General features: G+C 36.9%; 16 protein-coding genes, 1 long non-coding RNA gene and 3 pseudogenes across 22 annotated transcripts; 14 read left to right on the plus strand and 6 right to left on the minus strand.

Moving 5' to 3' along the window:
* Positions 1 to 2,131: 2,131 nt before the first annotated feature.
* On the plus strand, positions 2,132 to 5,097 carry LOC103326528 (GDP-L-galactose phosphorylase 1). The gene is made up of 7 exons (XM_008228760.2): positions 2,132 to 2,806; positions 3,088 to 3,209; positions 3,314 to 3,373; positions 3,486 to 3,728; positions 3,815 to 4,000; positions 4,131 to 4,379; positions 4,489 to 5,097. The coding sequence occupies exons 1-7, from the start codon at positions 2,683 to 2,685 to the stop codon at positions 4,843 to 4,845; spliced, it is 1,341 nt and encodes a 446-aa protein (XP_008226982.2). The 5' UTR covers positions 2,132 to 2,682; the 3' UTR covers positions 4,846 to 5,097.
* Positions 5,098 to 5,895: 798 nt separating this feature from the next.
* LOC103326529 (Ribosomal protein L31) lies at positions 5,896 to 6,813 on the plus strand. The gene is made up of 2 exons (XM_008228761.3): positions 5,896 to 6,038; positions 6,375 to 6,813. The coding sequence occupies exon 2, from the start codon at positions 6,388 to 6,390 to the stop codon at positions 6,592 to 6,594; it is 207 nt and encodes a 68-aa protein (XP_008226983.1). The 5' UTR covers positions 5,896 to 6,038; positions 6,375 to 6,387; the 3' UTR covers positions 6,595 to 6,813.
* A 289-nt stretch (positions 6,814 to 7,102) lies between these two features.
* On the minus strand, positions 7,103 to 10,684 carry LOC103326532 (RNA-binding (RRM/RBD/RNP motifs) family protein). Of its 3 annotated transcripts, none has more exons than XM_008228765.3 (10): positions 10,460 to 10,684; positions 9,975 to 10,070; positions 8,823 to 9,007; positions 8,667 to 8,750; positions 8,484 to 8,564; positions 8,261 to 8,400; positions 8,056 to 8,170; positions 7,880 to 7,949; positions 7,490 to 7,552; positions 7,103 to 7,406 (listed from the first exon to the last, which is right to left on the minus strand). In XM_008228765.3, exons 3-10 carry the CDS (start codon positions 8,882 to 8,884, stop codon positions 7,329 to 7,331), a joined length of 693 nt encoding a protein of 230 aa, XP_008226987.2. In that variant the 5' UTR covers positions 8,885 to 9,007; positions 9,975 to 10,070; positions 10,460 to 10,684; the 3' UTR covers positions 7,103 to 7,328. The 3 variants fall into 3 exon arrangements, with proteins under 3 accessions (XP_008226987.2, XP_016648581.2, XP_008226988.2); XM_016793095.2 differs by having other exon boundaries at positions 8,823 to 9,013; XM_008228766.3 differs by lacking the exon at positions 9,975 to 10,070 and having other exon boundaries at positions 10,460 to 10,600.
* A 143-nt stretch (positions 10,685 to 10,827) lies between these two features.
* CNX5 (co-factor for nitrate, reductase and xanthine dehydrogenase 5) lies at positions 10,828 to 15,119 on the plus strand. The gene is made up of 11 exons (XM_008228764.2): positions 10,828 to 11,092; positions 11,432 to 11,524; positions 11,649 to 11,704; positions 11,941 to 12,005; positions 12,161 to 12,235; positions 12,369 to 12,447; positions 13,144 to 13,182; positions 13,321 to 13,429; positions 13,698 to 13,816; positions 14,268 to 14,384; positions 14,537 to 15,119. The coding sequence occupies exons 1-11, from the start codon at positions 10,828 to 10,830 to the stop codon at positions 14,927 to 14,929; spliced, it is 1,410 nt and encodes a 469-aa protein (XP_008226986.2). The 3' UTR covers positions 14,930 to 15,119.
* A 39-nt stretch (positions 15,120 to 15,158) lies between these two features.
* Positions 15,159 to 18,148, minus strand: PYRB (PYRIMIDINE B). 2 transcript variants are annotated; one of them, XM_089047784.1, is made up of 6 exons: positions 17,790 to 17,978; positions 17,110 to 17,674; positions 16,876 to 17,015; positions 16,064 to 16,237; positions 15,641 to 15,877; positions 15,159 to 15,545 (listed from the first exon to the last, which is right to left on the minus strand). In XM_089047784.1, exons 2-6 carry the CDS (start codon positions 17,654 to 17,656, stop codon positions 15,438 to 15,440), a joined length of 1,206 nt encoding a protein of 401 aa, XP_088903910.1. In that variant the 5' UTR covers positions 17,657 to 17,674; positions 17,790 to 17,978; the 3' UTR covers positions 15,159 to 15,437. The 2 variants fall into 2 exon arrangements, with proteins under 2 accessions (XP_088903910.1, XP_088903909.1); XM_089047783.1 differs by having other exon boundaries at positions 17,110 to 18,148.
* A 4,646-nt stretch (positions 18,149 to 22,794) lies between these two features.
* LOC103326533 (uncharacterized) lies at positions 22,795 to 23,968 on the plus strand. The gene is made up of 3 exons (XR_016125482.1): positions 22,795 to 23,084; positions 23,170 to 23,600; positions 23,743 to 23,968. It is a non-coding gene; the product is annotated as an uncharacterized LOC103326533 (long non-coding RNA).
* A 16,996-nt stretch (positions 23,969 to 40,964) lies between these two features.
* On the plus strand, positions 40,965 to 45,900 carry LOC148918923 (uncharacterized). Its single transcript, XM_089048736.1, has 6 exons — positions 40,965 to 41,242; positions 41,486 to 41,548; positions 44,263 to 44,310; positions 44,622 to 44,682; positions 44,982 to 45,298; positions 45,416 to 45,900. Exons 5-6 carry the CDS (start codon positions 45,022 to 45,024, stop codon positions 45,898 to 45,900), a joined length of 762 nt encoding a protein of 253 aa, XP_088904862.1. The 5' UTR covers positions 40,965 to 41,242; positions 41,486 to 41,548; positions 44,263 to 44,310; positions 44,622 to 44,682; positions 44,982 to 45,021.
* Positions 45,901 to 45,939: 39 nt separating this feature from the next.
* Positions 45,940 to 54,960, plus strand: LOC148918924 (uncharacterized). Of its 2 annotated transcripts, XR_016124988.1 has the most exons (11): positions 46,431 to 46,571; positions 46,709 to 46,933; positions 49,668 to 49,821; positions 50,583 to 50,754; positions 50,847 to 50,903; positions 51,018 to 51,235; positions 52,102 to 52,263; positions 52,525 to 52,582; positions 54,051 to 54,087; positions 54,201 to 54,294; positions 54,629 to 54,960. XR_016124988.1 is itself a non-coding variant. In XM_089047785.1 (5 exons), exons 1-3 carry the CDS (start codon positions 45,960 to 45,962, stop codon positions 54,077 to 54,079), a joined length of 870 nt encoding a protein of 289 aa, XP_088903911.1. In that variant the 5' UTR covers positions 45,940 to 45,959; the 3' UTR covers positions 54,080 to 54,111; positions 54,201 to 54,294; positions 54,629 to 54,960. The 2 variants fall into 2 exon arrangements, 1 of the variants encoding a protein (XP_088903911.1); XM_089047785.1 differs by lacking the exons at positions 49,668 to 49,821; positions 50,583 to 50,754; positions 50,847 to 50,903; ... (1 more) ...; positions 52,102 to 52,263; positions 52,525 to 52,582 and having other exon boundaries at positions 45,940 to 46,575; positions 54,051 to 54,111.
* Positions 46,941 to 48,914, plus strand: LOC148918925 (uncharacterized; annotated as a pseudogene).
* Positions 48,952 to 49,672, plus strand: LOC148918926 (uncharacterized). Its single transcript, XM_089047969.1, has one exon. The coding sequence runs from the start codon at positions 49,052 to 49,054 to the stop codon at positions 49,670 to 49,672; it is 621 nt and encodes a 206-aa protein (XP_088904095.1). The 5' UTR covers positions 48,952 to 49,051.
* Positions 54,961 to 64,874: 9,914 nt separating the features above from the next.
* LOC103331328 (F-box protein CPR1-like) lies at positions 64,875 to 68,784 on the plus strand. Its single transcript, XM_089048761.1, has 2 exons — positions 64,875 to 64,894; positions 67,180 to 68,784. The coding sequence occupies exon 2, from the start codon at positions 67,364 to 67,366 to the stop codon at positions 68,483 to 68,485; it is 1,122 nt and encodes a 373-aa protein (XP_088904887.1). The 5' UTR covers positions 64,875 to 64,894; positions 67,180 to 67,363; the 3' UTR covers positions 68,486 to 68,784.
* A 1,399-nt stretch (positions 68,785 to 70,183) lies between these two features.
* LOC148918927 (F-box protein CPR1-like) lies at positions 70,184 to 71,268 on the plus strand (annotated as a pseudogene).
* Positions 71,269 to 71,422: 154 nt separating this feature from the next.
* Positions 71,423 to 73,442, plus strand: LOC103326574 (F-box/kelch-repeat protein At3g23880-like). The gene is made up of 2 exons (XM_008228815.3): positions 71,423 to 72,543; positions 73,265 to 73,442. Exon 1 carries the CDS (start codon positions 71,425 to 71,427, stop codon positions 72,529 to 72,531), a length of 1,107 nt encoding a protein of 368 aa, XP_008227037.2. The 5' UTR covers positions 71,423 to 71,424; the 3' UTR covers positions 72,532 to 72,543; positions 73,265 to 73,442.
* A 6,943-nt stretch (positions 73,443 to 80,385) lies between these two features.
* On the plus strand, positions 80,386 to 81,309 carry LOC103326535 (uncharacterized). The gene is made up of 2 exons (XM_008228768.2): positions 80,386 to 80,551; positions 80,849 to 81,309. The coding sequence occupies exons 1-2, from the start codon at positions 80,468 to 80,470 to the stop codon at positions 81,116 to 81,118; spliced, it is 354 nt and encodes a 117-aa protein (XP_008226990.1). The 5' UTR covers positions 80,386 to 80,467; the 3' UTR covers positions 81,119 to 81,309.
* A 913-nt stretch (positions 81,310 to 82,222) lies between these two features.
* LOC103326575 (endoglucanase 11-like) lies at positions 82,223 to 84,743 on the minus strand. Its single transcript, XM_008228816.3, has 5 exons — positions 84,512 to 84,743; positions 84,185 to 84,397; positions 83,842 to 84,042; positions 83,379 to 83,633; positions 82,223 to 83,011 (listed from the first exon to the last, which is right to left on the minus strand). The coding sequence occupies exons 1-5, from the start codon at positions 84,725 to 84,727 to the stop codon at positions 82,355 to 82,357; spliced, it is 1,542 nt and encodes a 513-aa protein (XP_008227038.2). The 5' UTR covers positions 84,728 to 84,743; the 3' UTR covers positions 82,223 to 82,354.
* A 4,599-nt stretch (positions 84,744 to 89,342) lies between these two features.
* LOC103326537 (small ubiquitin-related modifier 1) lies at positions 89,343 to 90,789 on the minus strand. The gene is made up of 3 exons (XM_008228769.3): positions 90,542 to 90,789; positions 89,756 to 89,905; positions 89,343 to 89,624 (listed from the first exon to the last, which is right to left on the minus strand). Exons 1-3 carry the CDS (start codon positions 90,620 to 90,622, stop codon positions 89,559 to 89,561), a joined length of 297 nt encoding a protein of 98 aa, XP_008226991.1. The 5' UTR covers positions 90,623 to 90,789; the 3' UTR covers positions 89,343 to 89,558.
* A 365-nt stretch (positions 90,790 to 91,154) lies between these two features.
* Positions 91,155 to 92,422, minus strand: LOC103326538 (small ubiquitin-related modifier 2-like). Its single transcript, XM_008228770.2, has 3 exons — positions 92,224 to 92,422; positions 91,557 to 91,706; positions 91,155 to 91,394 (listed from the first exon to the last, which is right to left on the minus strand). Exons 1-3 carry the CDS (start codon positions 92,323 to 92,325, stop codon positions 91,329 to 91,331), a joined length of 318 nt encoding a protein of 105 aa, XP_008226992.2. The 5' UTR covers positions 92,326 to 92,422; the 3' UTR covers positions 91,155 to 91,328.
* A 959-nt stretch (positions 92,423 to 93,381) lies between these two features.
* LOC148918928 (small ubiquitin-related modifier 2-like) lies at positions 93,382 to 94,632 on the minus strand. Its single transcript, XM_089048738.1, has 4 exons — positions 94,558 to 94,632; positions 94,168 to 94,257; positions 93,589 to 93,738; positions 93,382 to 93,435 (listed from the first exon to the last, which is right to left on the minus strand). The coding sequence occupies exons 1-4, from the start codon at positions 94,630 to 94,632 to the stop codon at positions 93,382 to 93,384; spliced, it is 369 nt and encodes a 122-aa protein (XP_088904864.1).
* A 4,023-nt stretch (positions 94,633 to 98,655) lies between these two features.
* LOC103326539 (glucan endo-1,3-beta-glucosidase 14-like) lies at positions 98,656 to 101,094 on the plus strand (annotated as a pseudogene). Its single transcript, XR_016124989.1, has 3 exons — positions 98,656 to 99,043; positions 99,163 to 100,462; positions 100,790 to 101,094. The product of XR_016124989.1 is annotated as a glucan endo-1,3-beta-glucosidase 14-like (transcript).
* A 4,202-nt stretch (positions 101,095 to 105,296) lies between these two features.
* LOC103326577 (F-box/kelch-repeat protein At3g06240-like) lies at positions 105,297 to 106,726 on the plus strand. Its single transcript, XM_016792780.2, has one exon. It carries the CDS (start codon positions 105,408 to 105,410, stop codon positions 106,680 to 106,682), a length of 1,275 nt encoding a protein of 424 aa, XP_016648266.1. The 5' UTR covers positions 105,297 to 105,407; the 3' UTR covers positions 106,683 to 106,726.
* The last annotated feature ends 5,440 nt before the right edge of the window (positions 106,727 to 112,166 follow it).

The raw sequence follows: 112,166 nt of genomic DNA on the forward strand, positions 1-112,166 counted from the left end.
AAAAAAGAGGAAAATTTTCTCACACACAATGGATCGTATAAATTTTCTAACACACAATCTCGACCCTATAAGATACTTGGTTAAATTTGTTCTTGGTCCCTCTGTACTTTAAATGCCGACCCTATAACATTGGATAATGTTTCACACTGTTGTCAGTCTAGTACCATCGAAATTTGAACCAGTTGGTCCCATGTTCCAATTCCAAATTCAAATTTGAGAATATAGGTGCTTGGGTTATCTCTATCAACTTGATTATATCAATGCACCTAATAACACGTTTTTTTAATGATAAAAATATTAGTATTGCATTTATAATTGAGTAAAAAAAATTACTATCCACAAATGACCGATACAAACTAACCATAAATGACCATTACAATAACAGAATAGTCTAACATTAAAATTAAGACAATCTGGTACGATTGTTCTTCTCTTTTTCATTTCCGAATTCTCTAATTTATAACTTATGTCGTTACAAATAAGCGAACATGTAATAAATTACTAACATATCAAATCATGAATCATGAATCTCAAATATGTGATAAAAAGGAAGAAGTGATTAATCCATGATGTAGCCCCAAAAAGCAAAAAAGGCCAAAGGGCAAAAATCTACGAACAGGATGTTGAGGTAGGTTGGGCTCCTAAATGCCTGAAAGGAACCCGATAAATCAGTGATGGATATCAAATTACGTGTCTTTCTCACCAGCGTGTACGTGGACCGCGGACAAAGCCCATGTGCAATCATGCACCCCAGAATGATTCCCTCCGTAGATCCGGAATCGTTAACCTTTTTCATTTAAACCTCGTCTTCTTCTTGCTTTATCCCTTGGTGGACCCCACCCTACTTCTTCTAATGTTCACACTTGATCCAATTTTATAATGATAAAAACCACTGCCTAGTAAAATCACTGTCGTCCAATCACGAACAGACAAGGCTACAGGTTACAAGTTACAGCCCACGTGTTTGTTTGTTTGCAGGACTAGAATATTCGTAATTTATTATTTAGGGGATAAGTGGGTCCTTAAGTAGGATTAATTATATTATAATTATTTTTTATGATTCAGATTCGCAACAACAAATGTAGGTGCCCTAGGAAGTTTCGGGGGTGCAGTGAGAATTTTCGTTCAAAGGGTGGCGATGGTGAGAGAGTTGGCAGATACTTTCTTGTCTCGGCGATTTGGGAAATTTCCTAAGCTGGATTTTTGCGTTATGGGTTTGACAAAGGTGTGGTTACTTGGGTCTTGCATGCAAATTAAGTTACATACAAAGCTAAAATTAAGTTGCATACAAGCTACAAATTAAAATTAAAATAGTAACAAAGAGAAAAAATAAAATATACATGTCAAAATTTTCATTAAACATACAACTAGTTGAATATAAATTTGGGATGGAAAAAAAAATTAACTTCTATTTAAAATTAGAAGAAAAAAAACCCTTCAATAGTTCGTTTAAGAATAGAAAATGACACATAAATAGCTCTGGCGCTTAATTTCTATTTTCTCGAAAGTTTTATACGACTCGAACAATTGGAAAACAAAACGACCATTGCGGAAAGAAAATACAACAATGCATAGAAATTCTTTTTTCTTTTTTTAGTACAAGTGATAGTTTAAACTATAGGAGAGGAGAGTTTCATCTACACGCACACAACTAAGATGTTATGAAAGTTGACGCGTGAGACCTTTGATTTAAGTCAACGTTCTTTTTTCACTATGTTAAACCGCGTTTCTTAGGTTAAAAAAAAAAAAACTTATATACAACTATTATATACAATTTTCCTGGTGTGATACAATTTTGGAAATTCGATTTTAAGCAAGAAAGTTTTATTTAGGAAATGAACTTCCCAATTAATTGGAGAGTTGTTGAAGTATTTTAATCCCCTATTTATTTTGCGTATAAATAAAGGCGGGTCTTTTTCGATCCGTCCGTACCCCTACCCCTCAATCTCTCTCGTAATATTTTCTTTTCGTTCTCAATTATTGTCCAAATTACGAAACACCAAACAAAACCAAGGCCACGAAACCCACAACACAGCCCCACGGCACATCCTCAACCACAACCCTCTTCTTCTTCCCAAACCCCTTCTCATCATCTATATAACCAGCCCTCATCTCCTCACCACACCCTCACAACCACAAACCACACCCACTTATCCCCTCCCAAGAACTTCTTCTTCTTCAAGTTTTCATCTGGATTTTTCGATTGAACCCAACAACCAGGCCATCTTGTTGCAGAAAGAGGAAGGCGAGGAAGGCGAAGAAGGTGTTTGATAAGTTTTTCTCTTCGGGGGTAAAACCCAGGTTCGACGAGTTGTAGACATCACGGCTATACACGGAGTTCCTCGGCCGCTCATTCATGTCCGGGCTGTCCGACGAAAGGGTTGTGTAGTTGAAAGCAACCCTTCGCCGCACGGCGGGCGTGGTGCTTTGCCTTCCGAAGGCGGTAGCCCCTCCGACCTTCTCTTTCTTGCTGGTGGTGGTTCTGCTTCCTCTCTTTTTTCCTTCTGCGTTTATTAGCTCTAGTTTCTGTTTAGATATTTAGAGATTTCTTCCTCTTCTTCTTCTATAAAGCACGAGTAGATCGTATTGTTGTTGTTGTGGGGGTTTTAAGGTTGGTGGTGTTTGTTTTTTACTGAGAAACAAAGAACAAAACGAAAAAGGAAAAAAAAAGGAGAGAGAATAATGATGTTGAGGATAAAGAGGGTTCCTACTGTAGTGTCGAATTACCAGAAAGATGAGGCAGAAGAGGGTGCTCGCCGCTTTGGGGGTTGTGGCCGCAACTGTCTTAATCAATGTTGCATTCCAGGTATTTGTTGAAACACCCTCTATTTAGACTTAGAATTTGAATTTGTTTTGTATGTCTTTGCAAGGCTCCTTATATATATTGTCAAGAAAATGGGTCAAATTTTGATATTTTTTGGTTGGGTTTTTAATTGGTTTTTGGCATTATTCTTGTCTGGGATTTTGTTTATCTATTTGGGGTTGGAGTAGGAAGGAGCAAAGGTCCTGTTATATTATAGATTCTCACGGCTTTTTGGTATGGGCTTTAGTTGTGACTGGGTTTTGTACCAATTTGGGTTTTTGTAGGGGCAAAGCTTCCGTTGTATGCTTTCAAGAAGCTGAACAAGATTGATGGTGGCAAGGAGTTGCCCGGAAGTGAGAAAAGAGAGCCTCCCGTTGACTTTCTTGACTCACTGCTTCTTGGGGAGGTAAAATTATTGTTGGGAGATTAAGAAAGAATGTCCAGCTTTGTCTGTTCCCTCTTATATCTAACCATTGTTATGAATTAAAATTGTTTGCTACGTCTTATCAGTGGGAAGATCGCATGCAGAGAGGGCTGTTTCGTTATGACGTCACTGCCTGTGAAACCAAGGTATTCTGGGTTCCTCTACCATTTCCTCATATTTGTTGTTTGTAAATTGGGATTCAAGCTGCAGACAATTTGCATATGCTTATTTGAGATATGGATTGATATTCCGGTGTAGGTGATCCCGGGGCAGTTTGGTTTCATAGCCCAGCTGAATGAGGGTCGCCACTTGAAGAAGAGACCAACTGAGTTCCGAGTTGATAAGGTCCTCCAGCCCTTTGATGGCAACAAGTTTAACTTCACCAAAGTTGGGCAAGAGGAGGTCCTCTTCCAGTTTGAAGCAAGCGAAGATGGTGAAGTTCAGTTTATCCCTAGTGCGCCCGTTGAGCCTGAAAATTCGCCCAGTGTTGTTGCCATCAATGTACGCTTTTGTTCTTGTGCATTAGTTGTTCTTAACAGGTTATTTGAACAAAAAAGTTATATCATTTACCATCCACCATTCAACAGGTCAGTCCAATTGAATATGGACATGTGCTGTTGATTCCTCGTATTCTGGAGCGCTTGCCACAAAGGATTGACCATGAAAGCTTCTTGCTTGCACTTCACATGGCGGCAGAAGCAGGGAATCCCTACTTTCGATTGGGTTACAACAGCTTGGGTGCATTTGCTACCATCAATCACCTTCACTTCCAGGTTTCTAGCCGCATGCCTTTCTAGCGAGCTGGCCCTAAATATTAGATTCAGCTTCTGATATGGTTCACTGCTATTTGTAGTTATCATTCAACAATTAATACCTGTTTGATGATTTTTCTTTTTTGTATAGGCTTACTACTTGGCTGTAACCTTTCCCATTGAGAAGGCTCCTACCAAGAAAATCACTGTTTCAGGTGCTGGGGTGAAGGTCTCTGAGCTTCTGAACTATCCCGTCAGAGGTCTTGTCTTCGAGGGTGGAAATACTCTGCAAGATTTGTCAAACACTGTCTCTGATGCATGCATATGCCTTCAAGAGAACAACATACCGTACAATGTCCTTATCTCCGATTGTGGAAAGAGGATCTTTCTCCTGCCACAGGTATATATGGTTACGAAAACTCTAATGTTTTGTTAGCCATTTTTTCTCCTTGTTTTCATTACATATGTTGTCTCACTCAACCTCATACACATGGTCTTATCAAACGCAGTGTTATGCTGAGAAACAAGCTCTTGGGGAAGTGAGAGCAGAGCTCCTGGATACTCAGGTGAATCCAGCTGTGTGGGAAATTAGTGGGCATATGGTGTTAAAGAGGAAAAAGGACTATGAAGAGGCGTCTGATGAAAATGCCTGGAAACTCCTTGCAGAGGTCTCCCTTTCAGAAGAGAGGTTCCAAGAAGTGAATGCTCTTATTTTTGAGGCCATTGCTTGTGGTGATAATGGGAATGCAAATTTACTCGAGGATCTGGAAGTTGAGCCTCGTTCTCATGAAGAAGTCGGCAACATTAACACAAGCTCCCATGCTGCTATTGTGACTGGGACACAACAATGCCTTGTTCTGCAGTAATGAGCAGATTCATGGTGTTTTCCATGTGAATCTAGTATTGCAGTTTGCCATTTGGGTTTATGTCTGTACCTTATTGGATGCTATTCGATGCCTAAATAAGCAAAACTGGTTTTGCATTGTCAGCGTTATTGTTGCAGTTTCGTGTATGCTGCAGAACAACTTTGATCTATTTGTGTAGGGTGCTTTATGGGTGATGTAAAATACTATGTAGTGATTATTGTTGTGGATGAATAAATGTTATGTTTTGTAAAATACCTTGTTGCTTGTATTTTATATTTTTTGTTTTTCCCTTTCGTCATCCTCCTCTCTAGTACTATTATATAAGGCCAGCATTTCTTTGGGGTGATACAACTGTTATATACATGAGATGACCATAGCACTTGCAAATCCCATATCATTTTTCATTACACTGTTCCTCTGATTCGTTAAAGATAACTATATTTGAGAGGTGTAAATGAGCGGAGCCAAGCTGCGTTACCAAGTGCTCAAGTTTGCTCATAGCCCCAAAAATAGGGTATTCAAGCTAGCCCATCGGACTTTGGGCTATTTTTACAAGCCTAATGTCGGATTTGGGCTATTTTTACAAGCCTAATCTCGGATATTGGCTATTTTACAAGCCTAATCTCCGGGTCATCTCGTTTTAGAACGAGCTCAAGCTTAAGTTTGTCTCTCAACTTTGTCTTAAAATAAAACTATTTGAACAATAATAAAATAAATGGTCATTCCTTCGTTTCGGGGTTTTTAAAGGTAATGTTTTAATGAGGCCACACTTGTTGCATCACTGAAGTTCAGTTTTTATTTTTTGTATTCTGACGTTGTTGTTTCAATGAAGTTATTTTTCTCTGATAAAAAATAAAAAGGTAAAAATAAAAGGTCAAATTAGAAGACAGAAATTGTTATTTTCCCTTTTTATTTTTATTTCTATAGGACGAGAACTAGTCAAAGACCAGAAAACGACCATACACGAACAGGCCTCAGACCAGATATTCTGGTAACATGAACAGATGGTTTAATTGAGGCCCAAACTTAAGTGCAGGCCCATATTTGTAAGGCGGGTCGGCGAAAATTTGCGCTATGAAGCTGCAAAATCCAAGTTCTGATGCGTGAGACTTTGAGAAGAAGGGTGGCTAGAATCAGACAAGAAGATCCATTTGGAATCTCTCATTGTTTCATCGGCTTTGCTTCAATCGCTTGTAAGTGTCTCTCCTCCGCTCTATCAGCTCTTAGCTTTCTCATTGTTTTTATGTTTACGTTTATGCTCCGACCCTATATATATATATATATATGTATTCAAAGGGAACCCAAGTAATAAAATTTGGGGCTTGAAGTGAAAGTGAATACCAGGTGTTCGATGAAATGCTTACATGAAGTGACGGGTATTACTCTGACAAATGTTTTGTGTTTTCAAGTTTTAGTTGTTAAGGAGAGTGGTTCCTCTACAATTGCATTTGATTTTTGGATACTATTTGGCTGTGAATTTGTAAAAGGTGATCTTTGGATAACTGAGAAGCGATGCTTTCAAATTGCAGATTATCCGAGGAGATGAAGAAAGGGTTGCACCCCCAGATGCAATGGATATCTTATGTGACCCAGAGTGGCAGATTGATGCACGTTATGATGACCAAAATCCACCATGTTGGTAAAGTCTACCACTTGAAGGCGAAACGGCAAATGACTGAGAACCTCGGGCAGGTTGCCAAGTTCAGGCAACGTTACGAGAAGACTGCTGCCCCGAAAGAGGAACCTTGATTGTCATTTTGGTGTGGATTTCAGATTTCAAAGGGTTTGAAATCTTAGGTACCTTTGTTTTAGAATAAATATGAACTTGTTTTGTGAACTTTTAAGCACTTGTTGCTGCTCTAGGTTTTGTTTAACTTTGAGAAAGAAGTTTCTGTTCTGATCATGGTTTTTATGTTAACCACAGTTGATATTTTTCTTGGGAGTATTATTGATCTGGGTCTGGAGTTAGATTTCTTGCCACTCTTTGCTACTTTGCTTCTACAATTCTACAAAACTCATTCTTGTGATGCCACTTAGAAGTGGTCGAAGCCAACATTAACTAAAGAGAACTAAGAAGCCTACCCAGTATCTCACAAATGCTTCGATTGAGATTCTTTAGTTTTAATCTCTGCACCTTTGAAATTTGGATGTAGAATTCCATTTGCTTTTTGTAGAATTCTTGATGTTTGGAGGAATTTTTCCTTACAAAATAAGTAGCATTTACACTATTATCTACTAAACACGCTACTCAGTGTAGTTTACATGGCAATTAACGGTGTATTAATGTAAATCAAGAGAACTTGTGTGGGTCTGTCTTACACATACATGGCATTCTTTGCGTGGGGGGTCGTACCACGCCAGTATGATTCCGTGGTATGACCGTCCTTCAGAAAAATTTCTCAAAAATTTAATTACAGCCGAAGTGAGACCCAAAATATAACATCTAGACCCGCCAGGATTGCTTCATCTCTGAAAAAAAATCTTCAGATTCTCCTCCTATTGTCCACCCGCGGTTTCTTGGATGCATGCCCATCTTGCAGGTGCTCACTACTTGATTGAATCTGGTAGACGATAAAAAATGTATTACATCTAACAGACCCTGGAAGCTCTATGAAAAAAATACGTGCTATTGAGAGGTTATCACCTTATTGAGCTTCTCCCTCACCATCTGGACGGTCTGATTCATTGATTGGGAAGCAAAATACTCCTTGAAGATTCAATTAAAATGTTAGTGTAGGCAATTAACAAGCAACTTCACAAAAATTAATGTGGACCAATCGACCATACAGCATCCAAAACCCCCCTTAATCTAGAAATGAAAAACCATTTAATAAACACATGCTTTGGACTTAAATTAGCCTTCATTTTGACCAGACCACCCCAGGTCCCCAAATGCAAAATGCCAATAGAAAATACAGGCTACCTTATTATATATTATAATATGAAAAAAAGCTACTAGTCACAATTGTGCCAGAAGACAATCCCATTACAAAAATAGCATAAGAGGTATTAACATTTGAAAACAATAACAAACCTTGTCAGAGGAAATCCTTGAAAGAGTAGGATTGTTAACGTGCGAAGTAAGTTGTGATTCTCCGGAGTCCCTAAACAGAAAGGAAATGGAATCCAGCATACCAAGTTTCAAATGTTTAAATAAAAAAAAGAAATTTAGAGAATACTAGGAGTTAGTGAATTTAAAGAGCGAAGTACCTCCGACTAGAGTTTACAAGTTGGGGAATGGAGTTAGGATGAGAAGGAATTGCACCAAAAGAAGAGGCAGTCAACGCAGGTGATTTATTAGCTGTAGACCCCTTAGATCTTCCAGCTGATATCATAAATAAGTAAATAAATCATATTTCTGAGAGATTTAGTAAGTTTAAACCAATGGGTCACATCACTATACAAATGAACTTACGGTTCAATCGCCCTAGAACTTCCCTTGTCCTGCCTTCCAGCTTGTCCTTTGTTTCGGCAAGGCTCTCAAATTCAGGAGCATATGAAACCTTAAGTTGATTCCCTAGGAAAACATACTCATCCAATTTCCTCTTTGCAAACCTAAAATGACAATACCAATATGGTCTGGTACTTAGCTCTATGCTTTATTATTTATTAACCAGTTAAGCATATGATATAATCACCTGGCATTGCTGACCAGACGAAACTTTATCCAATAAACATCAGTGAATGGCTCACAATCTTCTTCATCCATTGGTTTACACCTGAATATGGTAAACAACCATAGTTACAATGATTTTAGGATAACAGTTTGCAGTTGGATTATTGAAAAATAAAATCTAGAACAACAAAGGAAAGTAAAGTACTCTTCTACTTCTCCGTAGGACGCAAACAATTTTAACAGCTCAGCACTGCATCCCAAAGCTGGAACATTCCTCACAATCAAATACCTGCCACAAAATAAATATAAATAAAGCATAACATGTTGAAAACAAAACAGAAATAAGCACCGATAAAGAGACCTTGATTCGTCGCAGACTGTGTAAATGCGAATTGCAGTAGGTTCATCTTTGTATCGAGGCATTGTGTTCCAACAAAACCCGAAGAGAGTAACTACCAAATACTCGTGTCTATGAATTGAAGGAACAGAGGCTGCGATTAAGGTGCCTCTGTGTATTATTGTTGATTCTGCTCCTCAAACATTTTTCTGGTCCTCAAACAAAACAAAACAAAACAAAAATTATTGTATTACTTTCACAAACATAAAGACACACATACACACAACTCAGCCAAACAAGCTACTGCCAATATGCCAAACAGACAAGTATACTTGTAAACTTGGAGATGGCTATCCCACTTAAGTTATAATTCAACCTTTGAAACCTAAGATTTTCAATTAGGTAGTCAAGAAACCATTTGCTTTGGTCTCTCTGAAATCAAAGACTGGTTTTTCTTGCACAGAGCAACAACTCTCCCAGTATAGATGCCTAGTTAAGCAATTCAGAAATGGCCCATTTAATATTCTTTAGGAAGTGATAAGAGAGCAGTTGCTGCAGCTCATGTGGATAGAAAACTAAGCATATAAAATTTCACCCAGTGCCTGCAGTGATATGGTTTGTAACAGATGATATACCATTTATTCGTCCCATGATTCCAACTTGATCAAATATGTTGAGGTAAAATCCTAACGTTTCTGTAATTTTTCATGAAACCCTAATGCCAATTAAAGCTTAGAACAACTGTTCTCACCTATAAAAATACAGCAAGAATTTAAGAAAAAAAAACTCCAATACTTCCAGGTCACAAACTCATTGTTCTGCTGGAAAATGCAAGTTTCCTTTTCACACACTGGTTTAACTTCAAAAAATCACTAAAATGCATTTCAAAATGTTTTTGAGTAAAAGCAGTTCCAATTTCCAAAACAATATTGAAGACTCCAATTCACCATAGTTAGAAAATGACCATGAGGGGTAGATTGACTCAATACTCAAAAGAAACCCCCAGTCATCAAACATTCCAACATAAATTTCATTTTTGATTTTGCTAACCATAACTTTCAAAGCAAAACACAACATGACTACAGTACCATAACCAAAAAAATTGTAAGGAGAGAATTAATCAAGAGATAATTTGTAAAACCAGAAAACAAGTTTCCGGGCATGAAATTTTCATACCTCAAATTGAAGGCGGTGTCTTTTGATTGGAAAAGCAAAGGTGGTGTCCAGTTATCCAAAACTTGATTCTTGATAAACTGTGCTTGTTTGTTTGATCTTAAAAATCAGAACGAGGCATATTCAGGTGTCATGTCAAGTTTAACACACATGTACATGCATACAAAAATACCCCACATTCAGATTTCATGTGTAGCTCACTCCTCTCTTCAGACTTTCTGATATCCTTAGTTTCTAACTCTAAGAGGAATTTTCACAAACATCTAATTGGCAAGCTCCAACTACTTTTAAAACGCAGGATGTCTATTTAACAGAATAATTCATGATTTTTATCTGGCAATGGAGAAACTCACATGCAAAACTTATAAAACCAAATTAACGTAAATTTAACAAACCATGCGCTTGTAATTATCAATCCGAATTCACTTGAAACCAAATTAAATTCCTTTGTTTCTTCATATGGACTGGAAATTAGAAGAGAAACTCGCCTATTTAGCTCTCTGTGTTGAATTTGCATAATTGCGTAAGGACCAGGCTTAGTTCCCCTTAAGCATTAAGCTTCGTACCCTTCGTTTCGGTTTGCATGTAAAGAACGACAGCGTTTCGTTGCAGAAGTTTTCGGTTTGGTGATGAAGAACAGAGAGCGAGAGATGAAGGCTACGTCAATTTTAAAGTTTTGACCCAATGAAATGACAAAAATGCCCCTCGTTAGTGAAGCATCGACAAAACCCCAGATCCTCGCGCGCTGCTGCGATCGTTTCTTCAGTTAGGGTTTCTCTAAACCTCAAGCTCAATTGACCAAAAAAAAAAAAAAATCCTCAAGCGCAGCTCAGGTCAGCTCACTCTCTGCAAATCCATGGATTCCGACGGTGGAGAAGCTTCTAGGATTCTTCTCCAACTCGAAACCTTGAAGTCCAGTAAGAGCGAAATAGAGCGCCAAATCTCAGCCCTCGAAGCTCAGCTCCAAGAGATTAACCTGCAGCATCCAAACGCTACCGTTCCAAATGGCTCTTGTCCTCCTGTAATCCCGTCCGTTGATTCGGGTTACGGTCACGATTTGTCGCCTCAGATGATTTACCGCTACAGTCGCCACCTCTTGCTCCCTGCCTTCGGAGTCCAAGGTATAATTATATAGAAGTCTGTGTTTGTATGTGTATTATGTATGCATTTATATGTATAATGTACGTATGCTTGTATAGTACAAAGTTTAAGAATTGTTGACAATAGCTCACTTCTAGTAGTAATTACTGAATGATTGCTTTTTTGTTTTTAGTAATTAAAAAAAAAGAACTTATTTTCTTGTGCAGTAAATAAAATTGGAGGCATTGGAATGCAAGAATTATTATTGAGCTTTGTAATTCATATAACATATATGTGAAATATAATTGGTTTTGTTTCTTCTGTAATTGCTGAGGTTTTATGTCATTTATAATTGAAATTTAATGTTTTTGTTGGATTAGGGCAATCAAAGTTGTTAAAGTCGTCGGTTTTGGTGGTCGGAGCCGGAGGGTTGGGCTCGCCTGCTCTGCTATATCTTGCAGCTTGTGGTGTTGGTAATGTTTCCACCTAATTGGGATTTTGATAATGCCTATTATAAGAATATGGTATTTATAATAATTTGATACCATGGAACTGAGATTTGGGAAACTCAATATTTGTATGGGATTGCATCTTTAGGCCGCTTGGGGATTGTTGATCATGATGTGGTTGAGCTCAATAATATGCACAGGCAGGTACAAGTTAGAAAATGTGCTCCTACTATTATTCTCATATTGTTTGACTTTACTGTTGCTATCTACACAATTCATGGTTTTCATAGCAATGCTGATTGGTAAGACTAAGTTAAAATTACTATTATAATGCACAGATCACAGTGTGTTTTGTTGTGGTGTGCTTGTGTGTGTGAAAGTATGTGGATATATGTTAACTTTGGATTAACTAACTTTTTCTATTGCCTATTGAATTTTAGATTATCCACACTGAAGATTTTATTGGTCAGCCAAAAGTTAGATCTGCTGCTACTGCTTGTCGTTCGTATGTTTCTCCTTTCGTATTATTTCTCTGTGTTTAAAAATAGGAATTTATTGGAGTTGTATTGCATATGATATACTGACCTTTGATATCTGTGAGAATTTTCTGTTTTAGTGTATTTATTTTGGTTCTTTCTAATATGTGGATTTGTCTCCCAGGATTAACTCCACTATTCAGGTTGTGGAATACCAAGAACCTTTACGTACATCCAATGCCTTGGAAATCTTGAGCAAGTATCCTTGAAATTTTGCAATTATTTAATTATATTTCCCTTTATCATAATCTGGAGATATAGTTTCAAATTTTTTTTTTGGGGTCCAAAATTGTTGAAACATTGTGTCATCCTTGACTGTTGACATCTCTAAGATATGATATAATAGTAGATGCAACAGACAATGCTCCTAGCCGTTACATGATTAGCGATTGCTGTGTGGTGTTAGGGAAGGTAAATTGGCTCATCGTGATGATCTTACAAATGCTCTATGTGTTATCTTTTTCTTTACCTATTTGGTTTGGGTAAATGAATTAATCCATTTTCTACTTTAGATGACATCCATTGCACGTGGGAAGGATGCATGTTTAAGATCCCCGAAGTGGAAGAACTCACATTTATGTTCCCCTTGCTCCCACAAAAGTTTAATGAGGGGAAAAAAGACAGGAAAGGAAAAATAGAATTGACTGAGTTGCAGCTGTAATAGCTCTCAGTCATTATGACTATAATGACAAATCCACATTACATTCAAGTGAAATAATAATAAGTGTCTTGTATTGTGTTTGAGTTTGTGACTTCAATATGTGGTTCTCAGGGTTGCCTTGGGCATTTAAAATGTTACCATATCATAGTTTTGATATATGTAGTATATATGTTTGTATAAATTTATAGGCTGTTCTTGTATTGCTAAACATGAAAGAAAACGTTTCTTGAGTTCGTGACTTCAATATATGTTGCTCAAGGGTGCCTTGGGTATTTATGATTGTTACCATATCATAGCTTTGTATAAATGTATTTGCATATATAAGCATTGTTTTTTTTTAATGAATACTGTTATTGTGTTGTTATTACTTGAAACAAAATATTTTCCTTCCATTTTACTGATTTTCTCCACTTAAGTACTAATTGGTCCTATGTGCATTCTCGCAGCCTCTTGTATCTGGTGCTGCTGTGGGATTGGAAGGGCAGGTACATTGTGTAGAAACTTTTTGGGTCCTTAGATCTTGAATCATATGATTTTCCATATATGACGTGGTAGAAATTGTCCTTTTCAGCATTTTATCATGTTAAAGATTCCAAGTATTTACTCCAAATATATTTGTGTAGCTCACAGTTTTCAATTACAATGGCGGCCCATGCTATCGTTGCCTATTTCCAACTCCACCGCCTGCAACAGCATGTCAAAGATGTTCTGACAGTGGCGTCCTAGGTGTAGGTAAGTCAATGCTTGTTTTCATTCAAAGGTTATGGAATATAACTGCTGCAAAACTACCTATTAATATTCCGAGTCTGCTGCAGCCCAAAATGAAAAATTTTACAGAGACATAATAGCTTGATGACTTGCATAGTAGTTTAAGAGGAAAATTATGTAATTAGAAGTTTCACCATTTATTTCTAGTTTGATTTTAGAATATGTCCCTTAGTTTTAATTCCTTGCGTGGGAAACCACTCCATGTTTCTTACTTCTACTTAATTATTTTCAGTTCCCGGTGTTATCGGCTGTCTCCAAGCCCTAGAAGCTATTAAGATTTCAAGTGAAATTGGTGAAGCACTCTCAGAAAGGATGCTTTTATTTGATGCATTGTCAGGACGGATACGAATTGTATGCTTCATCTTGATACCATTGAAATCCAGTAGCTGACATTACTTCCAGCTGTGATTCTTAGACTGAAGTTTGCTTTGATATTATGAATTCTTAGAATAAGAATTATTGAAACCAGAGCGGCTTTGCACAGACATATGAAGTTCACTTTCTTCCTCCTCTAAGTGGCCTCAGTATGTTCTTTATTTAGGCTTTTGGTCCAGTGGCCCACCTACACAACCAGGGATCCTCCCCTTGCCCTAAACACCGCTCCATTCTTTAGAGATTCGATTGCTTATTCCCTTACAAGTTGAATCTCCCTCAAAATAAGGACATCATCCCACTACCCTGGACCTCTTATTTCTTTCAGAACTGAGGATGAATAATTAATGTTAGAGCAACATTTCACGTTTATTAGATTCAGCATTGTTATGTGGGTGTGCATTTTAAAAAATTTGTTCTTTCATTGCAGGTTAAGATTCGGGGAAGGTCATTGCAATGCGTAGCTTGTGGTGAAAATGCACCATTCTCTAAGCAGCAGTTTCAGGAATTTGATTATGAGAAGTTCACTCAGTCTCCACTGACTCCAGTATATATCTTCTGTCTCATAATTTTTGCTTTAATAGATTTCATAGTATCTGATTGTTACATGTATAATAGGACACTTTTTTTTTTTTTCAACAAGTAAATAGGATGAGTATTTGCTTTCCTGGTAACAATCTGGCTTTCCAATCAATGCAGTTACCTTTGAAGTTAAAGCTACTTCAGGCAGCCTCCAGAATAAATAGTAAAGAGTACAAGGAGAAACTTGTTAGCGGGGAAGCACATGTGTTGATTGATGTTCGTCCGGAACATCACTTCAAAATTGTTTCTCTGCCCAATTCCTTAAATATCCCACTCCCGAGTTTGGAGTCTCGGTTGCCTGAAATCTCTTCAGCCCTAAAGGAAAAAGAAGAGCATCAAGGTACTGACTCTGGTTCGGGTGGGCGATTATATGTAATATGCAGAAGGGGTAATGATTCTCAGAGGGCTGTTCAGTTTCTCCACAAGATGGGTTTCACGTCGGCCAGAGACATCATTGGGGGACTGGAAGGTTGGGCCCATGATGTGGATCCAAACGTCCCTACATATTAGCATAGTTAGTTTTGGCACTGGTGTGAACTGTATACCTTTCTGTCTGAGTGTGAACTGTATACCTTTCTGTCTGAGTGAACTGTATACGTCGTAAGTTACAATCTATTTATTACGAGTATTAGGATTGCATTTTCATGTATGCATACACAAAAGAGGTAATTCTATTGAAGATGTTATTCCTTTTAAGAAAGACCGTTTTATCATCCATTGACGGTTTGTGCTGCTCTCGTTCTCTACAAACATGCATGCTTTACATTCTGGTACTCAATAATTCCATTGCCTTTGATGGAATCTGTTTAAATTTTTGTGTTTACAATCATGACCTAACGGAAGCTTAAAATGAACTTTCGAAAAGTTAATCAAAAGAAACCAAACTTCGTTGGTAAGCCGCTTGTCTTCGAACTCTTGTTCAAAATAACCAAGGAAGAAAAGTAAGGGGCAAAACTTGAAGATATTTTTCCTATTCAGTTGAATCAAAACTTGAAGACTAAAAAGCTAATGGCATCCCTCACCATCCTACAAGCAGGAGTTTCAAGAGAGCCATCCTAATATAGAGGCCATTCTTTGCTTGTCTGAAATAGGCAGCTCTCGGGTCCCCATCAACTTCAACTGTAATCTGCATTACATTCAGAGAGAGAAACCAAACAATTGAATCAATAAACATGAGATCTGTTAAGGGGGGGCAAAATCATTTCATAATCACATGCTTACCTCGTCAAGTCTAGGCAGAGGATGCATGACCACAGCATGCTTCTGCATCACCTCTAACACATGACTATCCACAATGTACTTGCCTCGAGCTTCTTCATAGAGGTCAATTCTCTCTCCAAATCGTTCACGTTGAATGCGAGTTTGATAGACAACATCACACTTCGAAGCAACTTCCATTAAGTCAGCACTTTCTTCCCATTCAATTTTCCTTGACGTCAAATAATCTTTTATATCATCCTGGAAAAGGAAATATATGAAAGATGAGACTCCAATCTCCTAGATCCCTCGACACACTTCCACAATTACCATAATTACATGAAATCAGCAAAACCGAAAAATGTGCTCGAAGCATTTTCCCAACTAGTTCTATAAAGAACACAAGGAAAAGAGGCAAAATAATGTATAACCTTGTTTGAAATTTACCTTCATTTTCACCACATCAGGAGAGACAAAGTAAATCTTCACATCCTTATACCTGGCGAGCAAGTATGCAAGTGAGCGCACTGTCCTTCCATTAGCAAGATCTCCAACAAGTGCAACTCTAATGCCATCCAATTTTCCTATCTCTCTTTCAATGGTATAGACATCTAAAAGAGCCTGTGGACGCAAGCAAAGCTTTAATTCAATAGGTTAAAGAATTTATTACAACCAAATAAAAATACTGAAAATAACAAGACCCATGCGAGCAGCATGCCTTAGATATGAGATGTGATGTGATGCGATGAGATCATAATGCTACTAACCACATCTGTAATTGACATGGTAATCACTACTACTTACCATATCCTAGAATGGGGATTCCTTTCGTATCAACACATTTTCTTATACCAAAATTGTCCCTCTTATACACTGCAAATCTTTATTTTATTAGGATAGTCCACCTTCTAACACAATTTCGATAAATTAAACTACCTATTCCCCTATAGATTATCCCAAGTGGTGAGGGTGGGTGGGGATGTTCCATCCCTTCCATTGTAACCAAAAAAGGAAAATGAAAACAATGCTGCAAGTTCTCTTGTATGAGATAATGCTCATGTAACAAACATCTAGAACTACACAATTATAAATGAAGGGTTGTAATTTTTGGTTCTTTGTTTTTATTTTTGCAAAAAACTTGATCTCTCTTTTCAATTCTCATCTAGTTCATGGCTTTAAAAAGGGATTTCTACATGACATGCAACATTAAAGTTCACTCTTCCTCAGTTAATTTGTGATGCATTAAAATTTCTCCATACCTGAGTTGGATGTTGTCCAGGACCATCTCCTGCATTGATTACAGGAATGCCAGCAGTTGCTGCCGCCCTTTTGGCTGCACCACTCTCAAAGTGCCGCATCACAATAATATCAGAGTAACCCTCAACAGTTCTTATAGTATCTGGAAATCAAGCGCCCATATTATATTACAACCAAATTGTAGCAGAACCATCTCTAGAAACCTGATAGATAAATAAATAAATGAAAGAGCCTACCTTCAAGTGTTTCTCCTTTAGCTGCTGACGAGAACTCCCTTGCATTTTCAGTTGTTAAGACTTCCCCGCCTAACCGTCTCATTGCAGATTCAAAGGAAAGCCTAGTTCTTGTGGAGGGTTCATAGAAGAGAGTAGCCATAAGATAACCCTTAAGAATTTGGCTTCCTGGTGAATTCTTTTCAATCTTCTCCATATCTCGTGCAACCTTAAATATAGCACTGAGAAGATCTCTATCAAATTGTTGAGCTTCAATCACATCAGTAAGTTGAAATTTCTTCCCCACTGAAAAGGAAGGTAAATTTTCAATCTTCAATGCCCGGCATAAAAACCCATTCTTTTGTGAGAATTTCTCATTTTGTCCAAATTCTGATGATCTCTCATTGGGAAACAACCGTGAATGTGTGAGGTACTTTGAGTTGGAGTGACCGGATTGTTTACGGATAAAGTTTGAATATTTGCAATTGAACTCTTTGTAGCACAAATTTGTATTTTGAAACGACATGAACCCTTGGAATGAAGTTGAAAATAGTGATGATGAAGCTGCCATCTCAGCAATTTCAAGCCTCTGTATATATCAAGATGAACAAGATAAAAACTGGAAAATTAATTGCATAAAACCTGCCGTTCCGCAGGGCTGAGTCGGCACCCAGCTTCAGAAAGTTTTCCGAAACAGCTCTTACCAAATCTGAGGCAGCTCCAGCACCGCGAGACCAAAGGACCCAGCTCCAGCACCGCGAGACCAAAATACCCAGCCCCCCTATCGACTAAACCCAGATCCAAAAAAGACACCTGGAAGAAGGGGAAACACCGGGCTCAATATCAAACTCTTGCCTTGCCCGAAGCTCAGCTCTAAACTATGCCAAAACTCCAAATCTTGCTGAATACCCAATTCCCAGCTCCAAATAATACCCACCGAAGGTCTAGCTGAACACAAGACCCGGCTTACCCTTGCTTCCTAGCCCTCTTGCCGAACCCAGCTGCGGTTCCTAGCTAAAAGATACAATAGGCAGAAACGGGGGGCTTTTAGAGCATTGGCAGCAAAGGGCCCAAGGGGAGGGTTGGGGGAACCCAAAATGTCGTTTCCAGTAACAAGAAGCTGCCAGGGCAAACAGTGGGGCCCACAAACCTGGGCAAGTCCGAGGGGGAGGCTGGCCCGAGCTCCAGCCTGCGGGCTGTGATGATGTCAACGCTGCTGTTTAAATTTTTTAAACCGTGCAATACACGGGCGGTTTAAAAATTTGACGCTGATGCCAACGGCATGATTCCACGTGTCGCATCTTTGGGCCATCCGATCGCTTTTAAACTTATCCAACGGTAGCCATTTTTCGCGAATAAAAAATCGAAAAAGTAACCCCAACGGCTCTATGCCACGTGGAAGCTCCTGAGCTCTCCGATTAGTTTTCCAAAGAATCCAGCAGACAATTTTGCCCAAAAAAAAAGAAAAAAATTGGAAAAAGTTTAAAAGAATACGAAAAAAATACTGAATTTTTTTCTATAAATACCAACCAATACTCTTCACTTTTAACACCAACTCTTCATACATTTTCTTCTCATTCTACTATTTTTCACTTTCTAGTCAAATTTTTTTCACTTTCAAGTTGTTTTTTTCTCTCTTTCAAGTTGTTTTTTTCTCTATCATATTATGGGTTCTTCTAGTGAAACCGGAGGAGGGGCATGGAGCATGACGGAAGATATTAGCTTGTGTGAGGCTTGACTCCAAGTTAGTCATTGTCCCGTAACGGGCAATGAGATCAAATTCTGTCATATGTGGAAAAAAATTCATCAGGAATTTTGTGAAAGGGTAATTGGTTCGACCCGTACGGATCAAGTATTATCTAGTAGGTGGAAAATTCTTAATAAAGAGTTGGGAAAGTGGAGAGATGCCTTGACAAAAGCGATGAACAACCATAGAAGCGGGCAAAACCTTAGCAGTGAGGTAAATTATTTGTAATTTTTTTATTTATTAATTTCTATGTCATTTTAAATTTTATTTAAATGTTTCTTGCAATTTATATATTATGTTAATATTTCTTGTATTTCCAATATTAATATGAATGTTTCTTGCTCGCCTTTCTCGCTCTTGCCTCTCCAAAACCTCTTCCATGTCGTCTGACATTGAGAATAGAGAATGAAATCTAAAATCTGAAAAATGAAATCTAAAATATGAGAAATGAAGATGTAGAGAAGATATGGTGTGGGAGATATGAGCTGAGCCTCTGCATTTATAGAAAAATTTAGGCAGATAGAGATGACACGTGGCGCAATTTTAAAGGGTGAAAATCTTATTTGAAATTTGAAATTCACATGAAATTTGAAATTTGAAATTTATCTGGAATTTGAATTTTGAAATGTATCTGAAATTTGACATTTTGAATTTATCTGAAATTTGAATTTTGAAATGTATCTGAAATTTGAAATTTATCTGAAATTTGAAACCGAAAATCTGATCCGATATGAATAGTATTGACACATAGGAACCCAAAAATCTTATCCGAAAATATTATCCAAATTAATTGTTTAAGTAAACAAAGTTGTGAAAAAACAAAAAATGAATAGTATTTGCCATGGTAAGCCTTGCATTGCTGGAAACACAATTTTTTTTTTCTAGCAGCACTATTCACGTGAATAGCCTAGCTCCATGGCGACTAATGGAAGTGCTCTTATAGTGAGTAGAAAGTTATAAGGGGTGTTTTTGAGGGGTATCTAAGAGCCGTTGGATAAAATCCAACGGTGAATTTTCAATTTTGTCTTTTTGGTAAAACTGGGTTGAAATTACCCATACCAAAAGAGGCAATCCGAAAGTGCAGAACACGCTCTTTCATCGTTAACCCTCCTTCCTTGCCAGCCACCTACTCTGCAATATGTTCTTCTCTCTCTCTCTCTCTCTCTCTCTCTCTCTCTCTCTCTCTCTCTCTCTCTCTCTCTCTCTCGCCATCTCTGGTTTGTGGTTATCAAAGAACCAAAATCCGTTCAGTAAATATCTTGCAACCAACACAGACACAATGGAGGGTTTTGAGTCTTCTTTTATTATTGACACTTTATCACCTCAAAAATTCATTTTCTGACGCCCAAGTTCTCTTAATTCCTCTCCTCTCTCGCACTCTCCCTTGCCTCAGCTTCAGCTCGCCAGCCATCTCGCTACTGTCCAATCCCGTTCTCCACCCATCCATCGTCATAACCCAGCTCTCCTCAAATTCGGAACCCTAGTTTGACCCTAACCAAGCCGCCACAACTCACGACCTCCTTCGTCGACCTCAACCGTGAAGCCACAGTCGCGACCTCCATCGTCGTTCTCCACAGTGGTGAGTTCTGATATTGGTTTTGTACTCTCTGTCTGTTATAAATTCGTTGATCCCCCTTTCTTTATTATTGCAACAGCAGGGGCATTCATGGCACCGCTCCAGCCTCCTCTCCTTTGCTCTCTAACTGTAAGTTCTCTTCTTCTACGTCTTCAAATTTCAGTACTCCTCCTGACCTGAACCACCTATTTCTCTGGTTCTCTTCATCTTCATGTCATTCAATTTCAATTTTTTTTTTCCTTTCTAAATTCTACTTTAGGGGTTTAGGAATTAGGGATTCAGTTGGGCATTTAGAACTTAGGGATTAATTTTCGAAATTCTAATTTAGGGATTCATTCAATACCTAATTTATGAGCTGTGGCTTTATGAATTATGAAGTAGACTATTTGTTTTTAATTGATCATTGATAATGGTATTATTGTAGTTTTTAATTGATCTTTGCATATTTCATATTTTAGCCTTACAATTTTAGTGGCTAGGCAGCTTGCAATTTTGTGTAAACAGGTTATTAAATTCTTTTAGTATTAATGGAAGTTGTGTTACTAAATTACCAGTACCTACGCTCTTGGTTGACATGGTTGTTATGAATTGTAAGATTAGCTTACTATTCGATGGACCCACTTGTTGATATTAGGAAATGGAGTTATTAATTGAAATGAATGGGAATCTGCTTATTTCTTATGCTATTAGATTTTGTGTGAGTGTGATGCTAATCAGCCATTGAAATACACATATTTTGGTGTTAATATTTGAAGTATTGGAACATGGGAAAGTTGAAAACAGGCATCTTCATGAGATGCTTGAGCAAGATTTGAAGTATTGCAAGAGCATTAAGTAGACCTCCCTTGATATGGCTTGCTGTAAAATGTAACATATGGATCTGAATTCCTTGTTCTAAAAGTGCCCCTGTAGATTATTTGTTTCAAGTCATGATTCTCTTACACCTATATAGAAACATAGGATTGGTTTGTTTTTATTTTATCTGGAATTGTTTGTTTTTTAGAAAATGGAGGATATTAGACTACTTCAGAAAATTGTGGTTGTTCTGTTTACTATTGCCTTCTTTAGGAAGCTTATATAAAGTACATGTGGAGCTTCTTAAGTCAGACAATTCCATATTGCCCCATTTTTTGCCAAACCATCTGCTGATTTTTTAATGGTTCTTGTTGTTCCTAATCATGTTCCCGTAATATCACTTTTTGCAGGGCCTTCATTGTGTTTGGAAGGTTGGTTCCAGCTAATGATGTTCTAGCTACACTGTATTCTCTACCAGATAAAGTGGTAGATACTGTCGGTATTACTTCATTGCCATCTGAAGATTCTATATTTGAAAGGAGGAGGAAATTGGACTTCCTTCATATGCAGGAAGAACTGATGAAGGTTGGAATATTTTTTCTTTTATCTTGATAGCTTTATAGATATCTATTGGTGCTTTAGGAAGCTGCAGAACTAAACTTGCTAATCTGTATTTCATCAGGAGGAAAATATGTGTGTATTTTGTTAAGCCAGTTTTGATGCATTTGTTTTGGACTTGGCTGAAATTCGGAATCCAAAAAATAAAAATAAAAAAAGGATGAGCAATCAAATAATAATGTTGAAAACAAAACTCCTGAAATCAATATTATGACTATCATTCAGAGATTCTAAATTATTATATTGCAGAAGGAGGAAGAGAGAGAAAGAAGAGCAAGCCAAGATGAAGGAAATTAAAGCCAGTGAAGAGGATTTGGCATTGAAAGAGATGATTATTCCAACAGCAAAAGAAGCATGAGAACAAGCGAGGGCAAGGACACTAGAAAAGGAAGAGAAGATTTGTGAAATAAGTTGTGCATTGGCTGTTTTGGCTTCTGCATCTGTAAGGACTGGATTTAATAACTCTCAATGATTATGATTGTTGATTTTTCATTTTTCATTTTTCATTTTCCAAATTTTCAAGCACTATCATCTACACTATGACTTAACAGTTTTTAATTTTTTCTGTTATTGACTCATTATTTCAGTCAGTTAGTAGGGAGCGTGAAGCGTTCCTGAGACTTGTCAATTTGGAGGTAATTTAAAACCCTTAATTACTCCTAGTTTATATTAGGTATCTATTAAGATGGAAGCATTTATCGTTGGTACCCTTACCATAGGTATGCATGGCATGCTAGTCTTCTCACGCTCAATATATGCAGACGCATTGGAGGTTTAACTGCTTACAGCTTATCAGGAGGACCGTACATCACAAATATTGTCTGCAGTTCTGATTTCCATGTTTCTGCTTATACTGTGGATGTATTGGAATAATTTGGATGTTGATGTCCACTATGCTTTGGCCCCTTTTAGTTTAAAGGATGTGTAGATTGACGACTTTTTAACTTTTAATGTGATTTACTTATGAGCTGTCTTCTACACATTATGTGCATGCATGCAACTCTGTCTTCAGCGTCATGTTCAAGTCAGAAGAATACTTATGTATGTTCTTGTTTTAGTCCAAATGCATTGTCTTTGGGAATATTTTGCTTAAGTTGATTCTTTTGATCTTTCCATATTGAACTTTACAATGGCATGGTGGAGAAAGAGGGTACATATGGTGAAAAGGATGCCTTGAAGGCATATAAAGTTGCTCAGGATGAAAGTGACAGTACTTCTCTTGAGGCTGAAGGTGACGAGGTTTCATCAGCGCTTATAGACAAGGTTATATATTAAATTCTGAATTATCTACTTTTAACGTACTTACCCCTCGTTCACTTGATGGATTATCGTATCTTCTGTGTATCAGGTGGATGCAATGCTTCAAAACCTTGAGACGAAAATTGATTATATATGCGCATATTGGTGATCTCTGGCAATTACTTGACTGGTGAACTCGTCTTGTTTCGTCTTTGGTTTTCTTTTCCTATGAGTTCTGTTAGAAATCATACTTCCTACTGAATGGAAGCAATCCTTCTTTTCTTGTCTTTCAATCTGTAGTCGGTTTGAGTTGTTATTAAACTCATTTTGAGGGATACCAGTAATGTTAAAACTTTGATGGATGGTACCGCATTGGAATTTTGTCCATGTAATTAAAGGTATGAGGTTTACAATATGTGTGCATGGATTTTGATGGGAAAGTAACTCCTGATGAGGTTGCAGTTGCTGTGAACTACTTGAATTATACTTTAGGCAAGGAGGGCATCCAAGAACTCATAGGCAACCTTTCCAAAGATAAAGGTGAGTAAATTTTGTTTACACCGTATATGTATAGGAATCTAAATCTAATATGATGATGATGATTTTTCCTTGAAGTTAATTTGATTAATTGATTCATGAAGATGATGATGATGATGAATGTTGTTATCTTTGTGTGTGACAGATGGGAAAATTCGTGTGGAAGATATTGTGAAATTGGGCAGCCGGACAGAAGATGCAAACCAAGCTGAAGATGAGGGATTAGGGAATAATATAGATGAGTCACTGACTGACTTTATTCATGATATATATCTGAGACTCTGAAATGGTTGTGGAGTGGATTTGGTTAAATCCACTCTGTAGGTTTTGTTTTTCAATATACACGCAATGCAACAAACCAAAATTGTTTACCTACTTGCATGCAACACTAGTTAATGTTCTTCTTTTCTTAGGTCCAAATACCCATCTTCCTCATCCACACCATTAGCCACCGCAAGCACCACCAATGAGTTTGCAAATTCAATTTGTAATATTTGTTCTTGAAATGGGTGGATTGGCATTGGCTTTAAATTTTTGTTTGAAACAGAAGCATTTATTTATCTGAAACCCAACAAAAACTTTCCAAGATAGACTTTGAAAAAAAGTGAAATGACAATGAAAAAACTTATAAATTTCAGATTTATTGCATGTATATTGCTTGTTTATTGCAATAAACATGCTCAACAAGATAACTCTAATACAAGCTTTCTCCTATCGTGTATATTGCTCGTTTATTGCGAGTGTATTGCTCGTTTATTGTGTGTATATTGCATGTTTATTACATATATATTGCATGTATATTGCAAGTGTATTGCATGTTTATTGCATGTGTATTGCTTGTTTATTACATGTGTATTGTCTATTTATTGCTTGTTTATTTCGGTGTATTTTTTGGATTTTTAATTTATTTATTATGAATTTTAGAAGTGAAATACAAGAAAAATAATATTAAATTATAGAGAATCACACGTGGCAGACGCTAAAAGGAGAGCCGTCATTGTTTTTGACAGGTGGCGTCCTAGGATTCCGCCACATGCCATTTTGTTTACTTTTTCCCAATTTATCTTTAAAAATTATTTTAAAAAATTAATTGAAAATCAGAAAAATACACCAAAAATTGCTACAAACTCCTTACATTTTCTTTGACTATAAAGTCCTAAATTATTATTCTATTACTTTTTATCCTAAATTGTTATTATATTATTATTTACCTTAAAATATTATTATATTACTTTTACCTTGAATTATTATTATATTGTTATCAGTCCTAAATTATTATTATATTTTAGTATTTATCCTAAATTATTATTATATTACTTTGTACACTAAATTGTTATTATATTGTTATTAACCCTAAAATATTATTATTTTATCATTTACCCTAAATTATTATTCCATAATTTACCCTAAAAAGCACGTGTCTTTTTTGGCGTACTCTTCTAATATTTTATTATTTTTTAATGAATTTTTTAAGATAAATAATAAAAATATAAGAAAAATTACACGTGTCGCTGTGATCGAAGATGTGGAATCATGAACTAAAAAACACGAACTCAAAATGTGGAACCATGATTTTAGACCTTTATAATCGAAGATAATGTCACATGGAGTTTGTAACAATTTTCGGTGTATTTTTTTATTTTTAATTATTTATTTACGAATTTTTAAACAAAAACAACAAAAAGGATCAAAATAGACAATGGTGCAATCAATGGAGGATAGCCGTTAGACTCACTGACCGCGCCCATTCAGCTTCCGCCATGTGTCGCTCTACACCATTTAATAATAATTTTCTAGGATTTAACTTACAAAATTCATAATAAATGAAATAAAAATTCAAAAAATTCACCAAAAATTGGTATGAACTCCTTGTGACATTCTCAATGCCCTAAAGCTCCAAAAATATAATTTTGACTCATAAAAATTGAAATGATAATAAAAACTCAACTTTGTTTGAAAACAAACCAAAACACGAAATTATGTTCTATAACATTATGATCTTGTTCTTTGATTTAACGCTTAACATGAACTTAAATATGTAGAATCACGATTTTACACCTTTATAGTTGAAGATAATGTTATAAGGACTTTGTAGCAATTTTCGGTGTATTTTTTTGATATTTAATTAATTGTTTATGAATTTTTAAACATAATTTGAGAAAAGTATCAAAACTGACATGTGTCGCAATGACAGGAGGACAAGCATCAGACACACTGACTGCGCCCCATTCAGCTTTTGCCATGTGTCGCCCCATACGATTTAATATTATTTTTCTAGGATTTAACTTTTAAAATTGATAATAAATTAAATATAAATCCAAACAATACACCGAAAATTGGTACGAACTTCTTGTCACATTCTCTACTCCCTCAAACTCCAAATATATAATTTTGACTTATAAAATTTGAAAATGATAACAAAAATTCAACTTGTTTCAAAACAAACTAAAACACTAAATTATGTTATATAACATAACACTCGCATTCTTTGATTTTAACGCTTACCATGAACTCAAATATGTGGAATAATGATTTTAGACCTTTATTATCGAAGATAATGTTATCAGGAGTTTGTAGCAATTTTTGGTGTATTTTTCTGATATTTAATTAATTTTTTTTATATGAATTTTTAGTTGATAAAAGTATCAAAGTGACACGTGGCGCAATGATAGGAGGACAACCATCAGACACACCGACTGCTCCCCATTCAGCTTTGGCCACGTGTCGCCCCACACGATGTAATACTATTTTTCTAGGATTTAACTTATAAAATTGATAATAAATTAAATACAAATCCAAAAAATACACTGAAAATTGGTACGGACTTCTTGTCACATTCTCTACTCCCTCAAACTCCAAATATATAATTTTGACTTATAAAATTTGAAAATGATAACAAAAATTCAACTTGTTTCAAAACAAACTAAAACACTAAATTATGTTCTATTAACATAACACTTGTGTTCTTTGATTTTAACGCTTACCATGAACTCAAAGGGTACACTAACATTTGTTGGAACAGAGTGATTAGAAAGCAGCGTGTAAAAAAGTATATTGCAGCTAATCACATTTCAAACGGTTGGAGAATATTAAAGGGTACACTAACATTTGAACTACTCATAATTCCACACACAAAAGAAAATTTGATTGCAAAGCATTTTATGTGCTCCCTCTTAGCAATACCACGATATCCCCAACCAACCGAACAACAGTAGCCACAATCACTTGGTCATATTGGTCAGTTTCTTCTTAGCAGGTCTCACATGCTTATGATCACTCATGTCCCCAGTGATATAGACGAAATAAATATTCAGCAATATTTGGAATTTTATTATATATAAATAAACCATAAACCATTCACTAAACAATGTATAGCACATGGAATGTTACTTATGACTCACGTGTCAGTTTTTTGAGAAAAAGTACACTAGCTCGTTAATGTGAACGGACATGATAATGGGGCTTTATTGATTCCCAACTCGCTGTGATATTGACTGCTTATTGAATAATATTTCGATATTTGTGAAATATAATGTTAGACAGAAGGAACACATGATGACTTGCAATACATAGTCCCAATAATTATATATGAAGCAAATGAAACTGATATTTGTCTTATTTTAAATTAGATAATGACATTAAAGGAATATACTTCTAATTTGTGCAATAACACGATCACCCCCAACCAACTGAACAATGGTAGCCTCAATCACTTAGTCGTATTGGTCAGCTTTTTTTGAGCAGCTTTGACGTGCTTATGCTCATTCATGTCACCACCATCGTCTAGTATCTCTCTCACAGCATCAGGAGACACATAGTCCCAATTATAACTTATATGAGTAGTTGCCGCAAATGCTCGGAATTTTTCGAATCCTTCGTTTAATGCCAACTCCAGTTCACTGTTGTGCTCTTCGCATCGCATATGGTTCATCAAAAAACCTAAGGTTTATTGATTGTTTACATGTTTATTGAAGGTTTATTGATTGATAAAAGACATGTATTTCGCATGTTATTGGTTTGATATGGAATGTTTATTGATTGTTTACTGCATGTATTTCGCATGTTATTGCGTCGATGTTGAAGGTTTATTGATTGAAAAAAGACATCTATTTCGCATATTATTAGTTCGATACGGAATGTTTATTGAAGGTTTATTCAGGATGAGAGAGAGCGTGCTTTGCACTTTCGGATTGCATCTTTTGGTATGGGTAATTTCAACCCGATTGTAGTATAACAGTTCAACCATGGGATCGATCTGATGGCTATAAAGTGAACCCCTTATAACTTACCACTCATTAGAGTCGAGCGGCGAAACGACCTAGGTTGCAGATGGCCCACTCCCAAGACCCACCTGCTGAGGCCTAGCTCTCGGACCGAGACAATTTTCACCAAGACTGCAGAAAATCCAAAGCCCCCTTTCCGAACGACAAGGAGTGTGCAAATGTTTTTGGGGGACAAAGCTTGACAAATGCCCAAACCCTATAAGTTGAAGTCACAGCTAAGACAAGACCCCTGGTCCAACCCACGAGCCCAGCTCCAATTTGGAGGCCCAGCCCTGCCAAAACCAAAAAAAAAAAAAAAAAACCAAGGGCCCAGTCCCAAAGGCCCAGCCCTTGCCTCACGCCAAGCCCAGTCAACATATGGCACTCACCTTAGCCACCAAAGACCAAGGGCTGAGCAGAAAATCAAGGGGGCTTCGCAAGGCCCTTAAGGTATCTTCGTGTCTTGCTGAAGGTTTTGCAGGTCTAGCTCCTATCAAATAATAATAATAATAATAATAATAATAATAATAATTATTATTATTATTCTTTCCTAAAATAATAATAAAATATGCATTCTTGCATTTTTCCTTCAGCACCCTTGTGCCTTTTACAACCCCTTTTGCTTTCGGCACTCCCATGCCTAGCCACATCATCTTGCAACATGCAAACTTTGTATTGCCTTAGGCACCCTCGTGCCTGGCCACATCTTGTGTTGCCTTTAGCACCCTCATGCCTAGTCACATTGCCTTGCAACATGTAAGCTTTGTGTCCCTTCGACATCCCTTTTGCCTTTGGCACTCTCGTGCGTAGCCATATTGTCTTGCGACATGCAAGCTTTGTGTCACCTTCGGCACCCTCGTGCCTAGGCACATCGCCTTACGACATGCAAGCTTTGTGTTCCTTCGGCATTCCCTTTGCCTTTGGCACCTCGTGCCAAGCCATATTGTCTTGCAACATGCAAGCTTTGTGTCGCCTTTGGCACCCACGTGCCTAGCCACATTGCCTTGCAACATACAAGTTTTGTATTTTCGGCACCCTACTGCCTAGGCCCATCGACTTGCGACATGCAAACTTTGTGCCTTCGGCACTCTCATGCCTAGCCACATCTTGTGTCGCATTCGGCACCATCGTGCTCGACCACTTCACCCTGCGACATGCAACTTTGTGCCTTCGGCAACACCTTAACCTTCGGCACCCGCGTGCCAAGTTCTCTCCTCCAAATGTCCTTCTTACCCGCGGACTTGGGGACTATGGGCAGTGCCATATATAGCTTGGGGATCTCGCTTCAGGACCCTCAAGGCCTAGCTTCTTTACCATAGCATCCTTGCCGAAGCCTCAAGGCCCCGGCCTCTACCAACGCTCAACTCCACAGATCCCAGTCTCCGGCTCCCTGCAAAATGTTTAGGTACCCAGCTACCAACAGCGTTAGAAGCTCACACAGCCACCGTACCTTCCAAATGTTGAAGCAACTTCTAGCTTGCCAACTTGGAGGACTAGTGACTGCCCTATAGCTCCCACTAAACCTGGAATGCTCGGTCATGATTACACAAAAAACTCACAAGTTCTCAACCCAGAAGTCACTTCTCGACCGTGAACTTGGGGGACTACTGTTTACACCATAATCAACCGAGCATATCCAGCCTTAAAACAACTAGCACCAAGGCAGACACGTGTCACCACCACATCAACTTGCACAAAGTCCCACATCAGAAATCTACACAAACCTCCCACTTTCACCTCCCTATAAATAGGGAGTAGTATCCATGTGAAAAGATGACTTCTTCTCTCTACTTAGAGGAGGATCCGGGTCTCAGAGCTAGACCCTAGGGCCGGGGACTCTCTTCTAGATCCCTGGCCTGGGCATCTCACTTGTCATCTTTATATTCGGGTCCGACCCTATGTACAAATGTAATCATACACTATTATAATGAGAACATACTTCTCCGTGGACGTAGCCCAGGTATATTTTTTTGAGTTTCCGAAATTTTTTCACTAGGCTGCAGAGTTCTTTTGGCTTTACGAATACACGGTGAGATAGCCTCTACCAATCTACAACAGGTCTTAGAGTCGGGGTCAGCCTGGCGCATGGGCTAGGCCGTCGGACATTTGGCAAGAGTTGGGCTAGGCCAAAGTGGGCCTTTGGTAAGCGCAATGGTTCGCGCTAGGGTTTTGCAGAGAGAGGGTCGGGTTATTGTGAAATTTTCGCGGAGTGGGTCGTTGAAGATTCGGCGAGGTATTTGAGCTGTTCTTTCGGCAACAAGGTACTTTTTGAGACCAAAAATGATTTTTCATGGGACTTGCCGTTCGGCAAGGCTAGCTTTGCTCATTTCGACATGATGGTAACTTTCGTTTTTGTAGGCGTTAGGAGCTAAGCTTCGGAGCTGGGCTTGAGGTTGTACCTTCGGGCAATAGGCTAGGTCTTGGCTACCTTGTGCGCATGGGCTCGGGTCTTGGTGATTTCGGCACAGGTTGAGGTGAGCATTTTGTGAATCCCTTTTTATTCCGCTCGAATGGCAAGGGTGTCATGAGCAAATTTTTTGATGCCTTGATTGTTGTGTCTTTGGCAAAGCTAGTTTGAAAGGAAACTTCGTGTTTTCCCAGCTTCAGTAAGGGAGTGGTGTAGGTATTTGGACCTTCGGCAAGCTTGATCTTGAAGAGTATCTATGGGTAGCCTTTTCGGATATGCACAGTCCTTGCCTTTCGGCAAGGGTGTCTTGATCAATTTTTGCGAGCCCACGAGATGGTCTAGGGGCTAGGATCTTGAGTTTGATCTACATCCAAGGGACCGGGCTGTTTGCGTTTGATATACATCCAAGGGGCCTAGGCCACATCGCCTTGCGACATGCAAGCTTTGTGTCACTTTCGCACCCTCGTGCCTAGGCACATCGCCTTGCGACATGCAAGTTTTGTGCCTTCAGCATCCCTTTGCCTTCGATACCCCCATGCCTAGCCACATCGTCTTGTGACATGCAAGCTTTGTGTTGCCTTTGGCACCCTCGTGCCTAGGCATATCGCCTTGAGACATGCAAGTTTTGTGCCTTTGGCATCCCCTTTGTCTTCAGCACCCCCGTGCCTAAGCACATCACCTTGCAAACATACAAGCTTTGTGTCACCTTTGGCACCCTCGTGCCTAGGCCACATCGCCTTGCGACATGCAAGTTTTGTCACATTCGCACCCTCATGCCTAGGCACATCGCCTTGCGACATGCAAGCTTTGTGCCTTTGGCATCCCCTTTGTCTTTGGCACCCCCGTGCCTAAGCACATCGCCTTGCAAACATACAAGCTTTGTGTCACCTTTGGCACCCTCGTGCCTAGGCCCATCGCCTTGCGACATGCAATTCTTATGCCTTCAACACCCTCGTGGCCAACCACGTCACCCTACGACATGCAACTTTATGCATTCGGCAACCCCTTCACCTTCGGCACCCTCGTGCCAAGTTTTCTCCCTTCCAAATGTCCTTCTTACCCGGGGACTTGGTGGACTATGGGCAGTGCACTATACAGCTTGGAATATGAACTATGGTGTTGCTCGGCCAGTGCACTTAAAATTACAAGTCCCCAATCAATAAGTACCTTCTTACTCTCGAACTTGGGGGACTACTGTTGGTACCGTAACTGACCGAGCAACTAGCTTGGCTAGATCACCCATGTGCCATGCTTTGAGAGGTCATCACCTTAGCCAAAGAAGCATTACCACAAGTCACAACTCTAAGCAAAGCAAGAGGAGTCCCACATCGGAAAATTACAAGAGATGAAGACTCCCCTTCACCTATGAAAGAAGACCACTCTCCACTTAGAAAAGGGTCTTGGATCTAGACCCTTGGGCCTTGGACTCTCTTCTGGATCCCTGGGCTGGGCTTTATCTTTAATCATGGGCTTCCCCATTCTTATCTTTATATTTGGGTTCAACCCCATGTACAAATGTAATCATACATTATTATAATGAGAACATACTTCTCCGTGGACGTAGCCCATTCATTAAGGGTAAACCACGTATATCTCGTTTCTTTATATTTATCACTTGCTCACATCTTCACACACATGCTGAAGGTCCTCACCTTTATCCATCATCCACCATTCTACGTCTATCTAAGTTGGCCCTCCCAAAAAAAGCATCAACAAAAAGGTTAGGCTGTAGCGAATTGCTTCAAATAATCAACCTAACATCAGCATTTGACATTAAGCAAGAGACATTAAAAAAACATCTAAACTGTAAAAACAGCAGCCACAAGGATCATTAAATCTTGGATATCCTTAAATCTTCTACAAAAACAAGGTCAACACAAATCATAAACCACATTTAGTATTTCATTATCCTCAAAAAAACAGAGAGCATATTGCCTATCTTATCTAAGAGCACCACCTACCAATACAACAAATTCGAAAAAAACCAACATAAACTAGCGTTCTGTGTAACCATGCAGCGAGCAAAGAGCAGACAAATGGTTTGCCAGAATCAACATTATGCTTTCAAAATCAATGGAAGAACACCAAAAGGGCAGCATCATAAACACAAACAAACAACTAGGAAAGATTTAAAACAAAAAAACTTGATTTCCATGAAAAAGTTGAAGCCTTCACATGGACACAATAACAGAGGATGTACCTGATTTGAAGAAGAGAGAGAGAGAGAGAGAGGAAGAAAGATGGGGATTTTATAAGAGCTTGACTGAAAAATAGCACAACTGAGTCCGTCGTCCAAGGCGGGACTATCCTCTCACTCTCAGCATAGGGAAAGGTAGATGGTTTTATGTTTTTATATTGTCAAAAATAAAAGGCTTAAATGCGGCTTTGCCTCTAACTAAACCATAATTGTCAATTTACCCCATGACATTTTGTTTTGGTAAATTAAGGACTTAAAATATATGAAAATGTTCAAGTTGGGACTTGCCGTCAATTTTTTAGATGTCCATCTAAAATTCTATCATGTGACTTGCACATGGTCAGTTTTTTAGAAAAACAAAAGTGTGAGAAAAAAGAGAAGAAAATAAAAGGGAGTTTTACTAAAACACCCAAAATGGGAGCTGAAATTATAAAAAAACCCAACACCCAAAACACTTTATAAACACACCCAAAACCCATCATTACACACATTCAAAACCCATTTATAAACACGCCCAAAAAAAATACAATTGTTGATTTTGGGGTTGATTTTGGGTGTGTTTATATGTTTAAATAGTATTTGAGTTTTTTTATAAATACATGTCTAGGATTGGGTTTATTTATAAATTTGTAAAAATAAAAAGAGTTAAAAGAAAAACAAATGTCAAAAAATGAACCACCATGCGTTCCTCTAACCCCCACTAGCCGCTCCCACCAATCCTTAGACACAACATCAACCCCCCATCTCCACCATCTATTCCACTAGCGTCTTCCATATCCATGGAATTACTTACTCCGCCTGTAACACCCCACACCCATCTCATCCAATTCTCTCAGCCCAATATTCTCATATCCCCAACTCCCACTTTGCATGAGCCTCTTGTTGATGATTTTAAAGGAAGTTGAGGTTCCACCTCAAAACCAATTGGCAATAGGGGGAGTAGCCCAACTCCTTATATACCTAGGCTAGGTCCCTTAACATTTCAATTTGGGACAAACACTGTCAACAGCCCCCGCACATGTGGCGAACTTTCAAGCCTAACACGTGGACAACACATATTGGGTGACGTGGGAGCACGTGTGGCCGTTGGGCCCAAACGTGGAGGTAAGGGAGATTGCACTGACATTATCACACCACAAATGTGGAAGAGGAATGGGAATACGAAGATCACGAAACAACGAACGCACCTAGGACAAGGTAGCAGCTATATAAGCTAATTGGCGGTATTCGGCCTCCGTACTGGAGCTTGAAACACCCCGTTGTTTCTTGGGCTCCAGAAAACAAGATTATTACCAAGATAGATACAATACCCTTATGCAGAGCAATGATCATCGGGATCACCGGCATAGTCAACATCAGCATACGTAGTAAGACGTAACTCACCAAGTTTATATACAAGACCATGATCAGAGGTAGACTTAAGATAACGAAGAATCCGTTTGACAGCAGCCCAATGAGTTGTCGTGGGTGTATCCATAAATTGGCAGACTTGATTAACGAAAAAGGCAATGTCTGGATGTGTGTAAGTAAGATATTGAAGAGCCCCAACCACAGTTCAGTACTCAGAGACATCAGATAATGGGTCACCGTCATGCAAACTTAATTTACGACCACCAACAGCAGGAGTAGGCAAGGGTTTGCAGTCTAACATCTTCGTGCGTGTCAAGAGATCCAGTATATATTTGGATTGAGATAAATGTAGGCATGTGAAGGTTCGTACCACTTCCATGCCTAAGAAGTAATGCAAGGGGACCAAGATCTTTCATAGAAAATTGACGACCCAAATCGAGAATGAGTTGAGTAATGTGCGACCAACTATTGCCTGTAACTAAAATGTCATCAACATAAATCAACAAGTTGATAGTAATAAACCCATGAAAGTACATGAATAAGGAGGAATCGGCCTTGGAAGTAACAAAGCCCAAATGCTCAAGATGAGTAGAAAAACATTGAAACCAGGCGCGCGGAGCCTGTTTGAGCCCATATAATGAATGGTTGAGTTTACAAACATGTGTAGGATATTGTGAATTAAGAAACCCAGCAGGTTGCTTCATGTAGAGTTCCTCAGTGAGAGAACCATGGAGAAAAGAATTTTGGACATCAAGCTGGCAAATGGACCACCCAAAATGAATAGTGATGGCTAAGATAAGACGAATGGTGGAGTGATTGGCCATGGGGTTGAAGGTCTCGACATAATCCAGACCCTTTTGTTGATGAAAACCATTGGCCACCAAACAGGCTTTAAACCGTTCAATGGACCCATCAGAGCATGTCTTGATATGAAATACTCATTTGTATTCATAGTAGGTTTAGAAGGAACCAGAGTCCAGGTGCCAGTTTTTTGTAAAGCATTAAATTCTTCGACCACGGCCTTGCGCTAGTGTTCAAACTTTTGGGCTTGACTAAAACAGGTGGGCTCAACCAAGTGATTAGTAATAGCAGTAAGATGAGCATACTTAGGATTAGGCTTATAAATACCAACCTTAGCACGTGTGAGCATAGGATGAACTGGGGATGGAGATGCAGCAGCACTTGGTGAGGGAGGAGAAGAGTTGGCAAACCCTATATTTCCTTCCGTTGCAAGATGGGAGGGAAATGTTAAAACATTGCGGTGGGAATCACGACAGTAAGCCTGCAAAAGAGAAGGAGAAGCAGCAGGCTGTTGAGTAGGAGGAAGAGGCGGTGATGGAGGAGGAGACCCAATTTCAATCACGACCTTAGGTGGACTTGGAGAGCTAGCAGCCAAAGGAGGAGTGATGATGGTGTCTTTAAATGGAAAACAATGTTCATAAAAAACAACATGCCTAGATAGAAAAACACAACCAGTATGCAAATCAAGACAACGATAGCCATGGTTATTTAAAGAAAACACACTGTTTTGATCGAAATTGAAGCTTATGTTGATTATATGGATGTAAATAGGGAAAACAAGCACAACCAAAAACTTTAAAGAAATCATATTGAGGAGTCTTGTGAAACAGCCTGTGATAAAGAGAAACATTTTGAAGCACACGAGTGGGCAAACGATTAATAAGGTAAGTAGCAGTATGAAAAGCCTCAACCCAATATGACAGAGGCATAGAGGCATGAGCCAAAAGAGTTAGCCTAGTTTCAACCAGATGGCGATGTTTACGTTTCGCCAAACCATTTTGTTCGGGGTGATGGGGCAAGAAAATTGATGGTGAATGCCATGGGTATGGAAAAAGGATTGAATTTTTATATTCACCACCCCTATTAGTCTGAACTATATTAATTTTAGTATTGAACATGTTCTCGACCAAGGTTTTGAATTGAACAAAAGTAGCAAAGACATCGAATTTTAGTTTTAGGGGATAAAGCCATGTGTAGCGAGAAAAATCATCAATAAATAAAACATAATAACGAAACCCAGAAAAAGATAAAGAGGGAGAAGTCCAAACATCTGAATGTATTAATTCTAATGGAGACAACGCAATAGAGTTGAATAATTTAAAAGGTAATTTTTCTACTTTTGCCCAAAGGACAGGACTGACAAAAAGAATGAGAAAAAGAGCCTTGAAGAGACAAATTATGACGCAAAACTAAATAATTTAAAACAGCTTTGGAAGGATGACCGAGCTGCGAATGCCAAACGCCATCAGCCACGTAACACCTAAACATGCAAAGACACTATTGGAAAACTTTGAAGATGAAGGAACCGGAAAAGGATAGAGGCCATTATCACTCCGCCCTTGGAAAAAGATCTTCCCAAACCTGTACCACCAAGCACGCCATTAACGTTGTCAATTCCCTAGTACTCCTGAGGATGAGAAAGCTGACTCAAATCATCGGAGATATGAGAGTTGGCTTTGAATCGATAAGCCGCTAAGAAGAGGAAAAATCGCTAGTGGAAGCGGCAATACTAGCGAAGATTGAGCAGCATAAGTAGTAAGGCGAGCCGAGACTCAGCCTCATATGAAAGATTGAGACGGTTGAAGCAATCAATTGCAGAGTGACCATAATGGGTGTAGATTCGACATTACATGCGATCGGGAGCAGCAAAGCTGGGAGGCACAATGAAGAAGCACCAACAGAACCACCAGGAGCAGCACCAAGAAGACCGGACACATAGGAAGACAAGCCGCGACCAAAGCTAGGAGAAAAACAGGAAAGAAGAATCGGAACCGAAATCGTGAGAAAAATTGCTACAAGAAAAATAGAAAACCACCGCCGGGAAAAGGAATCACATTGCGGAAACCACCACGACCACGAGCAGCAGCGAGAACGGTAGCACCAGTGTCACCAAGAGGTGGTAAATATTGAAGATGGCATTATGCACTTAAGAGAAGAGCATCCAACACAGCATAGGTGATGGGAGTGTCATGAGCTTGAGCAGAAGCAATAGTAGTTTCATACATGGGCCCAACGTTATTCATAATAATGGCCACAAGATCATCATCGTTGAAAGGAGAACCAAACAATGCAAGAGTACTAGAGAGCAGTGACCTTGTCAAGATAATCTGCAATGGAAAGGTCACTACGAGTAGTCCACAAAAGATCAATGCGAAGCTGCAAAATACAATTGTGCGACTAAAAAGCGTTGCAATTTTCCAACGAAACCCAGGTAGTATGAGCAAAAGTCAACAGAGCAACAGTAGACAAGCAGTGGAAGAAAGAGAAGAATTCAACCAAGAACGAATTTGTTGGTCTTGCTGGATCTAGTCTTCATACGCAGGATTAACAAATTTAGTGAGTTTGCCTTCAGCATCATCAGAAAGGCAGCAAAGCAGATGCTAAAACCATCAACAAAAGAGAGAAGATTGTGATTGCGAAGCAAATGAACAATATGTGCACACCAGAAAGGGAAATTGGTGCGATCAAGTTTGATAGTCAAAAACTTGGAGATGTTAGAGGATGACGCCATGCGGACAGAAGAGCTCGAAGTAGCAGAAGAAGACATGAAGAGAGGAGGGGAAAAAACGAAGTCGTTAGACTATGTGTTGCTCTGATACCATGAAAGAAGTTGAGGTTCCACCCCAAAAACAATTGGCAATGGGGGGAGTAACCAAACTCCTTATAAACCCATGCCAAATCCCTTAACATTTCAATGTGGGACAAACACTCTCAACAGATTTGGCTCAACTTAAGGATCCCAAAAGCCTATCTTGACAAAATCAAAAGAACCCAGATCCCCAATTCAAGATAACTTCACCATTGACAACCCAATGAGGGGAATTTCTCCACACTATCAGTTCAAATTAAGAAAATCTTAATGTCAAATTCACAAAGCACAATTACCCAGATCTCAAATTAAAAAGATAGGTCAATTCAAATCAACCAAAATATGAAATTTTCCAAAATGCTTATTCAGTGGAAACAATAATTAACCAAACCTTTTCGATCAAAAAATAAAATAAAATAGGAATTAACCAAACCTAGACAATTTGAATTCGATATCAGCGAATGCAAAACGGAATCAAATTGCCCAAACAGAACAACGTGTGTGTACTCAAACTCTCTCCCTTTCTCTCACTTTAATTCCTAAGGATCTGGTGTTTCTTCCACTTTAAATCTCACCCTCTTCCAATCACATAAAAAGGGATTGAAACAAATATTTATAAAATAAAAAGCTCTTAGGGCTTTGAATTATGTTTTTTTTTGGTAAAGAGGAACTTGCATTAACAAAAACCAAAGAGAGGTCAAGATCCACCAAGACTACACAACCAGTCAAACAACATAAACAAGAAAAGAGACCAAAGCGACAAGAAAAGTTAAAAAACGAAAGAAAAGCTACAAGAGAGAGTAAAAAATAGAGGAAAACCCAGCACAGCGCCAACGAAAGCATAACAAAGGGAGCGGGGGACAAGGCAGCCCATCACGAGAGAGAATGAAAATCAGGGAGGTTGGGGGTCGAATGACCCAGGCCTCAGCGCACAAGCCCCGACGCATCGACGAAGTTATGCAATCCGCAACTTGGTTGGCTTCCCTGGGGACCCAAGACCAATGGAGAAACGAAAAAGAAGCTTTGAAAAGCTAAATCTCACGAAGAATTGGGTACATCTGCTAGTTGGAGAGGGAGGGATCCTTTTGAACCGCAGAGTAACAGATCTTTGAGTCTATTTCCACTATACATTGAGAAAAGCCCCTCCCATAGGCAAGCTTAATCCCATCCAAAAGACCTTGGCACTCAGCAATGTCAGCAGACAGAGCTTGAAAACGAGCATCTCCATCCACTAGATTCCCAGTAGGGTTGCGGATAATAACGCCAGAAGAGGCCGCACCAGTCATCTTATCCCTCGAACCGTCACAATTAATTTTGAGAATACCATCTGGAGGAGCAATCCACAGTGTTGACGATGGTGGGTGGGGATGAGCCCCTCGAATGCACAGACAGTCCGAACCTGGTAATTGGTGGACTAGGAGAAAATCAAACATGCACTGGGTGGTCAACTCTGCCACAGAAGCAGGACTAGGCAAACTCAAAACAGAATGATCATAGTGGAATGAACACCGTGCTTTCCAAATGGACTAGCTGGTGAAGGCAAAGGCAGTAAGGATCCAGCATGACGCCTCCTTACCAAAAGAACCACAATTCAGAACCCCAAAAATCCAGTCATCAAGCGTTGTAAACTCTTGAGGAGTAGGCTTATAAGAACGTCTTGATAGGGCCCTGGGGAATGCGGAGTGGGTTCAAAACTGGCCAGATTTTCTTGTTTTACATAGTGCTCATCTTGGGTCGGATCATTGTCCCCTTCTGTTACATTTGTCTCACCTTACTCCTCATGCACCCCCACCTTTTCGTTTTGAATCTTATTGGGCTGATGATGAAGAATGTGAAAAAATAATCCAACATGCTTGGCAACGAACTGTTCGGGGTGGTCCTGCAGCAAGCTGGGTGTCTAAATTTGGCCTTTGTCGTGTTGACCTTTGAAAGTGGAGTAAAATCAAGTTTGGGCATCGTAAGTTTGAGATTGCTCGGCTTTCTTCTCAACTCCAAGATGTTCAATCTTCCCTTACCTCTCTTCAGCCGACTACTGAAGCTACCTCCCTCTCAAACTCTATCGACAGTTTATGAAAAATTGAGGAAAAACACTGGAAACAGAGATCCCAGTTCCGGTGGCTCCATGCTGGGGATAAGAATACAAGGTTTTTTCATCTCTCTACGATCCAACGACGTCAAAGAAATACAATTACTCAACTCAAAAAAGAGAATCTTTGGATTAATACTGAAGCTCACATTTGGGTAGAGTTGGAGAATCATTTTAAATTGTTGTTTACTTCAAAGGGGCCACGTAATTGGGGGGGAATTTTGGATTCTGTACCAGTGCTGGTTTCCCCACAAATGAACCTTGAACTAGTTCATCATGTTTCAGCGGAGGAAATTAGACTTGCGGTACACCAATTGGGCTCTTCTAAGGCCCCTGGCCCAGACGGTTTTTCTGGTCTTTTCTATCAACATTATTGGTCGACTATCCATGAAATTATTTATGCGGCCTCTGCGGAGTTCTTTAATCTAGAATCGATGCTTGCTCAGATTAACAAAACGCAGCTTGTGCTTGTGGGAGCAGATATTTTCGTCTCCAATCACAGCTCGCCACGTGGAAAAGAAGATTATCTCTTTTAATTAATTAATTGAACCAGTTTATCTGGCCAATTAATTAATTGGGATAAATATCTTAATTAACATGATATTATCTTTATTTAATAAGATAATATCATTAATTAAGATATTATCCTAATAAAGAGAAGATAATGTCATTATCTCATATATTATCTCCATAAAAAGAGATAATATCATTTAATTAGATATTATCTTAGTCCGACTCGATCCCTACGAATTTGGGTAGAGAATAAACTCAGCATATTCTCTACGAAACCCTAGCCCCGAGGCTCCTATAAATAGATGACTTCATTCATCATTCAAGGTACATCTAAACCTACTCCTTATACCCGAGAAAAATACCCGAAGCTCTTTCTCCCTCTCCACTCTCCATATTTTCTCCACACGGCTCCGGCCACCACACACGGCTCCGGCCGCCCGGTTCACACCCTACATAAACACTACTCCGTACCCTTATGCTTAGCTATTGTTTTTCTACAAACACTCGAACTAACTTAGGCATCGGAGGGCCTTTGGCCAACACCCCCCGGGTGTGGTCTATTTACTCCAATCTGTTTTACAGGAATCGAGGAAGAGAGAGAAGGAAGATCGAAGGTTGAAGGATCTAGAAGCGAATATTCTCCCGTGAGATTATTTGCACAAACAGTGCTCATTCCTAAGGTTCCGAATCCTGAGTCAGTTGGCCATTTTCGTCCCATTAGCCTTTGTAACTTTGCTTACAAAATTATATATATACTAAAACTGAGTTCAGGATTTCACTGTTCCTAGACTGTAGCTTAGCAATAGTAAAATGGCGGTTTTGCCCCGCTTAAGAGATGGTCAGCTTCCTTGAGTGACTTATGGACAGTGAATTGGCCTTTTTGTCCTCTAGCCCTTCTCTTTTCTTCGTTTGAGTCGCTGAGTGAGAGGAGGAAAACCTCTTCTCCTTCATCGCTCTCTCCTATCTTCCTTTCTGTCCTCCGCTGCTCCGAAATTTCTTCATCTTTCTGATCGTTTCTTCCTCTTTCATTCCATCGTTCTCCGTTTTATCTCATCCTCTCTTTTCTTCGTTGGAGTCGCTGAGTGAGAGGAGGAGAACCTCTTCTCCTTCATCGCTCTCTCTTCTCTCTTCCTTTCTGTCCTCCGCTGCTCCGAAATCTCTTCATCTCTCTCATCGTTTCTTCCTCTTTCATTCCATCGTTCTTCCTTTTTGTTGTTCAGGTAATTTCTGGTTTTTGTTGTGTTTTGGGTTGTGTTTAATTTCTGGTTTTTGTTATTTATTTATTTATAATTGTTTTAGGTTGTGTTTGATTTATGGTTTTTGTTGTTCAGGTAATTTCTCTTTTGTTAATTCATGTTGTTTTCATTTTGATTGATTCATATATATACATGCGTTTTCTTTTCCAATTTTTCTGTTTTGATTTTTTTATTTTTTTAAACCGTGTTTTCTTTGATATTTTGCAGGAGTTCTTTTGTTGCTTTGGATAGAGCAGTTTGATTGGTGTTTTCAGTTCTGTTAAGCAAGAGGTGAGTTTCTAGGCTGAAAATGCAATTAATTGTTTTAAGTCATCAATTGACAATTGGTTGGTGTTAATTTGTTGTTGTAGTGATAGATTTAGATGTTTACAATATCTGAGCATGTTGGTGAATCCTTTGAGTGTTTTGACAATTGGGCTTTCTTTTTTTGTTTTTTGATTTCCACATTGTTTAGTTTATAGAGTTTTTGTACAAGTAAAGAAAGCCTCTGGATTACAAGGTTGTAATTTGATATGTACGCTTTTGCTGTTGTTTTTACTCTGAATTTTATCTTTAGTTTTGTTTTCAATTGAGGATCCATATACATTAGCTATTGTTTTGTTTACAAAAGTTAGAACCAAAGAATCACTTTATAATATTTCAATTGATCTGCTACTGTTATTGGATTCATGGGTATTTTTTTCCTTCTTATTTGACTTCCATATCATATTAGTACATCCACCATATAGACACATCTTTCATGCTCTATTTTTTGTTCGTCTTGCTTTAAAAAGTTTATTATTAAATTTTCTTGAGCATGGTTTTCTTTTGTTTATTGTAAAAAAAAAAAAAAAGAAGAAGAAAAAAAAAGGAGAAACTTTGGTAGATTGAATGATAGAGTAGAGAGCCAACACACAAACGGACATTTGGTGGTGGAAAAGGGAAATTCCAAATGCAATACCTGTGAATCTTGGGAATTTTGTATGTCTTCTTAACACACTCTTCGTCTTGACATTCAATCTTTTCCTATGTTTTCTTTAATTTTCTTATTTTGAATCACTAGCAGAGCAATGGGATTCCCAACTTTTTTCAAAACTGAAAATGGTTAATATAGGAAATGGAAGGAAAGGTGGAACTGTTTTTCCCCCTTTTTTCTTTTCTTTTCTATTTCTGTGTTTAAGGAAAAGAAATTATTAACATGTTGGATTTGGTGAGATTTTCTCTATAGCTCTTGGACATTTTAATTTTTATCTTAATTTTGATTCGTTTGAGTCATAGTGTTTATTGGTGCCACGTATTTTACGGTTCTTTTGTGATTGAATGTGTGTGAAATTTTTTGTGTATTTGGCTTCTGTTTTCTTTTATATCTAATTTTTTGCTAGCATTTCATAGCCATTGTTTAGTTGTAGTCTATGATAAATGATAGTAATGGATACCAAATAATATTCCTGTGCTTTATGGGAAAACAGATGAAAAGGAACAAAAAGTAAAAAAGGGAATCTAAGATTCAAAAACTTTTATGTTTTTATTCTCTGTTTTAGAAACACTTGCTTTTGTCCCCCAACAAAAACAATCAATTCATTAGCTGTTGATGGATTACTCTAAATTGTGTTTGTATAAAGGCATTTTCCATTGAAATTATGATTTAGATAAGTGGTATGATTGATTTTTCATTGAATTGATGAATTGAGTATATGTTATATTAAACATTTGACTATGGTTATGAACCGGACATGTTCAAAGTTTAGTATTTTTTAAATCAAATTAATGAACTTCGCATCTATTATTCCTTTTTTTTTTCTTTTTTTTGTGAACCAAAATTTTGTAATGTGCATTGGCGGATGACACTAATACTTAACAAGATAAGTGAGATTATGAATGAGGATTCTGTAATGAGTTTTTGAAATTCTCTGTTTTTCACTTTACAGGAAAAAATGGAAAATTGTTGTTGATTCTATTAGTATAATTTTTTTAGGCACCGTGTTTCTGGGATTTTGTTGCTTGCTGAGTTTATTCTCTATGTTTTTCATTTTGAATCATTAAAACTGAGGTATTCTAGCTATCTCAGCCTTTGATTGTTGCTTTTGATTGAATTGGTTGATAAACAAGAAGATAATTTCTTAGAATCTCTGTTGATAAATGAGTAATTGTTGATAACCTTTTTTTCCTTTTTTTTTTCCTTTGTTGCATCAATTATAATAAAACTTCGATCCAATTTAAGAAAATGCACAAATTGGTTAATTAGATTCCATGAATTATATGTGAATAATATGCAAATTCATAAAAACAAACGTATTAATTCATTAATCAATTATAATGAATGATGTCAAAAAAAAAAAAAACTGAGTAATTAGTTTTGACCAAAGGTTGGTATATTAAAGCTAATGAACTAATGAACCAAAAGTTGATGCATAAAAGCATGACCAATGTTGCTTTTCATATTTGATTTTCAAGTCTATTGATGTGCAAAATAGTTAGGTTTAATGTATGCTAGGAATGTATCATTGATGGTGTGTCAAAATAGTTAGGTTTAATGTATGCTAGGAATATCTCATTGGTTAAGTGTCAATAAAATCTTTGTTTTTGTTCTCAATTACTGTTTATGCCATGCTTAAACCCGAAGTATAAGATGTGATGATAATTGAAATCCCTAGAGACCAATCTTGCTTCTGATATTTTATTTTCAACTAATTTGCTTAGAAAAAAAAAGGCATAATTTCATTGCTCACTATTGATTAAAGGTATCTACTTTTCTTTTGGCTGAGTGATACCTCTCTTAAAGATTTTATGAAAGCTAGCTGAGACTATATGTAATTCATAGTCTCAGGCTGCTCATTCTTACTAATCAAGAAATCTATAATCTAACAAACTAAATCACCAACTTTATCACTAACTTTTTAGAGTTAATAGGATACTCAAATATAACAGATCAGTTATATAATTAAGGATACACCATGTGTCAATATCTTTGCCTACGATTTTTTGACCTTGGTTGTAATTGATAGATACAATTTTTGTTGCTGATCTTGGCGAGAACCTTGGCTTTTGCATGGGTAATCTCTCTCTCTCTCTCTCTCTCTCTCTCTCTCTCTCTATACATATATATATATATATATATATATGAAAGTTTGAAATTTTCAAAAGTAATTAGCTTAGAAGTTGCTGCTTTTAATGTGTTGTTACTTCGGTTTTTCTTACATTTTATTTAGAGCATGTATGTGTGTATATATATATATATATTAATCAGAATGTATATATAAGTCATGTGCTTTGAAACCATAATCACAAACAGAATCTGTATGTTTTTATTTTTTGCTCTTTTGATTATTCCTTGATTTCATTTTTTCGTTTGCGTTTGTTATAGGTGTTGTCTTAACTGCGTTTTCGACTGTTTGATAGCTCTTCCCATTGTTGTTAGGCAACAGGTCAGTTTTCTATTCGTCTTCTGAAGAAGTCATGCATATCAACTGTAGAAAATTGGTTTTTGGATATTGTTTCATTTGAAAATTGTTATTTCTGTGGTTATGATGTTCTTGCGTATATCTGGTTTGCTTGGTTAGGCTGCAGAAATTGTGTTTAATTTGTTTTCAGATGTTGTGTTGTTTGAAAAATCTTATTTTTATAGCTGTAGTACTGTTGGTGTGTGTCCATTTTGCTTGATTAGGCTATAGATGTAATAAAAATATTATAAGTTAACTCATGCATTTTTTTTTTCCCTTCCCAGCTATCGATCTGTTGGTTGGAATTTGTAATTTTTGGATATCATGTCTAAAAGGATTGCAAAAACCAGAAAAAGGCTAAGAACACAGGAAACCCATATTTCTACCACTTCGAGTGGTGCACAACTCTGTCATGAAAATGTTTGTTGCACTAATACTAAGCATAAGCATCAAGCCAAAAAAATTTCTGGAACCAGAGTTTCCAATAGAGCTTTCATAGTGCAGCAAGATAGCACAAGTCAAACAACCAGAGAAGAGATTTCATTTGACATTTCTGATCAGATGAATAGGGGTCAAGCATTTTATCAGAGGAAGAGGCAAAGTGCGTTTTTTCCTCTGTTAAATATTTATTTTAAACCCTATCTTTATATTACTCATGGCATACATTTGTCTTATTTTTTTCTCTTTTTGCCCTGTTCTATGTTTCCTTTCTTTGTAGGAATGATGGAACAGTATGTGGATTTGGGAGATAAAAATTATAAGTGCATTTATTGTGGTGCACTTTTTTGGTTCAAAGAATCTGTTAAAAAAGCAAATGCAGCCAATGAGCCTCTTTTTACTCTTTGTTGTCAACAAGGAAAGATCAAACTTCCGATTTCAAAGCCAACACCTCCTTTTTTAGAAAATTTACTTGATCCGAGTAAAGGCCCAAAAAGTTTGCTGTTTAAAGAGAATATCAGGGCCTATAATTCTATGTTTGCATTTACTTCAATGGGAGCCAAAGTTGATCACTCAATTAATAGTGGACCAGGTCCTTACATTTTTAAAATTAGTGGTCAAGTTCATCATTTAATGGGTTCTTTGTTACCCCTTGAAGGTGAATGTCCAAAATTTGCTCAGCTTTACATATATGACACCCATAATGAAACAATGAATCGCCTTAATGCTGTTAATTGTAAAGAAAGGAATGAAAAGCTGATGTAAACAATATGAAGACATTGTTCAAGGTGGAGAGTTGAATCACAAAATTAAATCCAAAGTTCATGTCTTTGCAATATCCTATTCTTTTCCCTTATGGCGAAGATGGTTATAGACCTGATTTAAAATGGAGCAATGATTACAAAGGTCATGACCCCAAAAGAGGAAGGGTGCCTATGAGAGCTTTCATAGCTTACCAGATTCAGGAAAGAGGACCTTTATTGGATACATTGTTAAAAGGTGGAAGATTGTTCCAACAGTTTTTAGTAGATTCTTATGCAACACTTGAAGAAGATCGATTGGATTACATTAGAAAAAATCAAACAAATTTGAGAAGTGAGATTTATAAAGGTATTTATGATGCAATTTCAAAGGGTGATAGTGATGCCAATAATGTGGGACAAAAAGTGATATTGCCTAGCTCATATAATGGAAGTACTAGATACATGCTTAATAACTATCAAGATGCTATGGCAATTTGTAGGCATTATGGTAATCCTGATTTGTTTATAACTTTCACATGCAATGTCAAATGGCCTGAAATTGTTAGAGAACTTGACAACAAACCTGGATACGAAGGAGAGGATAGACCTGATCTAATTTCTAGAGTGTTTAAAATGAAGCTTGATGATATGATCAATTATATCAAATCAGGAAAAGTTTTTGGAGAAGTTGAGGCAGGTGAATTTTACAAACTCATAATTTCGCTATCCTCAATTTCTAAGATATATATATATATATATACATATATTTTTTTAATGATAATAAAACTTATTAGGTTTTTGTGTGTATTTGTTGCCCTCATCACAAACAGAAATTTGCACGATCGAGTTCCAAAAAAGGGGATTGCCTCATTGTCATATGTTGGTTTGGTTGAAAGAAGGTTATAAATGCTTCTCAGCAGTAGATATAGATTCTATCATTTGTGCTGAATTACCAGACAAGGATGTGGATCCTATGCTTTATGACGTTGTAAACCAATTCATGATCCACGGTCCGTGCGGAGAAATCAATCGTAATTCTCCATGCATGCGGCGAGGTATGTGTTCTAAATCTTTTCCCAAACAATACAAGAGTGAATCAGTTTTTGAAAAAAATGGTTTTCCCACATATAGGCGCCGTGAAGATCCAACAAAATTTGTGTTAAAAAATGGAATAAAGGTTGACAATAGCTTTGTGGTGCCTTACAATTCAGAACTATTATTGAGATACAACGCTCACATAAATGTTGAATCATGTTGCCAATCAATGCTTATAAAATATCTGTTTAAATACATAAACAAAGGTTCAGATAGAGCTAGAGTAGTTTTTCAAGACAAGCCAGAGGATGAGATATTAGCTTATCTTAATTGTAGATACATATCTCCATATGAAGCCGTTTGGAGATTGTTTCAATACCCTATTCATTCTAGAGAGCCTGCTGTTGAACGATTATCCATACATTTGCCTTTAGAACAAAATGTTGTTTTCAATGGTGATCAATCACTTGAATCAATTGTTAGCCAAAAGGGTATTGAAGATACTATGCTAACAAGTTGGTTTAAAGCAAACCAAATGTTTCCTGAAGCGCGAACATTGACTTATGCAGAATTCCCTACAAAATTTGTATGGGATTCTCGCAACAAAATTTGGAAACCTAGGAAACAAAGGAGATGAATAGGTAGAATTGCCTATGTACATCCTACATCTGGTGAATTGTATTACTTGAGAATGCTTTTGAATTTGCAAAAAGGTGCCTTAAATTTTGATCACATCAAAACTATTGATGGAATCATACATCCGTCATATCAGGCTGCATGCAAATGCCTTGGTTTGTTAGGAGATGATAAAGAATGGATTGAGGCCTTAGCAAATGCTGTGGACACAGCCTCATGTTCTCAACTAAGACAATTGTTTGTTACAATCATTTTGTTTTGTGATGTAGGAAATCCTCAATTGCTTTTTGATACTTATTGGCAAAATATGTGTGATGACATTTTGTACAAACTACAGAAAGCTTTTCTAATGCCAAATCTTATTTTGTCAGAATCTGAATTAAAAAATTCGCTTTTGTTTGAATTAGAACAAATTTTTAACACATCATCTAGCTCTTTAAAAGATCATTATCTTCCAATGCCTGATGAACATAAAATGTCAGAAATTAGAATTAAATTGCTAAGAGAAGAGTTAAATTATGATGTTCATCATTTAGCAAAAGAACACTCAATTTTGATAACACAGCTAAACAAAGGCCAAAGAGATGTATATGATTCTGTGATTAATGCTGTGAATGAAAAAAAACCAGACCTTTTTTTTGTTCATGGCCATGGAGGAACTGGAAAAACTTTTTTGTGGCATACTATAATAAGTAAAATTAGATCTGAAGCCAAGATTGTTTTAGCTGTTGCTTCATCAGGAATAGCGTCATTATTATTGCCAGGTGGTAGAACAGCTCACTCAAGATTTAAGATTCCCTTAATTGTTACCAATTCCTCAACATGTCAGATTAAAAAAACAACTCATCTTGCTAGATTGATTCAAAAGGCTGAACTAATTGTTTGGGATGAAGCTCCTATGAATCATAAACATTGTTTTGAAGCATTAGATAAATCACTTCGTGATATTTTATCACATCAAAATGCTCCATTTGGTGGCAAGCCTTTTTTACTAGGTGGTGATTTTAGACAAATATTACCAATTATTCCAGGAGGAACAAGAGAAGAAATCATAGACGCCTCTCTTAATAGCTCTTACTTATGGCCTTATTTTAAAATATTCTGTTTAAAAGAAAACATGAGGCTATCAAAAAAAGGGTTGAACAGTGAAGAAAAACAGAAAATAAGTGAGTTTGCTGCCTGGATTCTTCAAATTGGAAATGGCCAAATAATTGATATTGACGATCCAAATGATGAAGAGGCACCTTGGATTGAAATTCCTCAAGATTTACTCATTCAATCAAACATAGATCCTATTCAATCAATTTTTTTGGCAACTTACCCAGATTTCGACAAAAATTTTGCCGATTTTGCTTATTTAAGGGAACGAGCCATTGTTACACTAGGAATTCTCTGTGACAGAGATAAATAATTACGCAATAGACTTATTGCCTGGAGAAAAACGCATTTATTTGAGCTCAGATTCTTTATGTTCATCATCAACCAATTTTGAAAACCTTTGTATGATCTATCCCACAGAATTTCTCAATCAACTTGAATTCAATGGTTTGCCTGAACATAGTTTGACTTTAAAAATAGGCATGCCTATAATGTTATTGAGAAACCTAAATCAATCTTCAGGTTTATGTAATGGAACAAGATTAGTTGTGACCCAAATGGTTGATAGAGTTATTGAAGCAAAAATACTCACTGGTAGCCACATTGGCCACAAAGTGTTTATACCTAGGATCGTTCTTTCAGCAACAGAAAACAAATGGCCTTTCATTTTTAAAAGGCGCCAATTCCCAATTAGACCATGCTATGCTATGACAATAAACAAAAGTCAAGGTCAATCTTTAAAACAAGTTGGGTTATATCTTCCCCAACCTGTTTTCAGTCATGGGCAGCTTTATGTCGCGTTATCTAGAGCTACGTCTAGAGAAGGCCTCAAAATCATAATAGATAATAATAACGAAGTGCCAAATAAATACACTAAAAACATAGTGTACAAAGATGTTCTTCAAAATTTACTCTCAGGTTTCAGCTTCTATTCATACATGATTAAACATTCCTCTATTTTATGGAATAATTTTTTATGCATCTTTATACTAACGAATGGCATATATGTTTTTTCTTCAGATTGATGGCACAATGAACATTGTTCCGATCCACAATTTGCACTGCTTTCAATCCAGTGTGAAAATTAGAATGTGTGTCCAAAACCTGGAGAACAAAGGTGTTCAGATTTGATGATCAACTTGCTGGTTTGCAATGTGTCTCGGTTGATGCAATGGTGAGAAAATCAGTTTTTTATACTATTTCAACTTAAACAATAACTGGATATACATGAATTGTGTATTTGCTTGAACATTAATATCTCACTGTTAACAAAGTCTTATTAATAAACTCTTATTGTAAATTATACAATCTAACCCTTGCCATTTGCCATAATTTTGGTATTTCATCTACATTTAGAAAATTCACCGCATTCAATTAAAAGTATATTTATGTTTAAACAACACCATTCGTTCTGAATGCTTATTCCCTCATTAATCGTGTATGCTTATCAGATTGATAGTTTGTTTATCTGATTTTTGCTTGAAATTTATTGCAATTTGTAATAACTCCTACAATTTAATAGAACGCATATGAAATAACGTGTACGCCACACAAAAAATCCCATTACTTTCTTCATGTCCATAAACAAACAACTTCTTATATATTTTGAACGTTAATATTTAAATGAAATTTTTATAATGAGTTATTGGATGAATGTTAATGATTTTTTTTTGGTGGATAATGATTTATTGGATTGGATTAATATTGATGATTTTATGTCTGGATAATGATTGTTGGATTAAGTGACTATATATGATTATTTGATTTGTTGCTTAAATTTTGTGATGGACTTCTTTTCCTCCCACTGTTTGTTCATTTGTCTAATAAAAAAATGATTTGTTGATTAATTGATATGACTGTTTGGTTTGATTAATTCATGTGTATGACAGAAAAGGTTAGGAGCTGCATTTAAAGCCTCATTTATTTGGCTTGCAGGCTTGATTTACTTCTCCAGGTTTTCATTCTCTTCCAGCCATGTTTGACTCGATTTAGGTTGTTCCACACATCAATGCCATTAAGACCTGGATTGAATCAGTTTCTCTCATTCCTGTCGATGGAAAAGAGCGCTCTGCATATTTTTATATTATAGAATTGGGTGCGACTGTGGGTAAGCGATAGTTAAAACATATACATGTTATATGACTCATTGTTCTTTTTTTGTGTTTATATGCAAGTGCTAACTATTTTCTTTATTGTTAGGTAACAGTGAATCCATGCCATTCATTGAGGCTCTGCGACAATTGTCTTTTTCAGTTGGTAAGGTTGTGGTATATGGCTGTTTTTTTTTTTAAGGAACTATGAGATAATTTCTTCGCCCACATGCTTGATTCGGATTGTTAATTATGTTTTTATGCTGTGTGATCAAAATAGATCATTCAATTATTGTCGTTGGAGTCGTTGAGAGAAGGAAAACCTCATTCCCTTCATTGCAGCCCTCTCTCTCTCTCTTCTCTCTTCCTTTCTCTCCTCCGTTGCGAACGATTATCTGGAGGCTTCGACTTTATAGGAGTGGTGTGTGTTGGTCTTCTTCTTCAGATCAAACTCCAGCTTTCTCTCTGTTTCAGCCTCTTTCTCTCACTGATCTATAAGTAAATTTTGCTTCATCTTTCCATTCGATTTTTGTTGCCCTTCTTTTTCATTTTTGTTGTTACTAATATCTTGGATCTTATTTGATTAAACTATGAGACCTGTTTTAATTTGCTGCCCTAAAAGTCCAAATCCCTAATTTTTCCTCATAGTGGGTCTGTGTTATTGATTTGCAAATTTTATCCAAATACTAAAATTGATTTGATTGTGTTATTATTTTCATGAAATCAGGTTAAACAATTTAGTTATTAAAATACTATATGATTGCTTTTGGTAAGGTTTTCTGTTTGGTTATTAAAAATTAGTTGGTAAACCCTGAAATCGGTATTTGAATATGCTGGTTCTTTTGTTATAGGGTTTAGGATAGCTCTGTTTTGGTAAGCAGGATGTGCTGCTATTTGATAGCTCTGTTTAAAGATATGTTCGTTCTTTTACTACAGGGTTTTAATTCAAATTCGTTCTTATACTGGTTTATGGGACTAGGGATCTGAATTTGATAATTTTTGTTTTCGTAGGGGAAAGAAAATTTGGGAGTGTGATTCTAGGAATTGATTGCAATGTTTTAGCATAGTTGACTTGAAGAAGACTGGTTTAGGAAATATATGTGGGATTTGAAAACTTCTAAATTGGAATTCTGTTTGTGGACATTAGTGATGAAGAGAAAGAATTCAGAAGAGTTAAAATTCATAATTTTTTTGTTTATGGGTTTGATTTACCAAGCAGATTTTTGCTGATTTTTGCGTTGAATGGAGACTTATTCAAAACTAAAAAAGTTTGTATATCCTAATTTCAGAATGCAGAGTTTGGTTCTATTGTTTTTTTTCCTTTTCTTGGGCTAATAATTTGGTCATGCTTCTACTCTTTGCAGCTGCTAGGGACTGGAATGGATACGCAGGATACATCTCCTTTAGTGTTGCTATTCTTTGACAAGCAAAGATTTATATTTAATGTTGAAGAGGTGCGAGAGAGAGAGAGAGTCCTCAGAGATCATAGTCGTCTTCTCTAATTCTCAGACATGGGTACTTTCAAGGTAAGCCTGCATAGCTTATTTTCAGATCTCACCCCCTGCGAATTCATCTCATCTCATCTGCTCTTCGCATCCTTTCTTGCGTTCTAATCTCATCCTTCTTGAAAATTGCAACTTCCCCTTCGACTCTCTTTGGTCTTCATTGTTTTCAAGGAAAAAAATTGTTGGTTTTAAGGTTCTTTTGGTTTTCTAAGTTGGTTTATTCATTCGTCATGTTGAAAATTGAGAAGTAAATCAGAAATTGACTTTGGTTTGTTGTTACAGGGAGGAAGATTGAAAGAAAAAGAACTAGAGTAATTAATACAAGAATCTGATGTCAATGGTATGAATCTCTGTCTCATTTTGGTTTTGCTTTTGGTTCACCAAATGGTTTTTATCTGTTCTGATTTTTTTTATATGAGATGTACAGTTGTTGCAGCTCTTAATTCTTCAATTTTGTCCATCTTACTTGCTAAAGTCGAAAGTTCACATTAGTTTGGTTGTTTTTGGGTCTTCCTGCTAACTACTTAGAACATGCATTTTAAGTTCAATTTTTGTTGGCCTGGCATTTCCCTTTTTGGAGAATCTATTTCATTTGTTTTAACTTTTCCCTTTATCCATTTTTTCCCCTAATAATTGAACATATTTTTTATCACTGAGTAGCATTCCTTTTTCTACTTTGTTGGTTAAGCCAACCCCAATGTAGTGAGTATAAGGAAATTTACAGTTTCATATTTCAACAGTTTCATAAAGAAAGAATTTAGGTAACATACGGACTATTACCCCTATGTTGATTTCGTGGTCTGTTGTTGTTTTGTGTTTAGCTAATTTCAGTAGTGGATTAGGGTTTCTAAATGCCAGTTAATCACTCTGAATCTCAATGTTGTTGTTACTTATTAGCTGTGATTTTTCCCAAAAATATGTAGCTTAAGGGTCGATGAAGTACTCATCAATATGCTTGCTCAATGTTGTTGTTCTTTGAATCTGTGTTTTGTTGTGATATTCGGATTTCTCATACATTAGACCATGCTTCCTCTTTTTGGTTCAATGTTGAAAGCATTTAGGTTTGATATGTTTACTATCTCTAATTTTTGGATCCTAATGGAATTTCTTTGATTATATATGTTGTTTCTCTAGAGCACCAATAAAAAAAGCATTTAGATTTGATGGGTTTGATGTCAATGATATGAATCTCTCTCTCTCTCTCTCTCATATTTTGGTTTTGTTTTTGGTTCACCAAATGGTTTTCATCCATTTTGATTTTCTGCTTTTTTTAATTATTTTTCGGGGATTAATCTCTCTCTCTCTCTCTCTCTCTCTCTCTCTCTCTCTCTCTCTCTTTTGGATATTGTTAGCAAATTAAAACAAATTAGCAAATTTCCTTCTCTCCATCTCTGGTTTCGCTTACCTAAATTGCGTTTGTTTTTTTTGGCATCCTTATATGATTTCACTTTAATTTCTGGATATTCTTAGCTAACACTCTAATTTTGTTCTAGAACACCATTTTTACAGAAAATATTATTTCTCTTTCTCTTTGGGTGATTTTGTTATCCATTTCTTTTGCTTTTTCGTTCTGGCTAAGCTTTTACTATAAGCATTACCGAACCTCTCTTCGGATCCAAGTTTTTAGTCTATGTTTGTGGGGAGTCTTTCAGCTTCCAAATTTTGCTTTAGTTTCCACACTGGCCACTGATTTGTGTTGGACTTTGTGTCTCTCTCATTCTCTGTCTTGCTGTCTTGCTCTGGGTATTTTTATTTTTGATTTATTTTTTACAAATTTCGCTTCATTTATTTCTTTAATTTGATTTCAGGTTCTTGGGTAATCCCTAATGCTATATAAAAGCTGAGGTATTTATACATCACGACATATTGGTAACCTTCAAATCAAGTTCAATTTTCTCTATTAATTTTAGTTCTTATTCTTTGAGTTTAGTATTGATTCTGTGTTTTTGGTGGTGTAGGGTTACGAGATAGAATTTTCAAATCTTTGATGACAACGACAATGCAGAGATAGTTGTTTTGGGATTTCGATTGTTTAGGGTGACTTTTGCATAGGTAACTTTTGATTGTTTAGGCCACTAGCTTTTTGATCATATACTCTTTGTTTCAAATGCATCTAGAATCATTTAAACAGTCCTTTTCCTATGCCTTTACAATGTTTTTCTTTACCCAAAACACATTAATTTGGGTAGTCTTGAGTGGTTTCTAATTTGGGTAGTCTTGAGTGGTTTCTTTCCTTACAGATTTTGGTCAAGCTAATTTTTTGGTTTAATGAAAAGATTGTGCATGCATGAAATACTCAAGCTAATTTCTTCTCCGATTTTTCTGTTTTTTCTTCCTTTTTCTTCTTCTTTTTTTTAAAACCATGTTTTCTTTTGATATGTTGCAGGTGGTCTTTCGTTGCTTTGGATAGAGCGGTTTGGTTGGTGTTTTCAGTTCTGTTAAGTAAGGGGTGAGTTTCTAGGCTGAAATTTCAATTAATTGTTTTAAGTTTTATGAATAGAGCATAGGAATTAGCTAATGGCATCAATTGGCAATTAGTTGGTGGTAATTTGTTGTTGTAATGATAGGTTTAGATGATTACAATATTTGAACATGTTGGTAGACCCTGAGTATTTTGGCAACTGGGTAGTTGAGATGTTCCCGGCCTATTTTCATCGCTTTATACACATTTCACGCAATTTTAAAACCCGCAGCATCGCGCGGGCACCTTTTGCTAGTCTTCTCTAAAGTTCTGTCCAACAGACTCAAAATGATATTGCCTGTCTTGTGTCCCTATTTCAAAATGCCTTTGTTGGGCATCGCCAGATACAGGACAATGTTTTTATTGCTCATGAAGCCTTCCATCGCATTAAACTTAGGAAAAAAGGGCAGTCTTATGCAATGGGGATTAAATTAGACATGAACAAGGCATATGATCGCCTTGAATGGGATTTTCTCGCAGGGGTTCTTGAGAAGTTGGGTTTCTGTCGTAAATGGATTGCTCTAATCATGGCTTGCCTCTCCTCTGTTAGCTTTTCTATGGTCTTAAATGGTAAAAATGGGAATTTCTTCAAGCCTTCCCGAGGACTCTGTCAAGGGGACCCTATTTCCCCATATTTGTTTATTCTGGTTACTGATGTTCTCTCTCACCTTATTTCTACTGATTGTAGGGATGGGAGCCTTTAGCGGCTTAAATAGTGCAACGGGAGCCCGCTCTTGTCCCACTTACTTTTTTTGCTGATGACTCTCCTTTTTCTCAAAGCCACTGCGTCCAACTGTCAGCGAATGACTTATCTCTTGGATCTTTACTGTGCAGCTTCTGGACAGGAAATCAACTTCTCCAAATCTAGTATTTTCTTTAGTCCCAATGTTCCTGCTCCTCGAAAAGTTCAGTTGTGTTCCATTCTCAAAGTCAAGGAAAATGCTTTTCCTGGTAATTATCTTGGGTTGCCTACTGTCTAGGGCCTATCCAAGAGGGAGGCCCTTGGGTATATTCAGGAGCGGGTTCTTAAAGTTATTCATGGGTGGAGCGGGAAGACACTAACCTTAGCGGGCAAGGTAATTTTAATTAAGGCTGTCGCCACTGCTATTCCTTCATACCCTATGTCTTGCTTCCTTTTGCCGCTCTCATTATGCCATGATATTGAGATGGCTTTGGCAAATTTCTAGTGGGGGGAGTCTGATAAAGGGCAAAAAATGCACTGGCACAATTGGACAGATTTGGGGACACCTAAAGCAACTGGGGACTGGGTTTTCGGAGTTTTGCTACCTTTAATAAATCCCTTCTTGCCAAACAATGCTGGAGGATCATCAACAACCCTCAGGATTTTTGGGTTTGTATTTTGAAAAGTCTATATTTTCCACATTGTTCTTTCATGGAGGCTGGGTGTGGTGGTCGAGCCTCTTGGGCTTGGCATAGTCCTTTGGATGGGAGAGATGTTCTGTTTCGTGGTGCTCGGTGGCAAGTTCTTGATGGCACCAATATTAAGATGTGGGTGGATCCTTGGGTGCCTCTCTGCTCTCATGCCTACCTTCGCCCTCAACTTCCACTTCCTCTGAACGCTCATGTTCTTGTGTCTAAGCTTATGGATTGGACGACGCATAGTTGGGACTTATCCAGTCTTAATGGGTTGATTTCAGAGACGGACCGAAATGCGATCCTTGCTCTCCCTTTCGGCTGTCGGGGCCTTCATGATCATTTCATTTGGCTTTTCACTATGGATGGTAGGTTTTCTGTTAAATCTGGTTATTACAGGTTGATGGGGAGTCGTTCTCCGAGTTTACCCCGTACTATTGGTTCTTCTCACTCTATGGATCCTTTGGTTTGGAAAACTATTTGGTCTTGCCATACTCTCCCCAAGATCAAGTTTTTTCTATAGCGGGCGGTGGCTGGTCTACTTCCCACCTTTGCTACCTTATTCAAGCGAAAACTTCGACCATCCCCAATTTGTCCCCTCTGTAATGAATTCTGCGTATAGATGAGTATGGAAATCGCGGTGGATGCGGCGTCATTTGATGCCGAGTTGTTGCAACTTACGGAGGTGTTCCCTTTGGCCCTCAAATCTAATCCAAGCTATGTCGAGTCGCTCTTCGAATAGTGGCTTTCGCTTGTCGTCGGAGGAGGAGGAAAGGCGGGAGCGTGCGGCTGTGTTGGGTACACGGAGAAGGGCTGGATTTTATTTGTTATTTTTAAAATTTTAAACTTTTAAATTTTATTTGTTATTTTTTCTTTTTAAAATAAAATTACGAATTTAACCATAATTCTAACGGAATTTGGATGGAAATCCAAAAATTTGACGCCAAGTATCAAATTGGCCATTTTTATATAGTTAAAGTCCTTGATTTATCAAAAAAGAGCCAAAGGATAAATTGACAATTGTGGTTTAATTCAAGGAGCAAAACCGCATTTAAGCCAAAATAAAAAGGGTCATTTTTATCCCAGCCCAAAACTTGTTAGAAAATGTGGGTTATTGGAACTTCCGTTGCCGATTGGAGCCCAATTTTCTGGGTACACAAATGTTTTGGGAACAATGTTCAATCTAATTACGAGTATTGCCATTGTTTTACTCCATATCTTTCACCGAGAACTTTGGGGATTTTGTAGAAGAGCTCCCTAAATTTTAGCCAATAATGAATCTTCCTAAATTTCAGTCAATGTGATAAATTTAAAAATTCAAATGTTTTTTTAGAGAAAAGAATTCAAATGTATTGAAATTAAGAAGAAAAGAATGCAGATGTGGTTAGACCAATTGATTAGGATAGTGAACCCCCTTACACCAAAATTCAAGTTACCAATCCGTAAATTAAATTAACTTATAGTAGTTTAGATTATCACTTGTATAATAAAAAATGCATGATTCAGGTATGATATTAAAAAGAAAATATAACAAAACACTTATGAAGTTAACTTGACTTGCAATTAGCAAAGACTACATTTCCTCTACAATACTACTCTATAATTTCTCCAACTTGAGCATTCATCATCCACACAAACAAGGTGATTAATTAGTCTAAAAATAATTAATTCTCTCTGCTCTCGAACCCTAGCCCCCCTCCCTTGGAAACACTTTCAGCGTCGCACTAGGGGAGGAGGATCCTCTCAACCTTCCTCCATATCCTATTTCTCTCTCTCTCTCTCTCTCTCTCTCTCAGAGTTTATGTTACTTTTCTTGTTGTTTGTATTTCCTCCTTGTTGTTCTGAATCTCCTATCTCACTCCTTCTCATCCCTCTTATTTCCCTCATCTCTAACTTTTTTTTGTCTCCAAACGCCCCCATCTATTCATAACATCTCCCTCAAGTTCTCCTATTCCTCTTTCTCTATGATTGACTTGTTAGTGTCTTGGCTTGTTAGTGCTGCTAATCTCCCCCTACATCCCATGCTCATATTTGAGTCTCAGATTTGTATTTATGGGCTTTGTAGCTTTAGGCCCCGTTTAATAGGCTGGACTAGATTGGTTGGGATTGAGCTTGAAGTGTTAAACTAGATTGGTTTGGATTGGAGCTAGACTTCAAGTCCTATTGAGTTGTTTGGTAGAACACTAGACTGGATTGGACTTAAGTCCAGTCCACTGTTTGGTACAAGTCCACATTGGACAACATTGGACTTCAAATTTTTTTAATTTCAAAATTAATTTACTGTTTATTAGATTATTTAACATCAGAAAAAAAAAAGATTATTCAGTTATAAAATAAAAAATTTTAAAAAGAGAAAAATACTACAATAGGAACTGCAATTTAGAAACAAACAGAACCCATCATCTCTGATAAATATATATATATATATATATATATATAGAGCTTCCATTGAGGGATCCCTTAAATAAGCTTATTTGAGGGACACCCCTTGTAGGGCCCACTCCGGATTGTATTTCACTAATCCAAACCGTCTATTTTGTAGATACTCATTCAAATATCATCTCTATAAAAAATCACTTGAATCCGACATCATTTGACCATTCAATTGAGTCATTGAAATTATAGTACTTTTTTGAAGCATTGTGTTCAATTGATTTTGTAGGACACAATTGGATGTCGAAACAGTTTTGATTTGTCTAATTTTTTGTAAGGATGATCTATGAATGAAGACCTAAAAAATAGATGGTTTGGATCATTGGAAAAAAATTTGTATGGTACCCTAAAGGGCGTCCCTCAAATAAAATTATTTGAAGGATCCCTCAATAGAAGGGGATTGATATATATATATATATATATATATATATATATATCAATTGAATGGTCAAATGATGTCGGATTCAAGTGATTTTTTTGTAGAGATGATCTTTGAATGAGTATCTACAAAATAGACGGTTTGGATTAGTGAAATACAATCCGGAGTGGGGCCTATAAGGGGTGTCCCTCAAATAAGCTGATATATATATATATATATATATATAACCCATCAACGTAAATAAATAAAAAAAAAAAAAAAAACACACACACACAATGAATTACAGAACCAATATTTATAAATAATATAAAACACACAAAATTCTGATTTGAATTCTCAAAGCCTTTGATCCATGGCTTCTCGTCGGCAGTGAGAGGAGACTAGAGACATGAGAAACAAAATTGCAGTTTAGCGAAAGTATCTCATATATGAAAGACAACATTAAAATAAAAAATAAAAACCCCCAAAAAAACGTAGATCTCAACCTCTAACCCAGAAAATAGTGATGGCAATCATCAAAACATCTCAATATTTAACATTTAAATAAAAAATTTACACAGAAATCTGAGATGAGAGATGAGAGTTGAGAGGAGAGGAGAGAAGAGAGAATCCAAAACAAGAATCGCAACTCCATAGATGTATTGAGGATATAAATCTACCTTCAGAATGGCACAAAGAGGTGTTGAAGTCACAAGGAGAATGAAAAGAAGAAAAAGAGACCATGAGAAGAAGGAGGTGTTCGTACGCAGAGAAAGTCAGAGGCGGAGCTTCGAAACCCATGTGTATTTAGGCCCACCAAACCATATAGGATTTTAGCATTTTAATTGGAAGTTTCCAAGGCTACCAAACCCTGACCATGGATCACTTGAGTATGATTGGTATCCGAAAAATCAAAATATGAAGCCCACCGGTTGCAGTACCAGTGTGTATTTAGGCAACCACCAATGTACTAAACTATATAGGATTGGTGCTAGTCACCACCAACACTTGAGTTTGTAACATGGTGCATTGCATTTTCCTTTTAGTTTGTAACTTTAGTTAACTTTGATTGGATTTTTCTTTTTGGTTGTAATTTTAATTCATTTTGGCATTTTCCCTTTAAAGGATTTGGAGAATCCTTTAATTGGAATACTTGGGCTATTTTCCAGTTGAACATGGCGTTATGGTCTTTGTTGACCAATTTATGGATCACTTGCAACCACCCTAAGTATGATGCATATTGGTGGCTTGCTTCCCTAATTCCATTCTCTGCAGATCCCTCTTCATGGCTCCTCTCTCCTTGGTTTCTTGATGGCAGCAGTGATGGTGGCGACGACTAGGAGTTGCTCTGGTTAGGGGGTTACCCTGTCCCCCCCATCTTTAGTTTGGGACTAGTGAGGAATTTGACTATGCCACCACCGGTTGGTTGGGTCTTCTTCTACAAGTGTTTCCTCTAGTCTTTGTATTTGTTCTTTGTTTTTCTAGTTGCGGTTGTCCTTTAGCTTTGGACTCTGGCTTTGTAACTTTGGCTTTTTGCCCTGGTAATGTTATTCCAGTTTGACCTAAAAAAATTAGTCTAAAAATAATACATCGATGGATAGATTAAAGACAAAATTGATGATCAGTATAACATGAATAATAAGGGCTACATAAGCAAATAAACTTGCATGGATGACATAGCAGCATCATTACAAAAACATGACATAGCCCTTCATTCACTATTCTTTTTCTTTTTCTTTTCTCTTTTGGTTTTCCATGCATGGAACCTGAAAATATGAACCATATTTCATGACACACAAGACTACCAAACCATATATATATCATGGCACACAAGACTCTAGAAAGAAAGAGGTAACCATATATAAGAGTACAATTAATTACGTATACGACATAAGTTACCAACTCTACTACTCCATAATTGGGGGTGGCTGAGGTCGTGGAGGCCATGGTCGTGTAGGAGGAAAGGGGAATGGAGGGCGAGGCCATGGAGGCAAGGTCGGCTGAGCATAGCCACACAGGCCATACAAGCAAAGCACACCAAAGGGGCACCTATTTCCACACCTCCCACAATTAAAAGGGCTAATATTGGTGTTCACGCAAAAACCACGACAACATTGCCAACTAAATGGACATCTAATTCGACACAGCCCACAATTGTTAACATCGGAGCTGACGTTGACGCAACGGTCCTTACAGCACCACCACCTAGTCGGAGGGTTTCCTTGCTGACGACATATCCAAGGCTGGCGCTGGCACCCTCCCTGCCGCAGTGGTCGTGGCCAGTTCGTTGCTACTTTGTTTAGCCATGGAGAAGTGGCATTTGAATGTCCTAGGCCTTCAACTGTGATCACAAGAAGGTATAGCAATAGTACAATTACAAAGAAAAAGTGAAGTTCGGCAAGTAGCATCGTTTTAATTAATTATACTGCTTAGAAGAAGAGGGAACAGGGGGCCTTATATATATATAGGCTTTTATTGTGCGTTTTAGTTTAGTTAATTTCTTGTTCTAGAATTAATTAGTTAATTAAGGAGGGTATTGATTCTTCAGGTAAAGTTCATGCTTCTCTTACATGCATATGGTTTTGTTTTTGAAGTTTTGAGTTGTGGAGGGTGGAAGGTGTGGTGGAGAGAAACAAACAATTACGTGATATATGAACGAGTTTTGCTTCAGTTTTGAGGAGGCACTTTAAGCCTCAACTTTATGATCAAATGTCTAAGTGATTTAGAGTAGAGTGGGTCAAATGGCGTGAGCATTGAGCAAACTGGTAGTAACTTCATTTTGCTTTGCTAGCTGGCGTAGGTTGTCCTCATGACGGTCTCTCAATATGCCATGGACCCTTGAACGCACACACTTTTGCACAATTTCTGGTCTAAAGAATGAGAGTGAGAGAGAGAGAGAGAGAGAGAGAGAGAGAGAGAGAGAGAGAGAGAGAGAGAGAGAGAGAGAGGGGGGGGGAATAGATCACATACCGAAATAGTCTCCTAAATTTTGCATTTCAATACCAACTCTCCAAATGGTCATACCATCAAAGTCTGTCAATTTTGCCATTAAATTTAGGGGTAAAACCATCCACATGTTAGAAGCTCACCCAAATTAGAACCCTAGCTCCATATGTGTGGAGAGGTGGGCTTCATGAGTGTCGGGGCTAGGCCTGAGGTTGGGGGAAGAGAGAGAGGCAGTGGATGTCTTGATAAGCTTTTGATGGGTGAGGAGGTGGTGGTCTTAATGAGAGAGAGAGAGAGAGAGAGAGAGAGAGAGAGAGAATGTGTATTTTCATCTATCCGATCCAAACACCCATGAGAAGAAAAATATATATTCTTCTTCTATCAAAACCAGAGAGAGAGAGAGAATGTGTATTTTCATCTATCTGATCCAAACACCCTTGAGAAGAAAAATATATATTCTTCTTCTATCAAAAGTTCAAAACCAACCAACCCTTGTGAAATATTAATAAGACAAATATTTTTTTTATCCCAAATTTGTTTACAACATAAATATTTTTTGTTTTTTTTGGGTGATGGAAGTGCGGTGGGGTTTTGGGTCTAGGATCAAAGGAGGAGGAGAGAGAGAAGTGGTCATACAGCACGGTGGGGTTTAGGATTGGAGAGGGATGATGATGATTTGGGTAGGGGTTGGCCGATAGATTTTTAGTAAATTTAGGATTTAGCCAAAAAAAAAAATTCACTTTTGGAAAAAGCCAAAACTTTTTCAAAAAAGACAGAAAAACCTCTCAACTTTCAAATCAAAGATATGCAAATGTAAAGGATTTCTTAGGAAATCCAAAAATAAATCAGAGCAATTTTGTCTATTTTGGCTTTTTTTACAAAATTTCTCTCTCATTTGTGTTTTTCCAAAGTCTCCCTAGATTTTTTTTGGGGTGGGGTATAGTATAGCCGTGCGGCTAAACTTTTTAAAAGGGAAAATCTGCGTATAGCCGTGCGGCCTTACTTTTTTTAAAATATAAAAACAGAGGACCCCCAATCGATTAGGCACCACGTGTCAATACAAGTCTATTTTAAAAAAAAAAATTTTTTTTTTTTGAGACCTTTCCTATTGAGAGAAACGATAGCATACTAAACTCACACACACCACACGGATGCTAGGATTCTAACCCAGGACCTTGCTTGAGGGAGTAAATACTCCAAACCACACGGAGTATAGCCGCATGGCTGTACTAGTTTTTTTTAAAGAAAACCCTCTATTGATTAGGCGCCACGTGTCAATAATCAGTATAGCGGTCCTATACTATTTAAATACATTATATTTAAAAGGTATAGCCGCCAGGCTATACTATTTAATAAAAAAAGAACCCTCATAGTTGCATTAGTTTGTACCCTATAAATATGAATTTGCTAGTTTCAACATATCCAAAGTATATATTAATCTTCCACTATATGATATTTTAATATAATTTTTATAACATATGTTTGTTATTCTTATTTAATAATATGTTAGAATTATTTGTATGATACATGAATTTTGTGTACCTTATAGAAAATTTTGTAAAAAATACATTTATAAAATATTATAAATACGTACATACATGTACAATACGACTATTGTATGTTCTCTTTTTTTAAACCATAATACGTGTATAGAACACGAATGTATTAGTAAAAACTGTATATATACTACAACGTGCAGCACGTTGACACAAAAGTGTATTTGATGAAGCTGGTTTCTAGCGCATATCCCTTGGTACAAGGCTTAGGTTTGAATCTAAAAGCTTCCTTCCACTCAAAACAAAACAAATATATATATATATATATATTCATGTCTTCTTCTTTCTCTTAAACTCTTTTTCTTTTCTTTTTTTAAACCGAACATACTAATATTTAACTTTATCAAATGAAAACATTAAAAAATTTATGAATTTGATTTGTAATTGTTATTATATGTTAATTGATGATGAATTTTAATTATAAAAAAATTGATTTATGTCATTAAGCCATAGAATTTTTTTTTCATATTAGATTATATGAGAGCTCTAGTTTGAATTTTACATAAGGCTCTCAAAATCTCAGGACTAGCCCTATTTGTACATATTGAACCTTAATGCACCAAAAAGCCTTAAACTACACATTCATATACCAAAGAGGTGATTCTTCCTTATTCTTCCTTTTAAAAAAGGCTTAATTATGTGCATGCCCCTTGTGCTTTCAAACTTATCTCAGATTACCACATGTGTTTTCAAACGGCTCAAAATACCCTCAAACTTTTAAAACCGCCTCACGTTACCCCTTTCCAGCTTTTTTGATGTTCCTCTGAATGTTGGGCCCCACTTCCTTTGTCTTCTTTTTCTCCTTCTTCCCTCGGAAGGGCAGCCTCTCCCTTTGTTACTATTCATCGCTTATTTACCCTCCAAAACTCAGAAATTTCTCCTAACCAACACAACTAGTAGCAAGAACAGCTCGAGAGGTTGAAAAACCACATCTAGATTGAAGCAAATGGTGCTCGGAATCGCCCAAACGAGCGATGGAGATTTTGGGTAAAAATCGGACAATTTCTTGCTTTTTCCGCAATCCAAACGGCGGTTGACAATGGTGAGATGTGAGGTGGTAGAGGACAACGTCGTTCTTTTGATACCCATGTCGCTTAGGGTGGCTGGAGAAGGAGATGGCAGCCCAAAACTGGTCGGATGAACAGAATAACAAAGGGCCTCATTGCTCGAATTTAAGCCGTTTGCAAACACAGGTGATAATCTGAGATAAGTTTGAAGCACAAAGGGCATGTACATAATTAAGCCTTTAAAAAATTGGGAATGTTGTTTTCCCTCTTGCAATGGTTTAATGTGAAATACTTTATTTTTATTTACACTTCATTTTATAGATATATATTCCAAACAACTTATTCTAGGAAACTTGTGACGTTTGATTTCTTAAAAAACAAATAGGAAAGCTTGACCAAAAAAAACAGAAAGCTTTGCAATAACAGAGCATATAAATAGAGAAGCTTTTCCGATCCGGAAAGGAAATTCCTAGAAGCTTTTCTTCTTCACTACATTAGCTTATCAGGACCAAAATTTGTAAGTTCCTAAACTTTCTCTTTCCTTCTTCTGGGAATTTTAGAGCTTTTTGTCAGCTAAAAATTATGGGTTTGGCTTCAGTATTTTTTCCTCTAATGGGTTTTGATTTTTTTTTTTGGGTTTGATATGAATAATATGACGTTTAGGGTTTAGGGTTTAAGTACTGCTTTAAGAGCAGCTCTCACGTTTTCTTTTTTCTCAATTATTGCTGGGTTTTGTGTAACACCGACCCCAAATTTATCCCGTATTTTAAATTATTTAAGTGGAATTGAGAAATTACCCGTGGGATAAGGGTATTTTAGTCATTTTCTTACCCGGAAGGAATTTGGGAATTCCGGTTGTACCGTTGCGTAGAGCACGGTGAGATGAGTTCAGACACGATCGAATCCGAGGAGATATGATCAAAAGAAGCTCAGTGGCATAATTGTAAATATTTGGAAATTGGATTTTTGGTTAATTGCCCCCCTCTCTCTCTCTCTCTCTCGGTTATGGCCGCCACGTCCGGCCAAAGTTACCTTCGCGGAAAACGAGGAGAAAAGCTCGGTTTTGATAGCGGCCGTTCTCCATCGTCCGCCGCCATTTTTGGCAATCAAGGTATGGAAATTCATCCCTTCTGCATGATCTAGCTGATGGTTGGGTAGGATTTCATAAATTTTGAGGCTAAGTAGCTCGATCTAAATTGAAATTTGGCCGGTTTTGCGATCGAGATTCCGGCCACTTCCGTTCAGTTTTTGGGGTATGTCCAAGAACAAAACTGACTTCAAATTAGGTGTATAACCTAGGGTAGGAGTCTTGGCTCACGATTTGGAAGTTTTCCGCGATGTGATATCGCTTTGTGGCGGCGCATGGGCACTGTAGCTGAGGGCATTTTTGTCCCACTGTGATCCTCTCGATGTCACGAGCGCGTAGGTATGCTCGGATCTCATTTTGGATACCGTTAGAGTTACGGATATCGCATATCGGGTATTTTCCGTTCGCTAGGTTTGGACCGTTGGATGGTCTTATAATATGTTGATCTAGGTATTACCACTGTGGTCATGTAGGATTTGTGGATTGTAAAATGGAGTTCCGGATACTCCGAAAATGCCAACCCTAGGCTTAGGGTTTTAGTAACCGTCCGATCGTGCGATCGTGAGTGATCCAAACGTCCGATCTGGACCAAACTTGCAGGACGTGTGTCCTAGACCTTGTAGAACCTATAGGAACTGTCATATCGAATTTGGAGGTTGTGGGCCCCGCAGGCCCGTTTGACCCTAGGTTGACCGTGAGACTTCCGAGATAGTCTTGCCTTTCTTTGAGGGTTAGAATGACCTTAGTGATAGGTCTGGAGCGTTGTTGAGCTAAATGGATATTGTAGGTTTAGGATATAAATTGATGAATTTAAATGGGGGAGTTTATGGAATGCTTTATTGGTTGAGGTTTATATAAGATTAGAAATTATATATTAAATTGTGTGGATGTATAAAGGAGTGATTGAATTTAGCTTAGGTACGCGCCTTTGGATTAGCCGGTGATTGTGGGATGTCAGTTTTGGTCATAACGTATGATGGGAGATGTGATTGTGTGAGGCTGGTGAGAATGTAGTTGGTTCGCAGATTTGTTTACGAGGCCGGGTGCGTCCCGTCGTATGAAGGGTGATATTGTGATTGTGTTTGGTGAGTTGTGATGGATAAATCCTAGAATATGTATTTGTGTGGCGGTAATGGTTTATTTGATATTAGGAGCCAGGATAGATACGAAAGAGCTACGTGTGGCTTGATCCCTCAAGAAGGGTACGTAGGCAGCCTGAAGTTACTAGGTGCAGCCACAGATTAGACCCCACTTAGGTGGTCTTATTGAGATTGGTTCGGACCTTGTTGTTGGTCCCGAAACTTGGTTGAATTGAGATTGGTCCTGGAGACTGAGTGAGTGAAGGTGTGCATAAATAGATTTTGAATTTGTTATATGCATGTTTGATGCATTAAGTTATTTTAAAAACTTTGTGGGCAGTTTTGCTAGAATCATTTGAAGGCCGGAGGCCATTTGTAATTGCATGAGATTATATTGTGCATGCTGCCGGTTGGGTTATAAATGTGTTTTATGCATGTGGAAATTTTGGGGAAATGTTCAATTTACAGGGGAGACTCTGAAATTTCAGCAGAAAGTCTCGTGCCCTTAATCCTCTCTGGTAAACGAGGACATAGATTTAAGGAGTGAACCCGGCGTGGGTGTGATGCCGGTCTCCGCAGGTTCGTCTCGGGTTCCGGAAATTGGTCCTGTCATTTTGTATCTATTGCTTTTCTCAGGTGGTATAACTATTTGAATTTGCAAGACATGGATAACATACAAGATATCACACAGGCGATACACGAATTGAAATTTGAAGCGATGGCACTCTCTTTTCCTGAGGAAATCATATAAGAGATCCTAATTAGGCTATCCGTTAAATCTCTGATCAAATGCACTTCAGTCTGCAAGGCATGGAGGTCCATGATCATAAACCAAAGCTTTATTCACGCACGCCTCAACCCAACTGTGGACTTTGCTAACCAGAATGACATTGACCTCCTCCTACTCCACAGAATTTCTGGTAGCAATAGCCTCAACTACTACCAAAACACGGCCATTCACAAGGTAAAAGACGAGGTTCACTCTGTGCATCATGATAACCGGGCGTTTGATGTGTACTCCAAGATCGAATTTCCAATTGCCGCAAAGAAAAACTATGGCAATTCACATCTTCATGTGGTTGGCACTTGCGATGGGCTAATTTTCCTTGCGGATGATGTCCCCTGTTATGCTTACAACTTCATTATATGGAACCCAGCCATTAAAAAGTCAGTGACCCTTCCCAAGCCAGGTATTACCTATCAGACGCATGGTGGGTATGATGCTTCTATTGGGTTCAGTTTTGATGCTACAACCAATGACTATAAGGTTGTGCGAGTTGTGACTTTATGGGATGACGATGATGAGACGCCAACTCTAGCTGAGGTTTATTCCCTAGCCACCGGCACATGGATGAGTCTTGGTTGTGTTTCTCCTGCATGTCTAATAGATAAAGCTGCATCCAGTGCTTTTGTTAATGGGGTTCTTCATTGGCCTATAGTCTGTCAAACAGATATTGATTCTTACTATATTATATTGACATTTGATCTGGGCAAGGAGGTGTTCAGTCAGATACTTATGCCTAAGATTATTCAATGGGACGCAAATTTGGGATTGCAATTGTCTGTTTCAGATAACAAAAAATCTATTGCTTTGTTCATGAGGCCCAACAATCGTGAAGATTTCTATATCGATTATGGGCGTGAAGATTCTGTTCTTGATATATGGGTGATGAAAGAGTATGGCAGAGAGGAATCATGGACCAAATTGATAACTCTCAATCCACAAGGTCCAGAAACAATTTTCCTCAGCGCCTTATGTTTTAGGAAGAGTGGGGAATTATTGTTACTGCAAAAAGAAAAAGAGAGGCAGGAACTAGTATCACTAGACATTTTGAGCAAACAGTTTAAACTTCTTGGGATTTCTGGATATAGATATTGTACTGGTCATTTTTATAAAGAGAGCCTCCTCTTACTCGACAAGAGCGATGCAAAGTCTTACTAAGAGAAAGAACAAGTAATGTGATTATTGTGCTGAGAGCAGAACATTTCAATTCTTTGTTTGCCAGGTTTTTATGTTCATTAAAAGCATGATTGGTGACTAAATTGTTGTGGGATATTTCTTATGTTAGAGTTGTTGTGGGTTCTTTCTTTTAGCTGATTGTCTTTCTCGCTTCTGTTGCTAGAGCACAACTTGTGAATAAAGTCAACACAGCTCTCATGGAGACTCAATTTGGATATCAAAATGTTAAAAATAGTGTAATTATAATTTATAATAATATCGACTCAGCTCTCATGTAAACACGATTAGACTAGTCTTTTATGTACTCTTAGTCTTAGTCAACTTGGTACCACTTTAGACATTGGACTGATTGCTGCTACTGTAGTGAAGTCTGTGTATTCAATTTGCATGGTTTTGTTTGCTGCTTTAATCCATTTTCCAATGTTTTCATATGTACATTAGTTTCTTTTCCAATTTAGCTTTCATTTGTGTAAGCATGAAGAGGAAGTTTGATTTGCACTCCTGAAGAAGTACTGGGAAAAGTTTTCATGACAAATGATGTCAACTCTAATGCTTAACAATTGATTAACGCAACACTTTTCTTGTTTTCTTTTGTTGCAGATTTGTAGTGCAGTAACATTGTTTGCCGAAAGTGCCTGACTTGCCTGATGCCTGATGTGCGTCAATGTCTGTTTCTTGTTATCTATCTTGCTGATGTATTTTCGTTTTCTTGTTCATTTTTTTGCCAATTTGTAGGGCAGTAGCGTCCTATGCCTGAAGTGCCTGATGTTTCTGTGTATTTACTTGGCATGGAACTTGTTATCTATTAGTTCTTGCACTATTTATTCTTCAGCTTTTGGGAAGCTTTAATGGAAGTATCTAGTTACAAATTGCATTTGCCTTTGCAGTTCTCTGCACCAGTTCCCATGAAATGCTTTTGCAATTTTCTTTTCCATTTTTATTGCATAGTTTTCCCTGAGCTGAACAATTTACAGCAAAATTCACTTTTAATTAAGTAATGAAGGTGATTTGAAATTGTACCATGTTTTAGTTAACTGCATGCCTGCAACATATGATGGTTGTCTATTTTTGCAATTGCATTCGTTTGAAGACCATTTTTGCAACATTAAACTCAACCCTCATTCAGCTCTAGACTCGATAAAAGTAATTTAATAAGAATGGGTATATGACTAAATATCTCTTTTAAATTTCATTAAAATTCCCAGAAGCTCGGACAAAGCACCTTGTTTCAGAGGCTAGAGCTGTTTCAGCATTTGAATTAAGAACTAGTCTGTTGTAGGAACATTTTAATTAGGAGTTGAAATCTCTTTTACAGTTTTTTATTGAATGATTTTCCTATAGGGATTTAATTAGGAGTGGAAATCAACTGGATACCATATGCTTGAAACTATAGTCAAAACAAGGCAACATCAAGCATGTAATAATATACCAAATACTAACCTATATCGAAGGTTTATTCGAATTTCAAAACTAAGTACTAATTATATGACGGAGTAATTAGACCCATAACTACAATAAAACAAGCCGATTAAGTATGAAAATCCCTATTCACCTCCACATCCACCTCTGCAGCCGCCTCGACAACCACTATGACGGATAGTGACACTACTAGATGCACACTATGAACAATGTCCAAGCATATAATCTGGTTTCATTTCTCTTAACAGTTTTACCAGCGTGATGATATACTGGAGGAAGAATAAGCTGGCTATTTGGTACATTGAAAGGCAATTTGTAACATTTATTTTTCATTTATGATGGATTTGGATTGGATTTTAGTACTTTTAGTTTTCCGACTAAAAATTGTATATGAATGTTACTCTACTGTAAGAACAGCTCTCTTGATATTTTGTTTTCTCAATTATAGCTGAGTTTTGTCTCCATTGCTTTTCTCTGTTGGTAAGTATAACTATTTGAATGTGCTAGACATTGATAACATAAAAAAATGTCAGACAAGGGATCAAATTGAAAATTGAATCGATCGCATGCTCTTTTCCTCAGGAAATCGTACAAGAGATCCTAATTAGGCTACCCGTTAAATCTCTGATCAAATGTACTTCAGTCTGCAAGACATGGGGTCCATGATCATAAACCAAAGCTTTATTCACCCCCACCTCAGCCCAACAGTGGACTTTGCTAACCAGAATGACACTCACCTCCTCCTACTCCACAAAATTTCTGGTAGCTGTAGCCTCACCTACTACCAAAGACAATGTTATTCACAAGGTAAAAGACGAGGTTCACTCTCTGCATCATGATAACCAGGCGTTTGATGTGCCAAGATCGAATTTCCAATTGCCACAAAGAAAAACTTTGGGAATTCACATCTTCTTGTGCTTGGCACTTGTGATGGGATAATTTGTCTTGCGGATGATATCCCCTCTTATGCTTACAACTTCTTTATACGGAACCCAACCATTAGAAAGTTGGTGACCCTTCCTAAGCCTGGTATTAACTTTTGGTCGCATGGTAGGAACAATGCTTCTCTTGGGTCTGGTTTTGATGCTATGACCAATGACTATAAGGTTGTGCGACTTGTGACTTTATTGGAGGAAGATGAGCAGCCAACTCTAGCTGAGGTTTATTCCCTAGCCACGGGCACATGCAGCAATCTTGGTTGTGTTTCTCCTGCATCTCTAATAACAAAAACTGAATCAGACAAAGAAGAAGCTTTAACAGAGCCATCAAAGTTCATCTTGAGGAATGGGGGCTTGGGCGGAAGCCATATGATTGGAGTAGTTTGGCCACGAGATCTCCCCGAATAGTAGTTGATACAGAAGAACTCAACACAAGTGTGAGCAACAACTGTCAAACTTTTTGTTTGATGAGTGCATATACGTCGAAAGATACAATGATTTATGGACTCCCAAATCTGTCAACAAACAATTAAGATTTTGCTCAAAACTAGAGAAACCATGATCATGAACAAAAGCTTTATCCGCGCCCACTTAACCCTAACAGTCGATTTTGCTAACCAGGATGACATTGACCTCCTTCTACTCCACATAATTTCTTGTGACAGTAGCAGCACCTTCGGCCACAAAACGATCGTTTTCGAGATAAAAGATGAGGTTCACTGTGTGCATTATGATAACCAGGCTTTTGATGTGTACTCCAAGATCGAATTTCCAATTGCTCCAAAGCAAGAACTGTGCAATTCTCATTTTCGTGTGGTCGGCACTTGTAGTGGGCTAATCTGCCTTGCGGATGATATCCTCCGTTATGGTTACAACTTCTTTATATGGAACCCAGCCATTAGAAAGTTAGTGACCCTTCCCAGGCCTGGAGTTACCTTTAGGACGCATGGTGGGTATGATGCTTCTATTGGGCTCGGTTTTGATGCTATGACCAATGACTATAAGGTTGTGCGAATTGTAACTTTACAACATGAAGATGAGGGGCCAACTATAGCTGAGGTTTATTACCTAGCCACTGGCACATGGAGGAGTCTTGGTTGTGTTTCTCCTGCATGTGGAACAGATGGAGCTGCATCCAATGCTTTTGTTAATGGGATTCTTCATTGGCCTGTAGTCTCAGACGGCGATGGTTGCTATTTTATTTTGACGTTTGACCTGGGCAAGGAGGTGTTTGGTAAGATACCTACGCCGAAGATTATCCATTGGAATCCCAAGTGGGGATTGCAATTGTCTGTTTCCGAAAACAGAAAATCTGTTGCTCTGTTTATGAGGGATAACAGTTGTAAAGATTTCATGATGGATAATAGGTGCGAAGATTCTGTTCTTGATATATGGGTGATGAAAGAGTATGGCAGAAAGGAATCATGGACCAAATTGATTACTCTCGGTCCACAAGGTCCAGAAAGACTTTTACCCAGGGCCTTATGTTTTAGCAAGAGCGGGGAACTACTGCTACTGCTAACAAAAGAAGGGAGGCGGGAACTAGTTTCACTAGACCTTGTGAGCAAACAGTTTAAAAATCTTGGGATTTCTGGATATAAATATTGTACTGTTGATTTTTATAAAGAGAGCCTCCTCTTACTCGACAAGAGTGATGCAGAGTCTTACTAAGAGAAAGAACAGGTAATGTATTATAGTGCTGAGAGCAGAACATTTCAATTCTTTGTTTGCCAGGTTTTTATGTTCATTAAAAGCATGATTGGTGACTAAATTGCTGTGGGATCTTTATTATGTCGACTTGTGTGGGTTTTTTTTTCCTTTAGCTGATTGTCTTTCTCGCTTCTGTTGCTAGAACACAACTTGTGACTAAAGTCAACTCAGCTCTCATGGAAACTCAATTTGGATATCAAAAAGTTAAAAACTATATAATTATAATAATATCAACTCAGCTTTCATGTAAACACCGTTAGACTGGTCTTTTATGAGTGCTTTTAGTTTTTGACTCATATAACATCAAGTTGGTATGACTTTTGAGGGTGGACTGATTACTGCTACTGTAGTGAAGTTTGTGTATTCAATTTATTGTTTTCTGCTGTAAGAGATTGTGCTATAGTTCAGGCTTTAATCCCTTTTCCAATGGTTTTCATTTGTATAATAGTTTCGTTTCCAATTTAGCTTTCATTTAGGGAGAGGAATTTTCATTTGCACTCCTGAAGAAGTACTGGGAAAAGTTTTCATGACAACTGATGTCAACTGTAATGCTTAACAAATTATTAGCGTAGCACTTTTCTTGTTTTCTGTTGCTGCAGATTTGTAGTGCTGTAACGTCGTTTGCCTGAAGTGCCTGATGCCTAATGTGCAGACACTCCCATCTAACATGTTGATGTTTGTTGCTGATTTGTAGGGCAGTAGCGTCCTATGCCTGAAGTGCCTGATGTTTCGTTGTATTTACTTGGCGTCGAACTTGTTATTTGTAGCGCTGATATGTTTTTTTTTTTTTTAGTAGTAGTTCTTGCGCTATTTAGTCTTCAGCTTTTGAAAAACTTTAATGGAACTGTGGAAGCATCTAGTTAAAATTTTCATTTGGCTTCGCTGTTTGGAACTCTGCACCATTTTCTATTAAATGCCTCTGCAATTTTCTTTTCATTTCCATTGCATAGTTTTCCCTGAGCTCAACAATTGACAGTAGAATCTACTTTTGAATAATGAAGGTGCGGTGAAACGTTAACTCAACCCCCATTCAACATTCTTCTCAGTAATGAACACAGACTATCTAAACGCCACGTTGGCTTTACCACAATTCTCCTTCAGTGGAATATGTACTCCTTTTTTGAATGCTGACCTATATCCTAACTAATATTCAGATTTCAATCTCCACTATTCACAGCCACCTCCACCTCCTCAGCCGCCACAACCTCCTCCTCGACAACCGCCACCATCACCGTGAGGAGCATGATCACTAGCTGTTGTGGCCAAAGCAACACCAGCTCCTGGCATAATAACCCACAATCCTTAATCACTCGTCGCGCTTCTGTCTCCAAGCATATATTCTGGTTTCATTTCTCTTCACAAATTTACGAGCGTGATGATATATTATTTATTACACATTCAGATATCAATGAATTGATTGTTCCTTTAAAATCCATTCTGCAATGGTTTGATATGAAATAAACTATTTTAGTTTTACACTTCATTTTACAGATATAAAAGACATGCCATTACAAATTTAAAGAAATATAGGAGAAAGTCCTAAACGTGTCCAAGCTAGGAGTGGAAGAATCGTGTCCCAAAATGATTTTTTTTTTTTTTTTTTTTTTTTTGGTCTGAACCACGAGGTGGTCCTGGATGGGCTCCAACTATGGATGGCACCTTTAAGCCTTAACCACAACCTGCACTAATCCCCGCTCACACCGGTCGGCCCGTAAGGAGTAAAGTCTGGCCAAAGTAGTGGCTCCATACGAGAGCAGGGATCGAACCCCTGACCTCTCTTAAGGAATGAGAGTGCCGAACCACTCACACCAACCACCTTGGTTGTCCCAAAATGATTTTAAGTTATCAAGAAATGAATTATTCTTAATTTATTCTAATAATATTATTTAAGCTGTTCAACTAATTAGCTTATTGTCATATATATTCTTCCTTTCCCTAGCACAGATTCTGTAGATACAAAAATAAAAATAAAAATTGATTACTGTAGACGAAACTCAATAGTGGAAGTGAGAACCTGTTAATACAAAAATTAAAAAAATTGCTCAAGAATTTTTTGCATATGATGACTTTGATTGCTACGTTAGCATAAAAGTGTGGAAGTTAGATCAAGGGCTGAACCAAATTCCTAATTACAGAAGTATATGCTGCACATCCATGGTGGATGTGTGGTTCAATCCCGATCATATGGCCAATCACTTTAATATCCTGCTTAGTTATAAGTCCACGTTACAAAACTCGGCAATATTGAAACTTGATGTAAATCCTCATAAATATTTGTATCATTTAGTATATTTTCAATATGGAATTCTAGCGTTATGGCAATTTAAAGCCGCCAAAATTCTAAGTTATCAGCATGATAAATTAATTTGCTAAACTTTAGACATCTTAACATTTGGTTGAACTAACCAGGTCCTCCCAAACGAGCCCTTAACGTTTGCTTGGCCCCAACAGATCATTGTCCCCAAAAGTGATTTTCTTATACAATAAGTGTTGAACTAACTAGGTACTTCAATATCAATTAGCTCTTATCCAAAGGATGAACACATTTTGGCACAACTTCTTACTTTTTTTCTCCATGAATTACTATCATTATTATTACCAGAAAAAAAAAAACAAAAAACAATCACCAACAAATCCAACAGGGTTCTATTTGTGCACCCCTACTTTTAAACCAAAAAAATTAAATTAAATTTCTCTTTTTATTTGCAATTAGAACGTTAGGGCTGCCAAATGGGGCCATGGCCATTGTAGTTGCTAGGGCTGGGCATTTGGACCGAAACCCTAACCCGCCAAATCAAACGATCGGTTTGGTTTGGTTCGGTTTTTTTTTCATTTTTTTTGGTCATCGATTTCAACCCAAATCAAACCAAAATATATGGTTCGGTTTACGATTTGCAATATTCAAACACACGGTTTAACCAAACCAAACCGAAGATATTAAAAAATATTATATATAATATTATTTAAGAAATATATATATATAATACATAGTTTCAATCTTTTCTTTTTCTTCTCTCTCAATCTTTCCATTTGTCGTGTCTTCATCAATCCCTCTCTCTCTATTTTAATTTTCTCATTCTTATATATGTCTTCACACCCTCTCCCCGTCTCCCTCCTCTTTTTTCATTCTTCTTCTTCTCTCTCCGTTCTTTTTCTCCTCCTCTTCTTCTTCTTCTTCTCCATCTCTCCCTCTCTCTTTTTTTTCTTCTTCTCCTCTCCATTGCTTTTATTTCCTCTCCCTCTCTCTCTCTCTTTAAGAAAGCCAAAAAACCGAAACCGAACCAAGCCAAACCACCAAGTCCGGTTAACCGAAGTGGTCGGTTTTCATCAACTATGGTTTGGTTTCGGTTTTCAAAATGGCCAAACCGAAGCCTTTGGTTTGGGTTCGGGTTGAGCCCAAAACCGAACCAACCCGGACCGAGCCCAGCCCTAGTAGTTGCTGTAGACCTTGTTAAGCCATTGCTCGGACTGAGGCGTGTTTTTTTTTACTTTCTGGATTTTTTGTTTTTGTTTTTTTTTCCTTACTGATTTTTTTTTTTTTTTTGGTTTGCTACAATAAACTGAGATTAATTATTAAACACTAAGATTCATTATTATTTGCTACCCACTCATAGTGGGTGGGTTGTCCAACTTACTTAATCTCTATCACATCGCAATCACTTTAATGCCCTACTTAGTTACAAGCCCACGTTACAAGACTTGGTAATTACAACATCTGATATAAGTATTTACAAGTATTTGCATCATTCAATATAGTCGTGCAGCTGTACCACATTACAACTTAAAAGTTCAGCCACTATATTACATTTTAATATAATTTTTTTAATATATATTATTTTTATTCAATAATTTGTGTGAATTTTGTGTATAATATACGTGGATTTTGTGTGTCTTATTGAAATTTTTGTAAAAAAATACATGTGTTAAACTTGAAAAATATGTACGTTCATGTATAATATGAATATTGTATGTTTGCTTTTTAAAGACTAGGGACTTGGGCCTTGGAGCTCTTGGGCTCTGGGGAAATCTAATTAAGACAACCAAACGAAATAAGTAATTTTATTTTTTTTGACGTCCATTGAACTTGAAGTACTTACTATTTATTAAGTCATTTATGAAATCAGTAACATATTTAAATATTCACTAAAGAAATAATAATTAAAACATAATTACTAATTAAAGTAATTCAAAAAGGCTAAGATATTACTTAATTACATATATTAAATAAAAGAAGTTGGCCTTAAAAACGAAAGTAAAGAAAAAAAAATTTCAAAATTAATACAAAAAACCTCTCCCGAGACAAGTTCATCGGCACAGATCTATGCCGGCGAAATTTCCTAGATTAGCAGTGTAGCCGCACGGCTATACTATATCTTTTCAGAAAATTAAAAATCCGAGTAGAGCCGAACGGCTATACGCTATATAAATATACAAAAGGGCAGCCCACGCCTAGGTGCCACGCGCCAAACAAGTAAAGCCGTTCGGCTATACTATTTTTTTAAAAAAGAAAATTTTATAAACCGCTTATAGTCGTCCGCTATACGATATATATACAATCCCCTTCTATTGAGGGATCCTCAAATAATTTTATTTGAGGGACGCCCTTTAGGGTACCCTACAATTTTTTTTCAATGATCCAAATCATATATTTTTTAGGTCTTCATTCATAGATCATCCTTACAAAAAATTAGACAAATCAGAAACCGTTTCGACATCCAATTGTGTTTTACAAAATCAATGAACACGTTGTTTCAAGAAAGTACTAAAATTTCAATAACTCAATTGAGTGGTCAAATGATATCGGATTCAAATGATTTTTTGTAGAGATGATCTTTGAATAAGTATCTACAAAATAGACGGTTTGGATTAGTGAAATGCAATCCATAGTGGGGCCTACAAGGGGTGTCCCTCAAATAAGCTTATTTGAGGGATCCCTCAATGGAAGCTCTCTGTATATATATATATATATATTCAAAAGACACCCGCACATCGCCTAGGCTCCACATGTCAAAAAAAGTAAAGCCAAGTGTCTAGGAAATTTTTCAAAAAAAAATTAGGGAAAAACCGAGTGTCGCCGTGCGGCTATACTATTTTGACTAAGAAAAATTTAAACATCCGCGTATAGCCGCACGGCTATACTAGTTCGGCACATTACAACTTAAAAGTTCAGCCACTATATTATTTTTAAATATATATTATTTTTATTCAATAATGTGTGTGAATTTTGTGTATAATATATGTGGATTTTGTGTGTCTTATTAAAATTTTTGTAAAAAAATACATGTATTAAACACGAAAAATATGTACGTACATATATAATACAAGTATTTTACATTTTCTTTTCAAAGACTGGGGACTTGCGCGGGGAAATCTAATTAAGACAACCAAACGAAATAAGTGATTTATTTTTTTGACATCCATTGAACTTCTAGTACTTACTATTTATTAAGTCATTTGTGAAATCAATAACATATTTAAATATTCACTAAATAAATAATAATTAAAACATAATTATTATTCACTAAAAAAATTAAAAAAATCTTATTCTTATCCTCAGTCAAACTACAAATTAAAAATTAGTTCTTATTTCTAAAAACTTGATTTTTTTTTTCTTATTATTATTTTGTTTTTAATATTTTATTCATATTTTAATCAATTTAAAATTCAAAATATATAAAAATACCATTTTATCCCTGCATTTAACAGAAAAGTTAACAAAATTGACAGCAGGACCATTTGTCTTGATGAAATTGAAGTTAAAGGACCATGGGAACAATTTTGGAAATTGAGGGACTTAAATGCAAATCAAGTCTAAGTTCAGGGACTAATAAAATGAATAACCCAAATTAAAATTAAACTCTCTCTCCCCCTCTATCCCGATTTCTACTTCCCCCAAACTTGATGTGTTTTTTTTGGTTGGTTTTTTCTTTGATTTTCTTTTATTGTTATTTTAAAGATATGAATTTTGTATTCATTTTTTTTGTTTTAATATAAAAATACCATTTTGCCCTTGCATTTAACATAAAAAGTTAACAAAATTGACGACATGACCATTTGTCCTAACGAAAGTGAAGTTAAAGGACCGCCTGAATGATTTTGGAAATTGAGGGACTCAAATAAAAATCGAGTCTAAACCCATGGACTAGTAAAACGATTAACCCTAGGAAAAATTAGTAACCAATTTAAGAAGTCATTGCTCATGAACTGATGTGGTATAGTCACCTCAATTGCCACATAAAGTGGTTTTAAAATGTGGTATGGCTAGCATTATTGTTGTGAAGGGTTTTTAGGTCTAATGGTCCTAAACTTTAACCCAATTCGCATTTTGTCCTTCAATTTCCAAAATTGTTCTCGTGGTCCTTCAACTTCTGCTTCATTAGAACAGATGGTCATGCCGTCAATTTTGTTTTCTTTATGTTAAATGCAAGGGCAAAATGGTATTTTTTGTATTATTTTTAATTTCCACCTTTTGAATATTCTTTTCACCCAAAAAATAAATAAATAAACTAAAAACTAAAATCCTTCTTATTCTCGCCATAGTAGCCATAACCCCTTGACCATGTTTGACTAAGGATAGGAAGAAGGTGTTTTAGTTTTTAGTTTTTTTATTTGTATTTTTATTTTTTTGTTGAAACGAATATTCAAAAGGTGGAAATTTAAAATAATACAAAAATACCATTTTGCCCCTTTATTTAACAGAAAAATTAACAAAATTGACGGTAAGACCATTAGTCCTAACGAAACTAAAGTTGAAGGACCATAGGAACAATTTTGGAAATTGAGGAACCAAAATGCGAATCGGGTCAAAATTCAGGTACCATTAAACCTAAAAACCCTTGTGGTGAAATAGGTATGAGAGAGAATATCTTAAGGGAATAGTTGTTCAACCACGGAACAAATTTAAGTTATTATGATATTGTATTTTCATCCTCTTCAATTTTTATTGTTATAAATGTTTGTGAATGTAACACTATGCTCTCACATATTGCATTTTTCACAAAACACAATCAACATCTTTATATAGAGGAGAGTTTCAACTTAGGAATAAGAAATCTTATCAAGTAAGTACGATTGGAAATCAAGAAAGCAACAAATAAAGTAAAGTTGGGAGTTTTAACCACTCCATATCCATCTTTGTCCTCCTCACAAGACAATGCAAGATGATCTAAAGAATGAGTTAGTTCTCTATGTTTTTTTTTATATACGAGTTATAGACAAAAACTACACAGAAAGAAGGTTTTTCACATACACAACTAATGTGTCATGAGAATTCTATCTTAAAAGTTAAAACCACGGATTCACTAGACTATATCTCATTGGTGTTCCCTACTTGTTTGAATTAGCTGGAAGTTGGATTTTACGTATATCAATGTGGTGCAACTTTTGTTCCTTTTTTGGGGAAGTTAATACTTTACTGGAAAAACTTGTCCGCCATACAAGTTTGTACAAAATTAGGGATTGATTGTTAACCGTTGTATTGGATGGTAAAACTTTCATGCAAAATGTTTCATACAGTTTCCTTTATCTTATAACATGATGAGTTACGCGAATAAATGATAAAGATATGTATTTTTTGGTTTTTTTTTTAATTTTCAGACCAACTGTTGTTAACGATCTGATCACTTGCCGGAAGATGATATATACCTCCAAAATAGTACACACATTTCAAGAGAGAAAAGATGTACACACAAAAGCCATGCTCCAGAATGAAATGGCAAATCCACAGAGTACCACGTTTGTGTAGCAGGAGACACGTGTACGCCAACATCTCCGCATTGTCATTTCTTCTGCCCTTCTTCATAATCCATATGCCTTGGAAACAAACTTCATTGTCTGTGTGTCTTATTGCAATCTGAGTTCGATCAACACATCAAGCTGTGCTAGCTGGTGTTCAGCCATGAGAGGCCATCTTTTTCCTCTGCACACCTTCCCATCAAGGTCCTCCTCACTTTTGAGGTCCTTAACAGCATGCCACAACCAGGTAAGTTTCAAATTACCAATTAATTTACATCATAATCATGTTCATGATCATACCCTTCCTTAATCTGTAACTAATTAAGGTACCCTTTAAGTCAAAATAGACATTGATTTCTAATATAATTGGGTGAATCAATTGGGGCTTAATTGCTACAACATGTAGATTTTTTTTATACAAGTGATAAACTATTCTAAATTAGTCTAATTTGCGGGGAGAGGGACTTGAAATTGGTGCAAGGACGGGCTCATTATCCTGACCAACTGGCCTAATCCACGTTTGCCATGTGGAACTTTAATTCAGAGGTACCATAGCAGTCAAGTTAGCAAGGGAGAGCACAGCAGCCACATGAATATAGAAGAGAGAGCACCTTCAACAGCTGAGGAGTTCAAAAGAGTTGCTGAGGAGAAGCTGAAGAAGGCAGAGCAAGGTGTAGCCAGTCAAACTGCAGACAAGACATGTGATGCGACAGAGGAGACTACCTTGGGTGACTCTAGCGTTGACTCTGTCAAGAACAGGTACAAGCAACATGAACCTGGTGCCGATTACAGAAGGAGGCCACATGATGACTGAATAATTTTGATTGCCTAATTAATACTTCGTTTTGATTTTCTGAGCAATAAAAGAAAATCTGGATATCATAAAGATTAATAGCAAAGGGAAGCCAGATTGTGTAAATTACATATCCAAGAACTCAACTTCAACTTGATTGAGGAGTGTTAATATAAACCTTCTTTATATAATTTGAATGTTTTGAATGGAAATATATATCTCCTTGAGGCAAATATTTTGCTGTATTTGGTTTAGGGTTTATAATCCCTCATTAAGCCAGGGCCGGACCTGATGCAAATTGGTACTCATTACCAGACAATCTTGGCGCTCATTTATATGGTAGCAAGCAATTGCACTTGTGTACTTGGTAGCTTTGATTGAAACCTTGAAATATATGTACATAAAGCCGCTGCTGCTGCTGCTGCTTATTTGGATCATGGTCTGCAACTGCAATTCATTAATAGGGCTGGGACATGATCACGTTGTTTTCACCTTTGCAATATACTCATAAGTTACACCCTGCGTTGTAACTGATAGCATTCAAAGGTTGATGCATCAGCGTACGTTTGCTCCAAGCAATTTGAATTTGACAACCATTTTTGGATGCTCTGCAAACTCATCGGCTGGGTCATATAATTCCATCATCAATAAAAATTAAATAAATAATCCCCAAAATGTCCGTGAATATCATAACTCCTTCCTTCAGCGTATTGGGTTCGTGTTTGTGTTATAATTCCTAATTTCCCATGCCACATATGCACCTAATAGAAATGTAAGCTATAACTTTTGTGTTGGTTGTAAAACAGCAGACTGTGTGATTCAAATATATTATCAACCGCGAATAGAATCCAATTGATTCAAATATATTATCAACCGCGAATAGAATCCAATTGCATTGACTTGCAGACCAGCAGTGTCAGATTTGAATCTCTATGGCACTATGGTAGTGATAAATTCATCTCTCCTCCATTATCGTTTATAATATCGCTTATATTAAATAAATAAAAATATTCTATTACCCACCAAAAAGAACCATTCATCTGCCTAGAAGCTACTAATGACTATTTTCAATTGCCAATAATAACAACTGCAAAATGAAAATTGGTAAACTTATTTATCTCTTTCTGTCAAATAATTAAACTTGTTTATTCCCCATTTGCATTTCTTTCTTTGTACATTGGGTTAGTAATGTATGTTGCTTTGCTTCACAAAATTATCAGACCCTTCAAAGACACTTCCATACATACATCCTATTAGCTAGCTAGAAGCTATTAATGGTTGATTAAGAGACAGATAATCACCTTCTAATCTATCCAATTTAGCAAGAACACCAACTAATGTCGCTGTATTGTAAGTACATGCCTCAGTCTGCATGTAATTCCACCTTTCATCCCTGAATCCATCATTGCCATCTGGCCCACCAACTAGGGCCCCAACTAGCACATTTGGGTTTGGACGATGCATCCGATACCAGCTATCATACCCCTGAGTGCACCCAATAAATCCCTTGTTCCTCTTGTAGGACTCTATAGATGCTCCTCTGTGGTGCAGCCTTTGGGGGTATTTTGGACCATAACCCACCAAGTAGCTCATGGCCGTTGGATTAGACCCCAAAATGTAATCAACCTGTGATTTGGCAAATGATAGGAGTTCTTGTGGGCCCACCCGCCCTTTATCGCAAGTTAGATTCTGATGAGTGGCTTGGAGATAATCAGAGTACGTTGTGAGTAGAAATGCTGCGTTGGAAACATACTGCATGTTGTTCCACTGGCGGATGTACAATAAGCCTCCTGGGGTGCGTTGCACATTAGTGACATTGTTTTTGTCAAGGCAAGCACAAATGTAAAACTCTGCTTTTGAACGGTACTGTTCCAGTATGTGCATGTGTTGCTTATGCTTCTCCTCCTTTAGCAACTGAAAAAGAAAACGTATATGAGAGTTAAGGAATTAAAACCAATTAAATTATATATTTTTCAGTCATCACATGGTAAGTCAAATCCCCTATTATATATTAAAACCAATTAATTATATATTTGTTTAGTAATCACATGGTAAGCCACGTCCCTATTATATATAGAGTTACAGTAGTATATAAGGGTGGAGCTAATTCTAATAGGAAAAGGGCTTGATTTGTGGTCTCAGGTTCGAGCTCGCATTGCGTATTGGTAATGTATGCGTTGAGAAACCCCCATCGCCCTTATAGTTTAGATTATCGTTTGTATTGTTAAACAATAGGGATAAAAATAGAAGTGGAAAAGTGTTCAAGATTGAGTTTATGTACCATTGAAGCAATGATCTGAACACCAGCATACTTAACATCCCAGCTAAACTCTTTGATGGCCCAAGTGGTGCCTCCAAAAGCCTGAGCATTGTTCAAAGCATACTTCAAATAATCTTCATTGTTTGTGGCCTTGTACAACCACAAAGCTGCCCACAGCAACTCATCCATGTACCCACTCCAAGATGTGTAGTGCCCCTTGACCACTTCAATGCTCTCATCATACTTCCCCCTATACTTGTCACCAAACTCAAACAACTGCCAACAAATCCAAATCCCAAATTAATTATTATATGAATTTCATAATATAGGACCTTATAGTAAAATATCTGAGAGTGTATATTGACCAAGGGCCCAAAAACCATTACATTTTGGTAACCAGTACACCCACTTTGCATATTTGTCTATCAACCTTTTATATTTCTATATATGACAACATCACATTAATTAACTACAAATATGATACCTGTTGTGCATGGTGCAAAAGTAGGCCAGAGTAATGTGGGTTGGTTTTCCTAAACACAATGGCAGCCGCCGCCATTGCCGCCGCTGTCTCGCCAGCAATATCTGATCCGGGGTTGTTCTCATCGACCTTGTAGGCTTGACGAGACGTGGTCATGTCCTCAGGCCTTTGCCAACAATAGTGATCCGTAAATCCATCACCCACCTAAAATTACAGGCTCATAATAAATCAATTGAACCGACTCAACCTTTTAACAATCTGATATGTTATGTTACAAAACTATGAATATATATGGTAGAAATTCATTCAAGTAAAAATTCATTTGACATTATTATTGAATTATTACCTCACCCCACAAAACATTTGGGTGAGTATGGGCCTTGATGAAATAATCAGTCCCCCATTTGATGGCTTCCAAAGCATGCTTATACTCTCCAGCATCCTCCATTTCTCTGCCGTATTCAATCACACCCCAAGACAGCATTGTTATAGTAAATGCCATTGGCAGACCAAATTTCACATTGTCACCAGCATCATAGTACCCTCCCACCAAGTCCACCTGAAAATACACACGAAGGCCAAACAAAACGGCACAGCATTAAACACAAAAAGCACATTTATCATAGGAGTGGGCACGGTAAATTGAAGATTTGTGATGGAAAAATGGACTGACGCCTTGTTCAAGGCCATCGGTAAGGCCAGAATGGTGACGCCAAGTGACCCTTTGGTTGTAGGGTAGGCGCCCGGAACGCTGGGACTCAAAGTAGAGGAGGCTCTTGGAGAGGGCGTCGCTGTAGTCGAAGGACTGAGATGAGGAAATGAGAGCAAAGATGGAGAGTAGAGCACACCATTGTTGGAGGACAATACCTTGCTTCTTATTGTCCTCCATAATATTATTAAGATTTTTTGGTTTCTTCTCTCTTTTCTTCCTCCCACCAAGGGCCTCTATCTATTTATATTCCTGGTGTGATTTGTGTGAGGTCAAGACCACGCGAGCTTCATTGGGGGCGCCCATTTGATTGGCCAATCCCAGGAGTCTTTTGCTCTGTATTTTGACTTTGGCGAGTATGAATGCCACGTGATAGGAAAAGATTGATATAATTCTTTCCCCAATTCTTGTAAAAGTTATTTACACTAACACCTTCTCAGGTTTTTAATATTTTTAGAAAATTCCCTAAGGTTTTAGAAATTACACGAATATCTTTTGAGGTTTTAAAATGCTTTCACAAAACCCCTTTTTGTTGATTTTTCATCAAAGATCGATGATTTTATAATTTTATATAAAATAATTCTCCAAATGACAAAGCTAGCCTTTGATATTAGACTGCACATACATTCATTGAGATTGATTTTTCCATTTAAACACTTTTATTTTATAATGAAATCATCAAGTTTTGAACAAACAATCAACGAAAATGGATTTTGTGAAAACTAAAAAATCTTAGGAAGTGTTTATGTTATTTCTGAAACCCCATAGGATTTTGTTAAAAAAACGGAAAATATGAGAGTGTTAGTGCAAATAACTCTTCTTGTAGCCCCGAAAAATAGCATAATTTCATATTTTTAGAGTTCAAAAAAATTGGACACAGAGAATATCTGCGCAATAAGAATACTAATTACATAAATTTTAATTTAAAAGGGATACTATCACGCTAGAATTTTCTAATTGGGCGCATCACATTTGACCACACACTCATAGACGATTCTGAATCATATATTGGAAAATGTGTAATACATTCATTAATGATGCGCAATCGTGTCGTCCATTATATGCCTGGTTTTTTATTTATTTATTTTTATTATTTACACGATTTTTGCTATATATACATATTCTACTCATATTCTTATTAGTAATTTTTACCTTGAAAAATTTGGTGCTTTTTACTCGTCATTATGGGCTTGAAATTGGCTAGATACGGATATGAAGTGCTCTCCTTGAAATGAGATTGATCTAATTAAGGTTTTGACCAAAATCAGGGAATATTATCTGGATTAATTTAGCTCCCAATCATGTTAATTATGTTGAGCATGAAAAATAAGGTTGATGTGACGACTTGGAAATAATAGACAATCCATCGGATCAACCTTTGCAACTAATTAATAATTTGAAGATGTTGATATATGTGGCAATTTAAAAATGTTTGTTTGCTACTTTAATACTTTGTATCCCACGAACTCCAGCAAAATTGCAATCGTTGAAGCACCTAGAAGAAGATAACCACCAATCGGTGAACAATCATGGTACATAACCTAAAGCTAATTGAATGAACACCAAGAAATTTAAAGGAGGTAGCGCAAGCACCCAAGTTATTATCTCTATGCATTTACGATATGGACGCGAGAGATCACGTTTAGGATTTGTTGATGCAACCCAAGAGAGAAGGATAATCTGAGTGGTAGACAGACAAGTAATTGTCTGTCAATGTTAGGGCCCCCCTTTTTTTTAATACAAGATATAGTTTAAACTGCGAGGAGGGGGAGTTCTCACACACATACTACTAAGATGTCGGGATTCAAACGAAACCACTAGTTTGCAATCAAGGCCTTTTTCCACTGGATTAGGGTTCCATTATATAATGAGGGCCTTATATATGACCCTTAGATAAGCTCTTATCTTTTAACCGTTAAATCAAGTTAACCAATTTGATCTAACGATTAAAAGATAAGGCATCACCTAAGGGCATATATAAGTTCCTTACTATAGAATTCTTGTATAAACCTAATGAAGCTTATTGAAGTTGCGGGCCTCGGGCACCATTCTACTCATTCACAGATATAGCCCGCGTCATACCGCACATCATCGTCGATGGTAATTGATTTCACCACATTGGCAATTTCGTAGTTTTTTTGCAGCTAAAGCAACCAAACATGTTGTTGCTCGCCCCCTGAATTCCTATATGTGCAGCAAAATCAGCAATGTCTCTCTACTCATGTCCAATGCTTCGAGGTAAATATGGATGATGCCTGGTCTCCTCTTTCTAGACGTGGTGTCTTCAGTGCTTGAAGCTTTGCGTCTTTGCTATTGAGCAGGACTTTAGAAATGTCCAATTTGAAATTGAAGAGAGGTGATTCGTGGGCTCTATGGCAATATATCAAGAGGTAGGTGGGAATTCCACCTCAATTTGAGCAGAATTTGGGATAAGCTTGCACACCCCAATCTTATTAATGCTAGCTGGTCTTTCTCCACTTTGGTCCCCTGTTCCACAATAGGTCAACTTCTCCTAACGGGTCTTGGATGTTGCATTTTCAATCCTTCAATTTCCTGGATGGTGGTTGTTGAACCAAAAAAAAATTCATCACAAACTTTTTTTCCCAAGTTTCTATTGGTCAAAGCCCAACTACTTCCAACATAATTTCACCACCACTAATTAAATAATGAGGTTTTATTATTTAGTAAATTTAGGTTTTAACCACAAAAAAACTTTCACTTTTGGAAAAAGTCAAAGCTTTTTCAAAAAAGACAGAAAAACCTTTCAACTTTCAAATCAAAGATATGCAAATGTAAATGATTCCTTAGGAAATCCAAAATAAATAAGGGCAATTTTGTCCGTTTTGACTTCTTTACAAAAATTTCTCTCTTCTTTGAGTTTTTCCAAAGCCTCCCTTATTATTTTATGTTCGACCCATTTTAGACGCGGTGTCTGTTAATTACAATCTCTTGCTTCAAGAGAACACCATTTGATTCCATTATAAAGAAGCAGAACATGTGTGTATGGTTTTACTGCTACCCCTAAGTTAAACCTCAGGATTCCTACGTATACCTTGCGGGAATCAAGCTACTCGTAGTTCAAAGAATTGCAATGAATAAATGACTCACTACGAGGAAAATTTGATTTGAATTGTATTGAGAAGTGTTTGAGTGAATTTAGCTGAATAAACCAGGAATTTGATTCGAATTTAAGATTTGGACAATTGTGTATAGGTTGAATCTCTAGATTGCCTATGTATCCTTTCAAATGGCTCAAACCAACGTAGTTCGGAATTTAGAAATTAATAGGTAAATGTGGCCCACTAACAATGGCGGAAGCCAGGATTTCATGTGTGTGAAAGCCTCTTACAAATTATAAAGAATCAAAAATTCGAACTCACAATACGTACGAAAAATAATGCGTATACATATCACACATGTCAATAATTATATTGCTTATTAGTTGCAATCACGCATGTCAAGAATTATATTGTTTATTAGAATTTGTATCTTTGAGACAATTTAGAGATTTTCATGACCCATGAGAAAAAAATGAAAATTAATAGGAAAAATTAGATGGTTTTGTAGGACTAGGGCTTTGACCAATAGAAACTTCTGCCAAAAAAGGTTCTGCGTGAATTTTTTTTTGGTTCAACAGTGGTTGACTGGCAAGTGCGCTGGAGAGGTTTGCAAAGGTGGAGTTTGTGGAGTATTCTCATAGGTTAATGCCAAACTCAAATCAACTATGCAAATGCAACAAATACGGGCAAAGCAAGAGATATTATCAATGAAAACACCTTAGGAACAATAACTCACCTGCTAGTAAGTAGGCGCTGCTGCTGACCCCAAAAATCATTAAAAAAAATTAAAACAATGAAGCATGTGAATAGTATTATGATGACAACTGAAAAGGGAAGTTAACTGAAAAATACAGTTAAAACATCCGAATAAAAATTATCCAACCTGACCACCAGAGGAGTGTAGGAAATACAGATGGATTCCTGAAGCACAGGTGCCAAAGATTTAATCTAGGGGCTGAGGGCAAATGTAAAGCAGCTACCAAACAGTGGCTGCTCTAATCTAATGCAACAAGCAAAGCGATAAAAATAATAATGTTAGTGAAAACATATAAGAAGATTTCCCCTTAACACTCATAACAGTAAGTAGGTGTTGGCTCCAAGCATCGTACTACAATCGAAGGGTACAGAATCATGCAAATAGTCCTATCACTGTTATTTGATAGGTGAAACAATTTGTTCACTAACTTGACCAAAATAACTATTCGAACACTCAAATTTAAATGATCCTAAGCTAACCTGACAAAAACTGATAAATGCTAATGGCACTTGATCAATGTCAATGATGGCAAGGCAAGGTTTCTTATCAAAATGTCTTAATGTTTAATGTGATACATGCTCTTGTATGCAAAGTAACATGCAGATTTATCACCTAAACATTGGCTCCAATGGCAGGCAAGGCCATTTAAACCAATCCTACTTGCCAGCAAGTATCATCCTAAAGATTCTCCTAATGTATGTATTCTCCTCTCCAACCCCGATATCAGCAAAACTCTTGATCATGGAATGCAAGTGGTAACAAATATTGAACACGATAAATCAGGTAGGAGAACACTACTAAAAACAAGTCACAGAACAATTTCATCTTGACAAATCAATTAACAGCCAAGCATTTGTTACACAAACCATCTCAAGATGCACCCATCCAATCCCTCATGCCAAAGAAATATAAGTCAAAGGAAGAGCAACAAGAACATAGCAGATTAGAGCCAAGCAAAAATAAATGGCCACGTGGAAAGTTACCAAGAAGAAACCATACCTCATATACTTAGAAACCATAAAACCATACTTCATACACACACAATTGCCATGTATTGACAACAAACATCTAGAAATAAGCTTAGACAAGACTAGAAGCGTTGATAGATACTAAAACTTCAGACATCATTTTCCAGATAGTCAAAGTCTACATATACTTGGCTCCTACTAGGAAAACAGCCATCCACATTTATTGACTAGGCAAAAGCACCTCCAGTTTGGTGAAGCATTGCATCTATTTCATCCCCGTCTTCCATTTCCAACTGCAGAAGAAAAAACAATATAAATTTGCAGTCAGAATTTGAAAACTCAAAAGTAAAATTTGCATTCAGATGTATAGATCGATATATCTGCACATCCTGGCATATGGGCAAAGAGAGATAAAGAAAGAAACCTCATCTGGAGTCTGCTCAGCTCTAAGACGACGACCATCAAACAAGAAAGCAATAGAATTGAACTCCACCGACTGTCGATCACAGTAAGCATTCATGAGCTTCTTCAGTTGGGTACTTCTCTTGATCCTGAAGAACACTTCATTCCCATCCTATATAACATAACCAAACCATTACCAGGGTTAGCAGTAAGTCACATACAAACAGCACTAGAGAATCCATTTTCCGAAAAACTTTATGGTCAACTTGTGACTTTGCAAATATTTGAAAAGTAAAAAGAGAAAATATAAAGGCATTGCTCTTGCACCTCATACGTGAGATAAAAATCCTTTCATAACCAATTAGCAAGTTATGCACACAGTACACCAACATAAACAACCCATTATTCTCCAATATTACGAAAATAAAATCAGGTTAGGGTATAACGAAAAGTATTTAGTCTTTTTTTTTCCTGAGAAAGTACAGATTGATACCCAAACAGACAGAGCATCACAAAAACACATCGTACGCGACAGAGTGAAAATTTTGAAGAAGAAATTCAAAACCTCAAATCTCCAAAGGAGTTCTAACAATTAGGCAAAATAGCAAACCCTAACTCATATAGACAATTTTAAAATGGAACAAAATTATGAAACAGACAAAGTACAAACAAGTTAGATTAAACACGAAAATTAAAAAACATAAATAAAAATCCATATATATAAAAACCCAATATCGCAAACTTATTACGATCGGGACGAAATTTCTAATGAATAAAACCAAAACCCTAAGAGAGAGAGAGGGAGGACCTGGCCCTTGACTTTGAGGTTGATGTGGGCGGACTGATCGGTGGGCTTCTTGTCCTCCTCCTGATTTGTGACGCCTGACATTTTTTCTGTGTTTTTCTGTGATCCAAGCTCGAGAGTGAGTCTTGATGAGAGACCTAGGAATCTAGACACCTACCACCACCACTTCCCAACTCTTCAATTTAGCCAAATGTGCTTCTCTCTCCTTTTTCTCTGTCTGTCAGTCTCTCTCTGTCTCTCTCTCTCTCCCTTCACCCCCAACGCCTTTTCAAGGATGGAAATAAATGTACGGCACCAAATATGACGTATTGTATATTATTCGGCCCATTAAATACGGCCTCATAGATTCGTTTGGGCTGGGCACCATTTTAGATTTATTTTAGCAAATCGGCCCCATTTTTAAGGCCCGCATAGGGCGCAGGTCAATCGGCATGTAATTTTTTTTTCGTTTGATAATAAATGTTCTTAATCACTTGAACTTCAAACAGCAAGTTTTCTTTCTTCATATGAAATGACAGCTTTCACGCCTTATGTTTTGACCAATGATGGCTTAACTCCATATCCAAATTTGGCTTTGGTCGAAGCTTGTTTTGTCAATATGATCAAAGAAGTCTAGTTTCAACTCAAAATAATAAGATTTTCCAACTCACTATGACAAAAACATACAATTGTTTCATTGGTTTCAAGCCTCAACAACAGATCAGACACTGTGAACCAAAACCAAATGGCTTGCAACCACTATTATCTAGCCTTCATTTTTTTTTGCTACCACAGCTATCTACCCTTCACTTCATGGCGCTCCTCCTCCTCTTGGCACCGGAAATGCATCAATTACATCTCCAGTCTCAAGATCATACTGCAGCAACAAATATTCAGTCAGATTCTGAAAACTCATAGGCCAAAAGTAAATCCTGCATTACACAAACTCGCACAAATAGATGGATATATGAACACGAGCATGAGCATACACATATGTATGAATATGGAGGGAGGGAGACGTCAAGGGGTGGGAGGGGACCTCATCTGGAGTCCGGCTGGATATAAGAGCAACGCCATCGTAAGCGAATCTCGTACAGTTGAACTCTACCGACTTCCGATCACAGTAAGCAATCTTAAGCCTCCTCAGCTGAGTGCTTCTCTTCATCCTGAACACTAAATCATTTCCACTCTACAAAACATAAGCAAACAAATTTCCAGCATTGGAAAGTACATAAGAGATTAAAAGAAAACAAATTATATTTTACCAAAAAATAAAAGGCTTTGCTCTTGTGATTCAAAGGTAGCAATCATCTTGCTTACCTTAAACATTCAGAAAATAAAAACTAGGAACAAGTTTCTTTCTTCTTCTTTTTTCCCTCATAAAAATAATGACTGATATCGAAGATCACAGGCAAATCCCACAGTGAAAATTTTGAAACAAGTTCAAAAACCCCAACATCCACATGTGAGTTCTAAAAATTGGGCAAAATGGACAGACCCTAAACCCTAACATGTACAGATAATATTCAATAGTTGAGCAAAAATATCAAAAACACAAAATAAAAAGCATGCTCTTAGTAGATTGATCATTCAAAATCACATATATTAAAATAAATATATTTTTTAAAATTTAATAAATAAATTTATAAAAAATAAAAATAAAAAATAAAAAAACTGAACCCTGAGAGAGAGAGAGAGGGAAGGACCAGGTGGTCATGGACAAAGAGCGTAATGTGGGAGGGACGCTGTTTTGGTACGCCCAAAATGTTTCTCTGTGGTCCGACTGGAACTCTGCGACCGATCCCCATTTTCAAGCCTGCCTTCACCGAATTGGTTGGTTTCTATTTCCGTTTCCCTCTCTTTATCACCCCCGACCTCAAAGAATCTTGCTAATTTTTTCAGTGAATTGGTTTCTATTTCCTGTTCACTCTCTCGGCTTGACAGACTCTGTTGGGCCAGGTCCATTTTAGAATTTCTTTTAGATTAGGCCCATTTTCTGTTTGTGATACTTCTTCATAAATAAAGGGTCTCGAATCATTTTGACCCCAAAAATAAAACCCAACGGGGTCTAGAAAGGTCTTGACTTCCAAACAAGAGGTCTTATGTTCAAATAATCATCCTCTTCCTTTGCCATTTAGATTATAATTTGAAATTTTTTAATAAAAAGAAAGTCTCTAATCCAAAACCCTTCTCCCAAATTGAATTCTCCTTGTCAATGACCATTTGCTTTAGTAAATTTTTATTTTTTAACACAAGCACTATTGGTGGAAATCGAACCTAGGACTTCAGGTGCAGAAGTAAATACTTTTAACCACTTGAAGTCCCTTGCAGCTTGTAATTTTTCTATACTTTGAATCAAACAACAATAAGGTGGATGGAATTGAAGATGATAAATATTCTTAATCACTTGAGATTCGATCAAGCCCCTTGCTATAATTTCTCTTCCATCATATCAAATGTCAACTTTCACACCTTCTATTCAAGGCAGAATGAATGATGCTATCAACAGCCTCATTCATGAAGCATCTTTACCAATGATGGCTTAACTCCATATCCATATTTTGGCTTTGGTCGAATCTTTTCTGAACACACGGCCTGTTTTGTCAATGCAATCATAGATGTCAAATTGAACACAAAATTATAAGATTTTCCACTCAAATGTACAGCCAATAATATTTTGGCATTTGGCACAAATAAACTGATTGGTTTTTCATTCCAATTTGAAAATTCATGACAAAAACATACAACTGTTTCATTGGGTTTCAAGCCTCAACAACAGATCATACACTATGCAACCACCATTATCTACTCTTTCATTTCTTTTGCTACCACAAGTAGCCTTCACTTCATCAGACTCCTCCTCATCATCCTAACAGGGCCGGAAAAGCATAAATTACATCCCCACTTTCCATTTCATGCTGCATCAACAAATACTCAGTCAAATTCTGTAAACTCAACGGCTAAAAGTAAAAACTGCATCACACAAATACACGCGAATAGATAAATACGCACACGCACACGCATACACACGCGTATACAAATGTATGAATATGGAGATGGAGAGAGGGGACCTCATCTGGGGTCAGGTTGGGTCTAATAAGACGACCATTGTGCACGAATCTCATATTGTCCAACTCCACCGACTTCTTATCACAGTAAGCAATCATAAGCTTCTTCAGTTGAGTGCTTCTCTTGATCCTGAACACTGTAAAATTTTCCCACTACACACACACACAAGGAAACAAATTTCCAGCATTGGGAGTGAATTACAAATTGCAACAGTACAACATCCATTGCCACCAAATTTCAATGCCAGATTATAAACCCTAATGTTTGAAAAGTACATAGAGATAATTTTAAATTAAAAAATCAATAAAATTATATTTCACCCAAACAAAAAGAATAGTGAAAAATCCATAAAAATTGCTCTTGAAAATTTTGAAACAAATTCAAAACCACAAAAAACAACATATGAGTTGTAAAAATTGGGCAAAATGGACAAACCCTAAACCCTAACATAAATGGATAATATTCACTAGTTGCGCAAAAATATTCAGAAACAAAAATACAAAGCATACTCTAAAATTAATCATTCAAAATAAATAAATAAATAAAAACCCTAAGAGAGAGAAAGAGAGAGAGGGAAGGACCGGGTCCTTGACTAAGAGCAGGATGCGGGTGGGCCGATTTGGGACGCCCAACATATTTCTCTGTGCTCCGACTACTGGTTGCTCATTTATCTGGCCAATTGAATGCAAATGGCTTGACAGACTCAGTTGGGCCACACTCATTTTAGAACATCTTATTGGAGAAAGCCCATTTTCTCTTTTGGGTTATTGGAATAATTTTTGCTGAGAACTAATCGATGCTCATTTGGATCAGACTCATGTACGCATTATTCAAACTTACATTTACATTTCGGTCACTCAACGTCACAGTTTTAATTTCATCTCTGCTCATATTCGTATAAATATACCTTTTTATTTTAACATAAATTAGAGGATTAGGCAATAATAGCTCTCTTATTGACATCAAAATACTTCATCGGCAAAAGCGTTGACGTAGTGATGCTTCGCCGCGTAAGCGTCTTCGATATAGTCATGGCTTCCCTCCATATTCTTAAACTTGGGTTTACTTGAAGCTTTTATTAATTGTTTGGGCAGAATACAACCCCCCTATAACATGGCTTGTTTTCTAGAAGATGTCAAATCCAACTGATCAAGCAGAGTGTTAGTTGATATAATCCATCGTTAACTAGTGTAATCAACATGATATCAAATCTCTAGTTGAGAGCTAGTCTAGATAGGAAAGCCATCATCAATAATTTGTCGATTGTATAATTTTTCTACACGAACAAACCTAATGCACTTTGGTGTGCCAAATATAAATGGATTGCTATTGGTCTTTAGTTCCCATTGAAAATCCATGTCAAATCCAACTCATGTTTCATATCAAAGTCCACATCCCAAAATGCAAACGAAACCAAAAGTTTGCTGCCCAGTGAATATTCTTAGTGGAGAAGGCAAGAATTGTTGCCCCAAGGAAATCTCCTGCTGCAGTGCAGACAAAATGTAATTGATAAATGTGGACAACTTGCCTACGCAACAAAATTAAAATATTGCCATGTAAATATTAATCCCAAGAACATGTTATGCTATCTATACCGACATGATCAACAAATCAAATTTTCTATATTATCATATTTATACCACAAACCGATGCCATATTATAATTTAATATATAAATTCTTTTTTTTTTTTTTTGGGGCCAAAATTAAGAAATTGGAAGGCATAAAAACTCAAACACATGGGTATCACGAATGGGCAGAGCCATTTAAGGCCTACAAGGGTCACTTGACCCTTCTCACCATTTGATCATTTGTTTTTGTATGTGTTGCATTTGACTGAATTACTTTCTATATTACATGGCTGACCTTTCTCATCTTTTGAGTTTACTAACTTTCTCATTTTCTCGTTTTCTTTGTTTACTATTTAAATTCTATAACAATTAAAGTACACTACAAAATCCCTCTTGGCTCTAGTAGTATCTTTTTTCTATCATATAAACACACCTCATAATTCCTAAGATTTATCGTGATTTCTTTAATCAAATGAGCCAATCAATTAGGCAAAATTCTCACTCTCACTATTTAAGGTTGACCCTCCTTGATAAAAGTTCTGGCCCCACCATTGGCATCACAGGGACTTGATCCAAGACTATTTGAAAGCACGCCAAAGACCTGGACCAATCTAACACTCATTGATTCTAGTGCTAAGTTCTTAAGGAGTTGTTAATGTGAATGACACACTTTCAGAAAACTAGTCAAAATGGAGCTACCCTTTTGTCTCCCCAGCTGCTGAATAAAGTCATTGAGCATGATTCAATTCCCATTTCTTCCCAACTAAACTACCTACTTCTAACCTCTTGGAATGAAAAGCAATTATATTTAATTTCACACACATAATCAAAAAATGTCATGAAGATTCGAGTATGAGACTATCTGCAAGTTAAAACTTTCTATTCGACCAGACCTCCATTAGCCGCTTTTGTTTATCTTAACACGAGTATGAGACTCAAAAGATGCTCTATAATTCACACGCCGTTAATTCTATACACGACTTTGAGAGACCGATTACACATCAATTATTTGTTTTTCAAATTAGTGACGTTGTTGATTCAATAATATTTATATATAATATATTATAATAAAGCGGGTAGGGTCTGTATACACCTAAAAAGACAAATGAGCTGATCATGCTATGATGCGAGATCAGGGAGGGAGGAGAGAGTAAAACAAAAGCAGGTTTGGCCACAAAAAACCATGCTTACTACATAAAAAGTGCTTATAATTAGACAAGTTAACTGCTCTCTCACAATAATTTGGATTTCCAAATTAATGATCATATCCTTACAATATATTTGCATATTCTTTCATAATTGGATTTGTTTAATTGTAATTTCCCCAACCAAAGTTATGGCTTATCACCTAATCCTTATTAATATTATAGTTGATCGTCTCAAAATATACTTCCATGATGGAGAGAGAGAGGCTTTTCTCATTTAACACTTCTTGTTAAGTAAGGAAAAATATTTCTAAGGGGTGTTAAAACATGAAGTTGTTTGTTATACAAGTAATATATTTTACTTTAATTTAATCAAAACTACGAAGAAGGGGATTCAAACTTTGATGAAAAGTTGAGAATATATCTGCTCTAACCAACTTGACTAAGTTCATATTTACAGAACACAAAGTTATCGAAAGAGCCCTATATCTAATTGGTGTTGTTAAAATGACCTAATTATATATCATTCTGACAGTAACATCTAGCCTCTCTCTCTTTATATAAATTTTTTTAATAATGTGCCTCTTCTGAGACATTGTTAATGTGGTTAACTATTAGTTGACTAAGACAGTTTGGATTGATGTGTCCATTCAAAATAGCCAAACGACATTGTAGTGTACAAGTTTGTAAAGGGTTACTACATATATATATATTCGGATATCCGCATATTATTATTGTGTTGATGCTACTGTAAATAGGCAAAAAAAACAAGGAGAGGTAATACAAAATACATGATGTTTGCACAATAATAACGTTCGTCCGCATAGGAGAATTTCTGTATATATATAGAAAACTTCATATGAGGAATCCCTCAAATAAGCTTATTTAAAGAACACCCTTGTAGGGCTCACTCTATATTATATTTCACTAATCCAAACCGTCTATTTTGTAGATATTCATTCAAAAATTATTTCTATAGAAAAAAATCACTTGAATTCGATTTAATTTGACCACTCAATTAAATTATTGAAATTTTACTTTCATGAAGCACTATATTCATTGAATTGTAGGAAGCATTGTATTCATTGAATTTGTATGACACAATTGGATATCGAAACAATTTTCGATTTGTCTAAATTTTTACAAAAATAGATGGTTTAGATCATTGAAAACAAATTCTTATGGGACCCTAAATAGTGTCTATCAAATAATTTTATTTGAGGAATTTCTCAATAGAATTGGACTATATATATATGATCTTTGAATGAGTATCTACAAAATATATGGTTTGGATTAGTGAAATACAATCCGATGGAGCCTACAAGGGGCGTCCCTCAAATAAACTTATTTGAGAGATTCTTCAATGAAAGCTCTCTATATATATATATATATATATATATATATATAATATAATATAATATAATATAATATACTTGGGGCTTAAGTGTTGCTCCATGACCAAACAATGTGAACAATGTTCTGCAAAACGGTAGCAACAAATAGGCACTACAAGAAGGCCAATAAATCTTCTTACATGCATATCTTGACAAAGAATAATGCACTATACGTACGGCGCCGGAAATTAAATATGGTTGATGAAGAAGATTGAGTGATGATAATATAATAAAATGTATTAACAGAGAGTTGCATCCATTGCCGACTTGAAATAATACTTATGAAGGAATTATATCGATTATCATTATTTATTATTATTAATGTTAAATGGGTTTTCTAAATTTTAAAAAAAAAATTAAAAACGAAAGCAGCATATGCAAAATACAAAACCTTTCTTTCGTTTTTGATCTCTTGAGGCATACATGCTCTAGCTGCTTTGTCTTGTAATTCTCTTTTCGGCATTAAAGCAACATTAACCTTGCAGCAATTAATCAAATGGGTTTTGTTATTTTTTCTCAAAATCTTACGAAGAGCAAGAAAACAAGCGTACTGGACAAACCAACGTTCACATTTTGGGTCATAATTGTTGTTTTTCCACATTTTGAAGAAACGCTGTTCTTTTTCCACTAAAAACATTATGATTGTTGTTTGCCAAATGCAAGGTTAAAAAAAGAGAGAGCAGATGAAAAATCGGACCCATGCAGGTACCTAACTAGCAACGGATCTGACGTACAACTTGACACAGACACAAGTCGGCCACCAAACTACAGCACCAGCCCATCATATGTAAACTTCATCCACACGTCTGATTTAATCATATCCACGTGTACGCTCAAGAACAAAGGGGACCCACTGATGTAGATGAGGTTGGAGAACCACAGTAGAGTTTTTGAAACAACACCAACAAACAACAAAACCATTATGATAAATAAATAAAAAGGGTCGTGCTGCAGATGTGGGCTTTCCGGACGTTGCGCAATGTCCATGCCGCATAACAATTTTTATTTTTTATTTTTTGCTATTGGCAGATTTCCCTCGGGTGGGCTCCACAAACTCACCCTCTACCCTCAACCCTGCCTCTGTTTTTCCCACTAACCTCCTCCACTCTCCCTCCTCCTCCTCCTCAATCTTAATCATCATCATCACCTTCATAATTCTCTCTATAAATACACAAACCCATCACTTAAGAAACACCTCTCTCTCTCTCTCTCTCTTAATCATACGCTGCTCTGCTTTTATCAGAAACAGAGCAAACAGAGAAAACAAATGAACATGGCCACCTTCACGTTCCCGTTCTTTCTCTCACTCCTCCTCCTCCCGCTCTTCTCACTCTTGACTTTTGCAGCTGGTAATTACATAAGCATGCATGGGTTTGGTTTATTTATACTAGCTAGCATTTGCATATATAAATTTAAATCACACATTTTCATTTTTAATTTGATGGGTTTGATTGTTTTTTCTTTGCAGAAAACACAACAGGTACAATAGGAATCAACTACGGCCGAATAGCCAACAATTTACCTACACCGGAAAAAGTAGTGGCGCTCCTCAAGTCCCAAGGTATCAACAAAGTCAAGCTCTACGACACTGACGCCGCCGTCCTCACCGCCCTTTCCAACTCCGGCATAAACGTCGTCGTCGCGCTCCCCAACGAGCTCCTCTCCTCCGCCGCCAACGACCCCTCCTTCGCCGACAAATGGGTCCAAGCCAACATCTCCCAATACCACCCGCAGACCCAAATAGAAGCCATCGCCGTCGGCAACGAAGTCTTCGCCGACCCAAACAACACCACCAAATTCCTCGTCCCTGCCATTAACAACCTCCAATCAGCGCTCGTCAAGCACAATCTAAGCTCCTCCATCAAGCTCTCTTCCCCAATTGCCCTCAGCGCGCTCCAGAATTCGTACCCTCCTTCGTCCGGATCCTTCAAACCGGATCTAATCGAACCCGCAATTAAACCTTTGTTGGACTTTTTAAGCAAAACGTCGTCGTATTTGATGATCAATGCGTATCCCTTTTTCGCGTACGAGGCCAACGCTGACGAGATCTCTCTAGACTACGCCTTGTTTCGGACCAACCAGGGTAACGTGGATTCGGGTAACGGGTTGCGTTATAATAGTTTGATGGAGGCCCAACTCGACGCCGTTTTCGCTGCCATGTCAGCTCTCGGATACGATGACGTTAAGTTGGTGGTGACGGAGACCGGTTGGCCTTCTAACGGCGACGAGAACGAGATTGGCTCGGGGAAAGCCAACGCCGCGGCGTATAACGGAAACTTGGTGAAAAGAGTTTTGACAGGGAGTGGGACCCCCTTGAAGCCCAAGGACCCACTCAACGTGTATTTATTTGCTCTGTTTAATGAGAACCAGAAGCCCGGGCCCACATCGGAGAGGAATTACGGGCTGTTTTATCCGGATGAAGGGAAGGTGTACGACATACCCCTTACTCTCGCGGGCCTGATTGGGGCCCAGTCAAATCCGGTCAACGAGAGCAAGGCCCAGGTACCGACGACGGCGCCGTCTAGTGGGAACACGTGGTGCGTGGCGAATGCGAATGCAGGAGGAGAAGCTTCAGGCTGCACTGGATTACGCATGCGGAGAGGGCGGGGCTGATTGCCGTTCGATTCAGGAAGGCTCCACGTGTTTCAATCCAAATACGCTTGAGGCGCACGCTTCGTACGCCTTTAATAGTTACTATCAGAAGAAGGCACGTGGAACTGGCACGTGCGATTTTGGTGGCGCCGCGCACGTTGTTGCCCAACCTCCAAGTACGTCCTCTATCACTCTATTATTTCATTTTAAATTCCTTTATTTAATTTCATTTTCTACTGGGAAGCGCTAGAATTTTATTAGAACAATTAAAAAAAATGCAAAGAGAGCAATTTCAATTAGCAGTATGACGGACATGAATAATTATTTACACTTGACTAAAATACGTTGTCAAGTGTAAATTGAAGAAAAAAAAAGGTAAAGATAACGATTGCGGCTCGCAAGTGAGTCCATGCGTGCACTTGACTTGTTTGTTTAATTTTGTTGATTTGGTCATTATGGATTATGACTTGATGCTAAAAAGGGCGGCTGTGTTTGAATTGCAGGGTATGGGACGTGCGAGTACCCAACAGGTTACTGAATGAAGAAAAATGGGGTTGTTTTTGTTTGGTTGAGGTTAGCTTAATCATTCTTTCAATTTGGTGCTAGCTTTTAGAATTTAGAGAACATGGGACCTATTTTCATTGTATTTATTATTATTTATTGTTATGCGTATGGATTATATTAGTTGGTTTGACTTATTTGTCTGTAATTACGTCCCTAGGTGTTGATATTGATTTCTCAATGTCTTCTTCCATGCCTTTCTGTTTTTGGCTTCTATATAATCATATGGTTAAAATATTTATGTGGATGAGAGAGATAGATCATGCTTCCAAATTGCTTCTTCTTGTCATTTATCGTTTTATTTGTTAAAATAATGCGTTTTGATGGGATCGGATGGCAAAGCTTTTGCTTATATCAGAAACTATATGGTGGCGTTTGATTTTGTTTCAACCGACCAAGTTGTATGAAAACAAAAGGACTTTCTCAATGAACCCAAAAATCTGATCAGTACACTTGACATTCAATAAAATCTCAGGTGGCATATGCATGATTCTATGTTTTCCAATCATCACACCGGCAGGAAATATGAGACAATTTTAGAATAATGCTTTCTGGGTTTATTGACTTTCTCTTTTCTCTCTCATTTTGGACCTTTGGGTGCACAAAGCGGCTTTTGCATCTTCGGATAAGGCTAAATATTAAACTAGGGTCAGTTTGGCTGAGGTGTTGTTAGGGGTGGGCACGGTCCAGTTCGTCCCATTTTCATCCAGCTTGATCTGGTGAAAAACTGATCACAAAATCGAACCAGACTGGACCAGCTTAGATCCGATTCAATTTCCGGTTCTTCCAGTTTGGGCCAATACCAAAGCCCAATTGATTTTATTTTTTTTTGGATATTTCAAGCTTAAAGAACTACTGAATTTTTAAAAAAGTTTGGGTTAAAAATCACAATCGGTCCGATTCCCATATTGAATCCAGCAAGCATTCTTTTGTTAAAAAATAAATAAAACAATCCAGGCTCCATTTTTGGTTGATGCATCTCCAAAGCTGCAACGATGTGTTTCTTTCTACCAAGAACACACAAACCATCAAAAGCATCAAGAATTCCCTTTACAAATACAATTCGCTAACTGCAAACTGAGGATTTGAATCTAAAAAAGACTATAAATCAAGCATGTTACCTTGGACAGGGGCTAAGTCGAGGGAAGGACGAGCAGAAGGATCAAAACCCTTTGTGGTATAGACTGGTATAGAAAAATCTCTTTATGAACCAATTCTTGTAAAGGTTTTTGTATAAGCCATAATCAGCTGATTTCAGTCCATCAATTGTTACTCAGCTTACTTGAAAAGAAAGTTGAGTATGGCTTATACAAAAACGTTTTACAAGAATTGGTTCAGTAAAAACGTTTGTGAGTTTCGGCCTGTGGACATAGAAGGAGAAATTGATGAGGGAGAGCGAGCTAACCGATTGGTTTGAACTTCTGTTTCTCACCTACCCGCTCATTCGCAGATTTTTAGGATAAACTAGGGGTGGTTTCGGCGGTTGAAAGGGCACGAGTTAGAGACCAAGTGTTAGGGTTACGGGTTTTAATGGTGATGGGTTTGGGCCAAAAATAATTTGGATGGTGGGCTTTTTTATAGTTGAATACTGAAAAACATATTGGCCCAAAACTAAAATTTGCACGCATACGCGTACGGTTATGCCGATACGCCAAAACTCCAAAAACTAAAATATGGGTACGGTACCGATAAGGCGATTAAAATAATATATATTTAATAATTAATATAAATAGCAAAAATTAATATTGCATCCATTATGTTATAATCATCCATCATAAGTACAAAACATAAAAATAAACACAAAATACAAGTCTACATAAATGAAAAGTCTCCATAGGATTGTTCAAATCATATATATATTTTTTTAAAGAAAGCAACACAAAAACAAATTAAAACATTGAGAAACGACTTCCTAAATCTCCAAATCCATTGGATTTTATACTTTTGAAAAGAACCAAACATATTTTCAAAATTACCCCTTAAAGTATCGAAAACGTATCCTTGAAGTATCGAAAAGTCAAACTTTCAAAAAAATCAACGATACTCTTATATTCGTATTGAATACATATCGAGGCATATCGTACCCGTATAGGAGTATCGGATACCAACATACCCCTCAAGTTAGGAGTATCGATGCAACATAGGTTTTAAGTAACTTATAACCCTAATTCTTCTTCTTCATCAAAACGGTTCATCAAATCCCACCGTTGTTTCTTCTTCTCTCTCTCTCTCTCTTCCTCCTCCTCCTCCTCCTCCTCCTTCGTCTCTTTTCATCTCTGCCTCTCTGTCTCTATCTTTCTTGATTTCCTCTCTGTCTTTCTTCCACGGTTGCTTCTCTCTGGGAATATCTCTCTCTCTCTCTACATAAATAATATATATGTATTACATTATTTAATTAAATATATCTCAGACGGTTGCGATAGCCAACGTAATGGGTATTTGGGTACTGCAACCGGTACCGTCACTGATCGGTCTGGTTGTCCAACTGCAACCAGGTTGACTTTCTGGTCAACCACGATTTGCCGACCGCAAAAGCCGATCGATAACTGGCGGGTTTTGGTGTTTGCGGTACAACAACAAATGTGTACTTTTATAATTTCTTACCTACTACTTGGATTAAAAAAATTCACCAAAAAATACAAAAACCTACTGCTAATGAAAAATTCGGAATATCCTTTAATCTGAATAATACAATTGAAATCCATGTCCCACGCTGCTCTGAAAAATTCTAAATAAAATGCTCTACATTAATTATACTAATTAGCCTTCATGACAAGAGCTTAACAATTGCAAAAGTTTTGTTTTGTTTTCAAATAAACGATAATATATTATTGATAAACAAACAAACAACATGTTGAATTTGAATTAATCTAGAGAGAATTACGCACAACTCAAATAATGACTAAATCTCCGATTCAGAACTGTAACATGTACTCGACTTATAATATGATTCGTCGTGTAACGACAGAAATAACAAATCCATATCAAAAGCCAAAAGCTAAAAATAATTAAAAATCTTAAATATAAAACAAATCACAACAAATTCATAAAGAGTTTTTGAAAATTATTAGACTAAAACAAAATTAAGAAATAGGACCACTGCGAAACCCATAGTCTCCTTTTTAGAGTCAACACCTTGTGTACGTGGGTCCAAATAAGGCGACACATCGCTTCATGGTGATGGTTTTCTCACAAAATATATTAACAATCTTGAGTAAAAAGGAAAGGAAAGAAAGAAGAAGGGGTGAAAGAAGAGGTGGGTGGCAAAAGCCTCTAGTTTTTACACATTAAGAAATCAATAAAACTCCCATCGTAAATTAAATTACAAGTAAGCAAAACCCTTTTTTTGTAATAGTAAATTGATTGAAGTAGATTTTGGACTATTACTTGAGACTGTTCCATGGGTGTGCTTAGTAGCGTGCACGGTGGTGCATCACATCACATCGTCTTTCTCTAATCTAATCATTAAGAAACAAATCGGAGAAAGGAAAAGGCCCCAAAACGACATACGAATAGAGCGTTGCGTGAACTCCTCAGTAGTTTTGGCGTTTTGATTTGTTCTGCCCAAAAGCAAGAAAATAACAAAAGAAAAAACGTGTGTACGTAAGACTATAGGACTGGGTGTCGCCTCAAGAAAAAAGAAAATAGTTGAGACAAAAAAAGGGTTCGTGCCTTACATTTAAGAAACTTCAACCAAACCAATTCACTTTCATTTTTTTTTTCTTATATTTATTGTAAGGAGAACTGATATTAATCACTTGAATTACGAGTCATTAATTGCATTTCATATTAATTATATTAATGACGGAGAAATGCAGGTATAATTATTGTTTTTAAACACAAACAATAGTCTAAACTACAAGGAGATGAGGTTTCTCTCACACACAGTATCAAGGTATAATGAAATGAAAACCCACTAATCTGCAAGTGAATTGAAAGACATTTTCATTGAGTTAGACCATATTGACGCAACTGTTTTAATCAGTGAACTAAAACCCCTTTACGATGAACTCTCATTTACTCCATTTATTTATTTTGGTTTGGAATTGAATTACCAATTTATATATTAAATCTGTGATCAAACAGAAGCGAATTAATGATAAAATTTCTCTTTCATCAATTTTTAAAATAAAAAAAGAAGATAAACGTTATCCCTAATCATCTGCAGGACAACAAAACAGAACACAAAATGATTTAGGACTTGCAACATGAATATGATTCTATGATTTTCTTCTTGATAAGAGGAACAGAAACAAAGTACAAACAAACACGAAAAGAGTTTCAATATCAGAATCCTTATTAACTACTATAGGGGTCCTGAACGCTTTTGGATTATATTTATATATTCCTTGTTCAGTACGAAATCAAACAAGAATAGAATTCGACTCCTTACCCTAAAATAAGTTGAGTTCCAGGAGGCTGGAGCTTTAATTTATAACACAAGTTAACCCACATCAGCTTTCGTACAAGAAAAGGAGCAGATATATTTTTTGTGGTCGAAAGAAAAAAGCATAGAAAATTTTCTGGCTAGGCTAGCTAGTTTGCAAGAGAAATCATAAAATGGAAAAGCGGGGGCAGACCAGAAACTCAAACTCTAATGGCCAGCTTCCATCAACGATGATAGAGGAGATTCTATCAAGGCTACCAGTGAAGTCCTTATGCCGCTTCAAGTGTGTCTCAAAGTCATGGAGTTCCCTAATCTCCGACAACCCCAGTTTTGTTGCATCGCACTTGTGCAAAGGCTTTGGGAAGGGTAAAGATGATCTACTCTTCCGAAGAAGAAGAAGAGTCATATTTACTGATGCCGCAGGTAATGGCCTCCACTCTATGCATCTTGACTACGATGATGAGTTTCTCAATCATAACAACGAAGAAGATGCATCATCCGATCAAGATAATCGCAATCGTAACTGTTTCGATTTCGATGAGGAGGTTGGTGGTAGTAATTTATTAGTAACAACAGCCACGGAGCTCCAGTATGTTTATAGCGAGTTATCAGGTATTTCGGTTTCCATGTTGGGTTGCTGCAACGGCCTGTTGTTATGCATGTTTTTATATGACCCGCAGTTATATTTGGTTAACCCAGCAACAAGGCAATCCAAGAAACTACCAGAAATACCAACAGAATATCTAATTGATGATCTCTACTACTTTTGTGACGTGTATGGGTTTGGATTTGATTCTTCAACTCATCAACACAAGGTCGTCAATGGTGTCGTCTACAGAACAAGTGTCCGTGATGATGATGAAGGAGGGGTTCAGTTTAATGTGTATACACTGGAAACTAATTCTTGGCGACAGATTGATGAGTACGTATTTCCCTACCACATCTTTCCATGTCGAAATAAAGGGACCCTGCTGAATGGAAATCTCCATTGGTTGGGGACAAGAGTCGGAGAAGATGATCATCATCATTCATCTTTGTTGATCGTCTCCCTCGTTTTAACACAAGATCAAGAGGAGGTTCGAGAAATTCCACTGCCGCGCGAAATCGACTCTTCTCAAACTCTTCGTACTATTCTCGGGGTCTTCAGAGAATGGTTATGCGTAACTTTTGAGGGTGATTATGGTAAAGCAACACCAACATTCAATGAGTTTTGGGTCATGAAGGAATATGGAGTGGGCGAGTCTTGGACTAAAATGAGGGTCTCCATCCCATATTGGAAGTTGTCACATTCTGGTTTCTGGACAAAGTCTCATGATTTGATGGTGTTTGAAGAAGAGTTGGTTATGTACAATTTTAACGATCACAGCTTTCGGAATCTACGCGTTCGTGAAATCGGCAAAGTTGGTAGTGTTGAAACCTACTGGGAGAGCATTGTTTCACTTAAGTAGAGTGAGAAAAATAAAAGCAGTAATTGGTACATTTTCTTTTGTTTTTTTTTTTTGGGTTGTCTTAGTTGTTATTCTTTTGAAGCAAAATATGCTGAACAAGGTTACCATTGCTTCACAGTGACTTGTTCAATAGGAGGAGACATCAAACTTTCCATCATACTGGCTTTGCGACATGAGGTCTCTGGTTTCATCTTGACAACTGTTAGACAGAGGTCTCTGGTTAATAGATATAATTAAATTGTTTAGTCTCATACTATATCCATCATACTGGCTTTGTTGTAAAGAAAATAGTTCCTAATACTTCTTCTTTTCTTTATTAATTAAGATTTTCTTCATCTGTTGGTTTAGTAGAAATAATTGAAATTCTATAGCAGATTTCGAAGATCTTGCACAATTCTTTGAAAACATGGAGCACATTTGAAATGGATTAGAAATGACTATATGCATGAATTGTCCGAATCTTGACACACATAAATTGTAATTGCCTAAACAAACAATTTTATCGTATATCTAAATTCACAAATTTGAAATTCTCCTTTCATACCGTAACATATAAAACAATTTCCTTATTAAAAAAAACCCAATCAAATAATCAAACAGTAGTTAACATAATCAATCAAATATACAAATAAACCATTAGATGAGTTTTCTAGTTGGGATTCTCTCTCTCTTCTCATATTTTTGTTTCGTTTGTCAATTCTGTGGCTGAATTCTGTTGGGGGGGCCTTGGCAACCGTGGTGGGGTAGGACATGAAAAGCAACGACTACGACCACCGAGTTAGTATTCTATATGGTATAGCGGAATGCGCGGGAAGGAATTCCCACATGTGGGCCCACATTTATAGTTGACCACTAATGACACCCCACGTCATGTCGCAATAGCAACAGTTGTCAAGATGCCGTCAAGTCTGCAGCACTGTGGTGCTTAAACCATTGTTTTTGTCAACAATAAATATATATATATAATATATAATAGAGGAGGCAGTTGTTTTTTCTTTCGGTGCTTAAAGCATGGTTTTTATTTATCATAATTTTTTTTACAGAGGCATCCATGGTTTCTGTCTGTATTTTGCCACGTTGGGATTCTAGCAGTAGGCAAGGGTGGATCAATAAATTTTTTAACAGGAGGGTTAGTTAAGGTTATTAACTTCAAATCTAATAATGATTTTTTTTTTTTATAGTTGTTCTATAAATAAAAGTATACATTAAATTATATAAATAATTCTAGTTCATAATTTTATTGACAAATTTTTAATAATTTTTAACACGAAATAAATACATATTAAATGCGACCAAAAAACACATATCAAAATTATAGTATGTTCAACAATAAAATTAAAAGTATACCTATTCACCCGACGGGGTCTAACTCAGTAAAAAAAGACCTTAATTTGGAGACAATTGGTCTTATTTTCAAACCCCATAGCACCTTTGTAGTACTGTGCGTGAGAAACCCCCTTCATCTTGTAGTTTAGACTACCACTTGTATTTTAAAAAAATGTAGCTATTCAAGTTTGTACATATCCTAAAATCCTTGAGAGAATTGAATTTTGTTGATATATAATCTGAGTCAATAAGCAAATTTTTTAGTTTATTTTAAATGTAGACAATCATATAATCCACCAGAAACTCGTTCTCCATCTTGTTAATAATAGTTGTTTTAACAAGTAGGAGAGTTAGGGCTAAAGAATTTTCCTTTTGGTCGAAGTGTTTTTGTTGGGATTGAGAAAACAAAGAGTCATTTAGGGTTGTGGATTGAGAAAAAATTTATACACTTGTATTTTTATTTCTTTGGCTTGAATATGATAGTTCTTTATAAACAAAAGTACCATCAAAATGCTAATTTCTTAGATTTGGTGTGATTTAAACATTATTATTATTATTTTCCATTCCATCTATGTAAAAGACGACAATTGATTCTAACAAAGTAAAGAGTAATGACGCTCTACCATGATTAGCTTAAGGAATAATCAAATGCAATTAGGATAATTTTTTTCAAAAAGGGAACAGCAATTAGGACATTAATAATTTGTTATAAGTAGTCTTTAATTAGTCTTACTTTCAAATCATCCTAGTGCATGGAACCTCTTGATTTTGGGTCCTAGACGTTGTACAGGTGGTTGGGGGTGCTCACTGAAAAGAGGGAAACAACAGGCAATTCGCATGTATTTGGGAGGCCATTCAACAAGTCCCTTCAAAACAAAATTTGGTTCTTATTCAACCAAAAACAAAAGGATACTACTTGCTTCATTATCGGTAAAGAGATAGAATATGACGGCAAAAATAATTTATCTATTTTAGGTGGCCCTGGCCCCTCCACAATTTGTTCTCAACGCAGTCAACCTTGGGTTTTAGTTCATATATTTAACAATGCAGACCATATAACCATTCTAATGGCCCCCCCAATTGCAATCCATAAATAACTTCATTTATAATTATATGTAAATTGTTTGTAGGCCCATTACACAACTGACATAAAAAAGGAAGTATTAATCCTCTAATAATCAAACCGATGAGCCAAGGGAATAGAAAATAGTGTGACAATAAATAGTTTAAAGGGAAATGAGATTTTATTAGTAGACTTTTCCGTTTTGATACATGAAATTAAGTACAAAGTTCTAAAAAATGTAATTTTTTCATGTTATTAACATGAATATATAAACTCCTACTTACCTTGATAAGAAGGAAAGTATTTTCCAAAACAAAAACAAAAATGGTTGGTTAAACTTGAAAACCCTAATTCATGCGGTATAATCATATACTTTGATGCAACATTAGCATCAAACAGCTGTAAAGTGCCCATTCACTTTTCTTTCTTTTTTTTTCATTTGCACCCAAAACAAAGTGTGCGTTTTGAGCTATGATGGAGGTGGTTGAATTGAAACCCGTCCAACTCTCAAGATTTTTTGTTTTTAAAAATCAACACTTGGAATCAACAAAAACGGAAAATGTGCAACGTTTTCTGGTGATCCTCTATTTTATTAGTTTCTATGTGCTTAGGTGGCCTAACAACATTATTCAATCACTTGTTATGCCGAATAATTCTCAGCATCTTCAACTCTTTGGCCGCATCTCAACTTTCATGGCGTCTACTTCCGTTGCTTCTGCTGCATAAGTTAATTATCTATGGGCTCTTTCGCCAATTTGTTTTTCAGATTTTTTTTGGTCACTGCCACTTGAATTCTTTAATTAAGGTGGAAAATCGAGATTTGAATGTTGTAATTGGTCAATTTATCCCCACCATGAGATTTGAAAAAAATGTTAAATACTTCAAAATTTGTTTCAAGTTGGTGTTGAAAAAACAATTTGATGTTCTTCGATTCTTAATTATCAACTTATTGTACGAGGTAGATAGGAAGTCTGGTTGAAGTTGTGCATTTACAATGCATCATAATACATCCTTAAATTTTATCTAAACGGTGGTTTATAGAGCTCATTGTGAATGGTTCCTGAGGAGACATAACAATGAATTGTCTCGAGGGAATGTAAATCCAGTAAACTTGACCATTCATGATTTAGTAATTTCTAAATAAAAAAAAGAGCTCATTGTAAATGCTCTTAAAAAGCAAACTGGATGGATTATGTATTATATTTGGAACCTCAAGTATAATTTGCTTTGATGGGGTTTATCGTTTATGCTCACTTGAAGACTACTAAGGCATGATTATTTTCAATACAATGAAATATCATGGCATACGTTTAACATGGAATCCAGTACAATAGTGTTTTTGTTTTCCGCCTACAAACCATCCTTAGATATGAGATTTAAATATGCATTTGTGAGCTTTTGTAGGCTTATTAATGAATGTTGGGAAATGCTTGATGATCATTGAAAACAATTTGATGACCATTTGTTCAATCGTTCGTATATATCCTAAGGCTCTGTTTGGTGGGTTGGATTGAATGAGACATTTTCAATTAAAATGGACATACGTCCAGTCTGTTGTTTGGTGGGCTTAATTGCGTCATACATTGGCTTGGACTTAAATTTTTGTTTAGGATATGAATCCAGTATATGCTGGATATCAAAACCCAAAGTGAGACATGAGTTTTGAAACCGTTCTCTTCGTCTACTCATCTCTTCTCTCTCTATCTCTCATTAGCCCAATCTTGCTCATCTCTTTGTTCCACCACATTCGACCTTTCTCTAGAGTCATGGCCTCCTGACTATAAGCTCTCTCCTGCAGTCGTCCTGTGCTTCAAGACCAACTAGACGACGTCGTCGCTCAGAGATCCAAACCTGTAAAAGCGAGATCTCAAAGATGCAGGGTTAATGGGTGGGTGCGACTTCCAACTTGACGTTGTTGTCTCATGAGATTAAATTTTTGGGTTTTGCATCTGGTTCCAAGCTTTTACTAAAAAGTCAAGGGTTTTCTTTAGTCTGAATTTTGCATCTGATTTTAACAAGCCATCCAATCCAATGTTTCAAAGCTCATCTTAACCAGTTCAAACCAACCCACCAAATGGGGCCTAAACAAATATTACACCATGTTGTCATAGCTAATTGCCTCGCTCGAAAATAGTAATTTTTTTTTTTCTGTAAAATTGTAGTCCAAAGCCCACATAAAAAATCCAAAGGACTAATAAATAAGGAACATCCTTAACTTGGGCCGTAGTGGTATTTTGCATAACTTAGCTTTTGAAGAAAGAGTAGTTTGCTTTAATAGTCTTCCTATGTAGTAATGCAGAGAAGATTATTAATTCCATTTTGAATCAATGATTAGTTGTGTTCCATTAGTTGTGGTGATTTCTTTTTGTGCATCGTTTTTCTCAACTGTTATTTTGACTTAGGAATAATTTAGTGCGTTAAATATTTGAGTCTTAAAATATGTGGGTAAGCAAAAAACATTATGAATTCATAACATTCTTTGTTATGACAATATCACTCATCTTTATAAAGTTGTTAGTTCAGCAAACATATATTTTACCGAGCTAACATAACTATTAAAGCATTGCTTTATACTGAGCTAGTATGTACCCGAAGCTCCAAAGACCTATTATTTTGTGATGTATTGTGTAGAGAAATTTTTATTTTATTTTTATTTGCATAGAAGCAAGTTTAGCAAATTAAAAAGGTAGATGAACACTGTTATAAAAAGGGCTTCTTTAGAAATTATTATGTGCTTCTAGAAAAAACGTTTATGATAAAGATGTTGAAATTTTATAATAAAAATCCAATTGCTTCTTAGAAAAGCACTTGTGAGTGCTTCTTGAAGAAGATAATCATGATCTATTAGCGCTTCTAAACTTTTTTACCAAACCCTATCAGAAGTGCTTTTAGCAATTTCAGAAACACTCCAACCACACAAGATAATATAAAACTCTTTTTCGACGAAATGGTGGGCCAAGGCCCAAATAGAAATCAAAAGGACAAATAAGGAACTTCATTTACTTGGGCCGTAGTGGTACTTTGGCAAAACTTAGCTCAGGGAGAATGAGTTGTTTGCATTTAATTGTCCTCCTGTATAGTATTGCTAAGAATAT

The sequence above is a fragment of the Prunus mume genome, linkage group LG3, assembly GCF_029339155.1.
Source record: "Prunus mume cultivar Tortuosa linkage group LG3, ASM2933915v1, whole genome shotgun sequence".
In the NCBI taxonomy this organism is placed as follows: Eukaryota; Viridiplantae; Streptophyta; class Magnoliopsida; order Rosales; family Rosaceae; genus Prunus; species Prunus mume.

What these genes read in the sequence shown, in the direction of transcription:
- CNX5 (XM_008228764.2), top strand. Translation starts at nt 10,828, where the DNA reads ATGGATTCCGACGGTGGAGAAGCTTCTAGGATTCTTCTCCAACTCGAA. An exon ending in GCTGCTACTGCTTGTCGTTC is followed by an intron (nt 12,006 to 12,160) that starts GTATGTTTCTCC and finishes TTTGTCTCCCAG; the next exon opens with GATTAACTCCACTATTCAGG. An exon ending in CAGTGGCGTCCTAGGTGTAG is followed by an intron (nt 13,430 to 13,697) that starts GTAAGTCAATGC and finishes AATTATTTTCAG; the next exon opens with TTCCCGGTGTTATCGGCTGT.
- LOC103326538 (XM_008228770.2), bottom strand. Translation starts at nt 92,325, where the DNA reads ATGGGGATCGGTCGCAGAGTTCCAGTCGGACCACAGAGAAACATTTTG. An exon ending in TCTTTGTCCATGACCACCTG is followed by an intron (nt 91,707 to 92,223) that starts GTCCTTCCCTCT and finishes TATGTTTTGTAG; the next exon opens with AGTGGAAATGATTTAGTGTT. An exon ending in CCAGCCGGACTCCAGATGAG is followed by an intron (nt 91,395 to 91,556) that starts GTCCCCTCCCAC and finishes TTGTTGCTGCAG; the next exon opens with TATGATCTTGAGACTGGAGA.
- PYRB (XM_089047783.1), bottom strand. Translation starts at nt 17,656, where the DNA reads ATGGCAGCTTCATCATCACTATTTTCAACTTCATTCCAAGGGTTCATG. An exon ending in CTGGACAACATCCAACTCAG is followed by an intron (nt 16,238 to 16,875) that starts GTATGGAGAAAT and finishes TTGCGTCCACAG; the next exon opens with GCTCTTTTAGATGTCTATAC. An exon ending in CTCTGCCTAGACTTGACGAG is followed by an intron (nt 15,546 to 15,640) that starts GTAAGCATGTGA and finishes AATGTAATGCAG; the next exon opens with ATTACAGTTGAAGTTGATGG.
- LOC103326575 (XM_008228816.3), bottom strand. Translation starts at nt 84,727, where the DNA reads ATGGAGGACAATAAGAAGCAAGGTATTGTCCTCCAACAATGGTGTGCT. An exon ending in CCGATGGCCTTGAACAAGGC is followed by an intron (nt 84,398 to 84,511) that starts GTCAGTCCATTT and finishes GTGTATTTTCAG; the next exon opens with GTGGACTTGGTGGGAGGGTA. An exon ending in TTCAGATCATTGCTTCAATG is followed by an intron (nt 83,012 to 83,378) that starts GTACATAAACTC and finishes TTTCTTTTTCAG; the next exon opens with TTGCTAAAGGAGGAGAAGCA.
- LOC148918928 (XM_089048738.1), bottom strand. Translation starts at nt 94,632, where the DNA reads ATGGAGGGAAGCCATGACTATATCGAAGACGCTTACGCGGCGAAGCAT. An exon ending in TCAACGCTTTTGCCGATGAA is followed by an intron (nt 94,258 to 94,557) that starts GTATTTTGATGT and finishes TCAATTGGCCAG; the next exon opens with ATAAATGAGCAACCAGTAGT. An exon ending in TGCTCTTAGTCAAGGACCCG is followed by an intron (nt 93,739 to 94,167) that starts GTCCTTCCCTCT and finishes GTGTGTGTGTAG; the next exon opens with TGGGAAAATTTTACAGTGTT.
- LOC148918926 (XM_089047969.1), top strand. Translation starts at nt 49,052, where the DNA reads ATGATCTATCCCACAGAATTTCTCAATCAACTTGAATTCAATGGTTTG.
- LOC148918924 (XM_089047785.1), top strand. Translation starts at nt 45,960, where the DNA reads ATGTCTTTGCAATATCCTATTCTTTTCCCTTATGGCGAAGATGGTTAT. An exon ending in TTTTGGAGAAGTTGAGGCAG is followed by an intron (nt 46,576 to 46,708) that starts GTGAATTTTACA and finishes CATCACAAACAG; the next exon opens with AAATTTGCACGATCGAGTTC. An exon ending in TTCTCCATGCATGCGGCGAG is followed by an intron (nt 46,934 to 54,050) that starts GTATGTGTTCTA and finishes ATTTGATTTCAG; the next exon opens with GTTCTTGGGTAATCCCTAAT.
- LOC148918923 (XM_089048736.1), top strand. Translation starts at nt 45,022, where the DNA reads ATGTCTAAAAGGATTGCAAAAACCAGAAAAAGGCTAAGAACACAGGAA. An exon ending in TTATCAGAGGAAGAGGCAAA is followed by an intron (nt 45,299 to 45,415) that starts GTGCGTTTTTTC and finishes CTTTCTTTGTAG; the next exon opens with GAATGATGGAACAGTATGTG.
- LOC103326577 (XM_016792780.2), top strand. Translation starts at nt 105,408, where the DNA reads ATGGAAAAGCGGGGGCAGACCAGAAACTCAAACTCTAATGGCCAGCTT.
- LOC103326574 (XM_008228815.3), top strand. Translation starts at nt 71,425, where the DNA reads ATGAACAAAAGCTTTATCCGCGCCCACTTAACCCTAACAGTCGATTTT.
- LOC103326529 (XM_008228761.3), top strand. Translation starts at nt 6,388, where the DNA reads ATGAAGAAAGGGTTGCACCCCCAGATGCAATGGATATCTTATGTGACC.
- LOC103326535 (XM_008228768.2), top strand. Translation starts at nt 80,468, where the DNA reads ATGAGAGGCCATCTTTTTCCTCTGCACACCTTCCCATCAAGGTCCTCC. An exon ending in TAACAGCATGCCACAACCAG is followed by an intron (nt 80,552 to 80,848) that starts GTAAGTTTCAAA and finishes ACTTTAATTCAG; the next exon opens with AGGTACCATAGCAGTCAAGT.
- LOC103326528 (XM_008228760.2), top strand. Translation starts at nt 2,683, where the DNA reads ATGATGTTGAGGATAAAGAGGGTTCCTACTGTAGTGTCGAATTACCAG. An exon ending in ACTCACTGCTTCTTGGGGAG is followed by an intron (nt 3,210 to 3,313) that starts GTAAAATTATTG and finishes ACGTCTTATCAG; the next exon opens with TGGGAAGATCGCATGCAGAG. An exon ending in TCACTGCCTGTGAAACCAAG is followed by an intron (nt 3,374 to 3,485) that starts GTATTCTGGGTT and finishes ATTCCGGTGTAG; the next exon opens with GTGATCCCGGGGCAGTTTGG.
- LOC103326537 (XM_008228769.3), bottom strand. Translation starts at nt 90,622, where the DNA reads ATGTCAGGCGTCACAAATCAGGAGGAGGACAAGAAGCCCACCGATCAG. An exon ending in ACCTCAAAGTCAAGGGCCAG is followed by an intron (nt 89,906 to 90,541) that starts GTCCTCCCTCTC and finishes TATGTTATATAG; the next exon opens with GATGGGAATGAAGTGTTCTT. An exon ending in CTGAGCAGACTCCAGATGAG is followed by an intron (nt 89,625 to 89,755) that starts GTTTCTTTCTTT and finishes TTTCTTCTGCAG; the next exon opens with TTGGAAATGGAAGACGGGGA.
- LOC103326532 (XM_008228765.3), bottom strand. Translation starts at nt 8,884, where the DNA reads ATGCCTCGATACAAAGATGAACCTACTGCAATTCGCATTTACACAGTC. An exon ending in AGTTCTAGGGCGATTGAACC is followed by an intron (nt 8,171 to 8,260) that starts GTAAGTTCATTT and finishes TTATGATATCAG; the next exon opens with CTGGAAGATCTAAGGGGTCT. An exon ending in CTTGTAAACTCTAGTCGGAG is followed by an intron (nt 7,950 to 8,055) that starts GTACTTCGCTCT and finishes CTTTCTGTTTAG; the next exon opens with GGACTCCGGAGAATCACAAC.
- LOC103331328 (XM_089048761.1), top strand. Translation starts at nt 67,364, where the DNA reads ATGATCATAAACCAAAGCTTTATTCACGCACGCCTCAACCCAACTGTG.